General features: G+C 43.9%; 14 protein-coding genes and 2 long non-coding RNA genes across 23 annotated transcripts; 9 read left to right on the top strand and 7 right to left on the bottom strand.

Annotated features, from left to right (window-relative positions):
- On the top strand, window positions 1448–7098 carry LOC8064701 (CTP synthase). Its single transcript, XM_002441503.2, is given in 9 exon segments — window positions 1448–2654; window positions 2747–2846; window positions 4040–4186; window positions 4950–5079; window positions 5151–5218; window positions 5220–5242; window positions 5341–5516; window positions 5741–5931; window positions 6630–7098. Coding segments are annotated over 7 exon segments (621 nt in total). The 5' UTR covers window positions 1448–2654; window positions 2747–2820; the 3' UTR covers window positions 5792–5931; window positions 6630–7098.
- On the bottom strand, window positions 7399–11104 carry LOC8083779. 2 transcript variants are annotated; one of them, XR_002447517.1, is made up of 6 exons: window positions 11090–11104; window positions 10446–10971; window positions 9711–9830; window positions 9393–9439; window positions 8115–8917; window positions 7399–8025 (listed from the first exon to the last, which is right to left on the bottom strand). It is a non-coding gene; the product is annotated as an uncharacterized LOC8083779 (long non-coding RNA). The 2 variants fall into 2 exon arrangements; XR_002447516.1 differs by having other exon boundaries at window positions 9393–9830.
- Window positions 19034–20042, top strand: LOC8074825 (agamous-like MADS-box protein AGL29). The gene has a single exon (XM_002441502.2). It carries the CDS (start codon window positions 19189–19191, stop codon window positions 19924–19926), a length of 738 nt encoding a protein of 245 aa, XP_002441547.1. The 5' UTR covers window positions 19034–19188; the 3' UTR covers window positions 19927–20042.
- LOC110430300 (isocitrate dehydrogenase [NADP]) lies at window positions 22315–26229 on the bottom strand. Its single transcript, XM_021447764.1, has 15 exons — window positions 26052–26229; window positions 25779–25822; window positions 25553–25662; window positions 24848–24885; window positions 24684–24761; window positions 24547–24600; window positions 24362–24463; window positions 24111–24196; window positions 23915–24018; window positions 23747–23815; window positions 23542–23657; window positions 23394–23428; window positions 23045–23187; window positions 22782–22907; window positions 22315–22686 (listed from the first exon to the last, which is right to left on the bottom strand). Exons 1-15 carry the CDS (start codon window positions 26227–26229, stop codon window positions 22593–22595), a joined length of 1377 nt encoding a protein of 458 aa, XP_021303439.1. The 3' UTR covers window positions 22315–22592.
- LOC110430016 lies at window positions 28278–31085 on the bottom strand. The gene is made up of 3 exons (XR_002447187.1): window positions 30738–31085; window positions 30309–30415; window positions 28278–28693 (listed from the first exon to the last, which is right to left on the bottom strand). It is a non-coding gene; the product is annotated as an uncharacterized LOC110430016 (long non-coding RNA).
- LOC8074623 lies at window positions 35772–39348 on the top strand. 2 transcript variants are annotated; one of them, XM_021447800.1, is made up of 4 exons: window positions 35772–36363; window positions 37008–37371; window positions 38038–38165; window positions 38656–39348. In XM_021447800.1, exons 1-4 carry the CDS (start codon window positions 36304–36306, stop codon window positions 39085–39087), a joined length of 984 nt encoding a protein of 327 aa, XP_021303475.1. In that variant the 5' UTR covers window positions 35772–36303; the 3' UTR covers window positions 39088–39348. The 2 variants fall into 2 exon arrangements, with proteins under 2 accessions (XP_021303475.1, XP_002441546.1); XM_002441501.2 differs by having other exon boundaries at window positions 35779–36363; window positions 38650–39348.
- On the top strand, window positions 39456–44096 carry LOC8074622 (pentatricopeptide repeat-containing protein At5g39680). 4 transcript variants are annotated; one of them, XM_021447798.1, is made up of 4 exons: window positions 39456–41830; window positions 42367–42701; window positions 42831–42990; window positions 43485–44096. In XM_021447798.1, the coding sequence occupies exon 1, from the start codon at window positions 39731–39733 to the stop codon at window positions 41777–41779; it is 2049 nt and encodes a 682-aa protein (XP_021303473.1). In that variant the 5' UTR covers window positions 39456–39730; the 3' UTR covers window positions 41780–41830; window positions 42367–42701; window positions 42831–42990; window positions 43485–44096. The 4 variants fall into 4 exon arrangements, with proteins under 4 accessions (XP_021303473.1, XP_021303472.1, XP_021303471.1 ...); XM_021447797.1 differs by having other exon boundaries at window positions 39456–42701; window positions 42836–42990; XM_021447796.1 differs by having other exon boundaries at window positions 39456–42701; window positions 43488–44096.
- On the top strand, window positions 51535–54609 carry LOC8074621 (probable protein phosphatase 2C 51). Its single transcript, XM_002441499.2, has 3 exons — window positions 51535–52462; window positions 53813–53918; window positions 54030–54609. The coding sequence occupies exons 1-3, from the start codon at window positions 51686–51688 to the stop codon at window positions 54344–54346; spliced, it is 1200 nt and encodes a 399-aa protein (XP_002441544.1). The 5' UTR covers window positions 51535–51685; the 3' UTR covers window positions 54347–54609.
- On the top strand, window positions 65755–67129 carry LOC8074620 (ethylene-responsive transcription factor ERF061). The gene has a single exon (XM_002441498.2). The coding sequence runs from the start codon at window positions 65866–65868 to the stop codon at window positions 66772–66774; it is 909 nt and encodes a 302-aa protein (XP_002441543.1). The 5' UTR covers window positions 65755–65865; the 3' UTR covers window positions 66775–67129.
- Window positions 74548–76792, top strand: LOC8064700. Of its 2 annotated transcripts, XM_021448434.1 has the most exons (3): window positions 74548–74938; window positions 76225–76242; window positions 76330–76789. In XM_021448434.1, the coding sequence occupies exons 1-3, from the start codon at window positions 74608–74610 to the stop codon at window positions 76521–76523; spliced, it is 543 nt and encodes a 180-aa protein (XP_021304109.1). In that variant the 5' UTR covers window positions 74548–74607; the 3' UTR covers window positions 76524–76789. The 2 variants fall into 2 exon arrangements, with proteins under 2 accessions (XP_021304109.1, XP_002441542.1); XM_002441497.2 differs by lacking the exon at window positions 76225–76242 and having other exon boundaries at window positions 76330–76792.
- LOC8064699 (probable WRKY transcription factor 53) lies at window positions 76761–78247 on the bottom strand. The gene is made up of 3 exons (XM_002440241.2): window positions 77886–78247; window positions 77648–77773; window positions 76761–77511 (listed from the first exon to the last, which is right to left on the bottom strand). Exons 1-3 carry the CDS (start codon window positions 78149–78151, stop codon window positions 77085–77087), a joined length of 819 nt encoding a protein of 272 aa, XP_002440286.1. The 5' UTR covers window positions 78152–78247; the 3' UTR covers window positions 76761–77084.
- Window positions 88603–90494, bottom strand: LOC8074619 (protein ROOT PRIMORDIUM DEFECTIVE 1). The gene has a single exon (XM_002440240.2). The coding sequence runs from the start codon at window positions 90416–90418 to the stop codon at window positions 88895–88897; it is 1524 nt and encodes a 507-aa protein (XP_002440285.1). The 5' UTR covers window positions 90419–90494; the 3' UTR covers window positions 88603–88894.
- Window positions 95455–104222, top strand: LOC8074618 (protein SUPPRESSOR OF PHYA-105 1). Of its 2 annotated transcripts, XM_002441496.2 has the most exons (8): window positions 95455–95974; window positions 96068–97744; window positions 98457–98614; window positions 99159–100008; window positions 100981–101127; window positions 101533–101850; window positions 101942–102001; window positions 103287–104222. In XM_002441496.2, the coding sequence occupies exons 2-8, from the start codon at window positions 96083–96085 to the stop codon at window positions 103476–103478; spliced, it is 3387 nt and encodes a 1128-aa protein (XP_002441541.1). In that variant the 5' UTR covers window positions 95455–95974; window positions 96068–96082; the 3' UTR covers window positions 103479–104222. The 2 variants fall into 2 exon arrangements, with proteins under 2 accessions (XP_002441541.1, XP_021302862.1); XM_021447187.1 differs by having other exon boundaries at window positions 95455–97744.
- LOC8064698 (blue copper protein) lies at window positions 104360–105678 on the top strand. The gene is made up of 2 exons (XM_002441495.2): window positions 104360–105093; window positions 105214–105678. Exons 1-2 carry the CDS (start codon window positions 104679–104681, stop codon window positions 105576–105578), a joined length of 780 nt encoding a protein of 259 aa, XP_002441540.2. The 5' UTR covers window positions 104360–104678; the 3' UTR covers window positions 105579–105678.
- On the bottom strand, window positions 106682–107743 carry LOC8064697. The gene is made up of 2 exons (XM_002440239.2): window positions 107502–107743; window positions 106682–107128 (listed from the first exon to the last, which is right to left on the bottom strand). Exons 1-2 carry the CDS (start codon window positions 107612–107614, stop codon window positions 106915–106917), a joined length of 327 nt encoding a protein of 108 aa, XP_002440284.1. The 5' UTR covers window positions 107615–107743; the 3' UTR covers window positions 106682–106914.
- On the bottom strand, window positions 109660–113156 carry LOC8064696 (putative glucose-6-phosphate 1-epimerase). The gene is made up of 8 exons (XM_002440238.2): window positions 112445–113156; window positions 112238–112312; window positions 111752–111808; window positions 111425–111588; window positions 110748–110882; window positions 110542–110644; window positions 110173–110272; window positions 109660–110086 (listed from the first exon to the last, which is right to left on the bottom strand). Exons 1-8 carry the CDS (start codon window positions 112559–112561, stop codon window positions 109881–109883), a joined length of 957 nt encoding a protein of 318 aa, XP_002440283.1. The 5' UTR covers window positions 112562–113156; the 3' UTR covers window positions 109660–109880.

The following is a 120369-nucleotide window of genomic DNA, read 5'->3' as shown; positions in this document are numbered from 1 at the left end:
TTTAATATATATATATATTTGGATAATAATTGGTAAATATAAACGAAAGTGATACGTCCAACAAAAATTTTGATCTAAACAAGACCCCGTCTGCCGTTTGCGTGATATATATAAAAGCCTGCCCTACTCTTTTGTATTCTATCCCGTTTCTTCTGCCGTGCATGTGCATGCCGTCATTTTACACTTTTCGGCTTTATATGACACGACCAGAATAACGCAGGTCGTTGTCCGAGGCCTTGTTTAGTTTACCCCGAAATCCAAAAAGTTTTCAAGATTCTCTGTCACATCGAATCTTGCGGCACATGCATGAAGCATTAAATATAAACGAAAATAAAAATTAATGAATATTTTGATCCTAGTCAGTCTATGATTGAACAATATTTACCACAAACAAACGAAAGTGTCATTTTTCGGAACTAAACAAGGCCCGAGTCCGAGAGGCCGGTGAGCGGCTTTGGCAGGAGTACTGTATGTGAGGAGACTACTGACAAGTCATGATTTTAGTGTTCAGAAACGTAAAAAGTTGATGAAGACATAGCAAGACTGAAATTCTGCTGCGGAGAACAAGAGGCAGCAGTCGCACGCGTCTCACACAATTGCATGGTGCGCGGTCGGTTAAGGGTTACTAACTACGGGAAAAGAGAGTGTAAGGAAGAGATGCGCAATACATTGATGTCTTCGATGACACGGCTTATTACCAAAATGATACAAACTACGGGTCATAAAGAAACGATACTAGTAAATACTTACTGCACGAATACAGCAATTTGTTTTCACATAAGTTATGCCTAAGGCCAGTCTCAATGCATGTTTCATGGGAGTGTCATGCATATTAAATAGGGTGCCACATAAGCAAAATTGCTGACTTAGCAGAGTCATTAAATGAAGGAGTTTCATCAGATGAGAGAGGAGTTTCAACCCCATGAAACTCTTGTGGCTCAGTTACCTAGTTTATAATCTTGGTAACTGTGCCATGAAACTATGCATTGAGACTGGCCTAACGAACTAACTTTTCATCGCCATTCGCAGAGTGGTTTGTGACTCACATAGTAGCCTTCGATCTATAATAAATAGTAGTCTGTAATACATCTTTGTTCGGCCCCACGAAGACAAAGGCAGTCCCGTTCGCCCGCCTGCCATCCGCCATTCCTCCCAATGAACCCCGAAGCGCCTTTCGATTCGCTCGCTGACGGCCCCTTCGCCATGCCCATAGATGCCAATTTATTTAATTGGCTCGCCGACGACCCCTTCCCCATGCATTAACGTGCCGCATGACTTGGTGTGGACTGAGGTCGCTCGGTAATCTCTCGATTGAAGCTTATCCTCTACTCTTTTCTTATTAGTACTTATATCATTTTTCTCACTAATTAAAATATGTCTTGTCTCACAGGAAGATGGCAGCGCGTGGCTTCAACCGCAGCAAGGAAGACTGCAAGAAAAGGTTCAAAAGCGTTTTACACTATTACAAATATAACTACAGGCAAATTTCCACCGGCAAGCAATATTACTGTGGTAGTCCATTGGAGCGCCACCTCAATCGACTTGAGGCCAAGGCGGCCTCGGGGTCTTCGTCGGCGGCGGAGTCGTCGTTTGCGGGTGCAGGCAAGGCACGGGCGAGGCCGAAGGCGAAGGCGGGGGAGAGGAAGAAGCGGCGCAGGAGCGTCGGGCTGGCAGCGCCCGCTGGCCAGTCCGGCGCGGGGGTGGCGCCCGCTGGCCAGTCCGGCGCAGGGGCGGCGGCGGCGCCCGACGCCCTACTGGCGCTCGTCTGTCGGGAAATGGACTGGCGCGAGCAGAGGATCCTGGAGCGCGTTCAAAACATGTTGGTTACCGCCGGCGTCCTGCCCAGTTCCTTTGGCGGCGTGTTCCCCCCCCCCCCCCCCACCTCCTCCTCCTCCTCCTCCTCTTCCATTCGGCGTGTACCCGCCGCCACCCCCTCTCGCGATGGCAGGCCATCTCCAGCAGTTGCCAGTATATTATCTGTTAAAGTTGTGGCTTACGCTTCACCTTGACATTTACTTACTAGGAATATTTGGTGATTTTTTCTTTTGCACCAAGGTTAGGTGCTTCTTTTACCTGAATTTTTAATGGAACCCACAAATCTTTTGTGATGTTTCTTTTTTTCATTCTGAGATCTGATACAGTTAATAATGCATGTGATGCTTTCTCAAGCAATTGGTTGGTAGAAAGCATATCATCAGGTCAATAGTGCACCAATCATAGGCTAGGACCCATTGTAGAACTGGATGATTTGTCTGGAGGTCTATTAGTGGTTGTGGTTGAAATTAAATATGTGCATTCAGCATTTGTCATAAAGTATAGTAACACATAACATGAATCAGAATAGATAATGAAATCCTGATACTAGAAATATGGTTTATTGAAAATGGGTAGCTGTCGTCTATCACTTCGTAGTCGACAGAGCATATGTTTCTGTATAGATTATGAGATATCTTGGATTGTTAGTAGCTTTTCTACTAATGTTCAAACTGCAGAACGTAAAGGAGATTACCAAGGAAAAACTGTTCAGGTGAGGAATGATTTCATGACAGAGATTTCCATGTTTTTCTATAGCCATAGAAAAAGTGCCAATTGTTACGGTGAATTTCAGAATTAGAGTTAACTCTCTTTATCAGGTTGTGCCGCACATCACAGAGGTAAGCTTCTTTGTGTGACCCAAGGCTTACCAATGTAAGCTGCTTCTCCATATTTGATTCTCGTGACCCCTTGTTCTTGTTTTTTCCCTCAGGGCAGCAAGATATGAACAACAATTTCATATGGCGGAGGGAGATGGATTAGGAGAAGGAGCAAACCAATTTGGTGATGGAGACAATTTTTTCATATAAAAGGTATTTGCTTTATGGCCATCCCTTGAGTGTTGTTTGATTCTCTGTCAAATGGTTTCTTTTGATCTGTAGGCTGCTTGCTAAGAACAATCCATGAGAGAATAGAGGATGAATCTCAAAGCATTGCACTAAAAATGAATATACAGCTATTTTCCCAGCACTTTAATTCGTACCACCATATTTGGAGTTATTTTCCCCCTCTTGCGCATATATCGATTGCATTCTTTGCCCTGTAGATGCAGTCTATTTGTGACTATCCAATAATTTTATATCATTTTTTGTACCAACTGAATAATCCTCAAAAGTAGACTTCAATAGAAAAAAGAGAAAATATAGTCTTGATTGAGCTATTTACTTGGTGTCTGTTTTTAACTCTCAGATTATGTCACCCACTTGAAACTATAAATTGAATTAATATGTGGAAATGGTTCTACCTGCCAAGATCCAAAGAAAATCAAGACCTAAAAGATGGTGACCGTGATGCCCTATTTCTTGAATTTAGCTAGCATGGTGTCCATACCTGCTAGAATATAGTAATAAAACTGACATAATGAAAAATCTTTGAAGGCCTCGACATCTCATCAATTGGCTGATCTTGATGCCAGGACCGGTTGTCTCCTTATACATTATAAAACTATAGTTTCTTCTCATGTAATCAAATTGTTCATACATTCTATCCTGCTCTGGTCTTTTAAAAGGCTGAATCTTTGCCTCTGTTTAGCAAATGTTAGAAAATCATTTGTGAACCGTGTGTGTGTCAGCAAGGTATACCTTTGCTGGGGACTGTATTTCTAGAATTTTCTTGTCCCTCCACCAGAGTTACTCTCACCATGCCTCCACATTGCTATATCTTATTTAGATGTTATGAGAGGAATTTTACCTTCTACATGTCTACTCCTTCAAAATGTGTAAATAGACAGAGGTGCAGACGAAGCAATTCCTTACCTTTATATTCATACTATTCCTATGAATTAGTACTACGAGAATATTATTTCAAACCTGTTTATTGTTTGATAAGATAAAGCAATGTCCTAGGTATGGTGGAAGTGGCAGATAGATATACATGGGTTTTTAGCGAACATTGTTCTGCATGGTTCATCTTTTGTTGTTTGATAAGATAAAGCATATATTCAGTTTTCACGTCACATCGTTAAGAATCATGAAAAAAAATAAAGTGGCTGCTTTTTCTTGTGTAGTCAGCCTGCCAGATCATTGGGGAGAGTTAAATTGCTGCTTCGTCATCATTCTATTGTGATTCTTAGATTCTCAATTGAATCCGTACAATGCCTGCTTTTCCATGATGCTCATTGGGTTATATATGATGCTTATCGGATATCGCTAAGGTAATTTTACCAAGGCTCCTTCATGTGCTCTCTCGGATTGAATTCTACTCAAATGATAATTCTATTACAACAACCTCCTTTGTCCTTCCACTCTTCACACAACCCTTCCTTTTGCAAATAATTCATATTGAGTATGTTTTAATCATCAGTTCTCTTTATTTATCTCATGCCATCAATTTTCAGGATAGACAGAAATGAGCAAGTGGGCGTTCTTGATAGACTTGCACACCGAAACCACACACTGGTCCAAGTAGAGTGCATTGCCTACAAACAAGATATACGTTTTACCTCCTCTTACATGTTCACTGATGTCAAGTGCTATCTTTTTTTTTTCACGTAAAATGTCAATTGCTATATTCCCATGTAATCTATTAATAAGTAGACTTGGTTTCCGTTGCAAGTTATTGGACTCCAGATGGAAAATTCATGGCTAAAGTTTCATAGGGCTATACTTGATGTTTTGGTTGGGTACAGCTGCTGAGCTTTTTAAGAATTAATATTCTTGCAACTCATTTTTGCCATTTGCTTCGCTAAACAGGTGAGGTCCGACTATAAGATAACTGTTTACTCAGAATTATAGCATGTGATGAAGATTTCTTGCACATCAAAAAAATTATATTCTACATCTACCTGACCTGAAAATGATCACCTGCGCTCGCGCGCAGATGCGCGCGGCTTATACTAGTCTTTCACCATTTTTCTGCAGGAGTTAGACATCTGGCCCATCTTTCACCACTTGATTATGAATTCTGAACTGCCTTAGGTATGGCAATGCTAGCTACGTTGATGAAAGGCACCACCACAGATACGAGTTGAATCCTGATGTGGTCCCAGAATTTGAAAAGGCAGGGCTTTCTTTCGTTGGCAGGGATGAAAGCGGTAAACGCATGGAGGTATGATTGCCAACATTTTTCATGAAGATTAATCATGTCGTGGTCTCATAAATTTGATTTGTCATATGCAGATTATCGAACTACCCAACTATAGGTTTTCCGTCGATGTACAATTTCACCCTGAATTCAAGTCAAGGCCTCAAGCCATCTCCACTTTTCTTAGGTAAGACATCCTCAAACTCTACTTATTTTGCCTGCTTAAGTGTTCTTTGCTTTTGAAAGAAATTTAAATGCCTGAGCACTTAACGAAAATTTTGGCAGCATTGGTAGCAGTGTCATCAGGACAGCTTGATCAATGTGGCGTTATCAGTAAGACAGGCAGACACATCAGCAATACCGGAGGAGCACCGAAGCTTACCAGAAGCCGAATGTCCGTGTGTCCCAGGGGATACGTATCCCCCCAACCAGAAATCGTTCGTTCCACTTTGAGATTCGTGGTACACCCTTGTAATTATGTCACATTTTACTCACCCATACCTCTTACTGGACCATAGAATTGCGCTCGACGGTATGGAAAAAAGCTGCAAACGCTGAAGCTCCTATGTTGGACAGTGGAGCCGTGTTGCACTCTTTCTCGTGAACCAGTAGCCTCCCCTGAGCTTTTTTTTTTTTACTTTCTAACTTCCCTTCCTCAGTAATTTTCCCATTTTCCCGATTGCAGCTCTTACGCCCTAGATGCCGCTGCCGCCATATGGATTGCTTAATCTGTTAGTTTGGAGGCATCATCTTGGCGCACCTGAGAGACATGAGGGGTCAGGGCAAGAGGATGAAGAAAGGAGATCCAGACACAGGCGGATCAGCATCCATCGGCGATTTGGAGTAAGGCGGAGGCAAGTCCATGGGACACATGAGGTTTGTGATTGAACTACTTCATCCCGTCGTCTTTAGGTTCTTGTCGATAGCATAGACGCTAGGATGTCCGCAGGATGGAGCGGATGGGGAGGGATTACTGGGCCTAAACACATTAGTTGATGTTTTGTTTCATCGTTCCGAAGTAGGTTGACAACGCCCGTGCCAGAACACACGGAATGTCTTTACAGTCCTCTGATAATCCAACGGAGTAGGACATACCTTCAGAAGTTGTTAAGATGCCCAAGGTTCGCACCCCTTATTGACTACACAGATCTCTTCTTGGATTGATATTTTATTGCCATGTTAGACTTTGCCAGTCTATATAAGTTTTTCACGTGCTCGATTTCGTCACATTCAGGCGTATTCTCAGTCCGAAACAGATATGTCACATGCCGATGGCGAACCTGTATCCACCAGATACTGTGTTAGATTAATATGTGAAGTGGTTTCTAAGTTTGATTTCAATAAGAGGGTCTAAGTCTGTAGGATTTTATTGCATTCTGTATTTCCCACCTACGAGGCAGATCAATCTAAGGTTCTGCTCATATATTTTCTACTTTCACTTTCAGTGGATGTTTTTTATAATTTTTCTTTCAATCACGCATGACAAGTGGGAAAAAAACCCGTTTTTCTCTCAAACACATTACCTTTGCTTGCACCAGGTTTTCTTGTAAACTGAAATCATTCAATATTTATAGCTTAGGGCTGCAGCTGATAGCTGTTATCATCGGGATGGTGAGCTGCAGATAGCTGTTATCATCAGGATGGTGAGCTGCAGTTAGAAGGCGACAGATTGACAATGCTCTTCCTTGCAATCCGGGAGATTTCAGATGCTATCACCCATCTTCTTAGTCATAAGAGTTGATGATATGTCTTTACACGAACTCTACTCCAAGATATATATGTACACTGCTCGTGCCAAGGTCCCAAGGATTGGTTTTACTTGTTAGTAAATTAAAAACAGAGTGTGTGTTCTCAACATTGGCTGTTCTAGTAGTATGTCTAAACCTTCCATTTTCATTTGCTAAAAGTATCTATATCTCATCATTTTTCTTTTTAAAATTGCAGTTCAGATATATGGCTGCTGACTGGCACTGTTTTTATATGATTTGTATCCTCTAAAAAAGAACATATGGTCTTTCTATCCTGATTTTAATAACTTCACCACATCAAGCTTTGGACCTTGTTCGTGGTTATTCAGCTTTGTCTAGTTTACTAGTTCATGAACTATCAGATGAGTCGCAACCACTTCCCTTATATTTATGAACGTTTTTTCTGCTTACGATAGAGGTGAACTGTGAACAGAGAAGACTAGTTTATGCTATGTGGATTTTACATGTAAATATATCACACATCATCTATGCATTAATAGAAACGCTGCTTTAGTTGTCGCTAGTGTACATGACCTTTTCAGTGCTACCAACCTGAACCAAACAAATTTCAGAACCATTACGAGGGATCCTGGCATAACTGAACAGATTTAAAGCAATGGTGCACAAAAATTTACACACGAATACTGCTAACAATAGAATCACACAAGCAAAGATAGCTTGTCGTTCTTCTGCAGGCCACATTTAGCACATAGTAACTTTTTCATCAGTTCATACGCATCAATTCATCTACTTTTCTCGTCTTAGCAGCAATGTTGCCTTCTTCGTCATTGATGTCGAGGATGTTATCTGGCCTTTCGGTAGAGCTAACTTTCTTGACACTTATTTCATGTTTCTGCCAAGATTTCAGTGAGGTGTTACGCGGGCGCCCTGTTGGCATGGACTCTGCATTCCCCAGGCTCGGTCCTGATGTTTTCACCTCACCCCCATGCTCACGGAAGGAGCTTACTGAATGATCCTTTCTAGGCACGATCGCGTCCATAGCTCTCATAGCTTCTGCAAATGCTTCATCATCAATCGGGTCATCCCCATGTGCAAACTCTAGTGCCCTCTTAACGTGACTCTTCGTGCCATCAACTCTCGCCGATACCTGATCCATCATCAACTCCCTTGTGCACGGACTGTACTCTGGCCCTGCATGCTTGGTCCACCTGTACATGATGTTACCGGGCGGTATCTCTGTTCTGTCCAAATGCACCAGCACCTGTCAATGCATTTTAAGCCTTTCATCATCAAAACTCACGGTACTTAGTGATTAGTGACAACAATCAACTGTGTTATAGCACAAACTACCTTCAAGCTATGCCTGCACAACAAACCTACATGCTCATAGAGCCCACAGGTGCATGTTACTTTCTCTGCCCCCGCCAGTCGCACCACGTGCACTCTTGCATCAAACTGCAAATGGGGTGGAGCGGAGCGCACCTAATGTCGACCCTCCGCTCCGTCAGCCAGAAACGAGGATCACGAGTCGTGCCAAGACGATCCGCGGTTATCCGGGGGCCGAACCTCGCTAGCCCACATGCGTATACGTCGCTGTTAGTGGCCGCAGACTGCTGCTAGCTTCCTATGAGGCCGCGTATACGTCGCTGTTGGTGGCCGCAGGCTGCTGCTATGCTACTTGCTCCCGTGCGGATGACTGGATAAAACAAAAGCACTACTAGTACATAAACATCTTCACAAAGCCATGAAACAGAACCCAAAATTCCAGGTCTCCAATCGACTAATCCTATTTCAAGAGATGCTAACAAAACCATACCAAGGCTAGCTAATAGCATCATCATAAGCTACTAATAAACTAATATATTGTCATTATTTTGCTGGCTCTTGCTGCTTCTCTAGCATCAAGACAAAACATTCCTACAAACCACACTGAAATACGTTCAGCTATAAGATTCAGTAAAAACAAATAAACTATTTTGTACTGGCAAGTGCTCCTGGTCTCCTGGAGCCTTACAATATCTAAAATACAAGCTATCATTTCGGAGCAGCTACAACTAAAATACCTACTCCAGCTGCCCATTTGCTGCAACACCATGCTACACATTGAGGAATACCTTCAGCTTTATCAAGATTGTAAGAACCGATCCGCCTACCTGAGAATAAAATTTGAACTATATTATCATCCAAGCTTCTGAATCTAAACCATATAAATCCAGCACCAATATTAACCAAATTGTAGATTATATTTAGTAAAATCCTTAAATGTACTAAACATATGCCTGCAGAATATAGCAGCATGAGAAAAGATTGGCCCAACTAATGTAGCAGTTTTTATTTTCAGAACTGATAACAGATTATTTTCAGTGCAGAAATAGTCTTAATGCCATAGATGAGGCATGACCGCTAACAGATTATTTTCTCACATTTTCCTATAAAAATCACTTGTTGAGTGGCACTCTATTGGCTACCAAACAATTGATAAATGATTGACACACAGTTTCTTCTATTTACGTAGTGTGTCAAGGATATATCTACATTTCACATTCTTGAGCCCCTGTGTGCTTATGCAAGCCCATAATTCAGAAAGTATACATGCAAAGTAAATGAAGTGTAATACATGGATATTACATGTGAACTTCACGCTTGATCCTCTTCCATAATCAAATCATCGACTGCTGCAGTAGAGAACTTGCATAGAATTAGCCAGTGAACCGAATGAAACTGTAAACTGTAGAGTTAGGCATGACTGAATCAAATCTCGGGCTATAAGAGGAAACAAATCTTGCCATGTAATAGATAAGCAAGTAGGAAATATAATAACTGTCTCTATCTTTTTCCATGTTGGTTTTGTATAAGTGAGATATAAATTTGTATAGAAGTGTCCTCGGTGTTATGAGATTTACTTGCAGATCAGTAAGTGATGCTATACTTAACAGTATTCAATACCATTTTACTTGCCCAAATGTCAGTAGATGTTCTTTTACAATGAACATGCAAGAAACATCTTTGTCTATATCTGCATGCGGTTCCTACAAAGCTGAGCTCTCCGGCTCCATTTCTGTTTACCTGTAAAAAACAGGAAACACTGAGATTATACATCAAAAGGCCAACTTTCTCCGTTTCTGTCTCTGCTTTTCAGCCTCAAACGATGAACAACTCAGAAGAAACTCCCTATTTATTCTTTATATCACCTGTATACTCTGCTTTTGTTCTAGCACTGGAGACAAAATCGAGGAATTACTAGCCCAAGTGTAAAATTACAACAAACTATACAAACACACAAAAATAGTTTTATTGGCTACATAATTAAATGTGCTTCGTACAATTGGTGCATAGCCATTTCCTGCAGCGTTTTTTTTTTAAAAAAAAATCTTCTGTTGTTGACTCATGCACATTCGACACACAGCACAATAAAAAAACAGCTACCTGCATGTCTGTTTATTCAGAATCTATAGCATACAGTAGGAAAGAAAGAAAGAAAAATATCACCATCCTAATGCCAAGTTCTGAAGTTGAACGCACAAAAACACACATCCTAATGCCAAGTTCTGAAGTTGAACGCACAAACACACACAGAGAAAAGAAATTACAGTTGTATCTAAACAAACATGGATGTAAAGAAAAGGCAGCAAATCTTTGCACGCCACCAAACGAAAAGGCCCGGCCGGAGAGAGCACTCACCGTGAGAGAGAGGATGTTGAGCGGCCCTTGGCGATACGGCTCGTCAGATCCGCGATGGGCAGGGAGGTAGGGTTTCAAAGAGACGATTGGTACTCGTGCGCGGAATCCAGGATAGGGTAAGGGAAGTGGCGGAGGAGGAGGAGCGGCGGCGGCGGCGGCGGCGGCGGCAGTGACGGTGACGGTGACGGCGGAGGAGAGTGACGACGGAGTCGGAGGGTCGACCCAAGGTTCACCGGGGGTCGATAGGGTTACGACTCTTTTGCTCCTCTTTTGCTGCGGGTCGACCCGAATCGGTCCACAAGCAAATTCCAGGTGCGGATCGGCTTTGGAAGCGGGTCTCCCTATGGACCCTATCTCCTAGCTTGGTGTGCACCACTGTAAATCTCTCTTTCTGTATTCTCTTCTCCACTATTGCGAATGAACCTGATTCGTAAAGCTCGTTGTAGAAGCGTTCATGCATCGCCCTTGTGTAAATTGTCTCTGCATGCTGTTCTATTGGAACTCCAATCCGTCTCCTACGAGATACCTGCACCAAAACCAATCGATGAGCACATGATTTTGTTATTAATAATGATAATATTACTGTATTTTTCAATAATGTGGCGTGTTTTTCATGAAGTGCAAACCATCCATTTTCTCATCACCTGTTTGGTAACATGGTTTTCCTTTTCCTCCTGGTTCCTGGCAAACTGAAAGTCTCTGAACTTGGACACAAACACATGCATTGGGGCTGATCGTTGGATGAATCGCTTGAGCATATGGTTGGCACTTTCGCTTCGTTGCGTGCTTGTCATACCTGCACAGAAAATATTCATGAAGTATGGCTTTGCCCACATACCCCTGAACTTGTACGCTCTCGCCATAAACTTGTTTGACTCCAGTTTGAATTCCTTTAAAAGCTCGCCCCATCGCCTTTCAAATGCAATTGCTGAGATCTCTTCTGCCTCTTGAATCCACTTCTTTTTGAATATGGAGTACCTATCTTTTGCTTTGCTTTTCTCAGCACATGCCATCGACACCACCTGTGCCTTGATTTTTTTAGGGTGCTCTTGATTGCTACCGCCATTGCTTGGCACTGATCTGCGTAAGAATGGTTTTTTCTATAAATGTAGCGAACAAAATGATGACATTATTGATTATTGCCAAAACACAGTCGCATGAGATTTAGTTACCTGTGAGGATCGTCTGAGGCTGCTTACCACCCATTATTTCTATAAAGTTGGAAAATGCCCACTCAAAATCTTCGGTCCTTTCATGCCTCAATAGGACTCCTCCAAAAATGATCGATTGGTAGCACCAACAAATATGCCAAATGGTAGGTTGTATAGGTTTGTCCGGTAGGTCGTATCAAAAGTCACCACGTCACCAAAGTGCTTATAGTCAACTTGGTTCTTTCCAGTACACTAGAGCATTGTTGTTATCCGGCCTTCATCGTCCTTCTGGAACCGCACTTGCATATCCTTGTCTTCTCTTTTCATACTCTCGAGAACTTGCATTGTCTTTCCGATGTCATCTTTTATGTCCTCCTGGGCAAGCTTTGCACAAAGGTTCCTAACTACTTGCTTACGTACTGGCGCAATAGTGCTTGCTGACATAACTCCAATTATGCTGCAGACACGACCCAACATAACATTGTTCTCCCGCAGCTTCTTTATGAAATCCTTTGTTAGTGGGTCTATGGCACCATGGGATCCCCACTGATTCTTTTGACCATAGCTATCAGAAAGCGGGTGGTTGTGGTCTGGAATTATCTTGGTCACAATCCATCCATGGCTTTCAGTTCGATGCAGGCGTAGCATTGCCTTGCACCCAATCCTGAAAGATGCAGCTAGAGGATTTTTGCAGAATCCCTGCAAGAGCATTCAAAGTTTTCTTCAAAATCCAGCATGAACCCACCATGTGTTGGTAACTATAAGCATTTATACAATATTCAGTTACCTCGCAGCAGCATACGAGATCCCGCCTTGTTGTGCACTCATTGCCGTTTTGCCTTGCTCTAGAAACTCGAATCCCGAACCCAATTTCCCAGGAATAGAGGTTATAAAACTCTTTCGCTTCTTCAAAGGAGTTAAAGGTAGTGCCTTGATATGGATAGAATATCGGTTGACCAGACCTTTCAGCAGACGTCGCAATCGCCCGTGAAACTGCACTATCGCCTGTAAATGACAAGCACTCGTCAGGGCCTTCCTTTGCTCGCATCCTACAGCAGTTGTATATAATGGACGCATTGTACATCACACTGATTAAGAAACCATCTGGTAACATTGTTCATACTTACAAATTTATTGTTAATTATGTAAACTTCGCACAAACCTTTTTCTAGAGGGAAGCCCAGTACGCAGCTCATCCTGAGATTGCCCCTGAATCTCACAAAGCCTTGAAACCAGGACAGGATCCCCCCTACCTTGGATATTGTCTGAATCGCCCGCCACAGAGACTTCCATGGCTCTGTGCATAGGGTCCGCATCTACCTCTGCCCTCCCTCCACTTGCCGATGTAATCCCGCCACCGGAGTCGACGTTTGATCCCGCTGCCGCTACATCCGGTTCGCCTTGCTGGTTTATCACGATCCCAACTTGATGCAGATCACCCATTGATTCGGAACCCATCTTCTACTCCGCACTGGCCTTAGGAGCACTAACGAATGGGTGCCCTTGGGCAAGATTGCTATCTCTTCCTTCCTACGCACAAGCACACTCCACGTCGCGCATGGCCGCGCGCGCCCGCGCTCCCTTCTTGAGACTCGAGAGTCGTATGCCTCAAGCATCATCATAAATGAAGTAGTATTCAATGCTATCTGCCCACTGCACACTGCGAGTCTCTGTGATTGCACTTTATTTCGAACATCCATTCTCCAAATCTTAATGATCCCACTGCCATCCCCTCGTTTGCATCTTAACCGTTGGATCAAGAGGGGACACCTATCCCCTGGGACACCACCTCCGCGTTGTGCTGCGTGCTTGTTTGAGATTTCTCTTCTACCGTTTTTGCTTGTTCTTTTCCTTTTCTTGGAGGTTGTTCTTCCATTCTACCAAGGCCTTGTTTAGTTCCGAAAAATTTTGGGAAATCGACACTGTAGCACTCTCGTTTGTATTTGACAAATATTGTCCAATCATGGACTAACTAGACTTAAAAGATTCGTCTCGTCAATTCCGACTAAACTGTGCAATTAGTTTTTATTTTTGTCTATATTTAATACTTCATGCATGTGTCTAAAGATTCGATGTGACGGGGAATGTGAAAAATTTTGCAAAATTTCCTTGGAAGTAAACAAGGCCCAAGCCAACTAAGAAGAAGAAAAGGGTCGTTTGCTCTAGCGACACGGAAGGTCTTGTTTAGAATAAAAGTTTTTTGATTTTGACACTGTAGCATTTTCGTTTTTATTTGACAAACATTATTCAATCATGGAGTAACTAGACTTAAAAGATTCGTCTCGCAATTTACAGGCTAAACTGTGCAATTAGTTTTTTGTTTTCATCTATGTTTAATGCTCTATGCATTTGCCCAAGATTCGATATGACAGAGAATCTTGAAAATTTATTTGTTTTTGGAGGGAACTAAACAAGGCCGCAACCACAATGTATATGGACCAAGTAGTCCATATACATGGAACCCACATAACTAGTCCATAGCTATTGTTTTCTTCTCACAATATATATGGACTAAGTAGTCTATAAGATGGGACCCAAAGAGGATAAAAAATTATTTATCTTCATTCCACCAGCCACTACAAGGAGAGAGAGAGATGGAAAGAAGTAAGTAAATAAAAATTTTTATTCTCTATGGGTAGTCCATAAGCTTATGGATATCTTTTACTATAGACTACTCTATGGACTGGTCTCACAATGTTTCAGCTAGCTGATATAAATTATTATAATGCCTATGGACTACTTTTGAGCAACATTGTGGAAGCATTTGGCATTTGGCATCATGGCATGCAAGCTGTCGCATGCATTAAGAGGCAAAATTAGCAGATTAGTTAGAGTTTGATTAGTAGTAGTAATCCGATATGCTGGTTTATTTGTTCGTTTGTTTGCTAAGATTACAAGTGCTGATGATGTGCAGCTAGCTGTAGGGTTTAGGGCTGATCATTTGTACATTGTAAAACAACTGCTACTCTCTATTGACTGACCGAATGGATGAGTATAAACGTATTGGACCAAATGCTGAGTATAAAGACGACAATGGGTACGCGAAACTCAACGGGTTTTTACCCTATTAGGGTAAAAATATGGATCAATTTTTTAACCCATGGGTTTGTTATGGGCAAAAAACTAGACCCGGCGTGTTTGTGGGCATCGGTCTGAGAGCATACTACCCAAACCTGTAAACTCATGAGATTTTTAAACCTGGTTCATAACTTCTAAATATTAACATTCACTGTTTAATTTCATCATATTGGATTGGCCTCATTCGTAATCCAGAAAAAATATGAATTGTACTTCAATATTTTGAAAGAGAGAAATAAAAAAAATGAATGGCTCAAACTACGTGACTGCAGCCAATCCAGTATAGCAAATCCACGTGACCTTGGTAGTCTTCTAGTTTTTATTTTTGAGTGGAACCTCAGTGGTCTTCTAGTGGCCTGCACATACTCTCGCACACGCAGCCCACTGTGGCTCAACAAGCAAGCAGCAGGCGGAAGTGCAGCTGGAGCTGCTGGAGATAACGTGACACTTCAGTCCCATCTCGCCTCTATGTTGAAGAGAGAAGCACATAGGTGGCTATATAAACAGATCATGGGTAACACATAAACAGTAGAAACCTGACCTTGTTGCGGGTGCAGGTTACTCGATGGTACCTTTTACCTAGATATGTGTTTGGGCATAAAATTAAACATGTGATGGGTGATAGATTTCTTAGCAGGAGATTTTCTGTTTGCAGACATGAGTTTGGATCAGCAAAACCTAACCTAGTGGGTTTTGCCTGTTGCCATCTTGAGCTGAGTATGGTTTCAATTTATCACAGATAGAAAACCGAGAAATCTGAAATTTTTGTTCTATCAGTTAGAAGCCGAAGAAAGGGTTTATCACTTTTTTACACACGCCAGACAAACAGTGCATTGTCTAATGACATGTATTCCATCCATTCTAAAGTATAAGTTGTTTTGTTTTTTTCTAAATACATAGTATTTGCTATGTATTTAGATACATATTATATTTAGATATGTAGTAAAAGCAATGTAGCTACAAAAGTCAAAACGTCTTATAATTTAGAAATGAGGGAGTAGTAAATATGGTAGTATATCATCTGACGATGTCTAGCAAGGGTGGCCACAATGTGAGCACTCATCGAACATACTGGCAGTGTGGAGAAGGAATTGGTGGATCATTCAGTGGCCAACAATAAGTATGGTACCGTGTGAAAACATGCATCATATTGTCGAAGTGTGAAGAAGATGGTGCACCGAGCGATTGGTGATTGTTCGGCACGATCTTTCTTCCGAGCATCGAAGCATTTGTTGCTCCCAGAAAATTCTTTTTTTCATCTAACGTCTCGTCGAGGTGAACGGGCTACATACATGGGTTCTGACTCACTTGGCTGATGTGGTTGGAGTGCCCCAAGATTGCTACAAGCTAGAGCAAATGATTCTACACTATCATCTACCCTCTCAAGTGTACATTGATCACATCCAAGGCAAATGATAGACATATTTTTTTACCTTTACAAGGTTAGGCCTTAGAATTTAGATCTTAAGTGATCAGATCGCTATACCTGAGCACTTGAAGTCCTAGTGACTTTTAGTCAAAGGCAGTGAACCTTCTAGCGTCAACCCTTCAAGCTTGGTGTGGAGTGGCAATGACTTGGAGTATAGGGATGAGGAGATTCCCCTCCTTTGTAGAGAAGATTCTTAGTAGATGACAACAAGATGACCGGGAGAGTTGAGCGATAGTGGTGAGCCTTAGTGTCTTGTGGCACTTGATTGTACAAACCTTTGTGGCAAGCGCAACACCATGACCGGGGGAAAGCTGCATGACTAGGAGCATACTTTGGTGGAGTTCAACTTGGACGAGAAATTGCACTTTGGCAACTGATGCCACTGGAAAAATTGCCTCATCTCTAGGAGTTCTCTTTTGATTTGCTCTTTACTTGTTGCTTGATCTGTGTTGCATTTTTATTTCCTATTTTAATATATACTAGCTAGTATGATATAATTTAGGTTGCAAATTTCTTTATGAGTTGGGTAGGTAGGGAACATTGAAACAAAACCTTAAGGTGAATATCATGTTTAAGTTTGTGGTTTTTATAGTGTACTTCAGGAAAGCCCTGCTTTCAAATCTTTGGAGACCAAATTCATCCTCTCCATCTTGGATCTGTTGGTTTTGTTTGGATGCTCATGGTCTCTTTTCAATTGGTATCAAAGTTAGAGCTCATACCTTTCACACGGCCAATTCAATTCCATTAGCAAATTTGTGAGTATTGATATGGAAGCTCTATTGGTGGCTTCAATTAGTATTGTGTAAAAATGAAAAGGCCAATTCACTATGAGTAGGTGAATTGTAGTTGCACTGGTTAGTTAATTAACCTAGAATGCTGATTAAGTTTGGACTTTATGATGTGACCGAAGCCCAGCATTCCATCCAAGGTGTGCTTCAAATTGAAAACAAGGCTTTTCACATTTGATGAGAAATATCTAGAATTACCCACTCCATAGGGTCACATGAAGAATGATAAAATAGTGATTTTAGAAATTATATAGGGACAAAGTAGAATATTCTATTTTATCCTAGTGTTTGGTGGGGCACTTAGGGACCAAACGATTCCATTAGGGAATATTCCACCGAGATGTGGGACACCTGTCGTGGGGGCTAAGTGTAACGTCCCACCTCCAACCTCCATGAGGCCAGACCCGCTTACATATGGTAGCTTTTGTAGGTCATAGACTGTCCTCATACCAACACTAGTCTTTACTACACACTTTATCCTCACTCATGCGCACCCGGGAAGGACTTCTCGGTCGGCCAAGCATGCTTTACTTTAGAGTTCTTTGGAGATGAGCTTTCGAAAAAAAAGTTGCAACTTGTTGGTATGAATATCTTATTAATCGTATTAGGCCTTGGGCCGGGATGTTACACTAAGCATGGCGGGTGGAAGAATGAAAGTTAGGCATTCATCTTTGTTTTTCTTTTATTGAAGGAGGAAGCATGTGGAAGAAGAGAATAAATATAAGGCTGATAGATGGATCCACTTGTTAGGAAAGCTCATCCCAAATTTAATGTCCTCAAATCAAACACAAATTAGGGATGGATCTGTCCCGCAAACCAAATACTGAGATGGGACGACTCTATTCATACCTTTCTTCAAATCAGACACACCTGTGTTCCAAGAACATGTTTCGATAAGATTAGCTCATTCGAGTGACAAGTATACTCATCAATGACACTAAAGAAAGATTTGGTAAAATCAGTTTCGCGGAACCTTGCTGCATATGTGATGGGTGTCTTTAGGCTTGCTAAAGGACTCTGTTATGATCTTAATTATGGAAATGATTCGACATTATTGATGGGTGGAGAAGCGGGGAAAATTAAAAGAATACTCTTTGGGTCTCTTCGAATAATTTGCTGCAGCCAAAATGTAGAGGTGGAATGAGATTTAAGGACTTTCGGCTTTTTAACCACGCTATGTTGGCACAGCAGATTTGGCGACTTTTAATCTTTTCAAATAGCCTCTATTACATACCTCTAAAAGCTCCAATGGGAAGTTGCTTAACACAATTTTCACAGGGATGCATCCAATACATGGTGTGCATGCAATTGAACATAGTATTGAATCATTGAAGATAGGTATAATTTGGCTTATCGGGAACGACAAAAACAGTCGTCTTTGGCGTGATAATAGGATACCGAGGGATTTTTATTTGAGACCAAACACAAAAAGAAGATGATCAAGCAAGGGAGGATCTAAAGTAGTTCTGGCCCATCGTGGATTGTCCATAGATGATTGTATCTGTATTTGTATTTATTTCTACTCTGTTTTTTATCTCTCCTTTCTACTTTAGAGGTCTATAAATACAAAAGGACAAGTAAGAACGTCGCATTGCTAGGTACAAATATATTTACCTAGCAATGCAAGAAATACATATATATCCGGGGAAGAGCGTTCTGCAAGAATCTTCAATTTTTTGGTGTGACTATAACCATTGTAATTCTGACACATGGAGGAGGAAGAGCGATCCTAATATATTAGGAAATGTTTGTCTGTTCAAGGTTAATGGAGAGCAAAATTGGCATCACATGAATTGGCACACCATGCTAATATAATTAAATGCGCTTTAATTTCATCTCGGATGCTACTTGTAATCCAGCATGTTGTGCTTATGGATTGTAATATTGCCTAATTATGCTTCATGAACCATCTTTTTGCTTGCAAAAGAAATAAAAGTTTACTCTTTACGTCACAAATCAATAGCTCACTCTTTAACCTCATCCCTCATTTAGCATTAGCGTTTGGGATATGTATGTATACAGCTTGAACTACACCTAGTAGCTAGCAAGTTACTCCTAATTACCCATTTTTATTATACTGGATCCTCACAATCGACAACTCATGCGATCTAATTTCTCATAATCTCATCTCTGTCACCTCGCCTTGCAGCGTTAGCTATAAAAGATGACACACATCTGCTCAACTGCAACCGCTGGTACTAGTATTCATTGGTAAAGGAGAGCTATACGTTGTTTAATTCCTCCGGTTAACTGACCGGCCGGCGAGTCGGCGACGTGCACGCAGCAGCTAGCTATCAATGGCGCCTCCACGCCGGCCGAGCATGGGGCGGCAAAAGATCGAGATCCGGCGCATAGAAAGCGACGAGGCGCGGCAGGTGTGCTTCTCCAAGCGCCGCGCGGGGCTGTTCAAGAAGGCCAGCGAGCTCTCCATCCTCTGCGGCGCCGACGTAGCCGCCGTCGTCTTCTCCCCCGCCGGCAAGGCCTTCTCGTTCGGCCACCCTTCCGTGGAGTCCGTCGTCGAGCGCTTCCTCGCCTCCTCCTCCCCCTCGCCTGCAGGTGCCGGTGCCGGCCACTCCTCCGCCGGCGGCGGCGAGGACCGCGCGGTCTCGGAGCTGAACCGCCAGCACGGCGAGCTGCGCGCGCAGCTGGACGCGGAGAAGACGAGGCAGGAGCGCGCGGACGAGGCGATCCGGAAGGAGCGCGAGGCGAGGAGCCCCGCCATGGCGTGGATCGACGCGGACCTGAGCGCCATGGGCCACGACGACCTGGTCGCATTCTGGACCGCGCTGGCTGGCGTGCAGGCCGCCGTGGCGGCGAGCGCCGACCAGCTGCTGCGTGACGCGCTGCTCGTCGGGCGCAGGGGCCGGCACCAGCAGCCCGCCCAGCTTGCCGGCGGTGGTGTGGCCTTCGACGTCGGCGCGTTTGGCATTGGCATGCAGGTGCAGCCGCCTCCAGGATTCGCCGGCGTCGACCTGCAGGGGTTCGGACTCGGAGGACAGGCTGCTGCCATCCTCGGCGCCGCCGGTCCCTCATGAGGTGATCGAATGCATGTGTGCACAATTCACACAAGTTGTTGCATGGACGCGTCGTGCCTATCTTAGGTTTGGACTTTGGAGATAACATCGCAAATTTGCAACACTGTTTTAATTAATTTGTTGTATGCTTCTCTCATATTATTATTATTATTATTATTATTATTATTATTATTATTATTATTATTATTATTATTATTATTATTATTATTATTATTATTATTATTATTATTATTATTATTATTATTATTATTATTATTATTATTATTATTATTATTATTATTATTATTATTATTATTATTATTATTATTATTATTATTATTATTATTATTATTATTATTATTATTATTATTATTATTATTATTATTATTATTATTATTATTATTATTATTATTATTATTATTATTATTATTATTATTATTATTATTATATATGATGCTATTGTTCGTTCTCACACCTTGCTTTGGAGCACCATTCTCGCTCATTGACACTTAGGTTATCTGACAGTAACTCCATAATCTAGTCTGTTTGGATCACAATTAGATGCAATGGATCTAAATAGGACTTAAAATGTTTAAAAAACATCCACACTATTCAAGTAAATTCGACATCACAAGCATTATTCCGTTGAGAGATCTCCTTTCAAGAAACTGCCCTTTTTTATAATAATGTGCAAGAAAATACTTCTTTGTTTTTAACAATGAAACTTTTTTATTAAAAACTTAAGAACATTTTAATTTTTTTTGGAAAGCAATTCTGACCTTTGCCTAAACAGGCACACGACGAGACAAGGAGAATACCAACACACATTCTAGGCACACAACTAAACAAAGAGAAAACTAACATATTCTAGTGCTTATCAGTCCATAGACTAGATCACACTCGTATACATGTGTAGTGTAAGAAAATATGACATTTTTTACATATATTTGTCTAATTAACCATGCTGTGATTGTGTTCGTCTCGCCATTCTATATCAAGAAAACATTCACTTAGTATGAGGATGCCATTGTCATATGCCATTCACCATACCTGAATGTTGGTCTTAAGTCGGTTTGCCCATTTATTTTCAATTAAATCAATAAATTATAAGGCCCATGTTCAATGCTTGGAATAATGTGTTTAAATCAATGTAGCAATTTAAGAAGAGAATTAATCAATATAAAAGAGGGTAGCATTTGTTGCATCTGCTGGGAACATGGAAAGATCGAAGATGCATATGCCACACGTGCACCTGCTCATCGCCACACCATATGGCCAAGCCGTTTCGAGGGATGGCACATTCAGTCACAACATCAAATGACCAGACTTGATGATGTTCATTACACGTAAACATGCACAGATGTGGATAATATGCTAGCCGGAATTAAAAATGATATCATGGTAAACACACGTAGCTATTTCAGTTTAATTCTCGTGTTTCCCTTCGCAAACAGTCCTTGTCATTCCAGAAAGGATCTTCAGTGCAAAACAAAAAAGGGGTCTATATCCTCTGCATCCATTACATTGGTGATGTCTTGGATCTTCAGTGCTAGCCGTATTTGTTATCCTTGCTCTATTATAGTCTTAAGCCAAGCTTCTCATAGCTTGACTGTTAGAGCAGTGAGCTCCAGGACTCCCGTCAGATCAGGGTTCGAAGCCTGGCACCTTCTTTAGCTGAAGCACACGATACCACTGCTCGTGTTGGGGCTGGCCTAAGAACCTCCAGTATTGATGTCATTACCATGATATCATTTTTGGCCATTTTCGTTTTTATTAAAATATAAAAAGTTTTCATTTTAAGATTTTAGCACAACTGTATTTGCGACCTTCATCTCTAGAGAGAGGCGTAAAATAGGTACCACGGCTCATTTCAATAACAAAACGAAAAGGTACAATCGTCAAAAACAAAATGAGAAGGTAGCCTTGTTTAGTTACACCTAAAATCCAAAAAAATTTTAAAATTTTTCATTATATCGAATATTACGGTATATGCATGTAGTATTAAATATAGAAAACAACTAATTACATAGTTTGTCTGTAATTAACTTATGGTTGGACAATAATTACAAAATACAACCTAAATCTAAAAAGTTTTTGATATAAACGAGGCCTCAGTCGTTGTGGGTGTCGAGCTCAGCCGACCTCCGGAGTCCAGAGTCTACCGTCGCCATCTGGGCAGTCGCTGCCTTATGGGTGGCCGCCGGCCTCTTCTATCACCGTCAAGAATCTACAGTCTACTACAGGCAGTAGGCACTCGTGCATGCAAAAGGAAACGTGACATGTCACATTGAGCAACTACAATCTACAGGCACTGCTTGTCACATGTGTAAAGCAACTGCAGTCCGCAGGAACTTGTCAGAAAAGTATCACACCGAATTACAATGTTTAGCACAAAATCGGGCACCGATGAAGAGACAACCAGAAAAGCATTCTGAATGGACTTTATTGAAATGTATCAGATATTTTTTTAAAAAACGTAAAATGTATCAGATAATAAGGTATATGAGTTCCATAATCGCGGAATCTAGCACAATCTCTCATTGGTAATGATCTGGCATACTGCTGCAGCCTGCAGATATTCGCCTAGTTCAGCCTTTCAGGGTGGTGGCACAAGGATAGAAAATGGCGACATAAGAAAAATGACTCGAATCGTCGTGCAAGGAAGCATCAGAACTTCAGCAAGGATTTCATAGGTTTGAGTTGGCCGCCAGCCTTGATCTGAGCTCATCAGCAACAGCGTCGATGAACTCCTCGGTGTTCAGGTAATGGCTCCTCGTGACACTGCAACAGACATCAGTCAGTAGAAAATCAAGAAGGGTATGCAGGCTGAAGATGCACTTGTATGGAGCAGCAATACGAAAATTGCAGTCACATACTTTGCAGATCCGTGAACAAGAAGGGCAAGATCCTTGGTCATCTTCCCAGACTCAACAGCCCCAATGCAGGCAGCCTCAAGCTTCTGGGTGAAGTCAAGTAGTCTAGCATTGTCATCAAGCTTTGCCCTAAACCACACAAGAAAGGGGAAGGTTGATTACTGCACCAATTGGAGGTTGCAAAATTTGTAGGCCCAGATAACGAATGAATCTGAACTGATGCATCTCAAAGAAGTACTAGAACTGTACTCAATGGTCATACAAACCTGTGTGCAAGTCCTCTTGTCCAAGCAAAGATTGAGGCAATACTGTTTGTACTGGTTTCACCTCCTTTCTGATGAACACGGTAATGACGGGTAACAGTACCATGGGCAGCTTCAGCTTCGATCGTCTTTCCATCAGGGCACACCTGGGACAAGGTTACATGAACCAGATTAGAATCATTCTGATTTACAAAAGTTGCAGTGCTCATCTGAAACCTGTAATCTAAACACTTGAAAAATCTAGAAGCATCACTAATTTTCTTGTTATCTGACAACTCAGAAACAATGTGCCTGGTGATTGATCAGACATCAATTATCATGACAAGTACTGAAAGCAAATTTAGTGACCTACCAGTACCGATGTCATCAAACCCAATGAGCCAAAACCTGCAGTTAATGAAAGACTCATATAATTAATACAACACGTATTAACTAAGAGCAAGCAAGTTACATAAAACTTGAGTCCAGGCTGTAAAAACTGGCAGCAGGCAAATTGTAACCTTGAGCTAAGAAATCGCTCTGCACATCTCCATCATAATTCTTGCAAGCCCAGACATACCCTCCTTCACTCTTAAGTGCATATGCTACCATGTCATCAATGAGACGATGCTCATACCTAAAAGCATCAAGACCAAATGAGAAGAACGGCCTTGGGGCTCGGACCTTGTTAAATCCAAAGATGGAAATAGGAATAGGGAATTATACCATATGCCGGCAGCTTCAAATTTGGTTTTCCAACCAGCTTCGTACACCTCCTGGAAAATGTCCTTGAACCTGTGAACAAATCAAGTACACAGATAAACATGCTTCGCCAAGGAAAAGGCACCATCAAGACCTGAAAATAATTAAAAAACAGTTTAGCAAGACCCTTACCTGCCATCATATTTCTTCAGAATTGTGTTCTTGGTGCTAAGGTACAATGGCCATTTCTTCTCATAAGCAGTGGCCATAGAAGCCTCAGCAAAGGCATGGATGGACTGCATAGTTACACAAATACTAAGATGATAAATCACAAGAGGGGCACATTATATATGTCAATTAATGGAATAGTAGCAAGCACTAACTGTACCTCGTCAGTGTTGTACATGGATAAGGCAACTCCTCCAGCACCAGTGAAGTTGAACACCTCCAGTTCAACTTGCTCTTCTTTTCCCTCTGTCAATAACAAAACAAAGGACAAAAGGGAAGAGGTCAATTCTTCACAGGGTTCGCTCAACAGATGAACAGAAGCTTAGAAACTGCACCATATGAATTGCAACTAGGAAGTTTAATAGGATAAGCATTCCATTGGTACTCAAATGCTGAGTGACTGATACATACCAAAAACTAATTTGAGCTTGCCAGGTCCCTTGATAACTGCATCAGTTGCCCGGTATTGATCACCGAATGCATGCCTCCCAATGCAAATGGGCTTTGTCCAGCCTGAATTTGCCAACAGTTTAGTCTACAAGACAAGATTACATAAATGAGTAGCTATGGCCATGATTGTGGTCTTCCTTCGGTACCTGGAACAAGCCTTGGGATGTTTTTGCAGATGATTGGTTCTCTGAACACAGTGCCTACACACAGTGAGCACAGGAATAAAATTGTCAGTCCCGAGGTCTGGAGAAGGTTATAGTTACAGGCCGCAGCAGCATCTTACCATTCAGAATGTTCCTGATTGTGCCATTCGGGCTCTTCCACATGGCCTTCAAGCCAAACTCCTTCACCCTTGCTTCGTCTGCCATGGATTTTGATGTGATGTGATATCGGTAAATCTAGAATGTCTTAAAACCTTGTCCGAAGAACAATAACTCAAAAATATACCTGGTGTAATGGTGGCACACTTGATAGCCACATTGTACCTACGCAATAATGGATGAGCATAAGCAATAGAAAACATAGGTGTGCAATGCAGCAAAATATTCAAAGCCTGCAACGCCCAGTGGCGGAACAGGGGGGGGGGGCGCTACCAGGGGCAGTGCCCCCCCCCCCCCCCCCCCAAGCCCAGCCATTCCTTTAAACATCGGTAAATAATAATATTTATAGTACAAGAAATGTCAATTTCACCTATTGTTTTCAAATATGATGATTTTGGTAAGAAATAGTGTTTTTTTCTTTTGAAAAGTTCTTCAAACATATAATTATGTATATTTTATCACACTAAAAAGTATAACCATATTTGTTCGGCCCCCCCATAATCAAACTCGCTGGTTCCGCCACTGGCAACGCCAAACTACTGAATCGACAACGGATAAGCAACAGACTGAGTAGAAGAAAGACCCTTAAACATACGTCACTTTCTCAAGGAAGTCCTTTCCAGTAATTAAATAATTTATGCAAAAAAGGTTAAATGGTTGAATCGAATATGTATAATCCACCACAAACTACAAGCTTGTTAGACTACGCATCCAAACACAAACTTGAGCATCTGGATTGGATATAAATAATATTGAGCCGCAACAATCTTTTCTGTGCTTTGCTTTCCATTTTCACTTTCTTAAGGAAGTGACAGTAACGTGCAATTCTTACTTGAGTGTGGCCTCCGCAGCCTCGACTGTGACTTTGTCATCGGTTTCATCACGATATGGAAGCCCGAGGTCAAAGTATTTGATGTCCAGGTCCACGAAAGGGAAGATAAGCTGCAGGAAATTAACATCCCAGCAACCAGTGTTAGGGGGAAAAGCAAAGATGTTATCTCAAAGAACAACAGCACGGGAAGCAGCATCTAAGACAGAGCCAGACATGCTCCGATTACCTTGTCCTTGATAGATTTCCAGAACACCCTGGTCATTTCATCGCCTGCACGCAAAATTCAGCAACGAATGTAAGCAAGCAAGCTGGATTAATCGCGGGGTGAACCAACCCAAACCCCAGGCACTAGCCTAGCGTATCTGATCCAAGGTGATCTACGAGATCAAGGCCACGGCTGGAGCGATCGGAGGAGAGGACGCGGCGCAAGGCAAACGACGGAGCGCAGCAGATCTGTTGTGGGGGAACAGTACAGTACAGGACAGGGATCCCCGCTTACCGTCCATCTCGACGACGGGGTTGGCGACCTGGATCTTGTTGAACGCCATGGCCGACCTGGCGCGCCTCAGGGACCGGGAGAGGGCGGCGGCGGCGGCGGCCGAGACAGCCGGCGGCTGGACGGGGTTGGTGGGTGTCTTGGGGAGGAGGAGATGACTGAAGGAGCGGGGGATCATCATCATGGAGTGGGAGGGTTTTAAACGAGGCGCCGCGTGGGACCCACTGCCCCGAACTGGAGATATTTTTTTGTATGAAAAATCAAAAATTCAAAATAGGTGTGCCTGACTGGCTGCCGGTCTGCCACAATGGGGGTGTGCTTGATCAAAATCTTGCAGTACCATGCAGCTAGTGTATTACCAGAATTTTTTTTATTTTTTGTTGTGGGAATACTAATAGTAGCACATTAAACTCTGGCCTTGTTTAGTTCCGAAAAGTGAAAAGTTTTTGGTACTGTAGCACTTTCGTTTGTTTGTGACAAATATTATCCAATCATAAACTAACTAGGATCAAAAGATTCGTCTCGTGATTTACAGCTAAACTGTGTAATTAGTTTTTGTTTTAGTCTATATTTAATGTTTCATGCATGTGACACAAGATTCGATGTGACGGAGAATCTTGAAAACTTTTTGGTTTTCAGGTTGAACTAAACAAGGCCTCTGCTTTTTTCCCTCTCTCACACATGATGGTTCCTTTGTCTTTAGAGGAATATGAGCAGCTCATTTCTTGTTGCTCATGGATCGTATTTCACCAAGTTCCAACCGTCAAAATAGGTGTGCCAGTGTCCATAACAGTGTGGGGTTAATTAGTTGAGGACCACCACAGTGGGAGATAGATCAAAAACTTGCAGCAGCACGCACCATGAAGATATAGCGATCAATAAGCAGTAGTTATGTACATATTTTTTTATTCATTCCGTGGGAATATTACAAGGTTGAATGGCAGAAATCGAGAACTCTGCCTTCCTTACGAGATGCTCCTCCCGTTCCACATAACATTATGCGATACGTGCTAATTAAATTTTCTTAAATTTAATTAAATTTATAGAAAATATATATAATATTTATATCTCCAAATAAGTTTATTATAATAGTATATTCAACAATCTATCTAATGATATTAGCTACTTGTATTACAAAAATTAATATTCTTTATATATATAATTGATAAAAGTTTAAAAAAGTTGATTTCTTAGGAAGCGAGGATGACTTCTATATAATTATTGATGTTTGCACTTTTTAAGAAATAACTTTGATAAAATATATGTTAAAAATATTAACATTTATGGTATAAAAAATAGTGTCGTTAAAAAGATTTTTGAATTTATTTTTTTAATAAATTTATTTAGACATTACAAATATTGTATGTATTTTCTATAAGTTTATAGTAATTTGGAGGTGGTAGATAAGGGAGTGATTTGATAAGTGATAGTAATTGACAACAACGCCTAATAATAAGCAGCATTAAAAATGTGAGTGGTCTAATAATATCCATTCACCAACCACAACCACCTACACAAGTTGCACGACATAACCTACATTATCCTAATATATAAGTTGCATCATCGCATGCATTATGAGCTTACGACACACTCATCCGTTTTTAAGTCTTATCGAAATGTTATCAGATTCATCTCAATTTATATGTGTTGGGGCAAATTTAAGTGTAATTCAATTTAATTTTTACCCTAACTCATCCTAACATACGTGTGATGCAGATTACATCCAAACAAGATCTTAATATATTTTAAAACATTTTTGTGTCTGGAATTGATGAAAATGTGAATAAAAGAGGGGTCTTTTTTGATATAAAGAATACAATCAAGATTCACCGTCACATCGAATCTTGCGGCATATGCATAAAGCATTAAATATAGTTAAAAAATAAAAACTAATTACATAATTTGCCTATAAATTATGAGATAAATCTTTTAAACTTAGTTAGTCTATAATTAAATAATATTTGTCAAAAAAAATAAAATTGTTAAACAAGGCCCACGTAAAAGAGGTTGGCTGGCAGCCGGCAAGATCGCTTTCTCACCTGCCGTTCAACATGGGGGTGGTTCAACCTTGATCGAACCGCAACCGATCCATTGATCCATTTGTTGTCAAATGGAGCAGCTGCACCATTTAAATAAATTTTTGACCTGCGGTGCACCAATGGATATTATGGTTCAACTCACCCATGTGCACATATTTATTGTCAAATGAAGCTTTCACATGCATGTACGGACCAAGCAAGTGTATCATAAATAGTTTCTTCGCAAAGTTATTACTTGATACAGTAGTAGCATGCTCAGTTAGGAGCTCAGAAACGTACAAATTACAGTAATTACTTGATACTCAGAAACGTACAGATTAACAAATGACTCGCCATAAAGACATAAGCAATTGATGGAAAGTGTCTAGCCATGAACCATCAATCACTCGCACAAATATTGTGGCCGCCACAGACCTAACCATATGACCAAGTGTAAATTCCAACGTGCTAAGCTCCTGTATCACCGATAAGTAATGGCACAACTAAAAAGCTCAAATCTTTATCCTCAGATTCAGTTCTTCCCTTCACTGTCATCTTAACCTCAATGGAGACATGATCTGACCACACAACAGCTCGGGTTGGACCAGACAGTACTAAATATCGATCCTGCATGCAACACCACAAATAAATAAGAGGTTAATTCGAGTGAAAGAAAAGGTACACATTGAGCAGTACCATTAGAATCACAAAGGAACGCAAAGTGTGTATGATAATTGATGTAGAACACAACATAAAAGTGGGAGTAACATTTTAATTTAAAATGGACAAGTAACTAAAGGAATAGGATATTTGTACTGCACAAACAATCATAAGTTACTAAAGGTTGTCTGCCAACAATTTCCAAACAAAACTGATATTTTTACCTCCAGATTCAGAAGAGAACTCTAGAAACTATCAAGCATAAATGCACAGCATGCCATGCACGTAAATAAAGGGAACTTTGTCAGCAAGTACAAGAGGGCAAAATTATACATAAATAAATAAGCAACAAGTGCAGTTATAGAGTAAAGCAAGGGAACTTTTACTTTGGTTCCTTCATCGATTTCATAATAGGAGTACATAAAGGGAAAACAATGCACTGCAATTCAGATACATGCAGAACAAACCCTATTAGCATCTAATGGCATCTTGATTTGTGCTAGTATAATCACATAGTATAAAGGGAAAACAATGCACAGTAAATAGAAGTAGCTTATCAGCATTGGTATATATGTTATATTACTTAAATTAACTTGTATCCACACTACAAATCTATTATAAAATGGCCTAGCTGGCAAAATTCCAGGCCCTACTCTGAATTATAAAATGGCCCTGCCGGCTTAAAAAATAGAATGATAACAATAATGTAGTATACGCTAAAATATATTATATAGCCTGCATACTTAGCATGCTCAGAAGTTAGCAGCTCAGAAACGTGAAAATATATTATAAGTATGCACTTAGCACTGCCGGCTTATAATGTAGTATACGCTAAAATATATTATAAGTGTGCACTTAGCCTGCACACTTAGCACTGCACTTAGTGAAGCACAGGCTGGGCAAATGGCTTCATGTGTCGTAGTAACACTAAGCAAGCACATGCTTAGCAAAGGGCTTCATGATTTCTCAATAGCATTAAGCAGACGCAGACTTGGCAAAAAGGGTTTTATGATTTTTCAGAAACATTGGCAAAGGCCAAGATCCAAGCTGTTAGGGGTAAACACCTAGCACAGTGCACCAGCAGAGATTCAGGCAATATGCTGGTATTAGCTAGTAATAGCGAGTACATTAATCATGATTTAAACATGAAATTAGCTCGAGGTGTCCGCATCACTTGCATATGACCAGGACCCTGTAGAACTTGTACTAGGCTATACTGCCATGTACAACCTCCAACCAACTTTTCATTCACAAAACAACTACAATATAAGAACCTATCCTGGCTCCTAGAATAGCAACAGCTCCACATTACTAATTATTATCCTGTAGGCCAGGGACATGGGGATGAACCAGGGCACCCCATTTCCATTTCGAGTCTCCAACGAACAGGACAACGATGTCCAGAAGAACCCAACTAAGCAGTGACAGCGACACAGGGATGAATCAAGGCACCCCATTTCCAATCTGATTTACTTTCTTGGGGACTAATTGTCATATAAGTAGACAATGGCAATAGCACAAGAGAGCGAACACAACAATATTGTATAGGTATGCTGAAAGCGGGAGGGTGCGATGAGCTCACCTATGTGGCGCCTCTGCTTGCGGGCGGGCTGGTTGAACTGTGTCTTGACATAGTTCTGCTAGTGCTTCTTGTGCTTCGCCATTTTGCCCTCTCCCTCTCCTTCTTACCTGCACATCAACAACGAAACAACAATAGCGACGGCATCAGCAGAGACTAACAACAAACACACACGGGAACAAGAATCAAAGAGCCGCTGACAGCTCCATCCCAGGGCCCTCCTTCGCAGCGCTGCGTAGCAGAGTCTCGAGCAAGTCGCCAACAGCCGGATCTGCAGCTGCATCTAGCCCAACAATGCCACGCTTGGCTACCCTGTCCTCTCTGCTCTTGTCTTCCATCAGTTACTACTCTTGCTACTCTCCTAGTTTGGCAGGTTGCAACCGAACCACCGGCGGCACGGAACGGAGGCCCAGGTGGAGCCGACGATGGTACCTTGGGAGGAGGAGGAAGGAGAGCAGCGGATGGCGCCGGTCATCCTGTGCCCGAGTCCACGACGCCCTTCTTCTTGGCGGCTTGTGCGGATGGCGCCGGCGAGCGGGAGCAGTGGACGTCACGAGCGGGAGTAGCGGAAGTCCGGGAGCAGGAGGTCAAGAACAGGTGGGAGCAGCGGTTGTGGTTGAGACGCCGCCGCCGCCGCCAGCGGCGTATGGACGGGAAGCAGGGGCGGATCGAACGGCATGGGTGTTGGCTCGCCGCCGCACGGACGAGACACGAGAGGCAGGGGCGGATCGAACCAATCGACCCTAGGGTTCGAGCTGTTCTGATCCATTGACCCAAAGCGCTTTGATGGATCGAAGAAGGAGCCCATTAGAATAGCTTGTTCGGGCCGGTTCGCTGAACCGGTGGGCCGAACCGAACCACCCCCATTTTTACCTGCCGTCTGCTCAGGGCTCACCAACTCCGTGGTTCGCGAATCGCGACAAACGGGAGCCGGCGGTCGTTGGCTAGGTCACGTGCGAAAAGTGTGTGATATCACGTGTCACGGGGTGGCTTTTAGTATGGAAGAAGTCCATTTAGGTCCCTCAACTTTCGCAAAAGTCTGTTCTTTATCTTTGAACTTCAAAACCGGGTAAGATACATCCCTCAATTTTTGAAACCATGCATATTACGTCTCTGACATGGTTATGAGCGGTTTTGAAAGCAGTTTTGTCTTTTTCATTTTTATTTATTTTGGCTGAATATTTGTAAAATTATAGTAAATCACATAAAATTCATAAAATAGTAAATCTGATTTTGTTGGACTCCAGATAAGTAGATCTATATAGTGAACATATAATATAATATGCTTTAGTACAAAATTTTTATTGTAGCGTTAGAACTGTTTTTTCTATAATTAATTAGAATAATTCATAGCTATAGTTTGTATGGTCCAATTATGGTGAATTTTTTATGTTAGACTAATTATTATATGTTTAAACTATGGTAAAAAATTCATACTCATTAGATCATGTATAACGTAGTTATAGATTTATTATAATTTAACAAGCATAAACCTAAATAAATCTATAACTAAGTAATACATGATTTAATGAGTATAAAATTTTTACTATAACTCAAACATAGAATAATTAGCTCACCATATAAATTTCATCACAATTAGACCATAGAAAATGTAGCTATAATTAGTCTAATTAATTACAGAAAAACATAAATCTAAAGATGCATAAAAAAAATTATACTAAAACATACTATATTATATATTCAATGTGTAGGTCTACTGATCTGAAGTCTAACAAAATTGAGTTTTTTATTTTATGATTTTTATGTGATTTACTGTGATTTTTCAAAAAAAAAATCAGCCAAAATAAATAAAAATAAAAAGGTAAAACCGCTTTCAAAACCAGGTCAAGGATGTAATGTGCACGGTTTAAAAGTTGAGGGATGTATTTTGTCCGGTTTTAGAGTTTAGGGATGAAAATCAGACTTTTACGAAAGTTGAGGGACCTAAAGTAGATTTTTTCCTTTTAGTTTTAGCGTAGGAAGGAGCAACCGGTCTGGGCCGAGCTAAGGTGGGCCTCCTAAATCTGTTCACGCCAGCCAGGTCTCGGCTGTGGCGGCGGGCCGAGCCAAGGCGGGCTTCAGCACATGTGGAACGCGACGAGTCGCTGGGCGGGATATAAACGGTCGGAAAATCTCTCAATCGTTTTCTACCTGTATATTTAAATACGAAGATAAATAAAAAATAGTAAAATCAGACACAAAAATAAACACGAGCTTGCAAAATATCAATATTTTCAAAAACAAACTAATTCGAGTAAAATTATGTCGAACCAAGTGCAAAACAATTAACAAATGAATAATAATTAAGTCCTACAATATTTTGAAAAAAGTATCTCAATTTGACACCAGAAGATATAATTTTTCTAAGGCAACTACACAATTAATATATAGCTAAAATTTTGTTTAATTTTTTTAACATCTTAAAGACCTAAAATGAGAAAACTAAAAACTAGAAAGTTGTAAATCTCATTGAGAGCTACAATTTTTATATAAAAAACATCTTCATCCGAGTTCATACGAAATATTTTTCTAAGGTTAGACTTCTAGTGGGCCAAACTTTGTTTAAACCAAATTTCGAATTTGGGATATTCTAAATTAAAAGTAAAAAAATAGAAAATAGTCGAAACAATGTCTATACCATTTTAGATCCAATTTCAAATTTGGCATTCTGAATTTCAAAGTAAATTAGAATTTATTCGAAAATACCAATTCAATCGGATTAAATATAGAAAACAATGTGGTTCAGTGTGGGATATTTCCATACTGTTTTATAGTACATCGACACGCTACTCTCCGGTCTCCATTTGCCACTGTATAATAAAAAAAACTACTCATCCCCTCCAACACAATTCTACTCTTTCCATATCCGAAATTGTTGACGTTCTAGCCTAAGAGTCCGTTTTCGTAAAGGTTGACGCTATGGCTTCGCGGCTCGGTGTTTTGACGCATTTTTCTCCACTCATAGCCAACAACTCCAACACAATTGTACTCCCTCCATATCCGAAATTATTGATGTTCTAGGCTAAGAGTTCGTTTTTGTAAAGGTTGACGTTGTGGCTTCGCGGCTCGGCATTTTGACGTGTTTGTCTCCACTCGTACCCAACAAAAAAATCCATGCAAATCAAGCCCCCCAGCAAAAAAAAAACTGTGGTCACCTCTAAGCTAGGTAAGTGTGGCTTAGCACTCTCATGCCTCGGTGCATTAGCCATCTAAACTAGGTAACTTTCTCACGCCTCGGTGCACTAGCCATCTAAGCTAGGTAACTTTCTAAGAGACAGACAGGAAAAACACTTCCTGATTAATCACTTCTTAGTAAGCATAATTATGTTCTAAACATCAAAAATTTTGGGTATGAAGGGAGTACCTTTGTACTCTAAACTACTGGCCTCGCTGTTGGGCTCCGGCGCTCGACTACTTGCTTGGCATCCATAAGACCATAACTATTACATCAGGTGGAGACTCGTCGACTCCACTTCCCCCTTCCCAGATTACCTCACAACAGAAAAAAAGGTTCTAGTCGTCGAAGCAGTGTAAAAAAGTGGAGCAAAATTCTAGTGTGAAGTTTAAGACTTTTGTCAGTAATAATCTTATAGCAAGGATTTCTCACTTTATTTTGCAACTCGTCCGAAGTATGGCAGCATAGAGGCGAGGTATGGAAAGCTACGGATCAAGCAAACAAACTTGGGGAAGAGGGGCACCTTTGGTTGTACGACTAGCTTTTTTCAGATCTTGCTTTTGTCATGGTACGTCTAAGGGCATTTGGATACAAGGAACAATTGTTAATCAGCATCTAAATTTTAATCCTAATTCATCCAAGATGTAAATGCCATTCCACCTATCTGTTTGTTTGTCTCCACTCCCTCACTCCCTCTCCAATACGCAAAGATGTTATAGTCTATCCAAGCATAAATCGTAAATTTAGTCCGGTATACAAACACTACTGAACTAAACTTTTGTTTAATACTCTATTTACAGTATCTCCAAAAGTATTTGTAAAGCTCACTCTTTAAATCAATATTTAGAGAGTCATTTGCATAAAATCACTTTCTGAATATTGTCACTCTAACAATTTTTCTACATTTTGTATGTACTCTAGAGAGCTAGTATCATTTTTTCTCGATCAAGCTTAACCTCATTTTCTATCTTTAGCTAGTGAGAAATCCAGAATAAAATATAGCTATATTTGGATAAGCAAATAAGAATTGTTGGAAGTTTTTTTTCACCAAAACATCTATTCCTAGTTATTAGGAAATATATAAAGAGTTTATTGGAGTTACTCATAGATCTTATCATCTAAAATTTAGTTGGCTGCCAAATTTTAGATCACTTTAATACACTTATGTGGACTGATGAATTTATGGTTTTTTATGAGTTTGGCTGAACTTTAAACCACTTGCCTTGAATCTCAACTGCTAATGTTTAGTGGGATAAGCTTTCGATTATGGATCCAAACACTGATACCATATGCTAAATTTTAGTCATATAAACGTTAGTAGTAGGTATCAAATAAGTTGACTAAAAATAACTACATTGTAGTTTTCAACTCTACTAGCAATTAGTTCGTTAGTGTACAAATGTAAAGTAATATAGATTAAAAGATTCACATTAGTCTATGTTCATAAAAAATTCTTGCTTTTAGTCAATGTACGTATGTACCAAATACCTAGTAGTACTAGACTAAACTTTAGTCTACCTATGATCCAAGGCCTTGTTTACTTCCCAAAAAGTTTTGCAAAATTTTTTAGATTCCCCGTCACATCGAATCTTTAGACACATACATGAAGTATTAAATATAGATAAAAATAAAACTAATTACACAGTTTGGTCGAAATTGACGAGACGAATCTTTTGAGTCTAGTTAGTCCATGATTGGATAATATTTGTCAAATACAAACGAAAAAACTACAGTATCGATTTTGCAAAATATTTTGGAACTGGCCTTGTTTAGTTCCAAAATTTTTTGCAAAACAGATACTATAGCACATTCGTTTGTTTGTGACAAATATTGTCCAATCATGGACTAACTAGGCTCAAAAGATTCGTCTCATCAATTCCGACCAAACTATGTAATTAGTTTTTATTTTCGTCTATATTTAATACTCTATGTATGTGTCTAAAGATTCGATGTGACGGAGAATCTGAAAAATTTTGCAAAATTTTCTGGGAACTAAACAAGGCCTAAACAAGACCCAAATAACTCCTAACTACTATTCCTAAGCCTAAGTTTTTTTGGAAACTCTAACTACTACTCCTAAGCCTAAGTTTTCCACCTAAGGCTAAGTTCACATCAATAAAACCTTATTTTTCAGCACTACTTTAACACTATTTTTAATAAAGAAATAATATTTTTATCGAAATAAGTCAGCATTTAGCACCGGTAAAAAAATGCGAAGAAGCTTTACCGAAAACCAAACTCTCCTGCCCAAGCTGACACCGTCACACGCGGCATCTCGATAGGCAAAAGGTCAATGAACATCCATCCCATCCAGATCAGATGGTAATTAATCGGCGATCCGATCGTTCATCCAATTAGACCATCTCGATCCAAGAGCCGGCCGCCGGTAAAATACCCCTGCCGGCCGCCACCACCAAACCAGTTCCGGCCGGCGTCGTTGCCCACTTGCCCGTGTCTATTCTCCCTCGCCATCTCACCTGCAGGCTGCAGCCGGCAGTTCTGCGTTTGGCCGCCGTTCGGCCGTTCACGAGCGGCGGAGCGGGACGGACACTGCTGACCTGACTCCCAATACCTCGGGTCTCCCCCTCCCCCAGCCTCCATCCAGGTCACGTCCTCCGTCGGCCGGCCTCGTACTCGTCTGCGCCTTCGTCGCCCGTCTGCTCCGGCTCCGCTCCGCTTCTTCGACCCCGCCTCCCCCGTGGGGCGGGAGCCGGGAGTGCGCGCTCGCGCCCCCCCCCTCCAGATCTCCGCGGCCGCTGGCTCGGTCGGGCTTGGTCGTCGCGCCCGGGCTAAGCCTGGTTATTGTGTCCCCGGGGGGCGGCGATGCGGCGGACCGCTGCGCTTCTCCTGGTGACCGTCTTCGCCGTGGTCGCCGTAGCGAAGGTGAGCCGGGTTTGTGTTCCGCCCCCCGCATATAGCAGTTGGCTGGCAGGGCGATTCATCAGCTGCGCCGCTGCTCACGCGATCTGTGGGATGTATGTGCTTAGCACTGGTGTGATTTGGATGGTTGAAGCTGCGTATGGGGCGAGCGTGATTTCGCTCTCAGTCTAAGGCACTCCCGTTAGCTGAAAATGCTGTACTGACGTTGATCTAGTGTTTTTTATCAACAAAAAACACGTGAGGTAGATAAGGTTGGTGTACAAAATCTGTGTGTCCAGATCAAATAGTCACTGCTTGCGCTTTAATTGATCCCAAATAGGTTGCCCCATTATTCAATTATAACTAGTGAAATACTGTTGCTGATAACCATAATAGGTTGCCCCACTATTCAAGTAACTGCAGCATCAGTTAAGATTGAGAATACTGATGGTGATAATCTAAATAGATGGATCGCATAATGGTAATTCTGCTAGTTCAAGTAACTAGTGAGAATACTGATGGCCTTAGGGGCTGCAAGGGCAGTTCTGAAACATCTGTTACGTGAACTCAGCTTCCGATAAGCAGGCTTCATCAAGGGGCATTTGGCTAACTGATGCTGCAGCTATGTGTTGGTCTTCTTTGTGATGCGTCTTTCCTTTTGAATTCAGGGTAGTGCTGATACGCCACCAGCTGAAACAAATGGTGATAGCTCTAGTGCACAGTCAGGCGTTGGGAAACTGGAACAACATGATCAGACAAATCCTAATCCTAATAAAGAGCATGTGACCCAACAGAAAGGAGGAGTTAGCAATGATATTGGTGACAACAATAAGAAGGATAACTCAACAGAAGGAACTGACGTCAGCAGAGATGACTTGACACCACAGCCAAAGGATAAAGATAACAGCATAACAAAGCCTTCACAAGCACGAGATTTCTGGGAAGATCCTCTTATCAAGGAGTGCGATCCATCACATAGATGTATCATTGAAAATAAGAAATTCATCGCCTGCTTAAAAGTTTCTGGAGAAGGTAATTTTCCAGCTGTTTGGTCTTTCTTCCTTATCTATCAGTGCACACCACACACTTTTTTATATAAAAAAGTTACAACTTCTCTATCAAGCTTCTAGTCTTTGGAATTACAATTTATTTCTTTTAAGGACTGGTTGTTGTTGTGTTGTCGTAATTAAACTAATACCATTCTCGTTTATACATAAATCTGACATTCAAACTTGTCATTTCTGCTTTGAAAGTTACTATTATAATTATTCTAATGTGAACTTCATTTTTTATATCCTCTAGTTCTGCACTTGCATCCATCCAATATTCTGTAGTAATTTATAATTCAGATACCGAGACAGTTTTCCAAATAGGTTTCAAATTTAAAGGCCAATTAGAAAAAGTACATATGCTCAGTAGATTTGGTTTTAAGTCGCTGCTAAAGTTTAGCATCAAAGCAATATTGGACAACTGTATTGGAGTTTGCTGTCAGTATCTGGGCCAAAAGTGTGGCCTCCTAAAGAATTTCCTTAATGACCCATCACCTTTTTTCCTTCTTAACAGCAATTTTTTTAAAACATTTTGGTCCACTTTATGTGTTCTGAGGTTTTTCTGTTTCTTATTTTGGTCTGCTCATTTTTCTTCTTTGTGCTCTGTTTATGTTTTCCACATAAACTAATGTTTTACGGTTGGGACCAGACTCATCAGCTCTGTCACTCCTGATGGACAACAGAGGCGTAAACCCACTTGATGTTAGCATCACGGCCCCAGATTATGTCACTTTAGCTGAAGATGCCATCCATGTTAAAGCAAATGATCACAATGAGGTATAAATGAGTAATGTAACTTTGTAATTACTCCATCTGATTCTTCATCAACCACCTCTTTACCATCCCTACATCTTTTGTTTTCAGGATTCTAATCGGTCAAATCTCTTTAACTTGATCCATCAATACATGAAAGGCTACATAGACTGACAACACATGATTGATGTTCTTAGGTTCATCAAGGAAAAGAATTTCATAATATACAAAATTTTAAAATAATTGCAAGTAAAAGTGTCATATTGGAAACTGTGTCAATGTCCTAAATGACTTACATTGGAATCAGATAGTATACTGATGGGTTTTCTAGTTTTATTTTTCTATTGTTGTCTAAAACATTCTTAATTGCACGTACTCATGAAACCTATCTCTAGCTATCAGCTTTTAGTAATATATTGTTGTGCTTATCTTGGAGATTTGGTTCGAGTGTCTTCGACCACTCTACTGAGCCTTTGTCTTGCTCTTTTGTTGGTTGTTTTTGCCTTAGACACAGGTGAGAGTTTCTGTTAGTGATGATGCAAACAAGGCGACAATAGTCCTCAAAGTTGCAGAAAACTCCTGTAACATTAGCATTCACAATGCAATCACAAGGGAGACTGGCAGAGTTATTCGGATGCCACTTACATCAACATACACGCTGCTGCCTATCTTTCTTCTCCTTGCTGTGGTGGGAGTGTGCATCATGCTTCGGAGGACACGCAAGCAAGATGGCGAACCTGCATATCAGAAGCTAGACATGTCAGACTTACCAGTTTCAGTTGGAGGCAAGAAAGAGACCGATGATCAGTCTGATAAGTGGGACGACAATTGGGGAGATGACTGGGACGATGAGGAAGCTCCGATGACACCATCCAAACCTCTGCCCAACCCTTCGTCCAAAGGTCTCGCTTCGAGGCGTTCGACAAAAGATGGATGGAAAGATTAGTTAGCCAAATGACGCCAGTTAAAGGAGCATTGCAGAAATAGTTCCAATGCATGTACCATATTTTTGCCTTCCGCTTTGTTGTTAAAGTGTTCTGGAGGAGGATGCTATGTCAGAGAGTGCAATGCATTGATACCAAGCAGAAAATTTTGTAAGCTCCCACTGCCAATTTGAGTTACTGGCAACTACTGAATATAATAGTTTTCTCAGGTGCACTTATGTTCTTGTGAGGTTCTATTTGTATTGATCTTTCTCCGTATATAAGACTTACGAAATCTACGGAATTCTTGTGAAATTTCTACGTTCTATTGGGACGTTTGGTGAGTCATTTTTTTTATTTTTTTTAGAGAAGTCTGGTGAGTCGAACCCCAAATGGCCACGTAAAATCTGGTAGCACCTGTTTGCACTTTGCAGTGGGCAGTGAGTAGGGCCGTTACTGGACTTCCGACCCATCTATGCTTTATCCCGAAACGCAAAGTTGAAATACACGTATGGGCTGAATCTCCAAATTTACATGGGCCCTGGCCTGCCATCTCGACGTCGAGCCACATATTTTTTAAAAAATATATTTATCTCCAAACCCCTGCCTGGCCTGTATAGTTTTCCCCTTTCCTCTAAACCTCTCTAGAACCCTGCGCCCCAATCCATGGCCAGACCCTGCGGCGCCGCGCTGCAGCGGCACGCGGCAGTGGCCGTCCTTCGCACGGCGGCCGCCGCTGGCGACCTGTCCAAGGGAAAGGCGCTCCACGCCCGGCTCATCACAGCCGCCCATTTCGACGTCGTCCTGCACAACAACCTCATCTCCTTCTACGCCAAGTGCGGCCGGGTCGGGCTCGCCCGCAAGGTGTTCGACGCAATGCCCTTCCGGAACGCCGTGTCCGGAAACCTCCTCATGTCCGCATACGCTTCCCTGGGGCGGCATAAGGACTCGCTCGCGCTGCTCAGGGTGGTCGACTTTGACCTGAACGAGTACGTTCTGTCAGCAGCGGTGTCTGCAACCGCCAATGTCAGGAGCTATGACATGGGGAGGCAGTGCCATGGGTATGCTGTTAAGGCTGGGCTGGCTGAGCAACGCTATGTTTTCAACGCTGTGCTATATATGTACTGTCAGTGTGCTCACATGGAGGATGCAGCGAAGGTATTTGAGAATGTTTCTGGTTTTGATGCATTCGCATTCAACTCAATGATAAATGGGTTTCTTGATCGGGGGCTACTGGATGGTTCATTCGGGATTGTGAGAAAAATGACTGAGGAGGTTGAGAAATGGGATTATGTGTCTTATGTCGCAGTTCTTGGGCATTGTGCTAGCATGAAGGACTTTGTGCTTGGGATTCAGGTGCATGCCCAGGCTTTGAAGAAGAGGCTTGAACTAAATGTGTATGTGGGGAGTGCACTTGTTGATATGTATGGGAAATGTGACCATGCTCATGAAGCTAATCATGCATTCGAGGTTCTGCCAGAGAAGAATGTTGTTTCTTGGACAGCTGTTATGACTGCTTACAACCAAAATGAGCTGTATGAAGATGCATTGCAATTGTTCTTGGACATGGAAATGGAAGGAGTTCAACCCAATGAATTCACTTATGCTGTGGTTCTCAACAGTTGTGCTGGCCTTGCAGCCTTGAGAACTGGTAACACCCTTGGTGCCTGTACTATGAAATCTGGGCATTGGGACCATTTGCTAGTCAGTAATGGCCTCCTGAACATGTACTCAAAGAGTGGCAGCATTGAAGATGCGCACAGAGTCTTCATTTCCATGCCATTTCGTGATGTAGTCTCTTGGAATTTGATTATCACAGGCTATGCGCATCATGGCCTTGCAAAGGAAGCGATGGAAGCATTTCACAGTATGCTATCAGCAGCAGTGGTCCCGTCTTATGTCACCTTTGTTGGAGTATTGTCAGCTTGTGCTCAGTTGGGTCTTGTTGATGAAGCATTCTACTACTTGAATACTATGATGAAGGAAGTTGGAATTACACCTGGGAAGGAACATTATACTTGTATGGTTGGTTTGTTATGCAGAGTTGGACGGCTAGATGAGGCTGAGAGGTTCATAGTGAATAATTGCATTGGCACAGATGTTGTTGCATGGCGATCACTACTAAGTTCTTGTCAGGTATATAAAAATTATGGTCTTGGTCATCGAGTAGCTGAACAGATTCTTCAGTTGGAGCCCAATGATATTGGAACCTATGTTTTACTCTCTAACATGTATGCAAAAGCCAACAGATGGGATGGCGTTGTGAAGGTCCGGAAGCATATGAGGGAGAGGGGCGTTAGGAAAGCACCTGGTGTAAGTTGGATTCACTTGGGAAGTGATGTTCATGTTTTCACATCGGAGGAGAAAGTACATCCACAGATGGACCAAATCACCGAAAAACTTGAAGAGCTGATCGACCAGATTAAAACTATCGGATATATTCCAAATTTTGCAGTGGTCCTACATGATATTGAGGATGAACAAAAAGAGGAGCACCTTATGTATCATAGTGAGAAATTGGCTCTAGCCTTTGGCCTTATTCACACACCTAAGGGAGCAACAATCCATATCATGAAAAACCTCAGGATATGTGATGATTGCCATGTTGCTATCAAACTCATATCAGTTGTCACTGGCAGAAAAATAGTTGTGAGGGATGCTGTTCGATTTCATTGTATAGAAGGTGGGGTTTGCTCGTGCAACGATTATTGGTAATTTGTGGTGCAACTGTCTTGATACTTGATACCGTGTGGCCTGTTGATTCAGGTTAGTGAAGCACGATGGTGGTGCTTAAATTTCTGAGCATTCTCACTTCATGCATTCACAAAGTTTCCAGCTGGGCTTGCAAAGTTGCGCTCCTACAACAGGTTTTAGACAACTAATGCTCTACAGCTTACAAATTGGTGAGAACTTGGAACAAAGAGTTAAATGACCCATTTCAATGATTGGCATAGAAAGGATATTCATGCTTGGTAAATCAAGGATTTCTTGACAAAATAGAGCTATAAAGACTGACAGCAGCATCCACTTGTAAATATACAAAGATTACTGCAGAAACTGTAGCTCTGATTCTATATTTTGAATTTGATCATGGAATGCAACACAGATACTGTATTTGTTAGTCGAGCTGCTCAAAACATGTATGAACTTGGAAGCGGAAAATCTAATTGGAAAATAGATCTAGAAATTCCTGGAGAGGCATGCGAATATACATTGAGCAAATTAGGCCCGATTGCAAGGTACAAGCCAGATTGTCTCTATGGTAGCACGGTCACGGAATAATTGCCAATCTTCTTGTGCAGGAAGCGGAACATGAAGAGAATAAAGGGAACGGTGAAGAACTGTGTGGTCTTTTTGGATAATATAAGGAATGGCTGCCAAGTTATTTCCGTTGTCATCAGACACTCAATAGGTATACAGAGTATTTGTAGATGTATGTTAACCTGCTGTGGAATAGTCCACCATTCTAGCACATGGCAAAGGACTTGATAAGCAGGAGATTCCTTTCACTCCTTAAGGATAGGATCAGCTTGTGACTGAGCACAAAGATTCAGTCTAAACATGCATGTAGGACGACGGTGCAGTGTGCATGCAAGCAACCCATCAAAGCAGCGTCACTTCATCTTGAAGAAGACATGTGAGTGGAATAAGATGAGAGATATTATTTTGTGAAATGAATATTTTTGTACTTCCTACTAACAGTATTCACATCTACTTTACATGCATTTCTTTCTATTCCTATGACTGAAATGTTGTTTTCCCTCAGTCTAGGTTTTGGTCATGAAGTTTGAGAGAAGAATAATATGACATCAGCTAGGGATGCATCTGCCAAATGTGTTCACTTGGCTGAGAAGCCATGGCTGAAAGTACTGTCCGCTGATTTGTTGTAAGAGAAGAACACTTCTGAATGACGACATATTTGGCTGGTAAGCTCAAACGAACAGAGAGAAATAATCAATTTATACATTTTGGTCCGCAAGTTATGATTGTTTTTTAGAACTTAATCTTTCCTTAAATTAGTGAGCATGGAATATATTATGTTTTAAACATCTTGATTAGTACTAGTAACAGTTAGGGGTGGCAAATCCATTTCCTCCTTGCCCTCTTGGACATTTCATGATGTTCTAGAGTATGAGCGGTTTGCTTGACACTTGAAGCCTGCCTCCATCCGAATCCAAATGTGAGATCGTAATCGGATCCATTTGAGCACAAATAATAATAATCACTAGAGCTGGTAAATTGGTCCCCTCTTGTAACATTTCTCAAATTTCTTCCCATTTTACCAACCCTGGAGAAACTGAATCCGAGAGGACGCATGTCAAAAACTTTGGAAAACCTCTTTCTTGTGCAGGTCGTCCAGTAAGTTTTTGATGAGCTCACCCCTTTTTGTTTTCATTTTGGCGTGTTTGGTGCCTGGCAGCAGGTCCAGGGAAGAAGTTTTTGCCGGAGGGCGCACCAGGAGCCCAGGAAACGCGTTCCTGATTGCTGCAACCGACTGAGTTGTGGAAGGGAGCAGGTGGTGGATCGTTCAGAGGCTTCAGGCCGTAGGATCGGCCTGTGCCTAGCGTAGCAGAATCGTCCGGGAACCTGTTGGTGTGGTGCTGAGCGCCTGTGAGTCTGTGACACCTGATGCTGATGCGTGGGCTTGGCCCCTGGGCACTGTGGAAATGTGTATGCAAGCGAACTGGCGGTAGTCTGCAGTCGCTTGGATGATGTGGAACTGTGGAAACAAAGGAACGAGAGTTTGTGCAATCGCTTCAACAACCAGTCGCGGTCGGTGCAATCGCTTGTGCAAGGAATTGCCGATGAGTGTAGAGTTTGGGACCTTGCCGGGTTCGGACGGTTTGCGCTCGTTGCTTCCAAACATTCTATTTTCATAGTCTCCTAAGGTGTAATCGGTTTTTCTTTTCTTTTCTTTGTTGCGGTAACCCTCGGTTTACTGCTTTTGTAAACTTTTTCAAAAACCGTACCTCCTCGGTGGAGGAAAACAAAATACTGACAGTTACAGTGGAGCAAGAGCCAGTTGACATAAGTGTACGTGTTCTAGGGTCAGGAAGTCCACATGTGTTGGCAGCATTTCTTGGCAACCTGCTAGTCACTACGCCTGGGTGGTGTGAGTGTGAACCTGGGGATGATGCCATGAAGCCGCAGGTCGATCGAGTCTGCAGAGGAGGTTGAGGATCAGAGACAGGAGAACCGAGGTCCCGGCGATTAGCAAAGGTCGTCTTCATCTTGGTGCAATACTGAAGCGCTCATATCACTTATCACCTTGATAAAGACTGAAATTACGCACCAACGCAGACGCTTCTTGTTGTGGAACAGTGGAAGAGCCTTGATGTCCTTTTATAGGCAGTCAGCTAGATCTTGGAGACGGTGAGCAAGATCCCTGGGAAGACAGTAAAAAAAAAAGGCGAAATCATTCTGGGCTCCAATGACCATAGTTGGCCTCGGCCAGATCAAGAACCACGAGGACGTGTCGGTGCGCCATCGCTTAATCTGGAGGAGATCATCCCAGCGAACATTCTATATTCTCATCAATACATGTACTAAAGCTACATGGCTGGAAGATAATAAAAACCCACACAAATCCCAGCATGCAATTCACGATTATTGTAATGGACGGTAAAGTATCAGGGCGGGACCTTAGTATTTTTAAAGAGTGTGGCTTTTATAATGATACTTTACCGTCCATTATAAAAGCCACACATTCAGCTTGCCTTCCTCCTGAATTAACATGTTTCCAAATAGAAAGGTGGGTAAAGTAGAAATTATAAAGAAAAAAAAAAGAAAAATTAAGCAAAAGAAAATAATGTGAAGCTTATGGGGTGTTTGGTTGAAGTAGCATTTTCGTTTTATTTGACAATTAGTGTTCAGTTATGGACTAATTAGACTCAATTGATTCATCTCATAAATTACACTCTAACTATATTTTTAGTTTTATAATTAGTCTATATTTAATACTTTATACATGTGCCTAAACATTTAATAGCTATATTTTAAGTTTTATAAATAGTCTATACTTAATACTTTATACATATATTATATTATAACACTAAGCGTAACAAGTTTAAATTATATTAATATTAACTTCTAAAAATCATTAACATGGCACCTCTCAAAGAGAAAGGCACCCAAATTAGCGTATGCTCCTTATTATGGCGTGCACACGGTATTCTTTAGTAAAAGGCGAAAGAATAGTTCGCTTTGTGCGCACCACGCAGTATGTAGACAACCTGTGCTTCGCCGCCTTCTTATACCAGCGATGGGGTGCTATCTCCTCGCAGTCGCAGCAGCGCTACGGCTCCTCACCTTTCCATTCGGCCCACACGGTAGACTAATAGTCCGGCCACATTCATTCGCTTGGAAATCATGGGCCGCTTTCTTACCTTCTGTGGCCCACTAGATGCGTGTTGTGACTTGTGAGTGGTGACTGACACATGATGCTGGATTGCTGCTAGGTGGGCCTGGCATGTGGCCTCTGGCCTCTGTGTGCATCACTGCATGTATGCAAGCGAACTGGGTGGTGAGTGGTTTCTGTGTTTAAACATGCTGCCTTTTTTTTTAGTGTTAGCTGGTCTGAAAAGCCTTGATTGGCAGAAAAAATATAATCTCTGTGTAGTACAGTACTGTAGTAGCAATAGTAGTATGGAAGGATGGTCCAGGTGGTGGTGTTTGCAGGTGGGACAAGCTACGACATTTGGAATCGTCTTTTGTTGGACGATTCAGCCACGTAGTAACGTGTGCCTGCCATGGCTGGTCCTGGTCCGTCTCGTATATGATCAGAAACTCAGAAGAAGCAGTGATCCCTTTCGCCATTGCAAGCAGAGAACCGGGGGTATTCGGATTCCTTGTCCCGCTAGACGAGTGCAGGATTTGCACTGCTCTTGTACTGGTACTGCCAGCGCTACGGCACACACGCAAATAGGTCGCGGGGCCCTGTACGTACGTGGGCGCGCCAAACAAGTCCGTGCCCGCCTGCCCCATTTTTTGTTTTGCTAACAGATACGCTGTATCGATCCATCTAACCGGACTACGGAAAATAAAAACTTATTGGACAATTTACATGTGAATCACGAGATAAATCTTTTAAATCTAATTAATTTATGATTAGATAATAATTATCAAATAAAAACAAGTGCTTGAAAAAAAAATTCGGAACTAAGGAATGGACCATTCGCGACGCTTGACACGACGACGTACGTGCCGGCCGGCGCCGCCGGAAGAACCGCTCGCTCGCCCGTCAAAGCCGGAGGTACGCTGTCGACCTCGATCGACTCGCGGTCGAGGGCTTTTCTCATGTTGCTGCGTGACACGTCAGTCCGCGACGAGACGCGCGGAAAAGATCAAGGGAAATACATGCGGCGACTGTGCGGGATTCACACACCAATATCTCATGCGACTATGAGAGTACTGTAGTTAGCAGCTTTATTTTTAGAGAGGCGGCAAGAGGATTTTTATTAGACGATACAACCACCAAAACAGAAGCGACTTCGATACTACCTGTAGTTAGCAGCTCTGTGTGTTCTAATCGCATGTGCACTTTTGTAAAAAAAAAAAAAATCGCTATGTGCATTGTAAAAAGATGTCCCTTTTACTGCCAAAGCAAACGCTGATGGTGAACAGTTGCTCTCGGCCGTGGCCTGTGGGCGTAGAGCGTGCAGTGGCCAAAACCTTCCTTTTCCTCCCTCAAATCGTACAACGGGCATTCATTTACGTCTTCGTTCATTATTATTCACGATATGCGGCCGCCGCGCACACGGTATCAGAAAAATATGGAGTGCTGTCCTTGTATTTAAATTATTTCCTGGATCGTGTGACGACTGACGACGTTGTCGAGGTGTCCAAAGGGAGACACGTACACAGTAAAGTACGAGTATACGTACCTTAGGATGGTCCAATCCAACGGCGGCTCGTGGCTGCACGACCACAGTAGCTGCACGCGCCGCCGTGTTCAAATACCAGCGGCTACGGTTACACGGTACGTGCATGCATGCCCGCCTCCTTGCCTTTCCACAATTCCACATGCCGTGCGAGCCAGGGTGCATTTGCGACTTGCGTGACGAAATTGTGACGAGCGACGACGACGACGGACGCTGAACCTGGCCTGCTGGAGTCACCTCCGAGCAGTCTCCATCCACGCCCCATACGCACATGCATCACCGGCAGCTGACCTACGAGCGAGGCCGGCACGGCACACACACACGCGTTCCGCTACGAGCTGAAAGCGACCAGAGCCAGGCAGCAACTGCATGCCGACTGGTGACACGGAACAAACAGTGTAATATATATAGGAAAAAAGGCGGAGTATATATAATCATATTTTATTTATACAGCAAAAAAAATGCAGTATGTACGATCGACGTACGTACGATAGGGCCATCACGATTCATGAACGCTACTAATGTAAGCAAATAATCACGATTCACGAACGCTACTAATTAAGCAAATAATCACAATTCACGAACGCTACGAATTCAAAGCAAATAATATTTTCGGGTTGCATTGCCTCTCTAGTTTCACCTACGGAGATACTTTTGTTTCCGGAAAAAATAATCACGTACAGTGAAATGTTAGGGTCTGTTTGGTTGCTAGCCATAGTTTGCAACACTTTACTTTAGACAAGTTTGACCAAGTTGGCAAGTGTTTGGTTGACAACTAAGTTTAGACATGATTATTTTGAACTTTACATGTCATAGAGTTAAAAAGTGTCGCAAGATTCTTTTAAGGATGATAAAATGTGGTAATCAGTTTGTTAGCCACATTTTTTATAACTTGCCACACTTGTGTAAAGTTAGTTATGATAGATTATGGCTACTAACCAAACATGCAGTATCAGCACGTATCCACCATCACATAGAATACGTACATTGGCCTTGCTGCCCATTCCGTGCAAAACAAACACGTACAGCATGCTAGAGCTAGCAGTATAAGGAGTATATAATATACTCCAGCGCTCTTATTCCACTATACACTTATCACGTAGTATTCCAAGAATTATCTGAAAATGCTCATATTTAACTTGTTTGCTTGAGACTATTAGCTAAATTTATCAAATATCTAATAGTGTTTTTCTTTGACAACAAAATTAGCTAACAGTACTTGCATGTGTTCCTGATCACAAAACGATACTGTACTATATAATATACACACGCGGCATGATGCATGGAGCATAACGGCGTATGCATGTATAGATTTTGTATAGATACGTGATGCACGACGCGTTCGTCTATCTAGCAAACTAGTACTAACGCACAACGCGATGAACATTGGTAATTGCACAAGCAACTTGCATTGTTCTCGACGATTCCCCTCGATTTTTAAAATCACAGAAGCATCTCTGCACGTAGCATCGTACTTGTAGTGTGGTGTATTTCTTATCCCATGGAGTCCTTACGTGACGACACGTCGACCGATACACCATGCACACCTTAACGTTCTGGGTACTTTGGGTTTATACGAAGTCTGACGTACGTGCATGCGTACGTGTGGAGCTACGTACGGCTACCTACTTTAGTAACGTGTTTAGTTTTAATTTTTTTTTCATCCTATAAAATCTTTGAATATATGTATAGCGTATTAAATATAAATTTAAAAATAATTAACTATACAGTTTATATATAATTTACGAGATAATTTTTTAAATTTAATTAGTTTATAATTGAATATTAATTGTTAGTATCCGGCGAGTTATCAAACGGCATCCGCTGACTCTTGAAGAGAAAATTGCTTGAATACCGTTCAGGACTTCAATTTCAAGCATATAAGTATCTCTTACGTGCCATTAAAAATAATACAGTAGTATTCCTTTGTTACAAGTAATTTTTGCTTGAGAATAATATTCTCTACACACTACATGGAAGAATTATATTTTCCTTCGCTAGAACAATCACAAGTTTTCGTTGTGCACACATGCTCTTTATTAGAGAAGAAACAGTAGGTTGCCCTGGGACTTAATTATCACTATACAAGGACAAATTGGAGGAAAATAAATGTTTTTGCGAACAATATGCAAGTACTCGTACAATACAACCGTAGGAGTACTCCGAACTCGAAAGAAAATCCTGCACAAGCACATTGCATATGCACGCAGCGACAGGAAGAAAGAAGTGCTCTCATCGCACGTGGCCCCCATGCCGGCGCATCGATGCAATGCAACAGACATGATGGCGCGCCACCAGGATTTCAAAAAACGCAAAAACAACGGCAGCGACCAGACCATGCGGCGCTGTAGCCGCCAGTGCGCCCTCCGGTGTGCCTCTGCAGTGGCAGCGAGCTCGCTGTACATGGTACTAGCAGCGCGTCGTGGCATCGTCCGGGCGCCTCGATGTCCGTGCGACCACGGCGCGCCTGCCGCCTGCGCAGGACCGGACGCGTGGTGAGGACACCCAGGCAGGCATGGCGACCGACAGGACGCGCGAGCTGAGACCTGAGGGTCGACGAGGACGACGGACGGACGAGCGTCGAAGGGCCGCTCGCCCGCCTCCGGTCCCGGCGCTCCGCACTCGATGATGTCGCGGCGCAGCGGCGTAGACCCTCCACGTCGCCGCGCGCGTAGCGTCGTAGGCGGTAGGCCGCGCGTGCCGTGCATGTCATGTCCGCCATGTCCGGGAGCGCGCGGCGGCGACCGAGGCCCACCCACGGCTCCCGCGACCGCCTCTCCTCTGCCACTCAAACAGGAGTCGTCGCGCGCGGCGGGGTCACGCGTGGAGCGTGGGGCTGCCGCGCCTCTGCGCCTGCGCTGGCGAGGGGACTGCGCCACGCGTCCCTCCCGGACCTCCAGATGTGTCAGTGTGTCTCGGCTGCTGTTCGTCGACCTTTGTTCGATGAAATGCCTCTAACGTTTTCAAAAACATTACTTGCACTTGTCTTTATTTAGGCTTTGTTTAGTTCACTCAAAAATAATTTTTTTTAAAAAAAATTTCATTAAATCAAATCTTACAACATGTGGCATTAAATATAGATAGAAATAAAAATTAATGGCACAGTTTGTGTGTAAATCGCAAAACAAATCTTTTAAACCTAATTACTCTATAATTGAACAATTTTTATTAAATAAAAAACAAAAATGCTATAATATCAAAATCTAATAACTCTTCGGATCTAAACAAAATCTTAGCCTTAAATTTATGAGGTTAAGAGAACCTAAGTTTGATGAATTCAACTTGTCTTTAGAAAACGGTTTCGGGTTAACTGTTTTTGTTTTGATCTTGGGTTTCAGAACCTATTTTTGTATTTGTTTGTTGGACAGAGCTTTTGAGTAAACTGATGAAACAAAACACAACAAAAACTCCGAAAAAAGAGCACCATATGTTTACATGAGGTTAAGTGAGATCGCGACTCCGTTGATTCAGAATTCATATTTAAAATTATACTTTTCATAGATCGGAAGAAAAAAAAGACGTTGTACGATCTACGTATAACGAATAGATTAAGAATCAAACATAATGCCACAAATATTCCTTAAAAGATTTAATATCCTATGACCCTAAAAGCTTTGCTTTATATCATAAATATTTTTATAAGATACCAATTTTATGTTATAAATATTATGTTCATTTTTATAAAGATGAATATTTTTAAAAAAAAAAATTACTGATACGGATTCTAATAATCGAAGCTTCCAGACACGGAAGTATTTGCCTACGTTAAAAAAGTTGTACAGAATTTATAGCACACAAATTAAAAATCAAGCATAATACCAAGAGTTGTGTTCTTCAAAAGTATTAGTTCAGTGTAAACAACCCACAACACTACGTATTATTGCAGGGTCAGATATTTGTATGACATTTTTCATCGTAGGACGAATTTTAAAGGCTACAAAGCTCGCAAAAAAAAAACCAATTCTTTGTCTGTGCTACCACTCCCTCGGCTTTGCAAAGTTAACATTTTACCGGATCGAAGATTTGTCCTACAAAAGAATGTAGTTAGCACGGTATACAAGTACTGTATAATACGATTTGGCACAGTTCATATCTCCTTTTTAGAGAAGTTGCAGTATACATGAAAACGTTACGGATACGTGCTGTTCCTCGTTCGGTTCCGCCACGGAACGGAACGTTTGCTTGAGCCGAGTAGAATCTGCTTTCTTGCACGGAAAAGCCAGTCGTGGCCCTAGCGCCCTAACATTTGTCCCTGGGCGCACAGTCACGTCGCGCGACGTGGCCCACCCTCTCCTTTCCTGGGCTACCCCTCGCCCTCCACGTAACCCCTGCTCGCCCCCACCGTGGACCCCACGTATGACCCAGTGGTCCAACCGCTCCGATCCCCCCGTGCACGCACCCCACGCAACGCCCGAGTCACTGCGCGCCGGGTCCGCTCCCACGAACCACGCGCACGGGCGCCGTGGTCCACTGCGCCGGGCGCAGGATATTTTCCCGCACCTCGCCGCGAGAGCGTAGGCGAGCGCATCGGGCGCGCCCACGCCACGCGCCACCGGCGATCTCACCCGTCCACGTCCTCGCGGAGGCGCACGCGGCGCTGGCAACCGCCCAGCCGCTCGCGCCGGATCCGACGGCCGCCGCACCGTCGTCTCCGTCCTCGGCTTGGCCGTATTAAACCCCCCACTCGACCCCACGCGTCGCCGGCCTCGTTTCTTCTCCGTCGCTTTGCAAGCGAGGACAGATGGACGGATACATGAGGGAGACAAGCGCCGCCAGGGATGAGGGCGGCCCCGCCGTGTGCAAGGCTGTGGCGGGCGGGAACGTGGACCGGAAGGGCGGCGCGTCCGCAAGGCGCCGCCGCCGCCTCGAGCTCCGCCGGCTCGGGCGGGCCACGGAGGGGTCACCCGTGCCGGCGAAGAGGATCCGGTCGGGTTCGCACAGATCGTCGTCCTCCGACTCGTCGCTGGAGACTGCGGCGGCGGGCTGCTGGCCGCCGCGCCTGTCGCACGGCGCCGTGTCGGTGATCGGCCGGCGGAGGGAGATGGAGGACGCGTTCGCCATCGCGCTCTCGTTCCTGGCCTCGGACCCGTCGTCGCCGGGCGCCAAGGACGAGCAGGAGCAGGACTTCTTCGCGGTGTACGACGGCCACGGCGGCGCGCGGGTGGCGGAGGCGTGCCGGGAGCGGATGCACGTGGTGCTGGCGGAGGAGCTCGGCCTGCGGCGCGGCGTCGGCAGCGACGACCTGCGCTGGGAGGAGGCCATGGCGGCCAGCTTCGCCCGGGTGGACGGCGAGGTGACCGGCGGCTTCTCGCCCCCGCCCAAGCCGCCGCCGCAGCAGACGGCCGCGGACGCCGCCGACACCAACGCCGGAGCAGGCAACCTGCCCTACCGCACCGTGGGATCCACCGCCGTGGTCGCGGTCGTGGGCCAACGCCGCATCGTCGTCGCCAACTGCGGCGACTCCCGCGCCGTGCTCTCCCGCGGCGGCGTCGCCGTGCCGCTCTCCACCGATCACAAGGTACGTACGTACTACGTGGCTCGTACAGGTGCGTACTGATGCATAAATTAACACGGTCGGTGATGCTCCCAAATGTTAATCAACGACTAATGCCACGGATTTATTGTTTAATCCGCGAGATGATCTGCGCGTGAGTAGCGTCATTCATCAGATCTAATTTTCTAACCCCACCAGTACAGGCTTGGTGCACTAATTAATTAGTCTCCCGAATGTTCGTTCCTGCACGGCCCAACCGCACACCGGCACAACACGAGAAGGCGACGATTTCCCTCGTCTGCTCCTCGCGCGAGTGGTGGTGTGGTGCCACAGCTGGCCGCCTGGCGAATTCCCGAGCTCGCTGCCGGTGCCGGCTCGAGTTGGTTGCGGTTGTTGGGTGGTACCGTTCGTTCCTTGCTCGCGAGATGGGACGCCACGTAGGTGAATCTCTCTTGGGGAAGAAAGCAAGCTGTAGTGGTGTGGTGCCGTACGGACGGCCAATGGGTTGTGCGTTACAGTGCTAGGCTGCTAGGTTCCGTCGCCTTGCCACCCACAGAAACGTTTCTGACTGTTTTGGAAGGCTGCAGGTCGAGTGTCATGGACTCCATCTCGGTGGTCGGTGTTGTTCTGGCAAATGCTTGTTTAGTTCCAAAATTTTTTTCAAAATATAAATAGTACCACTTTCGTTTGTATTTGATAAATATTATCCAATCATATACTAACTAGATTCAAAAGATTCGTCTCGTCAATTTCGACCAAACTGTGCAATTAGTTTTTATTTTTGTCTACGTTTAATACTTCATGCATACGTATAAAGATTTGATGTGACGGGAAATCTGAAAAAAAAATTGCAAAATTTTTTTGGAACTAAACAAGGCCTAAACAAGGCCGTGGTTTGAGGCTTTGAGCAGTGCGTGCCCACTGTATTGGTTTGCGTTGCACCAGAAATAGGAGTACATTCAAGTGTATTGCAGTTGCAGGGGGCATGAGCACCTGCCTACTTGGACATGGTTAGATGGAAAAATCGGGAAGAGATTGTTTCACTGAAAGATTAATTACTGTTCTTTTTGCAGCAGCTATAAATTGTAGCGATGGAACAGATGAGATTACTACGAATGTTACTTTTCTAGTTGTGACCCATTAGCTGACAGATGATGAGATTAGTACGAATGTTGCCTTTTTTAGTTGCCACCTACTTGCTGATTCGGATGTTTTGAAGGAAATGTTTGTTTAATTAGTTCAAGAACCACTTCGTGTTCAGATTTGTAGCACAGCATCTTCTAGAAAAAGGGGTAGAGAAATCTAGGACAAGAAGATGTTTGTGTACCAAACACGAGTGGTCTAATGAATGAATGCTTTGTTCTGATTACGCAGCCGGATCGTCCGGACGAGATGCAGAGGGTGGAAGCAGCTGGCGGCAGAGTCATCAACTGGAACGGCTATCGCGTCCTTGGAGTCCTGGCAACTTCTAGGTCCATTGGTAAGAACACCAGGCCATCTCCTTCCATTTTCCTATAATACTATGACTCCTCAATGTCAATGCAATCAGCAGTCCCCTGAACGTTTTTTTGTGCCTTGATGCATGTTTCAGGCGACTACTACCTGAAGCCGTACGTGAGCGCGGAGCCGGAGGTGACGGTGGTGGAGCGGACGGAGCAGGACGAGTTCCTCATACTGGCGAGCGATGGGCTGTGGGACGTGGTCTCCAACGAGATGGCGTGCAAGATCGCTCGGAACTGCCTCAACGGGCGGGCGGCCTCCAAGTTCCCGGGGTCCGTCGCCGGCCGCACCGCAGCGGACGCCGCCGCGCTGCTCACGGAGCTGGCCATGTCACGCGGCAGCAGGGACAACATCAGCGTCGTCGTGGTCGAGCTGCAGCGGCTCAAGACGAGCCCTGGCGCGGCCTAGTGCAAGTTGTTGGTTTTTGCTGAGACTGAACTGAGAGCATGTAGCTGTAGCGTGTAGTAGATGATAAAATTTAAATATTTGAGCGTGTGCTGAGAGGCTGGGGATTATTAAGAGACTCTCCGGCCCGCTATCATCAGGGTTCTAATTGAACGGCATGTTGATGCAGTGTGTACATAGGGAGCGTTAGTTGTAAAATGTTCATTTATCTCGGTGTTCTAATTACTAGCAATATGCAATTTCTATTCTCTTATTATTCGTGTTTATCAGAATGTATTGCCTTGTTCCTATTTTTGATAAGGGGAATGTTTCGGCCTCTGAGTACACGCAGCCAAAGATCTTAGTAGTAGTAGCAGCTGAAATGCAATCAAGACTTGAAATAGTAAGGGGTTGTTTGGTTGGAGACTCTGTAGCATATTTATAATTATATAACAATAAGTGTCTAATATGGATTAACTAGATTTAAAAATTTGTCTTGTAAATTATTCTCTAATTGTATTTTGTCTCGTAAATTATTCTTTAATTGTGTTTTTTGTTTCGTAAATAGTCCATATTTAATATTTATATATGTGTCTAAACATTCGGAACTAAATTTTAACACGAGAAATCCAACAGACCTTAAGATAGAGCAAGCAAGAGTAGTATTGGCAAAGAAGATTGGAATTAGGCCTTGTTTAGTTCCAAATTTTTGGAAAACGACTACTGTAGCATTTTCGTTTGTATGTGACAAATATTGTCTAATTATAGACTAACTAGGTTTAAAAGATTCGTCTCGTAAATTATAGATAAACTGCGTAATTAGTTTTATTTTTATCTATATTTAATATTTTATGCATATGTCAAAGATTCGATGTGACTGAGAATCTTGAAAAATTTTAGGTTTTGGAAGGAACTAAACAAGGCTTTATTGTGTCCACCAACCGATGCTTCCTCTCCTTATAACAAAGCAATGGAATGAGTTCTTACAAAGTTTTCCGTTATATGGAATGGATAAGAAAACACCAAAATATACAGATAATAAAAATAAACTATATTATTATTTGTACATCCATTCTTGACGAAAGTATCTAAAACAACGATCTTCGAAGCTTTGCTCGCGGATCGGATGGTCTCACTTCTATCCTCGTGCTGCAACCATTGCCAAAAAACAATTGCCTTGGTTCCTTGCTTCATATCATTGTGCTCCAGCCCAAAACACACACAACGTACATAACAACATTAAGAGTTTCATAAGTTGAACTCAATTAGCATGTTCTAAGTTATTACAGATCAACATCAAATATTCAGATAATCACTTATGTGACTCTTATCTGTTTCTATGAACCACAGACCAATATTTATAAAAGATTCGATAGGTGGTTCCACGATGACATTTTCAAAGATTAACAAAGGTTCCACGATGTTGCTCGAAGATGGCCAGAGCTTCATGTTGTGAACAACCAGTGCTCACGATGACATTTCAAAGATTCAACAAAGGTTCCACAATATTGTTCGAAGATGGTTAGAGTTTTCAGTTGCAAACAACTAGTGCTCGTTACAATAAGCTCGATGTCCAAGTCAGGTCGCTTGCATACATAATGCACATCAAGGTCTGTACACCAGAGGGGCATACGCCCTTAGGGCAAAAAAAACTGCAAAGAAGTATATGTGCATACGAGGAGACTGACATTCTCTTATCGTTGAATACTGAACATATGCATCATACAAGACAAACATGGTTCTTAAACGACCATGTATATCGAAAAACAGCTAAAGTAAGGAGAGATCGTTATACTCAAGCTTAAAAACACACACAACATATATCGCATCATTAAAAGTTAATCAGCCGAAGTTAATTAGTCTTTTAAGTTATTACAAACCAATATCAAATGTTTAGACGATTACTGATATGCCTGTTCTCTGCTAAACTGCAGACCAACAATTTCAAAGATTCAACAAAACATTCCACGATGGGATGATGCTCCTCAAAGTTGATTAGAGCTTTGCCAACAACTAAAGCCCATCACGAGAAGCTCGATGCTCGATGTCCAGGTCACGTAGTAAGTACGCATGCTGATGCATATTAGTTATACACGTTATGGGGGCACATGCCCTTAGGGGTAAAAAAATTGCTTCTATCCTCCACATTGCATGTCTTAAATCTTACTTTTCCATGTTCTGTTAATAATAGTTAGAGATGTACATTATAATCATATTTTATTTTTAGTTGACTTGGGTGATTTTATGTCATTGTGACAAGGCTTTTGTTAGGGAGCATATGATTTGTCATCCATCTAACATATGTATTGACAAATAGGCATCATTCTTTATCCTTTCACTACGTAAATTGGAGAGGACATGTTTATGTGATGATACCACTTCAATGGAACATCTTCTACAAAAGTAGGTCCCTAATTTTCTATTTAGATCACCACTATTTTTAGGGTCTTTTTTGTTTGTTTCTAGTAAATGACCTAAAACACCGAACTCATATTATCTCTGAATGACTTTGAGGTAATGTTTTTAAAAGTTGAAGCCAATTATTTAAATAGCTAATTCTAGATTTCACTTATATAATATTATTAGTGTGTAAATTTATATTATTTCTAACACACATATAATGATCGTTTGATTTTGTTCTAAAAACTAGATACCACAAAAGCCATATCAAAACTGTATTGACTATATGACGTGTAAACCTATTGTGAAACTGAGCATCTTATTTAGTTGAAAAATCTACTTTAAAATTCTTGTTGTATATTCCTTGCTACTTTCCAATGTACTATACCATCGTCTGTTTTTAGACTAAATGCACTATTGTCTTTAGCTACTTATTTTCTTCCTCTGTGCTTGCACTAGTTCCTTGCCAGTTGCCTCTATCCTTATACCTCGTTGATTTATGTTTTTAGAACTTCTTGTTCTTATAAAATAGTTCAATGGTCAATAATAAACTTCTCCTTGTGCATATAAATAAAAAATACTAAGGGACTCTTTGGATGCAAAGCATTTTTTAGAGTATTGGAGAAATACTATGGTGCTATAAAATACTTTGATTTTTAGGCCTTGTTTAGTTCTGAATTTTTTTTGGATTTTGATACTATAGCACTTTCGTTTATATTTAACAAAAAATATCCAACTATAGACTAAGTAGACTTAAAAGATTTTTCTCATAAATTACAAATAAACTGTGTAATTAGTTTTGTTTTCGTCTATATTTAGTGCTTCATGCATGTGCCGTAAGATTCGATGAGACGGAGAATCTTGAAAAGTTTTTTGATTTTGGGTGATCTAAACAAGGCCTTAAAAGCTATCATGTGTTTGGATACAACAAATCTTGTAGTTTATAAACCACCATTTTATGTCTTGTTTTGATTTATAATAGAACCACAACTTTATAAGACTACATGTTTCCAATACGGCAACGTCCAAACATGCCGTAATTTCCTTTTTGAGAGGAGCATAGTTGGTGAGACGGATGGAATAGGCGTTCTTTAAAGAAAAAGAAGTTCACTTTTGTGAAAGCCTGTTTTTTATCTTTGAACTTTAAAACTAGATAAATACATTCCTCAATTTTTAAAATCGTACATATTACGTCCCTGACATGGTTATGAACGGTTTTGAAGGCAGTTTTGTCTTTTTCTTTTTTATTTAATTTGGCTAAATCTTTGAAAAAACATAGTAAATGACATAAAATTCACAAAATAGAACATCCGATTTTGATGGACTCCAGATAAGTAGATCTACATAGTGAATATATAATATGTTATGCTTTAGTACAAAGTTTTTGTTGTGGCTTTAGATCTATATTTTTATGTGATTAATTAGAATAATTCATAGTTACAATTTCTATGGTCCAATTGTAGTTAAATTTTTATGTTGGACTAATTATTATATGTTTAAACCGTGGTAAAATTTTAATAGTATTAGATCATGTATAACTTAGTTATAGATTTATTAAAATTTAACAAGCATAAATCTAAATAAATCTATAAACTAAGTAATACATTATCTAATGATTATGAATTTTTTTTTATCACAACTCAAGCATAGAATAATTAGCCCATCATATAAATTTCATCACAATTATTCTATTTTATAATTAGTTTCTATGATCCAATTGTGATGAAATTTCTATTTTATAAATTACAACTCAAGCATAGAATAATTAGTCCCTGACATGAATTTCCTATTTTATAATTTTTATGTGATTTAACCGAAATAAATAGTAAGAAAAGGACCAAACCGCTTTGGTTAGGGTTGTAATGTACACAATTTTAAAAGTTGAGGAATGTATTTTTCTTGATTTTAGAGTTTAGAAATAAAATATAGACTTTTATGAAAGTTGAGGGATGTAAAGTTAACTTTTTTTTCTTCTTCTTTAAAATATAATAACTTGGCCCACGGGCTAGCCTTAGAATGGCCCTCGATAGTCGATACCCGTTCTGGGCCGTCAGTCACATTTCAAAAGTTTTGCTAAAACTGGTCCATCCTATGCATCCGCTGATCCGTGGGCCGTGGTGCGCGCGTGCCGCGGCTGACAGAAGGCGAGCCTGACCAACCGAGACGAGAGGGAAGCCCATAGGCATCAATTTGTTGTTGTTTTTTTTATGCAAAGCCATCGGTTTTCAGATGATGAGAAGACGAGAGAGGAAACAAAAGCCCACCACGTCTCCGTGAGAGGCTGATCTCATCTCATAGCGGGACCGTGCCCAGCCAAGATTGGCCTCGCCTCCTCACTGCTCGACTGAGCTCCAATGGTTGGCCATGGTAGAGCACGTTCCGTGCCGTGTCACCTTACAAGTGTAGTACGTCGTAGCTCGCTCATTAACTACTGCAATTGCCAGTAGAATGTAGAATCCTCGGACAAGCAAAAGATGAGATGGCAATCCCGTTCGTCTCTGAAACAACCATAATCCGTCGTTTCACAAATCACATCCACAGCTTGGTTAGAGTCCCCAGCAGTTGAGACGTGCGCATCATCGGGTCCTCGGCCGCCACCTCTCAATCTCGGCCTGACGTAGATCGGTCGCGTATAAATTCCCCTGCCAGCAGGGCACGCTAGCCAGTAGCCACGGGGTCAGTTAATGGCAGCCACGACTTTGGTCCGAGAGGGAGCAGCACAGGCGCACAGCACATCACACTAGTACCTGTGCATGGCGAGTCAAACCCCTCGGACAGCACGGCTCAATCATTGAGCTCCTCAGCTCCCGTGCCCCGCTGCCTGCCTGTCTGGCCTTCCACGTCGCCGCCGCCGGCTGCTTGCTTACAGGCATCACGGGCCACTGGGTCCGCTGCCTGCCTGTCGGGCCTTCCGCCGGGACGCCACGTCGCCGCCGCCGGTTGCTTGCTTACAGGCATCACGGGCTGTCGATCCGTCCATCCATCAAATCATTCACCATCTCCTCCCAACGAACTGCACTGCCTGTGTGCTTGTGGCAATGAAGCAACGATGGACGGATGCACGGATCGGGCGCCGCAGGCAGCCGACGGCGGGGGCGAGTTTTTCTCCCCGTTTGACCACCAGGGGCCGCCCGAGGCGGACAGCACTCGCCGTCCGGCCGTCGCGTCGGCCGCGCGCCGGACACCTGTGCCGCGCCCGCGTCGTCATCGTCGCCGCCGTCACGCGGCGCCCGCCTTTGCTTGGCGACGCTGGAAGAGAAAAAACCCCCCGTCGTTAAATGCGATCCGATCCGAGAGGCAGCGAGAGATGGACGCTACGGGATAACAACGAGAGGTAAAAGCGAGCCACCACGACGCGGCAGGAGGAGAGGAGCCCCCGGAAAAGCGCTCGCTTGGCTGCATCCGGCGCCGAGCGCGACGGCCGACGGCGACCGGCATGTGCGACCGGTTCGTCTTTCTCGGCGCCGAAATGGCCCCATCGTCCCCCCGCCTGACGAGTGACAGCGCGCGCCGAGCGCGCGGGGGCGGGGGCGGCCGTGGGCGGCCGCGCGGACCCAACCGGCCGGCGACACGTACGCGCGCGCGCGCGCCGCGACGGGACCGCGACGCGCGGCTGTCGCGCTCGCTCGCATTTGCCTCTGACCGCCGGTTTGAAACACCCTGTTGCCAATGCTACTTTTTGCGCGGTGCAGTGTCCACCATTCACAGTCCATATTGCAGACGAGAGAGATGAGGAGAATGAATGGCTTTTATCTGGTAGGTTTTTGCAGCAAATCTTGTCCATGGAGGAGGGGAGGGGAGGGGAGGACGTCCTTCTCGTTCCTCGTCAGGCATGCATGGCGAATTCCTGGTCGTGCCAGCCACGAAGGCTACTATGGTCGTTGGCATGATGACAGCTATCCTCGGATGCAGGGCGAGCACAGAACACGTACGTACACCTACAAGTGGCCTGCACGAAGGTACTGCCCGAACACTCAAAAGTCACAAAAAGCACGAAAGAAATCCTGCATAAAACACGTCGCAACGCAAGCCCAAGACGGTCAACAGAAGGACTTCTTTTGGGCACAGACCAATCAATCCAAAAAAAAAAAGTGGCAGTGGCAATTAAGCTGGCGAAACTAATAAATCCCTGCTCGATCGACTGGATCGCAAGGAGCTTGCAAGTCAGAAGACTGCAGACAGGATTGCCGTAGCTACAGCGACGTGTGATCCGCAAGGCGGCAAAGGAGTCGGAAAAAGCTCGGCAGCGGCATCACATGGAAAATGCGGTCGTGCCTCCGTCCTGTCCTGCCACCCTACACGGCCACGGGCCATTGACTTGTACTTCTCCTTGCCAGTCGTCGTCCTCACGCGATCCCCAGCCGCGACGGCGCTGTTGGCCTCGCCTTTTGCGCTTCAACGCCCAAGGCCAAGGGGCTATCGGATCTCTCGGGCGGCACACCTCATCGCATTCGCATGCCCATCGAGAAACCGTGCTCCCGCAGCGCTGTCCTGCAGAGCCAGAGAGAGCGGCGAGGCCTGCTGGCTGTAGCTTTTTCGTTGGCTTGCCCATGCCCATCAGGCATCAGGCATCATCAGCCCATGCCTTTGCTCATCCGAATCGGCGAATCCTTATCCGAGAGGGACGTGTCACGATTGACCACAGATTTGTTCGTTTGCCTCCCTAGTCCTACTCTCAACTGTCACTGGTACTGGCTAGCTGTACTGTGGCGTCGATTTCCTTCATTTCTTTCGGTTTCATTATCGCAAAAGTTATAATTAAAAGTACCATTCGCTGATTTATTGCGACAAAAAAAAAAATACTGCTAACACGCTCGGACGAACGGACTCTCCAAAACAGCTAGACATAGACCTCGTGCACTCATGGAATTGCAGCTCGCAGTGCACCCAAACAGCAGTCCTAATGCTGTGCAGTTCTTCAGTGCACGACGCCACGGCGGCCTGTGCAAGTTCTGTACACCGGCAGACAGATAGTCTCGATGTGATTGGCGGTGTGACGATCGTGTGAACACCGTGGAAATGCTTGGCGATCATTGCAATCAGGCAGTCGTAGCCATGCGTGCATGCTCATTCAGTCACTCACCTGATGCATGCGGGCCTCAACGACGATGCATGGCTAGCTGGCCCGGACTCCGGGACGTTCTTCCGGATGCTGACAAGGGGTCATGGCGTGATGGGTCCGGGGGTAGGTCGAGGTCGGTCGGGGATTTTTGCTCTGCTTGTGCGACACCTGGATAGGCGTCACGAGGTCAGTCATTCAATTCATGGCCTTGGCCTCCCTCTGTGGGGGCACGGCACGCACAGGCACAGGCACAGGCACAGACACGGAAACGGTTCGCCGTCCTGGTCCCAGCCCATGGCCTCCCTTTGACTTGGCACGTACGTACAGTATCCATTCCATTCCTGGCGACTCATCCATCTCGAGCTGGCTGGCAAGCACTGTTACCATTTTCCTTGACACAATGACGTGTTCAAGACCGTTTGAATGATTGTGCTGTGTTGCCATTAATGTTTGGATACTTCTTTTTTCAAAATTAGTTATAAAAATATTTTCCATCCTATCTCCTACTGTTTTGTATAAGTACATTGTTGTGCAGCTAAATTCCGACCAAGTTTTTTTCCACAGAAAATATTAATGACCACAACAGGTTTTAATAAAAGCCCTACCACGACAGTTTTTTTTTTAAAAAAAAAGCCCTATATACCAAGACAGGTTTTATGTAGAGTTTACTAAAACTAGTTTGTTGTTACTCCCGCAATACCAAAAACCCCAGTCGAATTTGGAGAAATCAAACTTCAAGATAAAGATGCGCTAAATTATAGTATGAAACAAAACAACTACAGTTTTTAAAAACAAAGAGCAAACTATCTTCTTCTTTTTTTCAAAGTAAAATGGTACTAGGATCTACCGTTTGTTCGGTCTATGCCAAGAGCAAAAGGCTCTACAAACACCGAGAGAGAAAAAAAAAGGAGAGTTGAGCAAACAATTGCAGCCTTTTAATTAATTAAATGAAAGCATATACTACACCATGGAAAACCGTTTCTAGAACGCAAATACGTGGCATGCTGCTCGTAGCTGTCAACTGTGTCCCTCTCCATTGTGTCGCTTGGAACATAAAAAGGTATTTGACCGTGAAATGAAATGAACGTGAGCTAGTTAATTAGCGTGTGAACGACCCCGTTCCGCGTCCTAGATGACAAAAGACCACTTTCGGGTTGCCTTGCTTCATCATCAAGAGTTGAACTCTTTTTCGTTGTTTCTTCTGAGGCCAGGGGTTTGTTTAGTTCCCAAAAAATTTTGCAAAATTTTTCAGATTCCTCGTCACATCGAATCTTTAGACACATGCATGAAGTATTAAATATAGACAAAAATAAAAACTAATTGCACAGTTTGGTCGGAATTGACGAGACGAATCTTTTGAGCCTAGTTAGTTCATGATTGGACAATATTTGTCAAATACAAACGAAAAAGCTACAGTGTCGATTTTGCAAAATATTTTGGAACTAAACAAGGCCCATGATCGATCTCACGCCACAGGACACGAAATCAGCATCACTCTTGTACTCAACAGTCAAACACCTTGTTCCAAAATTGCTGAGTAAGCTACGAATTCACAGAGCTACAAGGTGGTGCTAGCTAGCTGGCTAGCTCCTCGTGAGTATAGCCATCCCATTAGTCCGTACAGAGGTCAAGCAAAAGCAAAAATCAACACAGAGTAGGAGTACTTCACTGAACGACAGAAGTACGCGCTAAATATGCTTCATACAAGTTAACCACACCTTTTTTTCCCCACTCCAATACAAGATGGTTCTTCAGTGATGCACTTGTATTTAAAAAAAAAACAGTGCAAACTCATACTTAGACCGCGTGAAATACTAACACTAGTGGAGTATACGAGAGACCGAGCCGTCAAGTCTTAAAATCGACAAAGTCACCCACACATGAACCGCGTACCGACGCCACTATTTTACTAACGTTCAGCCGAAACAAAATCAGCGGTCAATTTCCGACAGCTATTTTCTTTCCTTTTTTTGGAAAGTGCATATGTTACTTTTTATTTTTAGACAGAACAGGAATCATTTCTATTTCTCTTTTAAGACATTCTATTCTCTTTTCACTTTCTTTTGCTAGATCACCTGTTCTTTAATATTTTTTTTTAATTTTTTAAGGAGCATGTGCTCATAACTTATAAAACGAAATTAAAAAGCATAACTTTCATGATAAACTTAACAGTACTAACTTAGCAGTGCTTGTAGACAACATAAGTTTGAGAAATAACTCAACATTCTAACTTAGTCGTTCTAAAAAAGTTATACTATATAACTTATGTACATAAATTTACTCCCACTATTTCAAATTATAAGGCATATTGACTTTTCCAAATTGAATTTACTATGTATCTAGACACAACTATATATGTGTACACATAACAAATTCAATATAAGTAGAAATATCAAAACATTTTATAATTTGGAATAGAGGGAGACATAATTTACACAATACAACTTATGTACATAAGTTACACAACTAATACACTAGTGTATATAGAAAGTTGCGCAGTTATTATACACAAACAGAAGTTATACAATACAACGTGAAGGCGGCACCTGTATCGTTCGCTTGATTCAAAACTACTGAACGAACCGTAAGAATGGAACTGTGACCGCGTACGTACGTATAGATTCAAACAAGCAAAGTTATTCCCTCACCAAAAAAAATTCAAAATCTCTTTTGCGAAATGTGAGAAGCAATCAAATTCAAAGGAGTACTAGTACACGACGTGAAGGCGGCACACGTGCACTTGTTGGCACACCTCAGGACCTCTTAGTCCATCAGCCGTCAGCTCGCCGGTTCCCATTCCGGCCGGCGAGAGAGCATTCTGCTGCCGACCGCCGAGCTGTTGTGTGTGTGTTGTGCCGACGTGTCTGTCCGTCCGTCCCCGGCCCCGGCCCCCGGCTCACGGTGGTGGACGCCTGGACGGGTTCCAGCACAGCACCCCACCGCCTGGACGTCGAACGGGAAGACGACGAGTCGACGAGGAGGAGGACTGGCCGGAAACGTGTCGCCCGAAAGGAAAGGACGCTGTCACCGCAACTAATCCTCATAAATGCCAAAAGTTTGCTTTTGGGGGCCTTCGTCACGGCTCCTCTTCTTCTGCTTCTTCTTCTGTTCCGACTGGCGACCCTCCTTTTGACGCTGCTGCCCTCCAGCTCGTAGTACGTCCCCGTCCGCTGGGCCATCGCCACGTGCCTCCCCTCATCCACATCCACCCTCCGGGCAGGCAGACTCGTTCCCGAAACTGCCCATCCTGATCCTTGGCATGAGTCACCATGACGCACACAAAATTTGCAACGACTGTTGTGCTTGCTGTTACTACTTCGAGGTTCGGCTCATGCAGATGCTGTTTCTCGCAGGTAACCAACTGTAGTACCTTGTAGTTTACTCTTCGTTTTTATTGTTATAACCAAGGTCCAATCCGACCAACACGTGCTGCAGTCAAAAAAGGGGGGAAAAAAAAGCAAGAAATGACCTTACCCGTACTTGAACACTTTACCTACCACTACCAGTTCAAGGGAGAAAAGACTTGTTGGGTTTTAAGCCTCTAGCAGCCCTCTAACTTCTTCTAGACACTGAATATTTTATATTATCTCTAAATAAGCAGGACATTATGACTCATGAGCATTTTTGGGAGCAAATATGATTGTCAGGTATCATTGACAATTTGACATTGACACCGCGATGAACCGAGTCAAATTTGTATCACTCCGTCCTAATCTGATCAAAGAATGGTGATTGAAGGTCAATCGGCTAAGCAGTGTAGACATGCTGTGAATTGCTGAGCGAGGAGTTGACTTCTGCCGTGCCGCTGCAGTTTGCAAAGCCGACCAGCTGCATCCGCCACTATTGCAGATGACGATGTCTCCCAGTTCACATGTCGTCCAGCCAGAGCCAGGGGGGTATAATGGTAAAACCGCAGTGGTACTCCTCGCTTATTTAAAGCCACCTGGCGCGCGCCCGGTTGATCAGCAGGCCGTGCAGAAGGATCAGTGATCGTCCCCAGAATGCCCTTCCCGCCACGGCCGTAACAACCTCCTCCCGCAATTACTCCAACTTGTGCCCACACCACACGCGGAGCCCATCCATGGACGCGAGCCTCCGCACGCTGCCCCCGGCCGGCAGCAGCTTCCCCGGCGAGGTCCGGTCCGCCGTGTCGTCGCTGCTCCTCTCCTCCCCGGGCGGCACCAGCGCCCTCGACACCGTCTTCTCGCACCTCCCGCCGCCCGTCACCATCCCGCCGCTCGGCTCCAGCGTCTACTACCGCCAGTGCGAGCTCCTCCGCCACTTCGCCGCGTCACAGACGCACCAGCCGGCCACCGCCACCGCCGCCGCATGCTCGTCCTCTTCCTCGTCGTCCTCCGCCGCCTCGGCCAGCTTCCAGTTCCAGCCCCAGGCGCCGCCCGACGACGCGGCGGCGGCGGCGGCCATGCTGCGGCAGAAGCTGTACCGCGGCGTGCGGCAGCGGCAGTGGGGCAAGTGGGTGGCGGAGATCCGGCTGCCGCAGAACCGGGTGCGCGTGTGGCTCGGCACCTACGACTCCCCCGAGACCGCGGCGCACGCCTACGACCGCGCCGCCTACAGGCTCCGCGGCGAGTACGCGCGCCTCAACTTTCCGGGCGTCATGGACGCGCCGGACACGGACTGCCCCGACCACCTTCGCCAGCTCCGCGCCGCCGTCGACGCCAAGATCCAGGCCATCCGCGCCCGCATGGCGCGGAAGCGCGCCCGCGCGCGCAAGCAGCGCGAGGAGAAGGAGAGCGCCCGCTCCGGTTCCGGTGCCAACAGCAGCAAGCCAGCCGCCGCGCGCCCGGTCGCCTCTGAGGGCGCCGCAACGACGACGACGACTACCACCACCTCCGAGACGTCAACCACGCCGTACGGGTCGCCGGACGGGGTTCTGTCCGTGAGCGCGGTCTCGGCCGAGGGCGACTGCCCGCTGGAGCGGATGCCGTCGTTCGACCCGGAGCTCATCTGGGAGATGCTTAACTTCTAGCCGGCTAACTGCACGGCGCGTGTCGATCGATCAACGGGACCGCCATGGACACCGGGACCAAACGACGTCAAGGTCCTTGCTTGGACATGGCTGCCCCGCGTAGAGCTCGCATCTAGGTGCTGTTCCTTTTTCAAATTATGAGCGTATATACATATATAACAAACTATTAGTAGAAGGATGATGATACCATGAGCAATAAAATGCCCAAGAAAACCTGGGCCTGCTAGCCATGATTAGTACTAGTATCTGAATACTCGAATCGTCGTGTGTTTTCAGATTGATCGACGAGTTGTAAAGACTGATCGCTGATTCACTGTCTATCTCTACATGCATAAGCATTCCATTACAGCTAGCATCTTCTACTGTTATGAGTCATCATGCATAAGCATTCCAGCTAGCATCTTGTACTGTTATGAGTCATCATCATCATCTCCTCTGTTTCTTGCTAGTACGTACGTACTAGTATTTCTCTTCTGTTTGTATGCTACTGCAATATGCTCGTACTACTCGTAATTAAGAGATGATTGTGTGAGAGCTGCAAGCAAGCAATCTCGTAAGGCTCAGATTTCAGAAGCGTGTCTGCAGTCTGCACTGCACAGGCTCGGTCGAGCAGGACCCTGAACCGATGACCTGATGAACAGTGCAGAGGAGAGCAGGGGGTCAGGAAACAGAGGAAGATTTTCTCTGCGATCCTCACGCACCTGCCTGTTCGTTCCGCTTGGGCCTTGTTTAGTTCCATTTTTTTTTTGGAAATCGACACTGTAGCACTTTTGTTTATATTTGACAAATATTGTCCAATCATGGACTAACTAGAATCAAAAGATTCGTCTCGTCAATTCCAACCAAACTGTGTAATTAGTTTTTATTTTCGTCTATATTTAATACTATATGCATGCGTCTAAAGATTCGATGTGACGGAGAATCTGAAAAATTTTGTAAAATTTTTTAGGAACTAAACAAGGCCTTGATTTTCTGAAAGATGCCTCGCTTGATTACAGGTTGCATCAATCACGTGCAACGTTTTGCTGTGGTATGGCAGTATGGTACGGTAGGCATGTGGCCTCAACTGTACTAGCCGCTTGAACTGGGCTCACTTTGCTGAAACTAAAAAAAAAAAAACTGTACGGTACAGCCGTCGTTGGAATGTTCGGACAAATAGCAGCAGCACCAAAAGCCACCAGCATGCAGTAACTGAGAGCTCTGTTTCTGAGCCTCACTTGTCCAGAAACGATTCTCCGATTTCAGTTGGCTGGAGCTGAGCTCGTTTGCCTGGCTAGTGAGCTGCCTATCAAGATAGGATCCGAACAGCCCCTCTAGAGCGGTGACACAAATGAAACGATGAAATTCAGAAATATCTCTAGGTGCTTACACCATTGTACATTCTCACTAGAACGTACCAAATTTCAGGCCTTTCATATGATTTTTTTATCACTCATCGTATAAAATGTTTGGACGCATACATAAAGTACTAAATATATATTATTCATAAAACTAAAACAACAGCTAGAGGACAATTTACGAGACGAATCTTTTAAATCTAAATTAGTCTATAATTAGACACTAATTATTAAATAAATTAAAAATGCTACGATATCTATTAAATTTTATCACCCCTAACCAAACACCCCTCAGTCTCCGTGGAGGACGAGTCACACAGAACGTCAACAGCTAACAGCAGAACCAGAATTAGTTTGTTGACACAGATGGGCAACCAGTCAAACAATACAGTGCTGATAGGATCCCAACCGTTCAATATGCACATATGCACATGGCGAGAACCTGGCCTAAAATCTGTGGTTTCCGTAGGAAACACGGGACGGGATGGACAGCCTGTTCCATCGGCGCCGTTGAATGTCGTCCGTTCCCTGAAACCGAAATGCTCTTTGACATTTCTCAGGCACGGTTCTTCAGCCTGTTGTTGCTTTGCTTGCTCCGGCCAATGGCTCCAACAACAGGCTCAGCTGTTGGCCTGTTAGCCTCCCAGACATTACTCTAAAAATTTGCGATGCTCTGGCATGTTGCTAAATTTAAGGTTATTTACCCCTGTTCTGTATACGGTGGATGGATCCAGGACCAGGAGGCATGGGATAACTGAAGCCGAGACTAGGGATTTGTTCTTTTGTTGCACAGACGGAGGAGGAAGAAGAACCGGTGCCCGTCAACTGCATGCTAACTGCACGTGAGGGACAAGAACCGCCGCCCTTACGCTCGTAGCTGTGGAAGGGCACGTCCATCTACCCATCACCCATGACATGACCCATCCTGCACTCCACCCATGCGCGCGCGGTAGTCTTACCACTGGCGACCAGCGAGCTGCATTTCTTCTGAAACTGTAGTTTTTTCTTGTTCTAAAAGTATAATCAGGCCTCGTTCAGTTCTACCCAAAACTAAAAAGTTTTTAAAATTCTACATCACATCAAATCTTACGGCATATGCATAGAGCATTAAATACAAATAAAAAACAAAACTAATTACCCAGTTTAACTGTAAATACAGAGACGGATCTTTTGAGTCTAATTAGTCTATGATTGGACAATAATTACCAAATAAAAACGAAAATGCGACAGTATCCGAAAACTTTTCATTTCGGAAACTGAACAAGGCCTCAATCATTGTTTAGTTTTGTGAAAAAAAAGTTTTTATGATACCATAGCATATATGTAATTATAACAATTAGTATTTAATCATGAAACAATTTAATCTAAAAGATTAGTCTTGTAAAATACATATAAACGGTGTAATTAATTATTTTTATCTATATTCAATACTATATGTATGTGTCCAAATATTCGACGAGACGGGATGAAAAACAGTTCCCATTTGAAACGGAAATGGCGCTAGCTAAGTACGGCCAAGTGCTACTTGCGGTCTCCGGTGTGAATACTGAGGACTCGTTTAGTTGAAAAAAAAATTATCAAGATTTCTGTCACATTAAAATTTTGGACCCTGCATTGAATAAATAAAAAATAATTAATTATACAGTTTATCTGTAATTTATGAAATAATTTTTTTGAGCATAGTTAGTTCATAGTTAGACAAGAATTATTAAATACAAACGTAGTAAAATTCAAACAATTTCACGAACTAAACAAGGCCTAAATACCACCACCTGCTCATTCTTTTAAGGGCACTCCTAATACTAGAAACTACATGTAGTGTCTATATCCATTAATTTTTATAAATACTATATATAGAAACTATATTCCCAATTAATAGTTTCTATAGAATACTTTTTTATCTAATCATATTCATTCTCTCTCCATTTTCAGCCAATTATATTATTTCATGTCTTGAATTTCGTGTAGGTATGGTTTCTAACTTAGACCCAGTTTTTTCTCTCTCCATCTATAATCACTACCTTGTCATATTAACAAAATGCTTAGGTAATACTATAATTAATGTTTATAGAAACTATGATAGTTTGTGTATTGAGAGTGCTCCAAACTCCGAACCACCGTTGTTGGACTTTTTCTCTGAACGTCTGAAGACACTGAATGAGCGAACGAATAGAATGAAGAAAAGACCTGGACTGGATACATACATCCATCCATCACCAGGGCTCGGCGGCCGCTGTTTGAGATGAGAGTCGTTGCGTCAATGGATGCATTTATGCATATGTGCATATTGAAGCAGCCAATTGCAGGAGCTCTCGTAGAAGCGGCTTCGGCCACAGCTTGTCAACAAGGCCTACTAAACGGATCAGAGAAAATGGTTGTCGTCCCTAAACCCAACAAGAGGGCGGAGCTACTTCCTCCTAAAAACCATATTGTTAAACATTTTTTGCAAAATGCTTTAGCTACTTTAGAGAAACTATAGTCCGAGCCGGCCAGAGCTATTTTTGGAGGAGATGAAAAATCCAATCCGCTCCCAAACAGGCCCTTACACAAGCTCGCACAGTAGGCACCGGATCGATTCACTGAACTTTATTTGAGACGCCAGTTTCTGTAGCAGTGTACTGTACATGTTCAGAGAACTGAATGTAGCTTACGAATTACTAATAGCATGCTTCAAATTTCGGACAGGGTGTAGTGTTTAACTACACTCCCTGTGGAAGACAGTTACACACGTCTGGCCGCACCTGCGGACGAGGTATTTTCATCACTGTTCGCTGACAATTATACATATTTATAGATAATAATCGCGCGCTGTCAACATGACGAACCGAAAACGAAAGGAAATCTGAAAGGAAAAGGAACCGATGGCAATGGAAATCTAACTTGCAGATGGACGGTAACATTTTGTCCAACCATCTCCATCCAAATCGATCCAATCCCAACGACCCGCCTGATCGCCCTGCTCCGCTCCACCTGCTCCCAGCAGTGCGACACGGACGCCGTAGCCGTAGCCCGTAGCAGTAGCTGCTTGGCTAGCCGTGGCAGCACGCGCGAACACGCCCGGCGCCGGCGGGCTCAGCTCCTGGTGCGTCCTCGCACCGCAGTCAGTCACAGCCTCCGGCCGCAGATGATGGAGCGCAGCACCGCCTTGCCCGTCCGCGTCGCGGCGTTCGCCACGCCCATGGCGCTCCGCCTGCGCCGGCGGCGGCTCCGCGCCGTCGCCCTCCTCGCCACGCCCACCGCCAGAACCGCCACGTCGTCGTCGTCGTCGCACGGGCGCCGCGGAGGCCGCGCGAACGGCAGCGCCATCAGGTGGTTGTCGAGGACGCGGTGCACCGACGCGAGCTCGAACGCGTCGTACAGTGGGCTCCCGAGGTCCCACGGCGACGGCGACGGCGGTTGCGCCGCCGGCTTCTTGTGCTCCGCCGCCGCCTCCTCGGCCCGGTCTACGCCCATTATTCGTGCAAGCGACGCGGGAGGCTTGACGATTACTGCCTGCCGTGTTTATAATGATCGAGCCAGATCACGCTAGATTCAGCTGGGAAATCTCCTAGTCCCAGATGAGCTAATCAGTTTCCACCCTGGAACTGGAAGGATGCTCCGTGAAATATCAATTGAACGCGTTTCGCGTCATAGCCGATCTTGCGCAAATATTCGTCCTATTAGTTCGGTCCTAAATCAAATGTTAATTAATATTTTTGACATTTTTTTAAAAATATATTCATGATATAAGATTTATATTTTTAGCTGTAAAAAATACATTGATAATATGTGACTTATATGTTGTGAAACTATAACTTTTTTTAAAAAAATGATGGTTAAAAACAGTAACATTTGACAATACCACATATAATAAGAACAAAGTAATAGTAATAATACCTTATTTGACGAGAAAAAAATGAAGCACAAATATTAGAAAAAAAGTAGTGAGATATTTGACGGGTCACGGGGTCAGGATTAATAATAGATAAAATTCTAAAAATTTATGACAAATTCATGACATCAAATAGATATACTATGAAAATATAATTAATGAAAAGTTTGATGACACTAACTTAGTATCATAAATATTAAAACGACTTATAATTTAAAACGGAGAGAGTATCTTTGACTCATTCTAAAAAGTAAATTTATGATACATGATTTATGTTTTAGCTATAAAAATACTTTGATAATGTAGAATTCATGTTACGAAACTATATATTTTTCCCAAATAGATGGATAAAAATAGTAATATTTCACGAGCTGATATGTATATGGCATATAAAAAGGAACGAAATAATATTAGTTTTTTATGCTGCGATATTTGACCTGTCGTCATTAATTAAATTGGCTAAAATGGCTAGATATAGTGCACCAACCACCACGCCACCGTATTTTTGACATGAGGAGCATCAATTGCACGCTAGCGTGCAATTTGCTCGTTTAGATGGTGACTGAGAGTAACATGTTTCTAACCCAATTATGGGAAGTAGTTAACTGCAGTTGGCCGTGATGCTGGACGATATCTGGACGTATCGGTATCAGTATCCTCCAGCCATCGAATCTACTACATCTTCACCTAGACGGCAGATGGACATTCACATCCGGTTGTCCGATGTTTGGGAAATGGACTGTTTTGATCGTTGCGAGATTCCGGATTTTAACTCAAAAATCAAAGAACTGTCTACCATCATATGTTTCGTCTTCTACCAACAACCGCATATTGACAGCACATGAAACAATCGACGGCTGGTATAACATGAATTTCGACAGCTTTCAACACACGAATTTTGAACCATCGGGTTTTATTCTAACGTATTCTTGAATTTTATTGTCTTTGTCTGCCGGTTGGCCAGGTGAAAATGTTGGATTTACAGTGCATTTTGCTATGTCTATATCAAGTTCTAGCACATAGTTTTAGGATAAAAAACATTTTTACCTGAACAAGTATGGAGAAACTTGTTCGAATAAGCTATGTATTATAAGTGATATAAAAAACTATTGCTATGTCCATGTCAACTTCTAGACATACTTTTAGGATAAAAACATTTTCATGAGAACTTGTATGGAGAAACTTATTCGAATAAGTTAGGTGGTATAAGTTACATATGAAAACACTTGTTGATATGTCGATGTCAACTTGTAGCACATACTTTTAGGATAAAAACATTTTCATGAGAACTTGTATGGAGAATTTGAATAAGTTATGTAGTATAAGTTATATTGATTATGACTGATAAGATTTAACGAATGAAGACAAGGAAAAATGAATGTGATTCCAAAAAAAAAAAGTACAGACATGTGTGTGGGCCTCCTGATCTAGAGAAACAACATAGTAGACCAAACCATCCAATGGATTCAATAACAGCGAGACAAAATCAGATGGCTGAAAAATCACGTGAGCAAAGGCAACAAACAACCAGTTGATGGTCATGGATATCTTTTCCCGAAATCAAATATCGTTGACCATCCTATGGAAACTTTACGAATCTGGCCATCTAGTTGATTTCTTTTGTATTATCTGTAATCAAAAGTAGATTAATATGTAATAACGATATTAAATAAAAAAATATCAAACCACCAATAAAATTTTAACCCCATAGAAATAAACTATGAAAAAGTTTGATTTACCCATTCGCAACTGATGTGTTGTTGTTGACGTGGCATCACATCAGATAAAACCGCTATCCAAATTCGTCTTAGTGCAAAAATAAATGATTTTAAAAACTGATGGAGGTTAAAAGTTCAATTTTTTAATTGAAAAAATTAGAATGCCAAGGTTAATATTTTTTTAAAAAAAAACAAGTGCACTATATGAGAGAGGCAGCGTGTGATAGTTTTCCTAAGAAAAAAGTCCATTTTGGCTCTCCCAGCTATCGTGAAAATCATTATTTCCCCCCTAACTCTAAAACCAGACTTATTTACTCCCTCATCTCTCGAAGCTAGAGTCTATGGTGAACCCTAGGCCGATCAAAGGGAGATGGCTTGGCAAACATTGGCTGATCATAGTGCCAAATGTGTTGTGGTTGATAGCCGGATACTTCAATGAGACCCTTTTCGCTCATGAGGAGGGGGAGGCCAAAGAGCCAACACTGCAGGGATAGGGATCATTTTTGAGAGGTTTTGGAGGGCTGCGGAATGAGTCACGTGGGGTTTGTGGGAGACATTTTTTACTTGCGTAAACCGGAGGGAGGTTTTATAAAAGAGAGGTTGGATAGAGCCGCCGCCAACTCTGAATGCACATGGCATGTTGTTGGCTGCTAGGGTGATTGGTTTTGATGAACTATGTTTGGTTTTAGAGTTGACCGGTATTTGACGGAGACAAAATGGATTTTTCCCCCCTTTTCCAGCCCATGAACGTACGGCCTACTCTGAAGTCTTACTGGGCTGAAAGTCTCCTCCGAGTCCTGATACCCGGCCCATTTAGGCGCATCATCATCCGGGGAAAGGTGGGGGAGGAACGGGAGCCACCCAAACTCGGCAAAAGCATCCATCCCCACCACGCGTCCACGCCCAAATGCTGGCGACCACCTGCGGCGCGCCGCCGTGCCCGTGCGCACGGTCGCGGCGGCCCCCCACGGCGGCCTTTGGCGGAGGCTATGGCATTGGGCGCACCCGCCGCAGCACTAGGCCAAGGGCGCTGAGGAGAGCCGGGGTGGTGCGGTGCGGGCTGCTGCCCGTGGACCCGTGGGCGCCGACGATGGACTCCCAGAGCGTGGCGTCGCAGCTCTTCGCCGTCTCGCTCTTCCCCTACCTGGGATTCCTCTACTTCATGACCAGGTCCAAAACCGCGCCCGGGCTCACGCTCTTCGGTTTCTACTTCCTCCTCGTCTTCGTCGGCGCCACCAGTACGCGTTACTTCTCCCATCCCCATCTCTGTCTCTTCTCTAGTTTCGCTTGTCAGCATTTGGCCAAATGAAGTATTGTGTAATAATTCCTCACACCCGTGACTGCACCTGCTATGCAAATGGGATGGTGATGCACTGTTGCACAATTTGTGATTTTCCAATTGCCATCGGTAGATCAGTAGTAAGTACTGTAGTAGTATTGTGCTTTGATTTATTGTTCTGATAAGTGCACTCTAACATACAATATGGTGATTTTAGTATGTCAGTGCTCAGCTTGTCTACATAAAATGTACATGAAAAATAATACACAGCTTTTGTAAGCACAATTCAGATAGGTTATATGAAACTGCCAGGGCAGTAACGTGTCTCTCAGTTTCATTTGCTAATGTTCCACTTCCATGATTAGATCATTGTGTAGAGCTGCCACACTGAAGTTACAGATATGTTGGTTGAACAATAGGTGGAATGGATAAATTAGTCTAAAGCAACTGAACATCTCAGTGGCTTGCTCATATATGATCACATAGGCTTTTACTCCAGTATATCTCTTTTAGAAAAGTTTGTGGATCCTAAATTGAAATATATAATATCAGGTGAGGCATAGGATGGTGAAGATCTGTGCTGTACTGCTACTGGATATTAGTTGCTTTGCTTTTTTTTTTTTGTGTGTGTTTGAAAGACATGCATTGATACAAACCTCAGTAACAAAATAAAAATACCAGTAGTCTTACATAGTATGGACCAATTGAAACAAATAAACAGTGAGTATTAGGACAATCAGCAGACCAATCTTTATCTTTCTTATTCTTGAGGTTACAGACAAAAATACCAGTAGTCTTAAAATGGACTATTTGAAACAAATATCTTCGACCTTTTCATTTTTCGAGACAGTCTTCCCTTTCTGGCCATCATTCCAGTGTCGTTAGATGGCTAGGGTGGGAGAAGACAAGCGAAGAGATTTAACTAGAGAGATGTATAGCTTGGTCTAAAGTTCTACAGAAGGAAGCAACCTGAAACTAAATTAGTTTAGTGATCGGAGCTTACGGACCAATTGATTCCAAGGTCACACCGTCACAGTGATCGTTGCAAGTCGTCTGACATTTCAAATTTTGTATAGTGTAACTGCAATTCAAATTTTGTATAGTGTAACTGTAATTCCTATGCATAGCCCTCTTGAATTTAGTAACGTTATGTTTCTGACTATTTAGCTGTCTAGCAGAACATTATGTCAGTGCAATTAATTGTTTCCATGTTGTTTCATGCACCGGTTTTTATCCCTGGAGCAGTACCTGCTGGGATTTATGGTAATCGTGCCATGAATTTTTCATCATCCTTATATTCTTGCTTATACACACCGTGTACACTTACTGACCCAAGGATATCTGTTGCAGCAAAAGTTCATTACGGAACCTCGCTGTCTAATGTTGACTGGCTGCACGGGAGCGCGGAATCGCTGCTTACTCTTACCAATCTATTTATCGTTTTGGGCCTGAGGGGAGCCTTGAGGAAGCTGGAGGAAGAAGAGGACACGAACGGGAGGGTTTCTGAAGCTTCTCAAGACAGTAAAGAAAAAAGTTCTGTCTAGATAGGTGTATCAGTACCCCTGATGGTGCATTCAGTAACTAAGAGTGCGTGCATTTCTTCTTTTGCTCAATTAGTTAGTAATGATGTTTTGGGTGTAAAGAAATCTGGCAAATCAACTTTGTGCATATGCTGAGAAAAAAACAATGTATCTGCTGCAATTCTGTGTAGTTGCAGTCTCCAGTTACGCTGTTGTGAGTAGTTGCAGTGTCCAGTGTGTAATAGGCAATGGTACTACAACTTCCATTTGGATAATTATTCACATTCTGATTCTGAGTGCTTCAACATGATTACCTGGTCTGAATCTTTGATCCTATCTTAGATTCAGAATTTCAGATAGCCAGCTGGGTACAACATTTTCTTGGGCTGTCTGGTTGCTCATATCATTTTGAAGCTGTGTTATCATGGTTTGCATGGACAAGGCAAAACAGTACCCAGCTGTTATCATAGTAGCAGAAGAATACTACACTCTAGTCTACTCTGAAGCTAATACTAATACCGGAAATCGGTAAAACAAGCTACAGTACGTGCTGCACATATATGTTTTGTCTGCAGATACCCCCATCTAATTGGCCGTATAGAGGTCCCATTGAAAGGGCTCCATTGCATTGGTGAACAGCTCCTCGAACTGCCAGTCCAAGGCCGTCGGCGAGAGGAGCGGGCACCAGCCGGCGAAGTCTGCGCCAGCACTGGCACCGGCACCGGCACCAGCCACGGTGGCGAACGAGTAGGGCGTCATGGGCTCTAGCAGAGCAGCCCTCAGGCCCTCGGTCTCCAGCGCGAGCGGGGAGGCCTGGTCCTCCTGGGCGCCATGCCCGGGCTGCAGCTGGAGCTCCTGCCGCAGCTGCTGGGCGCTGGGGTGCGCGGCCTGTGCGCAGGTGTGCGCGCCGTGGTACACGACGTCGTGCAGCAGCGGGTCCCCGTCGGCGCGCTGCACGTGCTTGGTGGCGAGGCAGCCCTGCGAGTGGCGGTACGTGCACCGGAAGTAGGCCCTGCGAGAGAGAGATAATTGGAACAGCTCCACACGTGTCAGCGTCGCTCGATCTGCGCCGTCGGTTCGTCAAGGAGTCGTCTGGTGCAACAGTGCAAGGGGAGTGACGTGTGGGGGCGTGACGTGTGCGTGCTGACCTGGGGTACTTGGCGCCGAGGATGTCCTTCTGCCCGTACTTCCTCCAGCTGAGCCCGTCGTCCAGCGCCGCCGCGTCCTGCACCGACGCCGCCCGCAGCTGCCTCCTCACGCACGGCGTCCCCTTCCTGCGCGGTAGACACACAGATCGATCGAATTATTGCCACGCTCTGCTTGCTACTCGCTTATATGTTTGTTACAGTAGTACTCTGATGAAACAAGATGGATCGATCGGCTTGCCTCCTCTTGGACTGGGCGGCGCCGGCATTGCCGCCGTCGCTGCGGGGGCTACCGGACCCGGACGCCGGCGAGTCGACGCAGCAGGACCGGGCGATGCGGATGGACCTGTCGACGGACGACGCCAGCTCGGCGCAGAGCTCCCTTGCGGCCGCCGGAAGCGGGTCCTGGTCCATGCGCGCCTCCAGCTCCCGGACCATGGCCAGCACCTGCGCCAGCTCGGAGGCCAGCGCGCTCTTCTCGCCGCCGTAGCTGCCGTACCCGTCCATGTCGTCAGCTCCGCTCAGCTCAGCTAAGCTACTTCGCCAAGAAGGCAAGAAAAGAAAGGCAGGCTGCAGGCACAAAGCAGTGTGTGTGAGCACGGTGGTGAGTGTGGCAGCGACCGTGGGGGGAGAGGCTACTTATAGAGTTGGAAAACAGGGCATGCTGCTGTTCAAACCTGGGAAAAACGGGATCACTTCGGGTTGGACCGGACCGAGACCGAAGAAAAGGTGAAGACTAACCAGAGAATAATTTGTCAAAAAAAAACCCAGAGAATAATTATATTACTCTCTGACTGGTGCTCTGGTTCAAACCAACACTTGGACTGGTCTTTGGGTTCTGGGGCCCAGCCGATCACCTGGGTCCGGCAGTGTGCGGCACTGGCAGTGCCATGTCGCAGACAAGCGGGGCCTAGCTAGATGCTTGCTAATAGTAGCTCCTAGTGCTCTCTGACTATTATTCCGGGCCGGCCGTCTGGTCTTTGTTTTTCACCGGAAGATTCTCTGGCACCTGCGTAGTTGTTGCATTGCTTTCGGTCCAAGGAGTTCCCATTTCGGCGTGCCCGCGTGGTAACCACGGTCATTGCCGATCTTTCAGAGAAAAAACCACCCGCCGTTGTTAGCTGGCTGCCCTGCGACTGCCACTGGCCACGGCTCTCGATCGGGTTGCTTGCCACCGGACGCTGCTGTGTGCTGTGCTACTACTGGCTAGGCCTCGTTTACTTCCAATTTTTTTTACAAAGACTTTGTTTAGTTTGGGAAAAAAATTTAGATTTCGCTACTGTAGCACTTTCGTTTGTTTATGACAAATATTATACAATCATAGACTAACTAGGATCAAAAGATTCATCTCGCGATTTACAGGTAAACTACGTAATTAGTTTTTGTTTTCGTCTATATTTAATGCTTCATGCATGTGCCGCAAGATTCGATGTGACGGGGAATCTTGAAAAATTTTGGGAACTAAACAAGGCCAAAATATAAATAGTACCACTTTCGTTTGTATTTGACAAATATTATCTAATTATGGACTAACTAAGCTCAAAAGATTCGTCTCGTCAATTTCGACTAAACTGTGCAATTAGTTTTTATTTTTATCTATATTTAATACTCTATGCATACGTTTAAAAATTCGATGTGACGGCTGAAAAATTTTGCAAAATTTTTTGGGAACTAAGGCCTCCAAAAATTTTGCTAAATTTTTCAGATTCTCCGTCACATCGAATCTTTAGACGTATGCATGAAGTATTAAATATAGATGAAAATAAAAACTAATTGCACAGTTTGGTCGGAATTGACGAGATGAATCTTTTGAGCCTAGTTAATCTATAATTGGACAATATTTGTCAAATACAAACAAAAATGTTACTATTTATATTTTATAAAATATTTTGGAACTAAACAAGGCCTAAACAAGGCCCGAGCAGTCCCTAGTGCCTATACTGTACAGCGTGTGTTTTTCCCTGAAGATTCATCGTGACTGTGGTCTGTGGTGGGCAAGCAAGCTCGATCGCTTGGCGTCGTCGAGCCGTCGAGCGAGTGTGTCTGACTGTCTGTCTGTCTGCGTGGGTCGTGGGTCCGTGCCACGTTGCGGCGACAGGCGTAGTACTACGGCCACGTTTAGTTCAAATTTTTTCTAGCAAAATGAGCACTTTAGCAATTTCGTTTGTATTTGATAAATATTGTCCAATCATAGACTAACTAGGCTCAAAAGATTTGTCTCGTCAATTTCGATCAAACTGTGCAATTAGTTTTTATTTTTATCTATATTTAATATTTTATGCATATATCTAAATATTCGATGTGACGGGGAATCTGAAAAATTTTGTAAAATTTTTAGGAACTAAACAAGGCCTACGTGGTTGTGGCCTGATGACTCGCCGGAGGGAAGAAAGTTGACGGGATGGCGGCTAGCGGTTTCGCCGCGGCTTCCTGCCGAAATTCTGCGAAGTTTGCACGTAGTTTTTCCCTGTTAGAAGTGTCAGTGCGAAAAGATTTTTTAAATTTCGTTACTGTAGCACTTTCGTTTATTTGTGGCAAATATGTGCAATTAGGCCCTGTTTAGATTTGAGATTAAAAATTTTTTAGGAGTATATCGGAAGGGATTTTTAGAAACTAATAAAAAAACAAATTCATAACTCGTTTAGAAACTGCTAGACAAATCTATTAAGCATAATTAATCTGTTATTAGCACATGTGGTTTACTGTAGCACTCAAGGCTAATCACGGACTAACTAGGTTTAAAAGATTCGTGTCGCGATTTTCGACCAAACTATGTAATTACTATATTTTTTATCTATATTTAACGTTTAATGTATGTGTCCAAAGATTTGATGGGATGAGTAAAAATTTTTTAGGTGGAGAACTAAACAGAGTTTTAGTTTTTATTTTCGTCTATATTTAATGCTTCGTGTATGTGTGAAAAAAATCAATGTGACAGAGAATTTTAAAAAATTTTTGATTTTAGGTAAACTAAACAATGCCCTGAGCGTGACGGCATCGACCCGCTTCGTCTCGTGCAATCTGGTGCGTCAAGTCGGGGCGATATGGTAGACCGTACCCTAGATTTTCATGTCCCAATGGTGCCGTGATATCGTGCCGGCGGCTCGTCTCGCTTTTTCGGATACAGACAAGTCAACTCGATCGCCAGCTCAACCTAGGCGTTTTTTTTTAATTCTAACACGTTAGCATTTTCATTTTTATTTAACAAATAATATCCAATCATAAAACAAATAAGCTTAAAATATTCGTCCCGTGATTTACAGACAAACTGTAAAATTAGTTTTTGTTTTTATCTATATTTAATACTCTATGCATATGTCGTAAGATTCGATATGACGGAGAATCTTGAAAATTTTTTTGTTTTCAGAGTGAATTAAACAAGGCCCTAAGTACTAGCGGTCGCTAAGGGCACTCACAATGCAAGACTCTATCACAGAGTCCAAGACACTTAACTACATACTATTTATGGTATTTTGCTGATGTGACAGCATATTTATTGAAGAAAGAGGTAGAAAAAATAAGACTCTAAGTCTTATTTCGACTACAAGTCCACATTGTTCGAGGTAATAAATACCTTTAGACTCTATGATAGAGTCTGCATTGTGAGTGCCCTAAGGCCTGGTTTAGTTCTTAAACATTTTAAAGGTTTTTTTTATCTCATTAAAGATTTTTTATTATGAAACATTAATGTATATAAAATAAAAACTAATTGTAAATTTATCTATAATTTGCAAAACGAATCTTTTCAGTCTAGTTAATCCATAATTAGACAATAGTGATCAAATACAAATAAAACAAAAATACTACGGTAGCTAAAACCAAAAAATTTCAGGAACTAAACAAGTTCTAAATTTACTAGTGGAAATGTGCCGTTTGTTGCATGGTTCATCAGTTCTTGAGGTCGGTCGCTAAGGCCAGTCTCAATGCATGTTTTATGAGAGTGTCATGCACATTAAATACGGTACCACATAAGCAAAATTGCTGACTTGGTAGGATCATTAAATGAAGGAGTTTTATCAGATGAGAGAGAAGTTTCATCCCTATGAAACTCTTGTGGCTCGGTTACCTAGTTTATAGTCTTAGTAACTGTGTTATGAATATGCATTGAGACTGTACTAGTTCATTCGTGTTGGTGCGTCTTTTAGGGATAATCTATGATGCCGTTAGTATGGGCCTCGGATATTCTAAACAGACTGACTAGGATGGGTAAGGCGAGCATGTCACATAATAATAGGTACAAATCGAATATGTATCTCTCTGCTACTCGACGGACAAGATATATGCTAGATATTCTTAAAAGGCGATCAATTCGGATCCAACTCCTATCCCTTCTAATAAACTATACTAAGAATTGGAAAGGCGAAATAGCTATCTTTGTCCCTATACTATTGTCCGAAGCTTACTTTGATCCCTCAACTTTCAAAACGTCCCGTTTAGACCCTAAACAATTTATTTGCGGATCGATCTTATCCATCTCCATTAATTAATCGCTATGTGTCTAGGAGTAGATGTGAAATGTCATTGCTGCCCCTCTCTCCATCCTTTAGCAGCTGGCCATCCCACGGCGTCTCACAGTCCCATTTCCAATGTTTGAGGCCAAGTGGATTAAATGCAAAAACAAATTGTTAAAGTCTATCATGTCACATGTCCAGAAACAAATTTAACATATACAGTGATCATGTTTTTGACATAACAAATGCTAGTTTTGACAAACTAATCACTGCATGCGTGATTAGTTTGTCAAGACTTGCATTTGTTGGTATGTCTTCTTGTATTTCTCAAGTAAAAAGCACTCATGTATGGACGTTGCATAAAGAAGTTGCCAGTATAAATGAGTATGTGTGTTATTTCCCTCTAATTCCCTATATGTAAAATATAATAATCTATTGTTAAATATTAAAGGCTATGATAATTGACACATCATGTAAGGTCCAATCTTGCAAATCAGATAGGCACCATCACGAACACCGATAGTCTCGACACTTCTCTTTGGTACCTAATATTTCATTGTGGACCAACTCGGCGATTTGCAGTTGTGCAATCCCGAGCCAGTCTTCTAGGAGGGAAGACTTTGGATCTCCACTACAGCTGTGGCCTGTGGCCTCGTTTTCGAATAGAAATGATTCAACTCGCTAGCTCAATCATAAGTACTAGCGGTCTCCAAATTTACGACTCTTTCCACAAATGATGTTTGTATCATGACTCTTCATTCTTTAGTTGGGTCATCGCAAATAGGAATAGTTCTCTATCATGTTAGTGCGGTTTTAGGATAATCTTCAGCATATTATTGTAAGTTTATATAAAACCTTTAACTTGTTAATGAAAAACTTATAATAACAGCCAAGTTTATATAAAACCTTTAACTTGTTAATGGAAAACTTATAATAACAGTCAAGGGGTTCACGGCGCAATGGCAAAGGCCATTGGTTGGGGGGCTCCTACCCAGGGTTCAAATCCTGGGTGCGGCACTTTATTCTGGATTTATTCTAGGATTTTCCGGCGCTATGCTTTAAGTGGTAGGCGACGTGCCCGTCGACAGCGAGGCGCCTGTGGTGACTTTGTGAACTTCAAGATTTGCTGGCTCAGTCCTTCGAAGGTGCTCATAGGGGTAGAGTTTGCGTACGTGTGTTCATAGGGGTGAGTGTGCGTGCGTGTTGAGTGTTTACATTGTATCGTGTAATCTCAAAAAAGAAAACTTATAATAACACGGCCACAAGAAACTAGTAGCCTCTCAAATTGCATGGTGATACCATCTTTGTACTTAACTCTTGAATTTTGAACATCTGAATCTCCAAACTTTGTATATATTGGTGTTGTTCGAGCCTCTATAACTCTCAAACTTTGATATTTAGTTTTCGAACTCATATAATTGCATCGTCTAGGTTCATGAAATTGTTCGGGGTCAGTATTACTCCAAACGGACTTGGACCCGCTCCATGTGTTGACACGATATGTTGATCACCTCCACCTAGCTTAATGCACATTGCTATTGAATTTCGTACATAAATAAGTTTAGCCCCTCTGCTCCTACCGTCATCCCTGCTAGGCCATAGTACATACTATGATACTATCATATCACAACAACGTCATGTCATCTCTCATAAACTCCCAAGAGGTTGGCGACTCAGTTGTTGGCTTTGTTTTTGAATAGGAACAATTCAACTCAGTAGCTCAACCTAGAACCTCCTAATAAAACTTTTAAAACGTGTGGTTTGAGTTGAGTTCAGACCGGCTTAAAAAAACCCCTAATATTTTTAGCTAGTCCTGAGCCCGACTTGAACACGGTGTCCTGATGTACTTTTTTTCTTCTCTATCCTGAGCCCGACCAAAGTGCTTAGAAAATTATGATAGGCACTTGTAACATACAGTATACTAGCTGGGTCGGTTACTGTGATCAGGTAGCTAACCGCTTCAGCGAAGCAAACCCATGGGGATTCGACAGGGCCGTGTGTCGTCGACTCGTCGGCGCTGCGATTGCCCCAGCTCGAAGTATCGTTCGGGCACGGCACGGAACGGAACGGAACGGGGGCCACCGATACAGTATGTCTCAGTTCATCCTACGTTTCACACGACATATACGGCGAGCAGCAGTAGCCCGGATTCGGTGCATTGATGGATTGGGTTGGGGGAGCCGTCGACCCCGTCCTCTCATCTGGCGTCCTCCACCAACTTTTAACTGACGGCGGCAATGGTAAAAGTCCGGTGGTAGTCCAAGCCAGATTTTAGCCTTCGAGAAGGCCGGACCGCCGGAGACACCTCCCGGTCGATCCCGGTGTCGTCCGCCGCCGCCGCCGCTGTCAGCTAGCAAGCAGCTGCCGCTCACTGAAGAAAGTCGTGGCGCTGATCCATGACATCTGCCTGACCGAGCTAGCGAGCCTTTTCCCCTCGTGTCTCATTCATTCCGGTGCCGAAAGCGGGCAGACTGCTTGACTGCCGATGGCTGAAGGCTGACTGGCTGACCGGGGCGGTCCCACCACCCAGGTCGCCATGCCGGCGTCATCCAGGACAAGTGGGCTTACGCCTGTGGGCCGGTATTCTCCGAAGCGCCAGCGCGGAGGCGGAAAAGGGAAGCGGAAAGAAAAGTCACCGCCGCCGCCGAGAGAGGCGAGAGGGCGTCGCAGAAGCGAGATCGCTCTTGGAAATCTCGAAGGGACGATGATGTAGATGTACCCGTGTACGCACGGCACGGTACAGGGATGGCTTGCCCACATCTCTGTGACACTGACCCTATCCGATTACAGGACGAGCCCACAGCCCAGGACCATGAGGAGGAGGAGGAGCTGCGATGCCGGATCACGACGCAACCATTCCATTTCCAGGAGTGGCTGAGACTGTCTCTCGTGTCTCGTGCCTCTCCCCATCCAGTTTCCAAAACGATCACGAGCAATCAGCATATATGCACTGCGATCGATAGGTATGTGTGTTGGATGGAATGCCGAATGCAACGCAGCGCTTCCGATCCGTCCTTCCTAGAACTTCCTCCGCTGCTTGGTTGCATGTTCCATTCCATCCATCTCGCATGCATGCTATGCTGTCCACTCCAGTCCTCCAGCAATGATCCACACCACAGAAGGCTCTCCTTCCGGCCGGGGCTCCACAATCCACACCATCACCATGCTCATGATTCTGCTGCGCATCACCATCACTCAATCCAGCCCACCGTAGACCAGTACTCCCTCCGTCCCACAGACAAGCCAAATATTTTTTTAAATTTAATCAAGTTTATATAAAATGTCATATACAATTAGATCTCTAATTAAGTTTAATATGAAAAAATATATTTGATGACTAATCTAATTATACTTGTTACACATTCTAAATAATATAATATGTAAAAAAGAAGGCGAGGCGGCACTGCGGCAGCGACACCGGCGTCTACATCTCGGCACTCGGCCCGGCGACTCCGACATTCCGACGTTCCGACATTCCGACATTCCTACGGCGTTCACTCTGAAAACCAAAAAGTTTTCAAGATTCTCCGTCACATCGAATCTTGCGGCACATGCATGAAACATTAAATATAGACGAAAACAAAAACTAATTAATGAATCTTTTGATCCTAGTTAGTTCATGATTAGATAATATTTGTCACAAACAAACGAAAGTGCTACATTACCGAAAACTTTTCACTTTCCGGAACTAAACAAGACCTACTGTAGTAGCTTTTGGTCGCCGTCGCCTGGAAAGTTTTCTCCGTCGTCGCCTTGATTGATTGATGGGGTGGTGCCTGGTGCCTGGTGCCTGGTGGTCTGGACGACGACGTGGTGTTTGACCGCAGAATTGGAGGTAGCTTTGCTTTCTACTACTGGCGACGACGCCCCAGCGGCCACGCGACCCAACACCCGCGGCCGGACGGCCGGGCTCCACCGGGCGAACCGGCCTCCACGGCCGGCCCTGACGGGCCCAGGCTTCATCGATTCCGCTTCTCCAGTGCGGTGGTCCGGCCGCGTAGGATCTGGAGGCGCGGCCATGCGCCGCCGCGAGCTGGTGCTCTGCTGGGCTGTCGTCCGTAAATGCATTGCCGGCCGGCGCGCTCCGTGATGACTGGTGCGACGCGCGCTGTACTTGCATGCGCTCCTCCCTCGTCCTGCTCGTACGTTACGTAGTAGCGTTGGATTGTCCTTGAGATCATGTCAGGTTCATACGAGAACGATCGATATGCTGATTCACTGCTACTACTATCATTTGTCAAAGCATCTGCTTAATTTTGACGCGGTCGCCGTTGCTGTGCAGGGATTTGAGTGCACATCTTGAGTCGATCAAGGTATACAGGGTTTCAAGCCAGGTCTTAAGAGTTGATTGCAGCACATCCGCCATTCCGCCAAAGTGCGAGTAGAGTCTCTGCTTCAACACGGTAAGACGAGAGACGTGCCTTGTCTCATCGGAAAATATAAAAACATAGTACAGTCCGGGACATGTAAGACCAGATGCAAATCAGTGAACAAACAAGGAGGAGCCCACGCCATTTTCGCAAACTGGATGCACGGTACTCATCAAGCAAAGAGCTACAGATATACATAAAAAGTTTCCAAGGTAGTAAATCTTAATATAACTGATGTGAAAACATGAACAAGAAAGAAACACCCCGTAGATCTCAGCATATGTGTAAACAGCGCCATGATGTTCAGATGTTGTCTTCCGTGGTCACAAACTTCTGAATAGATTTTCACAACACAGCAAAAGGGGGGTCGAATCAGTTTACAATGCATCATACTGTGCTGAAAAATATATCCATTCATTTATTGGATTTTGTATAGTCCACATCTCCTCATCTATTTGTTTCGGTGGTGGACATTCATTGAACCAGTGACTGGTTTGCATTTCTTGTTCCCTACCTTCTTTGTCATCAAATTTAATTTAACAGGCACCGGCTAAAGGATGGTTTGAAGGTAACACCCATGCCACCACTGGGCACTGACATTTACAATTCCTTCGAAACGACAAGCGCGTCCTAAGGACAACTCATACTAGGTTCATAGTTTTTCGAGAGAGCTAAACACAAGCTATAGGAGTATCAATTACCAGGCAATGCAACTCAAGATAGCACTTGTAATTAACAGAGTAAACAGCAGAGCCCAATTTTTCATGAGAGGCCAACATACCAAACAAGACAGTGAATTAAAATACATTTTAATACTTAGTCCTTATTACATAGAGGTCAGAACACAATTTATATCAGAAGTAGCGATCAATCACACCACCCAAAAATTTCTGAAAATGGCAAAATTCAGACCATGGCTGTAGCTTAACGAATCTGTGTGTTAAATGAAATACTGTGCCCCTAAAGTTTTGGTTGCCTATCCAGACAGACATATTCTCGACTTATGAATGGGAAAGGCCAGAATTCAGCTTTGGTAAAGAAGAAAAAACGTCAGATATTGCATGACAAGAGTAAACTGGACGATTAATGCTTCACTGAATGTTAAAAATGTCACTTAAGACCTTGTTTAGTTCCAAAATTTTCTGCAAAATGGACACTGTAACACTTTCGTTTGTATTTGATAATATTGTTCAATCATGGACTAACTAGGCTCAAAAGATTCGTCTCGTAAATTACAGGTGAACTGTGTAATTAGTTTTTATTTTCGCCTATATTTAATGCTCCATGCATGCATCTAAAGATTCGATGTGACGGGAAATTTGAAAAATTTTGCAAAAAAATTTGGGAACTAAACAAGGCCTAAATCCCTATAAGTTCATTTTTCTCATTCCACTTTCCAATTGTTTGGATATCTCATTTCTTGCCTCCACCTTGTTGTTGTGGACCCAACTTAAACAACTGACAAATCAAGGGGTGAAAGGGAAAAAAATGTCAATGCCCTTGGTTCCAGTGGCAACTACTAAGAAAGAAGCATGACTCCGAAACCATAATAAACTATAGGCATGGTTGTGCTGTGCCAAAGTTATTTGACATCCAGTCCACTGAAAAATCAAATTACTACTCTACATGACTGTAGAGAGTAAGAATGAGAGCCAACAGCCTTTGCATTGATCTCTGAATGTGTATATGTATGTTACAACAGGGGTTGTCAATGGGCAACTGCAGCTACACTAGTATACAACATGGACGCGGGAAGTTCACAGTCACCGCGCCCCCCGCACAAAATATGGTCAGCTTGGCGAGGAAAGCATTGGAGGTTGTCATTCTGGACATCTTTGCCAAGAATGGATAGAAACAACAATAGATTTTGCATATATGATTTTTCTTCTGTTTGTGTGTGCTCTTCCCCTTATTTTGATAATAATCAGCAATAATAGAACTTTGTAAGAATTGGCTGCATGCTTGTAGAGACCAGAACTATTCCTCTCTTAAAAAACATGACTTCATAACAACTGAAGTCTTTTTTTTCCCATGAAAAGGTCAAGATGTCCAACAAAGATGCTAGATATTCATGCATAGTCTACTGATACACTATCATGACATCTAGTTCAGTGCATATTTCATAAATCAAGATGACTGCTCATACAGTTCAAAACTAAGAAACACCAACCAGGATGACTATACACATTTATGTGAAATATAGGTTTACGAATCTGTATGCCTTTTAACATTCACTAGAGGATTGTGCTTGTATAGTGACTTTTAGCATTTCCATGTAGGCTCCTCGAAAAGTGATGTGCTACTGATGTGCTTGGTAAGAAAAATCAGCAGGGCACCTCAAAAGAAAAGGGCTTTGCAACTAGATATGATAAAAAGAACTAACATTAGGGATTAATAATTCTATCAACCAAAAGTTCAAACAGCTCAATTTACCACCGTTCCCTTGGTCTGCCATCAGGAAATACAGGAACAGGTGCCACACCGTTGGCAGAACCATCAGCATTTTTCAGTGCAACCTTGACTTCTTGTGGACTTGTGTCATCATCTCCAAAGTCTGGTGGCGCGTCATCATTCTCGCCAAACCAGCCATCACCCCACTGGTAGTCAGCATCCGATTTGCCACCAGAAAGCTCACTAATCAAATCTTCCATATCTGAGAGTCCCTCATCTTCATCATATTCCTCATCACTTTCTTCATCCGACAATTGCAGTGATCCATTGACTCCCTCACCCTCCTCGCCAATCCTAGCTGCACCTCTTCGTGGGAAGCGTGGTACAGCCACAAGAGCCCTCATTTTCTCCTTAAGCAGCACCAGCTGGTTCTTCTCAACCAGCTGTGAGTCCTTGTACGCCTCACGGAGGAAGACCGAGTCCCTATCCCCTTTGAACGATACATAAAACATGTCCGGGTGACGAATGATCATGCCCCGCAGGGATTGCGAGAACCTGAACTCTTCCCTGAAGTGTGTCAGGTGGTCCACCAATGTGCGCTTCTCCACTGTTAAGCTAAGAATTTCATGAACCACTCCACAAGCATGCTTCTCCTTCTCAGCCGACCCAGACCGCAGGTGCGAGAAGTCAGCATATGGCGAAATGTACGGCATCTCCTTGAACTGAGCGATCCTCCTTGCCTCTCCCCGCGTCAATTTGAGGCCCTTAGGCAGCCTCACCCGGTTGAACTTGAGTGGGCGGTCAATGATCAGATTCCTCTCCTCGGCTTCCCTGGCCCGATTCTCCTCCTCGGCGAGCTCCGCCGCGGAGACGGCGAGCTCGGGGTCCCAATGCGTGAGCTCCAGCGCCGGGCCTCGGTCCATCCGGACGATACGGAAGTACTGCGGGTACCTGAGGCAGATGGTGTCGCGGAACTCGGGCGGGAGGCCGAGGTCGTGCTTGAGGTGCGCGATCTTCTCGATGAGGATGCGCCTCTCCTGCGACATCATGAGGAGCTTGCGGAGCTTGGTGACGGCGAGGCCCTCGGACTCGTTCTTGAGGCGGAGCTCGTCGAGGTAGAGGCGCTCGGCGGGCGGCGTGAGGCGGAACCTGAGGGAGTAGACGCCCTCCTCGACAATTTCGAAGACGCCCGGGAAGCGCTTGAGGAGTGCGATGAGGCGGCGCTTGCGGGTGAGGCCGAGGTCGCGGCGGAAGCGGCCCAGGTCGCGGAGGCTCATCACACGGTCGGGCTGCGCCACCAGGATGTTCCGGAGCTTGAGCACCAGCTTCAGCTTCTTGTCCCGCTGGATCACGTTGTCGAATGGCAGCTCCTTGCGTCGCTTCACGGCGGCCTGCGCCACCACCGCCGCCGCGCGCCGAGGGCGGAGCCGCAGCGGGAACGGCGGCGGCGGCGGGTGTAGCGGGAGCGAGGCGCCGAGGAAGAGAGACTTGGGGGCCCTCCCCGCCGCCGGGTGGAGCGCGGCGGGCAAGGAGGGGAAGGGGAGAAGCAGCTTGGCGTCCATTTCCTCGCCGCGGGGTTGCTCACCGTCGCCGCATCGGGGGAGTGGTAGGCTGGTAGGGATAAACCTCTCCGGTTGACGGGTTGGATATTTTTGGTGGGTTCTGGACGGCGATATTTCGTAGAGGATGTGGTTGGGCTCGGCCTTTTCAAGGCCCAATTATTTAGGCCTATCATTAGGTCATTGTCATAGGCCCAGCCCGGTTGCTGGAGAGAAAATGTCTACAGCCTTTAGAATTTCTCGATTGGGAAGGCACATGCTTGAACACTGATTTGTGATAGAAAATGACTCTCAAACCCTCAGGTCACCGAACACTACAGTAGCTGGTTCTTGGAAATTTAAATGGGACTATGATAACTACAGGTAGCAACCATGCATGAACTTACCGGATCTCGCACGTCAAAAATTTCCATCCTCTTTTAGCCTATACAGTGGGTAAAGCGGGAGCATCCCGGGGCGAAATAAAAGGCCACGAATTGACGATGCAAACCGATAAGACCGGCCGGCGAGTCGGCGACGTGGGACCTTACCGAGAACACGGGATATAGATAAGAAAAAGGCCTCCCGTCCCGTTAGATGGACGGGCCACATGCTAACGCTAGGTGACTAGTACAAGTCATCTTTCCACTTGCCAGGAGGTTCTTTCGGAACATTTTTTCGAAGAAGGTAACAATTTATTTTGGAATATTTTCTGTTGCTAGTACTTTGAAACAAAATGATCTAATTTGATTTTTTTTCATTTCTTCTGATGTCGTTCTAGCAACTAGAGAAATAAATAAATAAGTTTCGCGGGATATATAGATAATCTAACAGAACAGAATAATATACCACCCATGGAGTGGCACGTGTTTCGACACTTCGACGTTACGAGTTTACGACTAGGACGTACAAGTACAGCATCTCGTTCTCGCCGGTGGATCCTTTCCGTTTCCAGGCAGGCTCTGGGCTCCCGGCCCGAATGACCGAATGGGCAATGGAAACGAGGCCTTGTTTAGTTTGTAATTTTTTTTAATTTAGTTACTGTAGTTTTTTTGTTTTATTTAGTAATTAGTATGCAATTATAAACTAACTAAGTTTAAAAGATTTATCTTATAAATTATATGCAAATTTTACAATTAATTATTTTTATGTATATTTTAATACTCTATGTATGCGTACAAAGATTCATTGTGATAGAATAAAAATAAAATTTTTGAGAACTAAACAGGGCCCTGGAATGCCGGAGCTTTTAGTGTCCTTATTTAATTCGCCCATAAAAAGTTACACGCTAACACATCGAATGTTTGTACACATGCATTGAATATTAAATATAGACTAAAAAATAAGTAATTGCACATATTACAACTACTCTGCGAGACAGATCTTTTAAGTATAATTAGTATATGATTAAACAATAAAGTGCTATAGTAACACATATACTATGATTGATTAATTATGCTTAATAAATTTACTTCATAAATTACTGATGGATTCTATAATTTGTTTTTATTAGTATGCGAATATCTGATACGATATCTCTATGACACCTAATATGACATCCAAAACCTAACATCATTAAACTAAACAAGGCCATGCGTAGACGAGAAACGAGACAACCGCTAGCCAGCTGCGTACAGTTCCCTGATGGATGAGCAGGAATGTATGGCAGTGGCACTGTGGCAGTGCTCTGTACAACGTCGTCTTCAGATATCACTAATAGTATATGTTTTTTTTTTGACAAGTACTAATAGTATATGTTATCTTGCACAAATGGGAAACAAGCGAGTGGTCGAAGCGCAAGAGAGCTGCCTTTCGATCGCCCATAGCCAGCCCCCCCACCCCCCCATACTGCCGTGCCCAACCGTGCTGTTAGCTGTCACGTTGGCCTCACCAAGGGAAGAAGAGAGAGAGAGAAAGAAAACGAAGGCACGCAGATTGCAATGCAACAGCCGTTTTCGTACGTTCCCGCTTGAACCGGCTTCCGTCATCACGTTGCTCGATGCCTCGATCGATGCGTTCCACTGGGCGCTGGGCATAGGCCTGGTTTAGTTCTCAAAAAATTTTGCAAAACTTTTTAGATTTTTCATCACATCGAATCTTTAGACGCATGCATAGAGTATTAAATATAGATGAAAATAAAAACTAATTACACAGTTTGGTCGAAATTGACGAGGCGAATCTTGTAAGTCTAATTAGTCCATAATTGGACAATATTTGTCAAATACAAACGAAAATGCTACAGTGTCAATTTTGCAAAATTTTTTGCAACTAAACAAGGCCTGGCCGTGACCGGCCGCGAAGAAATAAGGTCCTGCAGATGAAAATTTTTTTGGGTGTCACATCGGATGTGTCGGAAAGATGTCGTGAGGAGTTTTTAGAAACTAATAAAAAAACAAATTATATAGCTCGTCAGAAACAAGATAAATCTATTAAGCATAATTAATCTATCATTAGCACATGTGGGTTACTGTAGCACTTAAGGCTAATCATGGAGTAACTAGGCTTAAAAGATTCGTCTCGCGATTTTCAACCAAACTGTGTAATTAGTTTATTTTTTTATGTACATTTAATGTTCCATGCATGTGTCCAAAGATTCGATGGGATGGATAAAAAATTTTTAGGTGCAGAACTAAACAGGGCCTAACTGAAAGTACAATTCATTTCGAACATGACTAAGGGCCTGTTTAGATTGGGAACGAAATTTTTTTTATGTCACATCGGATGTGTCGGAAGGATGTCGGGAGGGGTTTTTAGAAACTAATACAAAAACAAATTACATAGCTCGTCATGAAACTGCAAGACAAATTTATTAAGCATAACTAATCTGTCATCAGCATATGTGGGTTACTGTAGCACTTAAGGCTAATCATGGAGTAACTAGGCTTAAAAGATTCGTCTCGCGATTCTCAACTAAACTGTGTAATTAGTTTATTTTTTTATCTACATTTAATGTTTCATGCATGTGTCCAAAGATTCAATGGGATGGATGAAAGATTTTTAGGTGGGGAACTAAACAGAGCCTAAAAATACTACTGTAATTTATTAATTTGTCTTGATCAAAGGAGTCAGGCTAAGCATCGGCGGCGGCGGCGGCGTTGGGCGATGGCGTGTGCATGTGCATGGGTGCCCGCCCCGCCCCAGCGCCCACACCACCTTTGGACGGCTGGACGACCATTGAGGAGTACGAGAATATGGCCGGCGGCCGGCCGCTCGTGGCCTCACGATTATCCTGTGGACTGGACCGGGGCCTGCCCGAGATCGCGCGGTGGGAAGCTGGGACGTGGGAATAGTTTAGGGGCTGGGGGTCGTGGCGGGCAGCGCCCCACGTCGCGGCCGCGCGGCGCGATCAGGCGCCTCATCGCGTACGCACGCACGTACCACGACGGGCATGCCGCACGCGGCTTCGGTTAGCTCGCCATCCATCCCCATCCGTCCGTCGTCCGCGCGGCCTGGGATTGCCTACTTGCCTGGTATATCAGTGGCTGTCACTCAACTGCGTCTGGGATTATTGATGATGGAGCCATTTGGAACACGTGAGAGATGTTCGCCGACACCAGGATGTACGATGGTTGGTTGGTTCCTCATCTTCTTCACGTTATTATATATACACGTAAGAGGAAAAATTTTGGTATTAATTAGTATGGTTCAGCAGAAAAAAATACTCTAGCTACAAACAACCCAACCCTGCCTGTCATCGTGCTTAGCCTGCATGTACCACAGGCATGCCATTTCGGGAAGTTGCAGCGACCTTTGCTTTCGTTCGTGTCGTGTGCTTGTGAACTGTGGAGCCGGAACCGTACAGGGGAGCAAGTTGGTTGGGGCACTAAAACCAGACAACCCACCATCAATTATTTTAATCTCCTCGCCTCAATATCTTCGCTTATTATTTTTCTTTCCATAGGCAGGTTAGAAAACCTTTTTTGCATGGCTAGGATGACTCACGCTCATGAACAACTCTGACGTACTCAAACTCAATGGATTGTTGATAACTACATGGGAGACAAGGCTAGTAGTAATCCTTGCCAAAATGGAATTTTTAAACCCTATCTCCGCAAAGGTGGAAAAGACATGTGTCGAAGCTAAATCTGCAAGTTCCAAGATCATATAATTCTTAACCCTATTTCCATCAACCGAAATACAGTTGTTTGAATTAGAGTTTGGACATAGTACCATGTGATATCCAGTATATTTGCACTTAGCATCTTCAATACCTTTGTGCATTCACTTTCACGAGTTGCTTTGCACTTATCCTTGTGCGGTTGTGCCCCTACACATATCGCTTTCGACATGTCCCCCGATCTTCTAGTGTCCGACACGCTCTAGCTCCCGGCACGTCACCCCGACCATCCACTGCCCCCATGCAGTGTCGGGCGCGTCTGTGCCCTCGATGCTCTGCCGTCGACATGCCACTGTCGTAACCATCGCCACTGCTTGCGAGGCAACACAAGTGGCGGCTAGTATGGTCTTTTCCTTTTTCTCTCGACCGATACTCTTTTCTAGGATTCCAAAGCCACTTAATAGACATCAAAACAATAAAAATTAAGTTGTAGCCAACTTCAATACTTGGGTATTGAACCCAATTCAATCCACGTTCTGAATATTTACACTTAAAATAGACCCTTAGTGTCTTGTCTCTCCAGCTATTGAACTTCCTTCGCCCCTAAACTATCCACACGTAAATAGACCCTTAATTGCAATGGCTTATAATAGAGGTGCTAGAAAAATGATTTTAATGCCTCTTAGAATCACAGGCTGCACATGCCCTAAAACTACTACCAGCAACTGTAGAAAGGACTAGTTCTAGTTTTTTTTTTTAAACAAAGGACAAGTACTAGTTGGATAGCTCTGAAATAGCTTTCCACGAGTGGCTGGGCCGCCACCACAGAACCCGCACCGAGCTACAGGATTCCTGGCCGAAACAAGCGGCCAGGGTTGCAAGAGGCCGCGACGACGCGCGAGGAGCCCACCCATACCGTGCCAGATGCCCCCGCCCCGCCCGAAAGCGTGAGCCGTCCGGGCGGAAAAGAGGCAGCAAAAGCAGAGAGCTCGAGCCGGAAGAAAATTCGTTTCCCCACCCCACCCATCAGCGACTGCCGTGGCCGACTCCTCGAGTCGAGTAGAGTAGTAGTAGCACCAGTTCTTCCTCCTCGGCCTTCCACCGCTTCCGTCCACTCATCCAGCACGCCACGCCCACGCTCGCTCGCCCCCTCGCAGCTCGCAACTTCGCAAGGGGAGGAGGGAAAAAAAAAGCAGGCGGAGCAGAGAGAGAGGGTCGGACGGCGAGAGAGAAAAAAGAGGGAAACCTAGGCGGCTTTCCGTTTCGGGAAATTCCCGGGCGCCCCGTCCGCGCTGCTCCCGGCGCCGGTGGCCGCGCCTCCGCGCCCGCGCAGGGCCCCTCCGCGGCTCGCCCCCCGGTAACGTGTGGCCCTCTTTCGCCGGCGGCGAATGCCGCTGTTTGGATCGGGCGAATCCTCCTAACCCGTGGCCTGGAACCGCTCGCGGGAGGGGGTGGTCCGGGGCCTTGTGGGATGCGCCGCGCGGGCGGCTCGCTGCTGGTCTACTGCGCGCGCTCGCCGCGAGGTATGGCTCCCCGCCGCTGAATCGGTCCTGGGGCGGTTTTTGGCTTTGCGCGACTAGGCCCCTTACTGCGACCGGGCCGCGCGGTTTTCGCAGGGTAGGTTTGGTGCGATGGAAGGGACGACGGCGGCGGAGGTGGGCGGCGCCGGCGGCGGCGCGGCCGGGGATGTGCAGATTAAGGGCACCAAGGAGAATGGGCAGCCCGCGGCGGTGGCGGCAGGGCCGCCGCCACAGCCGTCTGGCAGCGAGGCGCTGGAGATGCCGGCCACGCCGGTCACGCGGGACTTGGACTGGTCCGAGCATTTCTCCTTCTTCACCTCGCTGGGCGGGTTTGGGGCCAGCTCGGACGGCGCGAGGGGCCTCACCAGCGTCGGGCTGTCCAATTCTGAGTCCAGGCCGGACAGCGTGACGCAGCGTGGCTTGGACCATGATGCGGAAGAGAGGGTGGAGGAGCTCACATTGAAGAATTGCATCAACAATGATGTCCAGCCTGAGGTTTCTGCTGGTGGGAGCACAAGCAGCGGGGATAAGCCTACTGTTATTAAAGGCCTGTGGGGTAACTTCACACGGATGGCCCGGAGAACTAGCGATTTGCCCAGCAGGGAAAACGCCGCCGCACTGAGTTACGGCGACATTGCAAACTTGAGGGCTGCTGATGGTTCTAGCAGGGAAAATCTGGCGACAAGCCTTGCCAACAATAATATCATCTCAAGGAACAATGATGCGTCCGGAAATGAGGCACCTATGAGTCGTGTTGGATATGTCAATAATGAGTTCATGACACCGTTTCGCAGCCAGCAGATTCTCTTGTCTCCATGGTCTAATCAGGACAATGCTCTTAAAGTAAGCAGCTTCTCGAATAGGATTCTTGACCGGATGAGAAGTAAGACTGTGGCACCCCAATCTGTGGTTCTAGGATCACCACTTAAAAGCAAATCAAAAGGTAAAGGGGTTGCGTACCAAGGCGTACGGGAGGAGATCCAAGGGCAAGCTAATGCAAGACCCAGAGACCCTTTGGACAAGATTCCGACTATTCCTACCTCAATTCATGATTCTATGGCCAGAGTGGACCCTATGCTTTTCACTACTGGTGGAAATGTTTCAAAATCCCACTCCGAGGGAACTTGCCTGAGGGAACTGATTAAGCCTGGGCGGCAAACAATGACCAAGTTTGATAAAATGCATTTGTTTAAGCAAATTCTTGATCTTGTGGATAAGTGTCATGCACAGGGTTTTACTTTACAGCATTTGCGACCGTCATATTTTACGACCCTTTCTTCAAATCAAGTTAAATATATTGGTTCTTATACCACACAAGACTTGCCAACATCAATCAAACAAGAGGTTGCTAGAGAAGATCTTGTGAATAGAAAAAGGGCTTTTGGCCATAGAATTGATCACCAAGATTCTAATGGCTATGGAAATTTGATGCTGAAGTATCAGAAGGTTGGCGGGCAAGGCTCAGTTGCTATCAGGCGACCAGCAAATACATTTTGGACTGACCAAATATGTGACAATCAAAATGAAGATGTCGATCCAGGTGTTTCGAGGCAAGAAAATTTTAGTTACACTGCCAGAGAGCGTTTTAAGTTCGTCGAACCATATGGAAATAATACATCTGGTGCTCAACATGTATCTAGTTCTGGCACCCAACAACCAGCATTTGAATTGAGGAATCTTGAGGAAAGCTGGTACAAAAGCCCGGAGGAGCTTAGTCAATTTAAAGGCACATTCCCTTCAAATATCTACAGCCTTGGGGTTCTTCTATTTGAGGTATTTCTAATACTTTGGTGTCATTTTTCTGCAGCAGTATCCATATTGGGTTTTGTAGAAGTGATGTGACAGTGTGCAACTGCAATTTGTAATTTTGCAGGTTGTATGTTACTAATCATTTACTAGCAAATTCAAGTGGCTTACCTAAAATCTGGTATGAGCTGTTGGACTTCCAACATGCATACCATTGTGTTTCCTGCCACATGTCAGGAAAACAAAAAGGACACAGATAATCACATCAATTGTGAGATAGTTGTTTCCCTTTCACATGGTGATCTCCATAGCCAATGAAAAAATAAGATAGGCATTCTGCTTTTTATTGGTGCATCAGCTCTTGGAATGCTGAAAACACCTTGCTATGCAGCATATTTGAATCACGCATGTACCTTATAATGAATCTGGTTGTGGTTTCCATTTTTCCAATTGCTATTGAGGCCTTACCTTAGTTACATATGAATGCCGACTAATACCCTTTTCTTACTACATGCAGTTTTATGTAGTCTCCTGTTATTATAGGATAATTCCGCTTGTACCACTATCACCATGCGTGCACAAATTTAGTTGCTTACTAACTGAAACCACACTTCAGATGGACTTCTCTACTTTCCGTGTGATTCTGTAGATTATATATCCTCTTGATTCTGACTGAAGTGTAAGATTCTATCTTAAGTCTGCCAGGCAAGGTATTTAATTAATCTAATATTTTTGTCAGCTCTTTTGCTGTTCTGAGACATGGGAGGTGCACTGTGCTGCAATGTCAAATCTTCGCCAACGCATCCTGCCTCGAAATTTTCTTTCAGAAAGTCCCAAGGAGGCCGGCTTCTGCCTTTGGTTACTACATCCAGATCCTTGTTCAAGACCAAAAGCAAAGTGAGTTTATTCATCTCTCTCATTTGGAGCCAAAATAAGAAAAATGCTTACTGATTATTGATTAGTAAATTAGTTTGATATAACTAAAGGCCAATCTTCTTCTATCTGATGAATTTTGTACGGTACAGTTGAGTTTAGATAACTGTTTGCCCTATGGAAGAAGTGCTAGAGCTTTGAAATATTTTATAGCATAAATAAGCTCTATCACAGTCAGCTTCTTATATTTGTTACTTTCGTTGCTTCTGTTCAACACAGCTGTACTTCCAGTTCAGGTTTTTATCTGATTATTTAGGTTTGTCTATAATCTATACCATGAATTTAAATGTTTAACTAACTTATGCCATGAAATAACAACCTAAGTTTATTTAGAAGTGTTCGACTTAGAAAAATGTTTCCAAGTATAAGGATTACTTCTGTCATTCATCGCATGTGGAAATATAGTATTATCCCTTTCGTGCCCTTTTATGTTCCTTTCCCATCTGAAGACTGGAAATAATAATTATATAGCTGTTCGTGCCTAATAGCCAGCTTACTGATTTTTCAGAGAGATTCTTGGATGTGACTTGATAAATGAGGGTCGGGATTTGTCCTTGTTAGATCAGGCACCAGTTTCCATCAGTGAAGATGACACTGAATCTAGTTTGCTGTTTAACTTCCTTTCTCAACTGAAAGAAGAAAAGGAGATGCTGGCTGCCAAATTATCAGCAGAGCTTGGAAGCTTAGAAACAGATATCACAGAGGTTGAGAGAAGACACTCAGCAAGAATGAGATTGAGTTTAGAGGACACGGATGTACTGCCAAGTTCTGGTGTTTTGTCAGGAGCTTCTGTGAGTGCCGTTCAAGGTGCATTGCTGTCAGGTTTGCTACCGACATCGTGCAAGTCAAGTGTATATGAGGAGAGGGTAATGAGAAATTTGGTGCAGCTTGAAAATGCATATTACTCCATGAGGTCCTCTGTGGACACCAGTGAAACTAATGCAATCAAACGTCCAGATAACGAGGCTTTGAGGGTTCGTGAAAATTTCCATCAACTTCACAGTGATTTTGATGCTAAGGGTGAGAAAACAGACCGTCTTGGATGCTTTTTTGATGGTTTATGCAAATATGCCCGGCACAGTAGGTTTGAGGTCCGAGGAATTCTGAAGAATGCAGATATACTTAACTCTCCGAATGTCATCTGTTCATTGAGTTTTGATAGGGATGAAGAATATTTTGCTGCTGCTGGAGTTTCAAAGAAAATAAAAATATTTGAATTTGATGCACTCTTAAATGATCGTGTTGATATTCATTACCCACTGGTAGAGATGCCTAGCAAGTCCAAGCTTAGCTGTGTCAGTTGGAACAACTATATAAAGAACTACCTGGCATCAACAGACTATGATGGCACTGTTCAGGTGTGTATCTAACCGTATGCTGCTATACAAGATACCCATTTATCTTATCATCAATGAAAAGTAGGCATATTTTTCAGCCCTTGCATGTAGTTTTCCTATATTTCTTTTGATGACACCATTTATCCAGTTCAGATGGATTTGATCTTATATAATTTGATGATGCTGCTTTTAGTAATGCACCAAAAAATGCTGACTGTAAATTTGAGATATTGTCAACCTAATTAGATTGGTTTTTTTTTCCACTATGATTTGTTCCATAAGCTGTCTACAGATTTACACTTCACATCCTCATAGTTTTAGCTTTGGTGAAGGCATTCTGTCTCCTGTGCCAATTTCTTCTGTTTGCGTGCCTTCTTTGTGATTAGTATTATTATCTGAGAGGGAGCACAAGTAATCAAATATGTTGATTGTTAAAACAAGTACTGTGAAGGTGAATTTGGTGAGCTTTAGGCTTACTGGTCATTGTTTGAGAATTTCATTTTCTTTTGTTGAGTTTGATGCACATGTTCCACTGAAAAGCTTAAGGGTTTGTTTGGCTGCACTTCACCCCAATCCACCCCAATACATGTGGATTGGCGTTTATTAAAGTACAGCCAAACAAGGCCTAAGGTGTTGAGGATAACAAGGGTAGTTATTTATGTAGGCAGGCCAATAACATCATTTCATATCTAGACTGCTTGGATCTTCTAGTTGCTTCATGTGAAAAGCAACAGTCCTTATCATTTAGCCTTTTTAGCCCTCAGCAATGCTCAATCGCTACATGTTTAATTTTTGAGCAGCTACCTTTTCCCCTTGTTTATAATTTTATTGTGGTTTGGATACTTGTTTACTGTTCCCTTGATACTTTACAGTTTACACCAAAGAGCAAAAGCCTCTCTGCTATAAGCGTCATGCTCTTGGAGATGGACTTTGTGTTATTCCCGTGTTTCCTTTTTTTAAACCATTTGGCTTCCTTTTTATTGTGAAATGCAGCTATGGGATGCCAGCTCTGGTCAAGGATTCACACAGTTTACAGAGCACCGGAAAAGGGCTTGGTCTGTGAGTTTTTCAGAAGTTGATCCTACTATGTTGGCAAGTGGTAGTGATGATTGTTGCGTCAAAGTATGGAGTATTAATCAGGCATGTTACTGAAATACATCCACTCTTTTCTTTATCAGCTTATCAGGCAGTTTTCTTACTTTTGGGTCCTTATTTTGAGTGTGTTATGTCATTCATATCTTGTGTATTCTGACTTAAACCATTTTAGATAATTGATACTTAAGGTAAGACAGACATATCAAAGTCTTTGTTCAAAAAGAAAGACATACCAAAGTCATCTAGCTGTCAATTTTTAGGCTGTCCCTTGAATGATTACTCAAACATATTTTGAAGGCTGAAAGCTAAATACGAGTAGTATGTACCACAGTACACAGAAATCTGCAGCGCATGTGTAGACGGTTGACTGTTGACCCCCTACTTCTACCCTCCATAACTTCAGTTTCATACTATGTTTTAAATTTTAATAGCATTTATTTTTTTTCTCAGAGAAATTGTATTGATACAATCAGAAATGTGGCGAATGTATGCTGTGTACAATTCTCTCCATACTCCTCCCGCATGCTAGCTTTTGGTTCAGCTGATTACAAGATATACTGTTATGATCTGAGGAACACAAGGATACCTTGGTGTACTATTTCGGGACATGGAAAAGCTGTCAGTTATGTAAGGTTCTTGGATCCAGAAACACTTATCTCTGCATCAACCGACAACACATTGAAGATATGGGATCTTAACCGGACTAATTGCAGCGGATTATCTACCGATTCTTGCAGCCTGACTCTGAATGGTCATACCAACGAGAAGGTATGAGAAGGTTTTATGTACTGCATGCTTGTTTTCTTACATTTACTTGTTTTTGGAATTAATCTGAACCTTACTAATAATGCTTGTGCAGAATTTTGTAGGGCTATCTGTTCATGATGGATACATAACTTGTGGCTCTGAAACCAATGAAGTGAGTATTTTGTTTCATGCATACATTTTTCTTGTCATGCAGCACTTGTTTAGTTAAGACACAGTCAGGAATTGAGTTCTCTTTTCTTTTCTTTCTTTCTTTCTTTCGTTCTTTTTTTTTTGAAAATAGTTTTGACATCTGCTTTTAAGAAAGCAATGTAACAGTACAAGAACTACTGGGGTTACCAGTTACAAAGAAAGAACTCGATAACAAAAGCCCTAGTACAAGCACTAAATTTCGCCAACATCTGAGAGACTGAGAGTATCATGGTACTGGGCTTGAAACCCCTTGAGCCCACTCATAATGGAGTCCTTCACCTGGGAAATTCACTCCTGATCCTTCTCCTTAAGGTTGACGCTCCACCTCTGTATCAATGATAACGCAATGTAGATCACATCAGTTGGGGCCTTAGGTAAATGCTTTTCAATTGCCATCTTATTTCTGGAAGTCCACATAGCCCAAGCAAATCTGCAAAAAGGAATTGAGTTTTCTTCTTCAGTTATAAGCTTCTGACTGAACATCTATGTGTTGAGCACATTGGTATGCTCAGAAAATTGTGTTTGTTTCCCTCTCCCATAGCACAAGGCTAACCATGGAGGCATGGACCCAGTCTCTCAGTGTACCCAGGTTCTCAGCATTACTTTTTTCCTCTGCCCCCCTTTGGAAAAAAACACCTTTATCTGTTTACTACAATTTGTGAACCACCTCGGCCATCCTTACATTAATTATTCTCAATTTCTCATGTTGATGCTGTGTTTATCTGTAGTACTTAAAACAATGGACTTGGTGTTGATGTGCCTGCCATTCCATCATTTTACACCCTATATTTCCCTTTATTTATCCACCCAGCCACTAAACACAAATCAGTTGCACCTCCTACCCCAATCTTCTCTAACAGCTTCATCATGCAACCAACTCATGCATTTCTTTGATTTTAGTGCTGTTGCAACGCACAGCCAAGGTGACAGATTGCAAGTTGGATTGACAATTTGTTGAGAGTTACTAATATGGAACATTGCACTGGGAAATCTTTAGCTTCTGAAATTCAGTTCACATTTTTATTTATGACAAATTTTGTATTTGGAACCAAGAAACACCTGTATTTTGATTTTGCCAATGAAAAGTTGCATCTATTGTTTTCGCTACTTGTTCTTTGGCAAATCTGAAATCCTCCCATTTATTCATTGGAATATCAATGAAGCATATTGATTTTTATTAACAAAAGAAACATATAGATGAATCTATTATGTAGAAGGATTGCTCATATGTCTTTTGGTGTGTGCAGGTGTTTTCTTACTACAAAACTTTCCCCATGCCAATAACTTCTCATAGGTTTGGTTCTATTGACCCGATAACTGGACAAGTAACAAATGAAGACAACCAACAATTTGTGTCCAGTGTTTGCTGGAGAGGGAAGTCAAACATGGTAGTGGCTGCCAACTCCAGTGGTAGCATCAAAGTGCTTGAGCTTGTGTGAATGATCCAATGAGAGTCATATTGGAGAAGAAGGTTCTAGGGTTGCCATGCGGGCTTGTGATGCTTTCGTGCCCTTGGTGATGCTCTGATGGCCCTCCTTATCCAGTGTCTGCATCCTCAAAGGAAGCACTAAGCACTGGTTACCTTTGCTAGGTCTGCGTTTCACTGTTTTGCCGGGGCACTAAAAGATGCGACTGCACTATGCAAGCAAACTACAACACCAATCATTGGTTATTGGAAGCTTTGCTTGAAACTCCCAAGCAAACCAAAGAAATTTTCAGGAGTATGAAGGCCTCACCTCTATTTGTTGTGTTTGTAAATCTCTGTGGCATTTTGACACAGTACCTATTCAACCTTTTTAAGGAGGGCCCCAGGTCTGTACAGAATTAGGGGCCCTGGGGCTGATGAAATATACCATGCAAACTTCTTTTCGGCTAGAGAGGCTGCCGTGGTGCCTTACTCAATGGGAATTTAACCCAGTTTTGATGTGCGCTGGACTTGCTATGACTGTTGAGAGGAAACAATGGAAAGAGAGAAAAAAAATGATCCTGTAGCTCGAAGAAGTTAATCGTGAGAATGTGTCTAATAATTTTATATTCCCCTTTATTATTGTACATATATCTAGGGCTGCCTAATGGAAGGCTTTGTAAGTTGTAACTATAGTAGAATGCTCAAAAGACTAGATCATGAGTTAAGTATAATGAATGTCTTCTCAAAATATATTAGTTAATGGCAGATTCATACATGTAAATGGTTATTCTGCGCGTCTGGCCAAGTATTTTTCCACTTTCGCTGTTGATGTTTGTTTGCTTGGCCTGGTTAGTACGGAGATATACGAGCTGAGCGTGTATCTGATCAGCAACTTATCTTTTCTTGATTAATCTTGTTAACATGAGTCACATAGAAGCATTACAGTTATCAACTTGTACGTAATCAGACCATGAACCGACAGGGACACTAGAGCTGATAGCAAAAACAGATCATATCATCAGAATTGGAGAATAGATAACAAAAACAATTGCAAACAAATGAATCAAGCAGAGACTGGAGACTGAATTTGTTCACGCGACCGGCCAAACATGGAAAAATCGCAGGTGTGTATACTACTCCATCGGTTTCCCGTCTATGACCCCCAATGATTTGCCAACTTTGGAGCGGAGAGACGACAGCAAACCCGTCTCAAAAATAGGCAGACGCGTCCATGGACTCAACCAAAACTCCTCGATTTGCCTCCAATTTTGCTCGCCGCGCGCCGTCCCCCCTCCACCTACGTCTCCCTTTCCGCCATTGCAATCCTTGTTTCCGGGAGGGGAGGAAAGGGAAGCCTCCCAGGGAGGGAGGGAGGGAGGGAGGGCGCGAGGAACAGGGGCTAGCTAGCAGAGGAAGAAGAAGAAGCAGCAGCGACGAGCAGCAGGGTCGGTGGTCGAGCATGGAACGTAGGAGGAGCCGGCACGCCTTGTTGCTCTTCTCGGCAGTCATGGCGTCCCTCGTCTCCGGCTCGACCGCCGGGATATACCACATCGTCGGCGCCGGCAAAGGGTGGCGGATGCCCCCCAACAGGACGTACTACGCGGACTGGGCGAGCGCCAGGCAGATCAGCGTCGGCGACAAGCTGAGTAAGCAGGCGGCCTCGCACGCGCCCTTTTCATCGATTTCCACGACGCAAGCAAGACGCATGCACGCATGCGTTGCATGGATGATATATAAAACCGGCGCTTCGCTTGCGTTTCTGGCAGTGTTCCTGTACCGGAGCGGGGCGCACAACATCGTGGAGGTGCCGACGCGGGAGCTGTTCGACGTGTGCAGCATGCACAACATCACCAACCGGTACCAGAACGGGCCGACCATCATCGAGCTCACGGAGCCCGGCCAGCGCTTCTACTTCTGCGGCGTCGGCGAGCACTGCGAGGTCGGGCAGAAGCTCGCCATCAACGTCCTCCTCGTCCCGCCGCCGCCGCCGGACACGGACGACGACGACGACGAGGACAACGACGACAACGGGGACAGCTCCGGCGCCTCCGCCCGGCTCCTGGCCCACGCGGGAGCGGGGCTCGCCGCCGCCTGCATGTGCCTGGCGTCCGCGCTGCTAGTGGCAATGTGAATTGGCATGCCGCCGCCGCCGTAGATTGGCGCGCGATTGCTGTCGTTGGCGTTGCTTCTTGTTGGGTGTATGTGTATCAGTGTCGTGTTGTTGGCGTGTGCATGTGGTGGGACTAGGACTAGGAAATTTGGCAGTTGGCTACAAATTTGCCTGAAATTTCGCTCCCCGTCGTCGTTGAGGAGCTGCTATTTCATGCGACAATCCATTGTGCCGCAGATCCGTGGGGATGCGGGATGGGAAACGATAAAAATGCAGTTTACACTAAAAAAATGCAGTGCAAACTCTAATCTAGACCATAGGATGTTGATCCAAGGGGCGCGGAAAGATTGAGTAATTTTGCACTTAACCGCCCGCTCTTAATCATACTTTTACAAATCCTTCCTTCCACCTCTCTCATGCGCCCCCTTGGATCAACATTCTGCGGTCTAGATTAAAGTTTGCACAGTTTGCACGGGAGATGAGTTTGCATTGCCTATATTTGTGGAAAAAAAAAACATACAAGCAACACGAGCAAGATCCATTTGGGCAGTCCACGGCTCAAAACATAGCGCATGGGCTTGGCCTGCCTAGAGCGCTCTCGGCCCATATCTCAATCTCCCAGAAGACAAAAATGGAAAGGACACACGACACCCCGCCGCCTTCCGTCAGCTGTACCGTCCTCTTCGAAAAGCGGTCGGGAGAGGTTCCAAATAGTTTTTATTCGTTTTCGGATTTTTGGAAACCGATATCGTTTTCGTTTGTATAGCCCTAAATTTCAGTTAAATCTCGTTTTCATCTTGACCACATACAAAAAAAACATCTCTAAAAGTTTGCCAAATGAGGTTGCCATCCTTAAAAATTTGGCAAAACAAGAATTGACAAATCTAGAAACTTTTTAAGATTCTCTGTCACATTAAAATTTACATCACCTGCGACACTAAATATAGATAAAAAATAATTAATTATATGATTTGTTTGTAATTTGTGAGACGAAATCTTTTGAATCTAGTTAGTGTATGGTTGAATAATAATTTTTAAATATATAAACAAAAGTGCTACAGTAGTCAAAAACTTTATATCAAAGAAACTAAACAAGGCCTCAGCAAACGAGTAGACGAGAGCGCTTGCATGCATGTCAGATTTTTTAATCAACCCACATGGCCCACAAGCTGATAACCACAGAATGCTAGGAGTACAATTGCAGTTATTTTAGAAGAAAATTTTGAACTCTAGAATTGCAGTCTTTACGGGATAGAGTCTTTACGAGACAGAGGGAGTACTTCTATATCACTTTTTGTGTATGGTACTCCTGACCAAACTACTCGTTAGGGATGGTCCTGAGTACATGATTACAGGTTCATGCGATCTTAGAGCACTCTGGACACAAGAGACGACCTCTGGATCTGCACCTTGTGCAAGGAACCAAATTGTCAGTCTTGGCTTCAGCTCCAAGAGACTCGTAGAGATCATCTAGCACGCCTATCCCTCCGTTCCGAGCTGAGCCTGTTCCTTTGCACTGCGAGCATGCTACAATCCGAAGATCACCACACCTCTTGCACATACCTAGTGACCTGCCATGCATTTGAACATTGCTAAGAGCAGAATATAAAAAGATGAACAGTGGAAAGCATCAGTTGTGTATTTTCTGAAATCAAGTCTTCTTCTCCAGTCATCTCCAAATATGCTACTTACAGACATATTTTTGGGAGGGAGAATTGCACCGAGGGAGATTAGCCTCGGCAGTTTCATTTCCTGATGCACCTTGCAATAAGACTCGTGTGGCATCCCTCATACAGTAGCAGGCTACCAATTGAGGTTGATCAAGCTCATCTTCCTACACTACTCCAAACCAAGATGCTAAACCTACTCAACTGGTTTGGGGCTAATATTAATGAAACAAAATGCAGGGACTGAGGGACAGAGAAATGGGAAGAGGGAAGGGACCTTCTCTGCGAGGAGGCAATGAAGCCATCGACCTTGGGAGCAGCGATGGTGGCGCCGAGCAGCAGGGCACCCACCACGAAGCCGGAGATCTCGCTGGACGTCAGCCCCTCCATCTCCCCTCCCTCTGCCGGTCCGCCCTCGCCCTTGCTAGCCGGCGCTGCACCGTCCAAAGCAATTTCCCTCACTGGACTGGATACTCGCGCCGCCGTTCGTTCAGACAACGATGAAGAGGATAAGATTGGGCTCTGGGCCTTGTGGGGCTGGAGGCTGGGCCAACATCTAGTGCTGCATTGGTCGCCTCTTGTCGGAGAATTTTTATATTTTAATTCTCTTTTAATAAATATTTTAACATTAATCGCTCTAGATAATATTTTGTATCAGATAGCCTTTGGTCGCGTCAATCTCCTAGCGCGATCAGACAATATAGTCACGTCACATGTATTGGCGTGACAAGATACGATACACTCGACTGTGTTTTCAACATGAAAAAGCTTATCGCGCCACTCCTATTAGCGTAACCATGCTTGTCGCGGCGTGTGATAAGACTGAATTTTTAAAAAATTATAACTCTTCGATACGATATCAGATAAAGATAACTTTTATATGAAAATTGTATATCTTAATAAGATCTATAACTTTTTAGTTTTGAGTTTTTTTTATTTGACGATGTTAAGGTACTCAAAGAAATTATATAAAATTTTAGTATTATAATAATCATGTACTTACGCTTGTCGTATTAGAAAATTAATATATTATTTTGTAAGTTATCAAATGAAGACACTATTTATACTAAAATTGTAGCACTCAAATAGATCTACATGTTTGTAGTTTTGAGTTTTCACATTTGATATTGCTATGATGTTCGGAAAAATAAGATAAAGTATCAGCAACTTAATATGTTGCTAAGACTTTATACTATTTTCTTGCATCTTAACAACTACGAATGTAAAAACTCAAAACTACAAACATGTTGATCGCTTTGAGAGCTATAAATTTGGTATAAAATGTGTGTCTTTATTTGATAACATATAAAAATATTAATTTTCTAATACAGTAAGTGGAAGTACGAGATTATTATTATGATGTTAAAATTTTATATAATTTTTTTGAGCATCTTAACATTGTCAAATCATTTTCACCTGACATCGTATCGAAGAGTTATGATTTTTTTGAAAGTTTGGTCTTAGCATGCCTCTTCCGATGGCGCGACAAGACAGATATTGTCATGTCAACGGGAGTGGCGTGACAAGCTTTTTCTATGCCGAAAATGCCGTTGAGTGTGTTGAATCTTGCCGTGTCAACATATGTAGCGCGACTATGTTATTTTGTCGCGCTAGCGGGACTGGCGTAACCAAAAGGTCTTATACAAAATATTCATTCCGGTTGACATCTCAAGTTCAAAACCGGTAACTTCTCAAAATTCAAAATGTTCCGTTGGCGGCCTTTGGGTGCTCGATCCTCATCGATCAGAATCAAGGCACTCTTTATAAAGTTTTAAACTACGTACTAGAGACTACAGTACAGTACAGTACAGTACAGTACAGTACAAGGTCAGTCGTAAGTGTTGCTTAAGACACCCAGTTGACACTATACTAAAGTCCACTCGTGCTTTTTCCAGATGAGGAGGTGCCCTTACACATAGGACCCGGACCGCAAAGGCGAACGACGAGAGCCTGCCGAGCCGGCCACCCCTGCGCGGACAGGACCAGGGTCGCCAACGGCCGCACCCTGACAAACGTGGAACTAGGGTCGGAACGGAAGATCCGAACCCGCCCCGTTGGCCACCCAAAATCGCTGGAGTCGATGGGGAAGAGAAGGGGTGGGAGAGGAATGGACTGGAGGAGGGGAAGCCCGTGGACGATCATGTTTGGGGCCGACGCGGCTGCTGGCACTGGCAGGAAGGGGAGGTCCTAGCGGCGCCGACGATGGCCCCTGGAGTCACCCGCTGGGGACGTGTCTATTCTAAATATTCTCAAAGAAGCCCTTAGACTTTGTAATTAGGCCCTAAACATTCTAATGGGGGTTTCCTAACATATGCCTTAACCCAACATGTAACTCTCCCATCCACTAGCCCTCTAGGCAGTATAGCATGTTCAATACTAATATGCCTAACATTATATTTTTTTATTACTAGAAATCTTTCGAAAACAAAGTCGCAAAGACCTGATAAATCTTGCCATTTTACGTCCATTATGCATGAAACAAGGCGCTATTATCATTCATTATTGAGATTCCAAAAACCAGGTCACAGAATTGTGCCGATTCCAGAATCAAGTCGAGCTGTTAACTAATAATAGACCTACCTATTGATCTCATTTACAAAAGGGGCCCATACTTCTCTTGTGAGGCAAATATATAGCACTAAAATGTGATTAAACACTAGATGCTGACAGGGTGATCAAGATGATCGCTGCAGTTGGTGGATAAAACTGCAGAAAGCTCCAGCTTCCCAGTCCACTCCTCCCCTGGTTTCAGCGTGATTGCTCTCTCCACAGCGGCCGCATCAACGCAAAGCATCTGCTTGTACTCCTCATCACCCAAGTCTATCATGGTCTTCGATTTCTTTTCCCATGGATTCCACACAACTGACAGGGATGCAGATAAATCAGTAGTTCTGTTAACAGTTGATTTTCTGGTAGGTGACATTTTGGCAAAGGGCAGCAGATCTTACCAACGTCAGGAAGTCCTTCCTTTCTTATGACAAATGAGTGTTTCTTCTCATGGTCAAGAACCGCTACTACATTTGGGGAGCTAACGTAGACTCGGTCGACCTGTAAAGAGATTGGACAAAGAGAAGGGGTCACCGATGACCTTATAAATCTTGAGAATCTAAGACAGTATACTTACAGTAGAAAACAACAACTAAAGCACAAAATCTTCTACAGTTATGTTTAACTATCCACAGAAGCAAGCATATAGTTATATGTATGTCCATACCAATAAAAATGCAGGACTTGCCAAGAAAGTCACTGGCTGGTTTGAGCATATTTAAATAATATATACGTACATTCAATTCATTAAGTACTGGGAAAATTTTTACCTCTGACTCAAATGTTATGGCATCTCCTTGTTCCGTAAACCGTTCTTTGTGGCTAAGGTTGTCAAGATAATCAAGTGTCTCCAGACCTTCAATCCTAACCTCACTGGAATTAACAAGACGTAGCATGTCACTCATGGAAATTCACTGAAGGGAGTAGTTAGATAGTGAGGTATACATAACGATGTGCTGGGCAAATAATGCCTGACCTGATGTCAGAAACAGAAAGATATGTGTGATAAGCAAATGAGAAACTGAATGGCTTGCCATTGACATTCCTGATGCGTGATATTAATGACAAGTCCCCATCCTTTGAAAGAGAGACCCTCAGACGGAACTCAAAACTGCAACCAAATTATAGTCATACTCATACATGAGGACATTCATATGAATAAACTTTACCGATTCTGCATTTTGTGACTTAAGCATGAGAAGGCATCTGGGTCCATAAAAAATGTTAAGCATGTAAATACTGATCAACAGTAAAGAATCATTCAGCTAAGCAACAACAGCCTTGTTCAGATTTCCTTTTGTAGTATAAAAACTGAAATGCCATAAGATGAAGTAGTAGTGATTATACATATCCTAATTCAAGACCCTCCTTACAAGCAATGCCATAAACATAATTCATCCTTGTTAATTTCCCACATCTTTATTTTAAAGATTTAATTTCCACATTTAATCCTTTGAAAATATCTCAGGAAAATATTGTCAAAAATTTGCTTCTGGAAAGTAACATCAGAAATACCCAACTCCAGCCATTAGACGACACACCTCAATGACACAATACTTAACAGAAATTTGACATCTAGACTTCATTTATCTGTAACATAAAGTAGGCATGGCATAGGAATACAAACACAGATAAGTGCAAAGAAATGCATACCAATGTGGCCAGCACTTGAGGTCATCTTCAGATGGCTTTAGTATAAGGTCAACAGAAACTTTGCTGCCGTTATCATTATGAGTCAGTGGTGGATGCTCATCATCCAGGGCCCATATCCTGTTTCTTGCAAATCCATGTCGCTCCAATGTCCCCGAGTATCCAAACTGCATGGAATTTTACAGTTATCAGAAGCCCCACCGAAATTTTACAGCACGGCCCTCACAACCAGTCAGCTTATACATAAATTTGTACACCGCAGCAAAAAAATTACAGCAGAAAAGTACGATCCAATAGAAACCGTGACAAGAATGGGTCATGCTGCAGCACCTGTGGGAAACACATCTGAATTCCACCTCGCATTGCATTTGGCGGCTTGAAGATTGCCTGCACGTCAGAAACAACAGACATGAAAGTGCTTTAGACCATTGGAGCAGATAGAAGGCTACAGGCCCATTACTGGTCCAATTAAGGACGATGAGAAAATAGGAGGTCAGCACAGGAAACCGAGGAAACCGTTATGAAACTTTAGGACCACAAACCAGTCCAAGCTCACAGGTAACATAGCAAAGCTTAATTTGTCATTGGCTTCTCCAGCCATCAGGATGGACTATGGAAACAATGGAAATTCTAAGTAAATGAACACAATTCAGTGTTGTTCTTTGCAGCCCAGTTGAGCACATGTCTTTTCACAGAAATGCTAGAAGAACATTCAACCACAAACAAATCAAACGGCATGGCCGCTGAATCTTTACAAAGATTATTAGACGACGGTAAGAGTAAAGTGTGGGAAATAAGAAGAGAAAAAAAATTCACCTTGCTGCTGGTGAAGAGGAGCTCCTCGCCGCGGTCGTTCCTCCAGGAGACGACCTGGCCGCCGTGCAGGCTCACCTGCAAAGCAAATCAGGCAGCCAGTCCAGCCAGCGACGGCGAAACTCCATCAAAACCACAACCAAACAAGCAATGCGGAGCCGATCGATCGGGCAACAAGAGAGGGTGGAGTACGTCGCACGCAGTCCGTACCCGCGCGGAGGCTCCCTTGGGCGAGCGGAGCACGACCTGGGCGACGCCGTTCCAGTCCCTGATCACCTCCAGCCCCGACCTCGGATCCATGGAGTTGACGAAGCGTCCCATGCTCATCGACGGCCAGCCAAGCAGCAAGCAGCGCGCGGCCCGCGCAGCCCACGGCGGCAAGGGAAGCAGAGCGCGCACGAAGGAGCGGGGGTGTGCGGAGGAGCGCTGCGCTGCGGCCGTTGGCACGCTGGTACTAATGCGGAGGAAGGTGAGGAGCCCGTGGTGTCGCCATTGGGGGCGGTTCGGATGTTACGGCCAGGCCGCGCGGGGCGGCGGGCAGGCGGCAGGGCACAGGCACAGGCACGGGCACTTTCCGTGTGAGCGAAAAAGGCGCCGCGGGCGGCCTGGAACCCGTGAGCCAAAGCCACCTAGCGGCTAGCGCGCTCGCGCTACGGCGCTAGCGGCAGCGGCAGCCTTCCTCCTCCTCCTCCTCCTCTGCTTTTCCACCCACCCGCAAAGCCTGAGAGGAGGGGTCGGCAAGCCCGCACGGCACGGCACGGCACGGCGTGGCGCGAGCTGCTGCTGCTGCTGCGTGCGGGAGCGGCGACAGGCTTACACGAGGCGTCAAGGACGCAGCGGGGGACCTGGCGTGGTCACAATGCCACCACCATGGGAGGAGGAGGAGGAGGAGGAGGTGGTGGTGGGGCAGAGGCAGAGGGCGGGGTGCCGGTGGTGCTGGTGCTGGTGCGCCTAATCATGAGCAACGGGCCGGGGCCGGCACGGCCCGTTTGGGCACGAGCCCGTATGGCACGCGTGCCGCCGTGCCGTGCCGAAACAGGCTACCGTGCCTGGCTGAGGGCCCAAGCACGGTCCGTGGGCCGTTTTACGGGCCGTGCCAGCCCGTTGAGCACGAAGCCCGGTAGGCCTTCGTGCCAGCCCGCAGCCCGTATAGTTAAGAAACATATCATTCAATTCCAAATTCAATTTTAAGATTCAAATCCAATCCCAAATCACACTATCACAGAAACAGACCAAAAGACGATCCAAGATGTAAATATTACCAAATTGATTAAATAGAGCAATGCCGCCTCATTAAAAACCTTGCTAGGTAAAACTCACACCTCGTGAGAAAAAACCCTAGCAAGGAAAAGAGTACGGCCAGCTCAACAAAATGTTCAATTGTCAAAGTTATTACAAGCCCAAGATTCAAATGTTTTACAAGTCTAGAGACTGAGTCTCATAATCTCATCTCACTGGTCACTGCCTAATCAACTGTTGTAGTAGAATCTTCATCAAGGAACTGGTTTTTGTAGTAGTCTTCTAACTCCTTGTCCACCACAGTATGTTGTCCATGCTCCTCACCAAGCTCCCAGTCCTTGGTGCAGACCAACATCTCCACAGTGTCAGCGCCCAATCGTCGTCGCCGCTCCTCAATTATCCTGCCAGACAAACTAAAAGTGGACTCCGAAGAAGTAGTTGACACAGGAACAGTCATAATATCTTTAGCCAACATAGAGAGAACTGGAAAGGTCAGTTTGTGCTCATGCCACCAATTGAGTACATCAAAATCATCATCATAGGCCACAACATTGTCACTGTCCAGATAAGCAGTGAGCTCAGATATACCACCAGATGAAGCAGATGAAAATGATGTACTAATTGAAGTACCAGAAGAACCCGATCCTCCAAAAATCCTGCCCCAAGCCTGCTTCCTCTTACCTGTCAGGCCAGATGGATGTGTGGTCCTAGCTGGCCTAGCTGCACCAAATCTACATTCATACTTGTCATACAATTTATGCAACTCAGCTTTAACCTCAGCTAGATAAGCAATATAACTGATATTGTTACACTTAGCAAGCAAGTCAAGCACATTTTGCAAACCTCTGATCTTAGCCCTTGGGTCCAGAACAAATGCAAAAGAATATAATAGTGGAATTTTTTTCCAGTACTTGAGAAACTTAGATTTCATTGGCACAACAACATCACCAAGTTGGTTGTCATTTTCATAATTTTGCAGGTGAGTAGCAATCTCAAGTATGTGATGCAGTACCAATGGACTAGTGGGGTAATAAACACCAGAAAGTGCAACAGTGGACTCATAGAACAATTCAAGAAATTCCAACACCTTTTCAGCAATGTACCAGTGTTGTTCATTCAAGAGTGCATAGCCAGATTGAGAATTGATGAATGCAGAAAAGACAAATCTATATGGCATCAGATGTTTAAGCATAAGATAGGTGGAGTTCCATCTAACATCCATATCAAGAGAGAATTTATGAGGCCTGATGTCCTTAGCAAGACAATAGTTCTTGAACTGAGCAATACGCTGATTAGATGAATTGAGGAAGTTAATAGCAGTTCTAAAAACTTCTATGCAAGTTTTAAGCCTTTTCAAACAAGATTTAACAACCAAATTAATTATATGACAAGCACAACGCTGATGTACCACATGATATAACTTTTTAGAAGGATCAGAGGGAGCCACGTCGTAGCCCAAGTAACCATCAAGCAAAGGAGTCAAAACAAGCATAACACTGGTATTAGCAGAAGCATTATCAAAGCTAACAGCAAAAACTTTGTCAAGCAGGCCCCAATCTCTAAGCACACCAGAGATAACTTCAGCAATGTTAACACCATTATGACTCACTTCAATCAGTTTGAAACCAATGACACTTTTTTTAAGCTCCCAATCATTAGTGATATAGTGAGCAACAACAGTTATATAATCTTCCTTAGAATTACCAGACCAGATATCAGATGTCAAACACACAGAAGAGATACCAGGAAAAACATCATTTTTTAGATGGTGTAGTTTCTCATTAAAATTCTTAGCCAGGTCTCTAGCAGTAGTAAATCTAGATACTCTCTTATATATAGGATTGTGTACACGCTGGATGTACTCATCCCAAGCAGAATTATCAGCAATAGACAAAGGCAAATCCAATCTAGCTATCAACCGGCACAACTCAACTCTAGCAACTTCAGGTTTATATTCCCAATTTCTATAAGATCCATCAGGGTTTAAAGCAAGCCTAGTTTGAACCATACTAGCATGATCAGATTTCTTTTGGCATGATTTATGATGTCTACTTAAATGACCAGTGCCATTAGCAGAATTAGCAGACAAACGAGACCTACAAATCTTGCAAACAGCAATAACACGATCCTCTCCATCAACATTCTCAGTAATTTCATCAAAGTGAGCCCAGACAGGAGATCGACGCTTACTGTTGTTGGCTGATGATGCAAGAGAAGCTGCATCGCTAGGGGCGGGGGCCGCATCAGCGTCAGCCGCAGGAGCACCTGGCGCTGCAACTGCAGGAGCGTCGGGCGCTGCAACTGTAGGAGCACCAGGCGCACAGCCACGGCCAGCACCAGCGCCACTGCCACTGCCACGGGCACGGCCGCGGCCGTGGCCAACACCTCGCGCAGCAGCACGGCTAGCACCAGCCATAGCCGCTGGCACGAAACCGAACAAGAGGGCAGCTGCATCAGTCATGTCATCTTCATCCTCGCCGGGCATGCCACAGTCCCGGAGCTCATCGTCGAAGCTTGGCAAGAAAGAGTAATCATCCTCACCGTCACGGTTGTCCATCACCGCGTCGGATTCTTCACTTCTCGGCGCCTTCCTCAACGGCTCCGGCGGCACCAACTACTAGCCGGCGACCTGCAACAAGAGAGATCTAGGGTTAGGAATATGGAGAAGAAGAAAACAAAGAGATCTAGGGTTTAGGGGACTTACCTGCACGGAGACGGAGCCTGGCGCCGTAGATCTGAAGAAGACGAGCGACGGAGACGGGGAAGAAGACGGCGATGGAGACGGAGACGGAGAAGATCGAGAAGAAGAGGGACAGAGACGAGCGACAGAGAGAAGGGGAAGGGGATTAGGGTTTGGGGATGGGGTAGGGAGCGACACGGCCACGCCGGAGTGCAGGATCCGACGGTGGAGAGCTCGCCGGAGTGCAAGATTCGGTGGCGGCAGCGGTGGCGAGGGAAGGAGATTAGGGTTCGCCGAGCGCCCGAGCTCCTGCGGCTGCGGCTGCGAGGGGAGACGGGAGGGACTGAGCGACTGAATGGGATTAGGGTTTGCGGGAGGGCGGGGGGGGCGGCGCACGGCGCTTATATATGGCACGGGCCGCGCCGTGCCCCTCCCGATTTCACGGGCCGTGCCGTGCCGCCCGGCGTGCCGAGGCAAAGGCCCAAGCACGGCCTGCTACGGGCCTCGGGCCGGCACGGGCAGGGCCTTTCGGGCCGTGCCGTGCTCGGGCCGGGCCTCAAAGCCGTGCTTCGGGCCGTGCCGTCGGCCCGCGGGCTGCATGCTCAGGTTTAGGTGCGCCTGGGAATGGGATGGATGGAGGAAGTGAAACGGCTCGATCGAGGACTCGTGCGCAAGGATCCAAGACGGGCGAGGGAGGGAGAGATGGTGGCGGTGCACTGGCGCGAGAGGGAAAGCTGCAGGAGCAGGCATGGGACCCGACCCGACCGGGTAGAATGCCGCCGTCCACCACGGACACGTGCCCCGTGCCCGGCTGCTCGCCGCTTTACGGGAACACAAAGGATTTTGAGTCCTTTTGGGGGTTTGCAGGGTGAAAAAAGTCTAGAAAATATTTTTATTCACGGACAATCGAATCAGTCAGATATTCAGTAGTATTTTTTTCTCATAATAAATCAGCCAACAATACTTTCTGCCGTTGCTTATGAGCCAAACAAACGATGCACGGTGTTTAGACTTTGTGTTTGTGGAACCAAAAGCGTTACCTGTACTCCTAGTTGTTAACTTATCTATTGCTTGCTAATTTAAAGTTTCATTTCGTTTCTGGTAAAATAGTTTTGTTTAAACTTTGGCTTATGAGCAACTTTACTAATGAAGCTGATTTTTTATAAAATATTTAGTAAAATAGCTTGGTTAGTAGAAAGCTAAAAAAATAGTATTTTCAGCTCTGTCCGACACCCACATTCTGAGTAGGTTTTAAAGAACTCGATGTATTGAGAGCATCTTGGTCTAGTTTTGCTGATGCCTTTGCCTTTCTTGATTAACTAGACTATTTATATTTAGCTATATGAATAAAATTATCTTTAATTATTTTTGGTGAATGATGGTTTGACACATCGATGTGGACATCTAAATACATGTTAGTGGATGAAGACATAGCTATCATAATTGTAAATTTTAGTGGATTGTTGATGTGGATAGCTTGTACATTGAGAGAAATTTTTAGTGAGGTTTAGTTTTATAAGAGTATAGGATAGGATTCGCTGACACCAAAGCGTCAGCGAAAGCATTGGCAAGGATATTTTCTAGAACCTAGTTTGGCTCAGGGTCTCTTGATAACTCTACCTTTAGGTACTTTGTTAAAAAAAATGGGTTGCTTTGGTTCCTTTGACCATCATTATAGTGCCTTACCCAGTAAGGATATAGAGTCGAGTTATGCATTTAGATATAGGGGCGGCTCTACTAGGGGGCAGAGGGGCTAGAGCCTCCTCTACTCTTGCTAAGATTATGGAGCCCTGCCTAAGCCCCTACAACAATTTTTCTCCATGGTTGGCTGTGGAAGGAGAGATGAGTTTGCCTCAAGGTAGAGCAAAGCTCTTTGCAACGACTTAGGTCACGTAATGGGCCTTTTTTCCTCTACCGAATTTCCACAAGGCTTGGCCTATATTTCAGCCAAACAAGGTCCAGCCTAGTTCAACCCTTCCTACAATTATTTCTTGGACATGCCACTGTTTGGATAGCTTCTTGGCTTACCTCGAAGCTAGTACTGATGGGCTTTTCCTTGCCCATGCAGAAGAGCCGAATTAAATCGCCTGACTAGGCAAACCTTTTGTTTTCCATGTTGCAAGGCGAGGCAAGCGCCTACAAGAAACCAAAGACGACCAAAAAAACTCTACCTTTTCCGATCTTTGTGTGTTCTTTGCCATGCTTCGAGAGCTGGTGTGGAATCGGCATACTGTGATGGCTCGATTTGCCCCTAGCAGGTGACGTCGACGCATCAGAGGCAAGATAGGACTAAAGCGAGCGACGACGGCGCATCAGAGAGGGGTGGGGTGAGGTCGGTGGGCGATGACTACGCATCGGAGATGGGATGGGGCTGACACGGGTGATGACAGCACATCAGGGACGACAGAGCCACGCGAGCAAAGAAGCCATCGTGGGCGCACGAGCGCATCGTTGGAGGTCCAGGCCGATGACGCAGAGGCGCTCGACATCACAGGCGAGGCGGAGACCAATGGAGATAAAGGAGACAGAAATAGAAAAGGAGGAAGAGGCGTCGTGAAGAACAAGGGGTTGGAAAAAAAAAGACATTATAATCATTTTTACCTATTATTTGAAGTTGTTTTACCAAACGTTTCATCAAAACTGCATCAGCTTCTAGTGATATATGTACTGTATTCCTACTTTTAGCTTGCTTCTAGTGATAGGCTGTTTTGTTCTTCCAACTCAACTTGTTATGATATGTACTATACGCCTGCCTTTAGCTTGCTAGTGATAGGCTATTTTGTTGGGACGCACACACAAGTATGGTCACAGGACAAGCATGATTACAAAAATAGTATAGCGAACATCAGGTTACTATATTTATTTTCAGCGTGCATCCTACTTAAAATGACCTCTGTGTATATAAGTGGGTTGTGTTCTTTTTGTTTCGCGACCGTGTCTAAACATGTTTTTATTAAAAAGAAAGATTGATATTTTACACGAGGCATCTGTAAATCCCGCTTTCTAGGCTCTAGCAAGGCCTTGTTTAGTTCATCCCAAAATTCAAAACTTTTTTAAGATTTTCCATCACATCAAATCTTGTGACACATGCATGGACACTAAATATAGACGAAAACAAAACCAATTACATAGTTTGTCTGTAATTTACGAGACGAATCTTTTAAGTCTAGTTAGTCTATAGTTAGTAGATAATAATTATCAAATACAAACGAAAGTACTATCATGTCAAAATCCAAAAAACTTTCACAACTAAACAAAACAAAGGACTTCCCATTATTCCCTCTGTTCAAAACTGGTGTGGCTTTCTTCTAAAAGAGTCCTATTGACATAAGTATTACTGTCATCCATCATCGATGAGTCACGGGTTGGAAGGTTTCGAGAAAGAGGTCATGTTCGTCCCTGGAAAGTCATCTATACTTCGGTTGTTGGGCTTCTGAGCCTGCAGAATCCGTGGCGGCCAGGATCAGGCTCATCCGTCGTGTAAAGCGCTAGGAGCTTAGTAGGCACGCTGGAGTCACGTGTATCCCCTTCGCCTGGAATTTGGATCGAGGCATTTCATTTTGCTGATGGATCGCACTCTCAAAAGGTCATGTCGCCGTTAGCTGACTTTTTTTCCCCTTTCTTCTTGTTTTTGTTTGGAGCAAATGTTTTTTTGAAAGAAGTTTGGAGCAAATGTCAAGCCTCAGTCAAAAGTGTGAGGGTGAGAGCCGCCAGATGACGAAAGACTGCAGACCAAAAGCCGTTCTCGTGGTCGTGGATACATCTTTTTTCTGTTACCTAATCTCCCACTTAACTCCGAGTAGTATATGCACTAACGCGGCGCCTACTGCATCCAAGATTTGTAGCCTGCGGGTATTGGTTGGTGTTGTGTGATGCGAAGCTCTCTGGGATGAAAATCCATAGAGTCGTCGACATCCTAAAAGGCTCTTACAAGTTACAGCGGTCAACGTGTGTTTCGTGTACGTATCTGACTGTCGCTGCTACCGTCTCATCAGTTTGGTTCAAGATGGAGTCTTCAAGCCGCTGGTTTACCTGAGTGGTGGAGAAATTCGTCTCCGATGGGCTCCAGTGAAGGGTATGTGCTGCCATTCTGCTATTTCTTAGTTCAGTTTTCAGATGTCTGATTGCCTGCTGTTTCGGCCATAGTATGAACTAGAAACTAGGCACGGCGTTGCCGCGCGCCTACCTGTGTTACCAGCCTGTGATGCGAGTCCAT

Source organism: Sorghum bicolor, chromosome 9 (genome assembly GCF_000003195.3).
Source record: "Sorghum bicolor cultivar BTx623 chromosome 9, Sorghum_bicolor_NCBIv3, whole genome shotgun sequence".
Taxonomy (NCBI): Eukaryota; Viridiplantae; Streptophyta; class Magnoliopsida; order Poales; family Poaceae; genus Sorghum; species Sorghum bicolor.
This window is presented reverse-complemented; position numbering and strand designations above follow the sequence as displayed.

Bases quoted from the DNA above. Each gene is read 5' to 3' on its own strand.
- LOC8074622 (XM_021447798.1), top strand. From the start codon at position 39,731: ATGGCCAGACCCTGCGGCGCCGCGCTGCAGCGGCACGCGGCAGTGGCC.
- LOC8074618 (XM_002441496.2), top strand. From the start codon at position 96,083: ATGGAAGGGACGACGGCGGCGGAGGTGGGCGGCGCCGGCGGCGGCGCG. The intron at 98,615-99,158 runs GTGAGTTTATTC...CTGATTTTTCAG, and splicing joins TGTTCAAGACCAAAAGCAAA to AGAGATTCTTGGATGTGACT. The intron at 101,851-101,941 runs GTATGAGAAGGT...ATGCTTGTGCAG, and splicing joins ATGGTCATACCAACGAGAAG to AATTTTGTAGGGCTATCTGT.
- LOC8064696 (XM_002440238.2), bottom strand. From the start codon at position 112,561: ATGAGCATGGGACGCTTCGTCAACTCCATGGATCCGAGGTCGGGGCTG. The intron at 112,313-112,444 runs GTACGGACTGCG...TTTGCTTTGCAG, and splicing joins CCAAGGGAGCCTCCGCGCGG to GTGAGCCTGCACGGCGGCCA. The intron at 111,809-112,237 runs GTGAATTTTTTT...TCTGACGTGCAG, and splicing joins TCCTCTTCACCAGCAGCAAG to GCAATCTTCAAGCCGCCAAA.
- LOC8064697 (XM_002440239.2), bottom strand. From the start codon at position 107,614: ATGGAGGGGCTGACGTCCAGCGAGATCTCCGGCTTCGTGGTGGGTGCC. The intron at 107,129-107,501 runs GTCCCTTCCCTC...AATGCATGGCAG, and splicing joins ATTGCCTCCTCGCAGAGAAG to GTCACTAGGTATGTGCAAGA.
- LOC8064700 (XM_021448434.1), top strand. From the start codon at position 74,608: ATGCTGGCGACCACCTGCGGCGCGCCGCCGTGCCCGTGCGCACGGTCG.
- LOC110430300 (XM_021447764.1), bottom strand. From the start codon at position 26,229: ATGATGATCCCCCGCTCCTTCAGTCATCTCCTCCTCCCCAAGACACCC. The intron at 25,663-25,778 runs GTAATCGGAGCA...AATTTCCTGCAG, and splicing joins GGAAATCTATCAAGGACAAG to CTTATCTTCCCTTTCGTGGA. The intron at 24,019-24,110 runs GTACAGTTAGTG...GTAACTATGCAG, and splicing joins CCATGTACAACACTGACGAG to TCCATCCATGCCTTTGCTGA.
- LOC8074621 (XM_002441499.2), top strand. From the start codon at position 51,686: ATGGACGGATACATGAGGGAGACAAGCGCCGCCAGGGATGAGGGCGGC. The intron at 52,463-53,812 runs GTACGTACGTAC...CTGATTACGCAG, and splicing joins CGCTCTCCACCGATCACAAG to CCGGATCGTCCGGACGAGAT. The intron at 53,919-54,029 runs GTAAGAACACCA...TGCATGTTTCAG, and splicing joins GGCAACTTCTAGGTCCATTG to GCGACTACTACCTGAAGCCG.
- LOC8064698 (XM_002441495.2), top strand. From the start codon at position 104,679: ATGGACTCAACCAAAACTCCTCGATTTGCCTCCAATTTTGCTCGCCGC. The intron at 105,094-105,213 runs GTAAGCAGGCGG...CGTTTCTGGCAG, and splicing joins CAGCGTCGGCGACAAGCTGA to TGTTCCTGTACCGGAGCGGG.
- LOC8074619 (XM_002440240.2), bottom strand. From the start codon at position 90,418: ATGGACGCCAAGCTGCTTCTCCCCTTCCCCTCCTTGCCCGCCGCGCTC.
- LOC8074825 (XM_002441502.2), top strand. From the start codon at position 19,189: ATGGCGCCTCCACGCCGGCCGAGCATGGGGCGGCAAAAGATCGAGATC.
- LOC8064699 (XM_002440241.2), bottom strand. From the start codon at position 78,151: ATGGACGGGTACGGCAGCTACGGCGGCGAGAAGAGCGCGCTGGCCTCC. The intron at 77,774-77,885 runs GCAAGCCGATCG...TCTACCGCGCAG, and splicing joins GCCGCCCAGTCCAAGAGGAG to GAAGGGGACGCCGTGCGTGA. The intron at 77,512-77,647 runs GTCAGCACGCAC...TCTCTCTCGCAG, and splicing joins CTCGGCGCCAAGTACCCCAG to GGCCTACTTCCGGTGCACGT.
- LOC8074623 (XM_002441501.2), top strand. From the start codon at position 36,304: ATGCGGCGGACCGCTGCGCTTCTCCTGGTGACCGTCTTCGCCGTGGTC. The intron at 36,364-37,007 runs GTGAGCCGGGTT...TTTTGAATTCAG, and splicing joins CCGTGGTCGCCGTAGCGAAG to GGTAGTGCTGATACGCCACC. The intron at 38,166-38,649 runs GTATAAATGAGT...TTTTTGCCTTAG, and splicing joins AAGCAAATGATCACAATGAG to ACACAGGTGAGAGTTTCTGT.
- LOC8074620 (XM_002441498.2), top strand. From the start codon at position 65,866: ATGGACGCGAGCCTCCGCACGCTGCCCCCGGCCGGCAGCAGCTTCCCC.